This window comes from Tamandua tetradactyla, chromosome 18, assembly GCF_023851605.1.
Source record: "Tamandua tetradactyla isolate mTamTet1 chromosome 18, mTamTet1.pri, whole genome shotgun sequence".
NCBI lineage: Eukaryota > Metazoa > Chordata > Mammalia > Pilosa > Myrmecophagidae > Tamandua > Tamandua tetradactyla.
The window spans coordinates 74,090,276-74,203,727 of record NC_135344.1 but is presented as its reverse complement, the minus strand read 5'-3'; the positions used below and the strand labels follow the sequence as shown (position 1 = coordinate 74,203,727).

The 113,452-nt window shown below is 40.8% G+C and overlaps 3 long non-coding RNA genes across 5 annotated transcripts; all 3 read left to right on the top strand.

Moving 5' to 3' along the window:
* The first annotated feature begins 30,868 nt into the window (after nt 1-30,868).
* Nucleotides 30,869-62,960, top strand: LOC143662707 (uncharacterized). 2 transcript variants are annotated; one of them, XR_013165559.1, is made up of 6 exons: nt 30,869-30,967; nt 31,200-31,270; nt 44,771-44,947; nt 45,243-45,388; nt 53,313-53,414; nt 62,911-62,960. It is a non-coding gene; the product is annotated as an uncharacterized LOC143662707 (long non-coding RNA). The 2 variants fall into 2 exon arrangements; XR_013165560.1 differs by lacking the exon at nt 31,200-31,270 and having other exon boundaries at nt 30,871-30,967.
* Nucleotides 62,961-73,422: 10,462 nt separating this feature from the next.
* Nucleotides 73,423-79,823, top strand: LOC143662706 (uncharacterized). 2 transcript variants are annotated; one of them, XR_013165558.1, is made up of 3 exons: nt 73,423-73,527; nt 77,631-77,812; nt 79,512-79,823. It is a non-coding gene; the product is annotated as an uncharacterized LOC143662706 (long non-coding RNA). The 2 variants fall into 2 exon arrangements; XR_013165557.1 differs by lacking the exon at nt 79,512-79,823 and adding an exon at nt 78,888-78,998.
* Nucleotides 79,824-84,624: 4,801 nt separating this feature from the next.
* Nucleotides 84,625-97,248, top strand: LOC143662705 (uncharacterized). Its single transcript, XR_013165556.1, has 3 exons — nt 84,625-84,856; nt 95,428-95,524; nt 96,528-97,248. It is a non-coding gene; the product is annotated as an uncharacterized LOC143662705 (long non-coding RNA).
* Nucleotides 97,249-113,452: the final 16,204 nt, after the last annotated feature.

Below are 113,452 nucleotides of genomic sequence, written 5' to 3'. Positions count from 1 at the left end.
CCTTTTGTGTCTGGAGTACTTCACTCAACATAATGTCTTCAAGGTTCATCCATGTTGTCACATGTATCAGAACTTTATTATTCTTTTTTAATGCTGAATAATATTCCATTGTGTGTATATGCCCAGTTTTGTTTATCCATTTATCAGTTGATAGCCACTTGAATTGCTTCTAAGTTTTAGAAATTGTGAATAATGCCACTATAAACATTGGTGTGCAAATGGCTATTCATGTCCCTGCTTTCAATCTTTTTGCATATATATCTAGAAATGGGATTGCCAAGTCATATGATAATTCTATCCCTAACTGTCTGTGGAACCGCCAAACAATTTTCCACAGAGGCTGTACTTTTTTACATTTCCGCCAACAGTGTTTGAGAGTCTTATTCTCTACATCCTCTACCACAATTTTTATGTTAGCCCGTAATCAGTGTAAAATGGTATTTTATTGTGGTTTTGATTTACATTTCCTTGATAGCTAATAATGTTGAGCATTTTTTCAGGCGTTTATTGATTGTTAAGTATCTTTGGAGAAATGTCTATTCAAGTCTTTTGCCCATTTTTAAACCGTGTTGTTTGTCTTTTTTGGTGTTGAGTGGTATGAGATTTTTTAATGTATTCTGGTTGTATGATTTCCAAATATTTTCTCCTATTCTGTAGGTTGTCTTTTTACTTTCTTGATAAGTCCTTGGATACACAAAAGTTTTTAATTTTGATGAAGAATGATTTACCTATTTTTTCTTTTGTTGCTGATGATTTGGGTGCAAAGTTTAAGAAAACATTGTATAACAAAAGTCTTGAGGATGCCTCCAATATTTCCTTCTGGGATTTTATAGTTTTGATTCATGTTTGTTGGTCTTTGAGCCATGTTAAGTGAATTTTTTATATATGGCTTGAGGTAGGGTTCCACCTTCAGTATTTTGCTATGGTTTTATCAGTTCTTTCTCCCTCTGAGTGACCTTGACACGTCTGCAAAAATCAATCGGCCATAGGTGTGAGGGTTTATTTTTGAACTCTCAGTTAGATACCATTGGTCTATATGTTGGCCATTATGCTGAAATCATACTGTTTTGGTTGCTGTAGCTTTAAAATTAGTTTTAAAGTTTACTTATTCTTTTTTCAAGGTGGTGTTGGCTAATCAAGTCTCATTCCATATGAATTTAATGATTGGCTTTTCATTACTATGGAAGAAGACTGTTGGAATTCTGATTGGGATTTCCTTGAATGCACAAATTCCTTTGATTAACATTTACATCTTAGCAATATTTAGTCTCCCAATAAATGAACACAGAATGTCCTTCCATTTGTTTAGGTTTTCTTTTGTTTCTTTCAGCATATTTTGTAGTTTTCTGTGTACAAATCCTTTATATCCTCCGTTAAATTTATTCGTAGTTATTCAGTTATTTTAGTTGATTTTGTGAATGTATTTTTATCTTGTTTTCCTCTCTAGATTGTTTGTTACTAGTGTGTAGAAACACTACTGATTATTGTGTGTTGATCTTCTTCCCTGTCACTTGGTGGAATATTTTTATTAGCTATTAGCTTTACTGTGGATTTTTCTGGATTTTCTGTATATGGGATCATGCCGTCTGCAAATAGGGAAAGTTTTCCTTCTTCTTTTCCAATTTAGATGACTTCTATTTCTTTTTCTTACCTAATTGCTCTGGCTAGAACTTCTAGTACAATGCTGAATATCAGTGGTGAAAGGAATATCCTTGTGTTTCTTCCTTATCTGAGGGGAAAGCTTTCAGTCTTTTACCATTGAGTGTGATGTTAGCTGTGGGTTTTTCACTTATGCCATTTATCATGTTAAGGATGTTTCCTTCTATTACTACTTTCCAGAGTGTTTTCTTCAAGAAAATCATGCTTGATTTTATCAAATGGCTCTTCTGCCTCAATTAAGATGACCATGTGTTTTTCCCCTTCATTCTATCAATGTGGTGTATTGCATTAATTGATTTTCTTATGTCAAACCAACCTTGCCTACCTTGGATAAATCCCACTTGATCATGGTGTCTAATTCTATTGGATTTTGTTTGCTATTATATTGTTTAGAATTTTCGCATCTTTATTCATGAGGGATATTGCTGTATAATTTTCTTTTCTTGTAATGTCTTTATCTGGCTTTTGTATTAGGATGATGCTGGCCTCACTGAATGAGCTGCGAAGTGTTCCTTCCTCTTCAATTTCTTGGAAGAGTTTGAGCTGGGTTGGCATTACTTTTTTCTTGAATGTTTGGTAAAATTCCTCTGTGAAGCCATATGGCCCTGAGTTTTACTTTGTTAGGGGTTTTTAATTGCTGATTTAATTGTTCTATTTGTTATTGGTTGTAGAGATCTTCTGCTTGTTATTGAGTGAGTGTAGGTATTTATGTGCTTCTAAGAATTTGTCCATTTCAACTAGATTATCTAACTTATTGGCATATAATTATTTATGGTATCCTCTTATAATTCTTTTTATTTCTGGGGGTGGGTAATAATATTTCCCCTTTCTTTCCTGATTTCAGCTCTTTGCATCTTCTTTCTTTTCTTCTTTGTCAGTGTAGCTAAAGGGGTGTCTATTTTATTGATATTTTAAAAGAACTAACTTTTGGTTTCATTGATTACTCTATTGTTTTGTTTTGTTTTAGTTTCTATTTCCTTTACTCTGCTGTAATCTTTGGTATTTCCTTCTTTCTGCTCACTTTGGGTACAGTTTGCTCATTTTTCTAGTTCCTCCAGGTTTGGGGTTATGTATCTTCTTTTTTCAATGTAAACATTTAAAGCTGTAAATTTCCCTCTCAGCACTGCCTTTGCTACCTTCTGTAAGTTTTGGTATGTTGAGTTTTCATTTTAATTCTTTGCAATATATTTCTTAATTTTCCCTTGAGATTTTTTTCTTTATCCCATTGTTTAAGAGTGTGTTGATTTTCTAGTTCTCTCTCTGTTATTGATTTCTAGCTTATTTTTATTGTGCTTGGAGAAGATGCTTTGTGTAATTTTAATCTTTTAAAATTCGTTGAGAGTTGTTTTGTGACATAACATGTGGTCTATCCTGGAAATTATACATTTGTTCTTGAGAAGAATGTATATTTTGCTATTTTGGGGTACAGAGTTCTGTATATGTCTGTTAGGTCTAGTTCAGTTATAGTATTGTTCAAGTTCTCTGTTTCCATATTGATCTCCTCTCTAGATGTTCTATTGATTGATGAAAGTGGTGTATTGAAGTCTCTTAAGTATTATTGTAGAGGTGTCTATTTCTCTCTTATGTTTTATTAATTTTGCCTTATGTATTTTGGGGTACTGTGATTAGGAGCATAAGTGTTTATGACTGTTATATCTTCTTGGTGGATTGACACTTTTATGTAGTATCTTTCTCTGTATCTTCTTATAATTTTATCCGATATTAATTTAGCTACCCTTTATCTCTCTTTTTTTATTTGCATGGAATATGCATGGAAAGGATGCATATTCCATGCAAATAAAATTATTCTTTCCTTCCTTTAACTTTCAGCCAATTTGTGTCTTTGAATATAAGGTGTGTCTCTTATAAACAATGTATAGTTGAATCATGCTTTGTTATTCATTCTGCCAATCAGTCTTTTGATCGGAGACTTTAATCCTTTTATATTCAGTGTAATTACTAATAAGGCAGGATTTACCTCAGCTATTCTGTCCATTGTTTCTTATGCATCATTTCTTTTTGCCCTCTTTTCTTTCGTTGCAGACTTCTCTTATGTATAGTTAATTTTTTGTGATGTAACTGATTGATCCCTTTCTCATTTTTATTTTTTTAATTTAATTTTTTAACTTTTTAATTTTATAGTATAACATATATACAAAGCAAATAAATAAAAAAGCAATAGTTTTCCAAGCACTCTTCAAAAAGTCATTACTTTTCTCTATATAATATAATATATATAATATTATATATATATTATATATATATAATATTATAAATACTTTCTTTGTAGTTCGTCTGGGGTTTGTATTAAACAACCCAAGTCTGTAATCCACTAGTTTGAAATGTTATCAAGCTAACTTCGATAGCATACAGAGTCTTTTCTCCTAAATCCTTCCGTTTCCCCTTTTTGTCACAAATTACCTGTCTCTATTTGCGTATTTAGTTCATCGAATCATTATTTCTTCACCCACTGTATTCTGAATCTTATAGGAAAGATTGAACAGAATTACATACTAAGAATCTGAGGATACCATACTACTGGGTTTTGCATTTACAAATGTAATTACCTTTACTGGACATCTTCACTTCTTCATACTGATCCAAGCTACTGTCTCCTGTCCTTTCCTTTCAGCCTGAAAAATTCCCTTTAGCATTTCTTATAGGGCAGGGCTTTTGTGATAAACTCTCTCAGTTTTTGTTTATTCATTAATTTCTTTAACTATCCTCATTTTAAAAAATACTTTTATTGACAAACCTTCACCCACATACACTCCATATATGGTGTACAATCAATGACTCACAATATCATCACATAGTTGTGTATTCATCACCATGACCATTTCTTAGAACATTTATATCACTCCAGAAAAAGAAATAAAAAGAAAAAAGAAAAAACTCATACATACCATACCCCTTACCCTTCCTTTTCATTGACTACTTGTATTCCCATCTACCCAATTTATTTTGTCCCTTATTGCCCCTATTATTTATTTTTTTGTCCATTTCTTTTACTCATCTTTCCATACCCTGGATTAAAGGAGCATCAGATACAAGGTTTTCACAATCACATAATCACACTAACTAAAGTTGTAACTTTATGCAATTGTCTTCAAAAGTCAAGGTTACTGGAAGACAGCTCAACAGTTTCAGGTAATTCCTTCCAGCCACTCCAATACACCATATACTAAAAAGAGGTATCTATATAATGCATAATAATAACCTCCAGGATAACTTCTCAACTCTGTTTGAAAACTCTCAGCCACTGAAACTTGATTTTGTCTCCTTTCTCTCTTCCCCCTGTTGTTTAAGAAGGCTTTCTCAATCCCTTGATGCTGGATCCTGGCTCATCCCAGGAGTTCTGTCCCACATTTCCAGGGAGATTTACACCCCTGGGAGTCATGTCCCACATTCAGTGAATTCACCTGCTGAGTTGGGTAAGAGAGAGAAAGACTGCATCTAGCAACAAAAGAGGTTCTCTGAGGGTAATTCTTAGACTTAATTTTAAGTTGGTTTAGGCTATCCTTTGCAGGAATAAGTTTCATAGGGGCAAGCCCCAGGATTGAGGGCTCAGCCTATTGATTTAGTTGTCCCCACTGTTTGTAAGAATATCAGAAATTCTCCAAATGTCTCCCTTATTTTTGAAGGACAGTTTTGCTGAGTATAGATTTCTTAGCTGGCAGTTTTCCTTTCCAGAACTTCAATTATGTCAGGCAATCTTGCCTCCGTTTTTTCTTTTTTTTTTTTCACATGGGCAGGCAGCAGGAATCAAACCCTGGTCTCTGGCACTGCAGGCGAGAATGCTGCCCTGTGCCACCGTCACACCACCCTCTGGTCTCCTTTTTTGATGAGAAGTCAGCACTTAGCCTTATTAAGGATCCCCTGTGTATGACAAATCACTTTTCCTTGCTACTTTCAGAATTCTCTCTCTTTATCTTTGGCATTTGACATTTTATCAGTTATATCTTGGTATAGGTCTATTAGAGTTTGTACTGTTTGGAATTCAATGCACTTCTTGGGTATGTACACCTATGTCTTCCATCACATTTGAGACATTTTCAGCCACTATTTCCTCAACATTCTTTCTGTCCCTTTTTCCTTCTCCTTGCCTTCTGATATTCACATATATTGGTAAGCTTGAAGTTGTCCCACAAGTCTCTAAGGATCTGTTCTTTTTTTTCATTCTTTTCTCCATCTATTCTACATATGTATTATTTCAAGCGTGCAGTCTTCTCGTTTGCTGATTCTTTCTTCTTCTATTCAAATATGCTGTTAGTGTATTTTCAGCTCTTCATTATTGTACTTTTCATCCTCATAAGTTCTGTAATGTTCCTTTTTAAACTTTCGAATTCTCCCTTTTGTTCACCTATGGTCTTCTTGATACAGTTTAGTTCTATATCTATATTTTCCTTTAGCTCATTGAGTTGATTTAGGAGATTTAAATGAATATCTTTGATTAGCTATCCATTGTCTGTGCTCCTTCTGTTGTTTTCATTTGTTCCTTTGAAAGACCCATCTCATTAATCTGGGAGTGTGTAGTAGCTTTCATGAGTACCCGAATGTGTGTGGCTGTTACCCCCTTCCCTCCCCCAGGAGAGAATGCCTTTACTCTGCTCATCCTTCTGGAGTCTTGCTCTGTTTTCCTTGTTTTTATATGTATTTTCTTCCCTGGAAGCTGTGGGCCACCCTTTCACTCTAGCTTTCAACCTTGAGCTGCAGTGCTGTAAGCGGCTTGGTTCCCTTTTCTCTTTCAGCTTTTTTGGTAACTTTGGGTTGATGGATTCCAATCCATGGAGCCAGATGGAGTAAATGTTCAAAGACATCCAGTTGTTTGTTTGTTTGTTTCATTAGGGTGCACCAACAACCAGGGTCCAGGCATAGATTGCCAAAAGTGCCACTGTGGGTCGCTATGGCTTCTGGGCAGCCACTTTGAATGTGTGTGTGCCAATTGCTGGGGCCCCACTGAGGATGTATGTGACCTTGGATTCTGAATGTGCAGGGGACTAAACCGCTGCTGTGGGGGGTTCTGGGGCGAGGGACCATGGCAGGCAGTGCCCAGTCTGGAGAGCCACCACTGTGTATCTCTTAAACTGCATGGATCCAAGCATTGGGGAGGGGTTCAGACAAGCAAGTCACCTTGCGATTTTCTTACCATTTTTAGCTTTGTGGTTGTTTTTTGTTGTTGTTGTTCTTCAATTCAGCATTTGTAGGGTTGTTCTTCAGTCTTGATCTTCCTCCAGAGTTCCAAGAGAGTTGAATCTGCCCTTATATTTAGCTGTCTCCAAGGGGAAATATTCCTGGGGTTGGCTTACTCAGCTATATTGATGATGTCATACCATAGTTACATTGCTAAAACACCTTAATTCGGACAAATTATTTTGGAAACAAAACGTCATTTAGACACATCTCTTTTTTTTTTTTTTTTTTTTTTTTTAAAGGAAAGACAGAGAGAAGGAAGGAAGGATAGAAGGAAGGAAGGAAGGAAGAAAGGGAAACATTTTTAAACATTTTCTTGTTTTATTGTATTCTGTTTCTCCGTTTTTGTTACATGGGCTGGGGCCGGGAATCGAACCGAGGTCCGCCGGCATAGCAGGCAAGCACTTTTGCCCGCTGAGCCACCGCGGCCCGCCCTAGACACATCTCTTTGAGGGCACAGTCTTCTGAGCTCAAGAAATTAAATAATGCATTCCATTTTATACTCATGAAGGAAAAAACATGAAATACTTGCAAGCTTAGCATGTATGCCTTCATTCATTCATTCATTCATTCATCCAATGTATATTGACCAACCTTGGTGTGCCAGATACATATGTTCTAGAAACCCATTGAGGCTAGGGACAGATATGTGTGAGGGTGATTTGGCTTAACCATCGCTCGCTTTTTGTTATAAGATTGTTTAGGGGGCTGATGAGAAGACTAAAGACCCTTACCACTGGAAGAAAATATGAGACCCCTCAGGGGCGGGAGACAATAAAGGACTTCAGTAACATTTTTGTATGTACCATTTGTATGTCTCCTATAATATTGTTTCTTACAGAGTTGGTCGCCTTGTATTTCTAACTGCTCTCTCTGCTAATCTAGATTACTAGGCTCTTTGAGGGCAGGAAGAAAATTGACTATTATGTTTGTATCTCCTCCCCGAGCCCTTTTACAAGTCCTTCCATAATGGGCATTTGTTGGACTGGTAGATAAGGCAGGTTAAGTTCAGGCCATCAAAAAAGAGTCTTTATTGAGGCAAACATCACCCTAAGCCACTGCAGCATACAACTACAGAAACAGACAGCTGCAAAAACACTGGTATTCAATCTCAGCATTCCCTATATTGTCTTGGCACACAACAACACTCAGAAACATCCAACAATGAGCAAAGCCTAATGGTAAAAGCACAATTCAGGAGCCAGATTTGCTAGGCTCCTATTCCTCAGCTGTCTGAGCTTGGGCAAGTTACCAAACATTGCTGTACCCCGGTTATCCCATCTGTGAAGAGGGATAATAGCAGCATGTACCTGCACATAGTTAAACACTACAAAAGTGTACTCTGAAAGTAACTTACTGGCAATAATGAATTTAGACTAGACCAGGCATTTTCTGCCATGGTGAATCACCTTGAAGGGGGGAAACTAGTTTCTAAAAACTCAAATGTTTGGATATTTTACACCTAAAAAGTAAGCTGTAGCTGCCAATGTACAGATACCAATTGCAATAAATGTCCAAATAGCTTATATATTATGACTATAGCCTGAATGTTTCAAAACCCATGTAAATCAGTTTTCTCCCTCCAAGGAAAAAGGAATTTTGGCCAAAGGGGGTACAGCCTTAGAGTTGGATAAAGCATCTTACTGGGAGTTAGAAAACGTAATGATTTTTAGCTGTATAAAATCGTGTGCAAAATAGATGAGTGGACTCTCCAGATAGTCACTGAAATACTGCCCAGTGTTTAGCCCCTGAAATTGGCTTTATTCAGACTTGTCCATTCATTTTAGGATGTGCGTATTTGTCTGACTTTGACTTTGATTGCGCTCATTCAGGTGATAACTATATAAACAGGGCCATATGCAATTTCATCCTACCTGTCAGAAGCTTAACTCTCCAAAGCACAACTGAACATAGACATTGCAGTTCTCTGGGCCACCGAATTCAGTTTCATGAGGTCCACAGTGATGTTCAATCTCCATATTTATGTAACACTTTGTAATTCTCAAAAGACAAGACATTCAAATACCCCATCTCAGTTGACCCTCATGTAATTTTCTGAAGGCCAGAGGGCAGTTGGGGATGTCTTTATTTGAGAGCCCAACTTGATGCTCAGAGAGTTTGTTGGAGATTAAATCACGTCCCCCGTAAAAACCTATTCAAATACTAATCCTCATTTCTCTGGGTGGGAACCCATTTGTAAATAGCACCTTTTGAAGATGTTATTAGTTAAGATGTTGCCAAATCAAATCCGGGTGGGTCTTAATCCATAGGATTGGGACTAGACTCCAGGTCTCCCATCTCATTTCAGTGCATTTCCTGCTTCCACCCTGTGTTTCAGATCTATGTGTTTCTCTTCCCTTGTGGAAAGAGAGGGACCTTAGTTATGTTTTGGATTTCCTCTTGAATATACTGTTTTGTATCACTAATTCTTGCCTTCATGGCACCATTCCTGCCTTTTCTGCTTTGGAAGAGATACAGGGTACTTCTGTCCTAATATTTAAGTATTTTCTTCTTTATCGTAGCCTCCTGTTTTATAAATATTTTATGATTTTTTTATATGCTCTAAGGTGGTGTCGCATTTCATTCTTTTTCAGGTGAGTCTTTTGTTATTGCAGTACCATTTGTTGATTTTTTTTTTTTTTTTTGAAACTGTGTGGGCCATGAATTGAACCCAGGTCTCCTGCACGGCAGGTGAGAATTCCACTGCTGAACTACCCTTGCACCTCCCCTCCCATTTTATGATTTTTAATAGAACAAAACTTTTCCATCATCTCAAATAGGAAGCATGTACATTTTAAGCCTTAACTCCCGATTCCCACCCCCTAGCCATCATCTTGTATATTATATTCTAGAATCTGACTCTATGACTTTGCTTATTCTAATTATTTTATATCAGTGAGATCAGACAATATTTGTCCTTTTGTGTCTAGATTATTTCTCTTAATATTGTATCTCCATGTATCAGAACTTAATTCCTTTTTATGACAGAATAATGTTCCATCATATGCATATGCCACATTTTGTGGATGAACACTTGGGTTGCTTCCATCTTTTGGCGATTGTGAATAATGCTACTATGAACATCAGTGTGCAAGTGTCTGTTCGCATCCCTGCTTTCAATTCTTTGGGGTACATCCCTAGAAGTGGGATTGCTGGGTCATATGGTAAGTCTATACTTAACTGATCTTTTAACATTTTAAACTAAGCAATTCAATCGTATCTGTGGTAGTGGTGATTTTTTTCTTTCCTTTTCTTTTTTTTTGTTTCTATCATAGCAGAAGCTCCTTCTATGCCCTTTTGCAGATGGTCATTATGATTCTGCAGGGCAGGTGATGGGGAGGAAGGTAAGATGGGAAGGATGATTCTGGATTGATTTATTGGTGGAAGTACAGAGACATTTTTCTTGCAACCACATTGCTGAATGGGCTGAGATTTCCAAGATTGAATGATTCCCAAGAATAGGGTACCTGTAGAGAAAGGCAGATTGGTTCCATGCTTTAAGGAAATGAGGTTACTGCATTTCCGATCCAAGCCAAATTTTGCATGGTCCTGTAACGTCACCAGTTCCTGGTAAGCTGCCATTGTAGGCAAGCCACTTGGGATCTGTCACATTTAGAGCAGGGAAAGCTTGCTAGAAAACCCCTTGAAAAGGCTGATGCAGCATGTCATATTGAACTCAGTAACTCAGGTTTGAAGTCCTGACTCAACTTCTTGCACAAGCTTTGCATAGCAGCTTCCTCTGTCCCCTTCCATGTATTTGTGGCCCCCCCTGCCATCAGATAAATGTCCTTGCCAGGTAACCCAAGAATCTGTGCCAGGCCAAGAGGCCAGATTGCAGAAGGCAGGTGCTGGAGAGGAAGGTAAGGGCAACAGCCCCTGCTTGGGAGCCATGAAGCACTGAGCAGACGCCAAGCTTTATTATAGTGGTCGCCAGAACAAGTCCATACGCATATCTGTCTAGCTCCAATGCTTTTATGATCATCATCGTGGATAATAAATGATGATGATGTAGATGTACCTTTGTCCCTGATGCCATGTTAATGCAGAGACAAGGTGGTGATTAAGCATTTATGGGACCAGAGACTTCTGCCCAAGCAAAAACCTAAGGCATAGTGCAGCAAACTAATTTGAAAACAAATATTAGCTCTCTCCAGCGAGTTGAAGATCAGGAAACTTCTAAGAATATAAATGTGCAAGGAAAAGAATCATTACAGAGAGACCTTAGAATAAAGATGACACATGCAGAGAGCCAAACTACAAAGAGAAGAAGAGCTCTTGAATGTATTTCCTTTATTTGTTCAACAAATATTTACTGAGAATCCGGTCTTGTTTCTTCTCTTTCCCATAGCTCAAATCTTTTAGAAGTCATGTCTTCCTGGAAGCCCTCCTGGGTCCCCAGCCAGGTGTCTCCATCCCCCACTTGTTCTCCATTGCTCTCACTTTTGGCCCTGCCCAAGTCAAGCCATTGCCTGTTCACTCGAGAGATGTCCCGTTAGATGTTGTTCCTTCAATGGCTCAGCAGCCAGGTCAACGCATGGCATGATGTTTTAAGGTTTAAGGCATGAAGGTTTAAGTAAATGTGTGTCAAATGATTTTAAGAATGAGTACTAGTGCCCCAAACATCTAGCTGGGTGCTAGGGATAAAAATGTGAACCAAATAGCACTCTGCCTCTTGATAACTCACTATCAGTGGGAAAAGTTTCTCCAGAAACATACCTTCTACTGAGCACATGCAGGAGGAGACCTAGAGATCAGGCAACACCATGCCACAGGGGAGGCTGGAACCATATGGGGCGGTGGACCTTTTATGTTCATCGCTGCCCCGAACTTCCACACAAGCACAGAGTTCCCAGTGGTGACATGGGGGCGTCTGCAGGCCCCTTCCAGCACTTCAGGAAGAGCAGAAGGATTTTTATATCTTCTGGTCTTGCAGGAAGGAAAGAATGCATCCGGAATAATTCTAAAATAAACTTCCCCAGGGCTCAGTGTATTCTTCCAAAGTCTGATCTTAAGAAACATGTCTTCCAAAGGATATTGCTTTTAGAGAGAGGGAATGACATTTTTATATGACTTCTTTAAGTTTACTAATTTTTAGAAAGATATGCATGGTTATGGCATGCATATAGATATGGAAAATAAATAACCCAAATGTTGCAGTGGTTGATGTCTACTTAATACCTTCTCTAGTTTTTTGACTTAGCATTTGCACCCAGATTTCATTTGGGGCGGAAATTTAAGCAGCTGAAGTGCCATAATTCCCAGTATCCCTAGCAGAGGGGGTGGCCTGTAAGATTTAAGTACAAATCAGGTGAGGGTTCTCATAAAACCTCTTTGTCCCTTGTCTTTCTTCCTCTGGAGGCTGAGCTCCAATGACACCTGAATTAATTCATCCCATCTTCACCACAACTTATGAGTGACATGACCCCATCTTATTAACATGCATGGTAACTCACCCAAGGTTCCAAGGTTGGAAAGAGTCTGAACCAGGATTTGAATCCAGGCACTCCTGATTCCATATCCTGCCCTCCTTGCTAAAACAGTGCACACAATAAGGCCAGCAAGGTGAGAGGGCTGTCTAATGACTTGTAGAACAAAAGGGCTTGGGAGTGCTGGGAGAGCCTCACCAAGGAGGTAAGGTGGGACTGGCTTTGAAGGATGAGGGACACTTAAGAGGTAGAAATGAAAGGGCAAGTGTCTCCAGCCTGGGAACAGGTGGGCAAGGCCTGTGGGAGAAGTCACATCAGCTTGTGCAAGGAAGAAAGGGACAAGCTCAGGCAGAAGAATGGAGAAGCTGACGGTGGAGGAAAGTACAGGGCGGGACAGAGCTGAGAAGAAGACTAACCACCCCTTCTTCCAAGAGAATCTGCATACATGTCATTAGCCCTGTCACAGTGCCCACGAATTCAATAATATGCCAGTGAAGTTCATTGCAAAGTGATAAGGCCAAGAGTGGGGTGCAGACAATAGCCAAAGGAACAATAACATTTGTTCTCTTTGCTTCTACCTCTTCTTTTCACACATCTACAGAAACACACTTGTATGCCACATACTTGTACATGCTCCATTGCAAATGCAAGCTTAGAGAATCTTTCTGAAAGTACCATTTCTACAACCACAAGTATAGTCAGACATGTGGGGGACTTACAGTAGACACACTCCTGATTTGAAAACCATTGGCTTTCTAGAATTTTCCATGAGAATCTAATAAGTTTGTATCTAAGTCCTTTGCAAACCGTTTGATGAGAGTCATAATAATGCATGATAACATATTTTCACTTTTCAACAAGGGAGGCAGTGTGGCCTTTAGGTGAGGTGTCCATGTGTTGGGTTCCATAAGGGTTAGATTAAAATCTTGACTCTTCCATTTATAGTCTGAGAGACCCAGTGTAATGGAAGCCTCAGGTTTCCTTTATGTGAAAAGGTCATACCTCACAGAGCTGGAGGGCAGATTAAGGGACATGGATTGTGGAAAGCACTTAGCATGTATCTGGCTCAATTATTACAATCTGGGTTCGGGTGGAAGGGAGTGTGAAGGACTACAGATTAGATGTTCTCCTTTTGTGTTGTCCCATCTTCTGTGCTTCCTACTGTGATCCTTGCTTGGAACATGATAAATAGGTGAAGGAACACACCACCATATCAGCTTAAAGTCACTGATTCATTTGATGAACAATGATTAGCATCTACTGGGGTTCACACAGAGTCTACATAGGTACATGACTCTTCCCACCAGAAACACAAAAGGAGAGTGTCAAGGTTCAATGAAGAATTCTCAAGAAGACCTGCTTCCCATCTTCTCTCCCTGGTCCTGCTCTGGCTCATGCGCCCCTTTTGTCTTTGGCTGGTCCCATCAAACAGACTCAAAATTAACCCGTTGGCTTCCTTTCTTTTCACCATCCTCCCCAGAGATGCCCACATGTCCTCATGGGCTCTGACTTTCCTCCTTAACAAAAGAATAAATTATCTGATTAGTTTATTCTTACTGAAATGCAATTGAAGTGACAGCCTTGATGTGAGTTCTTACATTTAGACTGCAGAGGAAGCCCTGGGCTAGAATGGAGTTCAGGTGATAGCATTTCAAGAAGCAGTGGGAAGGATGGAGGGCTAACCCCAGCACTCCTGAAGTGGCACTGTCTTCCACAGCCACGCTGACACTGCAGCATCTCACCTAATTGGGTTCCTGTCCAGTGCCTCCTTGATTGTCTGTTAAGGCGGTTTAACCCCCCACGGGGCACTAATGAGGAGGGAGTGGCGGAGACTTGGCTTCACTGTATTTATTTTGAACTCTGGGGAAACAGATTTCTCCTTCCTTTACATTTTGGCTCTGGTTGTTTATTATTTTTAGCCAGGGGTGAAAAATTTGGTAATGCTGTCAGAGTGTTGTCTTTCAGTTCTATTCTAACTTGCAAGTGTTATCTAGTTCTCTTTTGTTTTCTACCTTATGTAATAAAATTCCGAATCATCACTCAGGTTGCAAACCCCTCCCTTTCCCACGTGAAAGGAAGGAGGGAGACCTGGCACTCAACCACAGGTAATCCCCATACCCCATATGTATTTAGCTAGATTTTTAGGACTATTTACTTCTCACAAGTGGTTCTCTCTTGTTCTCACCTCCCCTCTCCTTCAGTTAACCTTTTGTCAGTCACTGTAGTTTCTGTAATCTAGTACTGGTGAAAGGATTTGATATACAGGGCAGTAACCAAAGATTCTGTGATCCATTCCATGCTTTGTCCTTATCTCCCTATCTTCCGTTTCTGGTGGGTATTTCTACATCACCAGCAAGCTGAGGACAGGAGAGTCCTAGCTCCTGTTCTCTACTTGCCAGTAGCTTAACCCCTGAGTTCTCCTACAATCAGTGGGGAGTGGGTGGTGGAGATGCATTTCAAGAGCTGGGTAATGACCTCATTTGCTATGGTCCAGGAGCACTTCATGAAACGGGAAAATGTTGCAGATACTCATTACGGAAAGATGCTTTTCATTCTTGCAGGTGAAAACAGATGCATCTTACTAGACTTTCAAAGTAATATATATGTATTTTTGCATTTTTTAATCCATTTGGATACAAAACTCTTTGAAATTAAGATAAACAGAAACGAAAGGAAAACAAACAATAAAAACATTTCTTTGGACTGCTGTAAACCTTGTCACTCTTTAAGAGAGGAAATGCAAAGAAAAGCTCCTCTGAGACCTAGGGAGAGGTGGGCTCATGTTTATTTAAAATGTTTCCTTTGTTTATTTTGTTCTTTCAGAATAGAACAACTTCTTTTAATAATGTGATGATGCAGCATCTCCAGCCAATTAAATGTATCCATTTCAAATGGAGAAGTTGCTACAAAGCTGAAATGAAATATTTTAGCTCTAACACATTTGACTTTGGGGGTGCAGTTTTACTTTTAGCCCGTAAAATACACAGAATGACAGAAAAACAACCCGAAATTACACACATAAAGAAAAACAAGAATAATATTAAATGGCATTGTATCTTATTACCCAAATGAAATAATACTCAGGAAGCTGCTAAACAGTCAAGTTTGTGTGTGTATATATGTGTGTGTGGTGTCTACTTCATACATTTATGAAACACACGTGAGAATATAAATACACTAGAGGTAAACAAAGCAGACCTGGACACAATGAATACTGCCAGACAGCTGGCCATCTCCTCTGAGCATTTAACACAAACGTTCATACAAAGAAGGAAAATATGAATATCACGTACTACAGAACCAATTTCTTTTACGTGGGAGGTGGTGATGGTATCAGAAGTAACATGGACTGTTCAAAAAGATCAGTGTACAGGGAACCATGACTGGAACTTGTATTTGCTTGCAATGCACTGATTTTGATGTACTCCAATGGTAGCTGTATTCAGCCTCAACCCAGGTGGAAAAGAGGTGTTCAATGATGTAGCACGGGCATAGTTAGGGCTTGGAGGCCTTGACAGGAAGAATTGGGAAGATCAGAACGATCAGAAGCTTAGGAAACATCCTCATGGTGTTCATGATATTGTTTGGTAATGTAAGACCACTAGACTCCTTGATTAGTTGATGGTTCTTTGGCCTCAATGGCAGGAAACTCCATCAGGCTCCCAGGAGAGAGAGCTGGATGGAGGAAAACAGGTTTCTGTCCTGTGACTTAAAGCTCTCAAGGCTACAGTCTTTTAGGTAGTCTCTTTTTTCAGTGACACTGAAAGGCACAGTTATATCGGCTGTGATATGAATCGGACATTCCGGCAGCCATTTCTCAGACCTGCGTCATGGGTAATAGAAGTCGGAACCTCTGTTTGGGTCTGGTTGCAATCTGCTCCCCATTTCAAAATCAGTTCATTATGGATCCAATGGTGGGATCCGGCCATGGTCAGAATTTTGTTGCTGATCAGCATAGTAAGAAATAACTGTCAGAGAAAAGCAGGAAGGCAGAATGTGAATATTGCAATGGGGCCAAGCACGGGTTTAAATGTCCAATGAAACTGGCTCTGAACTTTCAGTATAGCTGTGTGACTTCAGCAAGTTACTGGATCTCTCAAAAATGTTGGTTTTTCCTTTGCAATGTGGCAACAGCCTTAGTGCTGATCTGACAAGGTTGCTGTGAGGATGAGAAGAAAAATGAGCTAAGAAGTGAGCTCTTAGCCAGATCCAGCAGACGGTCCCAGCAGCTGAAACTCCTCTACATTTGCCTGGAGATGACCTGAAAAAAGGTATTAGCTAGGACTCTTGGTTGTAAAGCCACAGAAGCCAACTCCAGCAAATCTCAACAGAAGAGTGGGTGATAGTTGAAAAGATATCATGGACTCACAGATTCATTCCAAGGCTGGGAGTGGATGGGTCAGTAGTACTGTCCCCATCAGGGGTCTGAGCTGGTCTGATAGACTTGACCCCACAATGGGTAAATGGGCCAGTGTAGATTCCCTGTGGATGCACTTGGGAATGGCTACTGGAACCCTCTTCCCCTGCTTCCCCAACTACACAGAATGGATTCTAGAGGAACTTTCTTGTCACCACAAGCTTCTGGTGCAAAGCTGGGGTGGGTGAGTGGTTTGGTAGCACCTGGTCACAAGCCTGAGACTTACCTGCAAGGAAGACAGACTGGCATTTCTGGTTTCTATATGGGAAATGGGTCCCTGCTAATCATAGGAATGGGGACCATATGCTGGGAGGCTAAAGAAAAACACAAATGTCCACTATAAGGACCCGAGAAAATGTCCTCTGGACTCCCTGGAGAATTCTGCTATCTTCCTGGGCATCAGGAAATAATATCTTTCCTACATGTCAGTGACAGATTGAACACATGCCTTTGGTTACTAAGCAAGACAGGAAGTCCCCTTATATCCTAAATGATGCCACTGGTTTTGTGTCCATAGGAAAGGATGTCCACTTTCCCACACCCTCAAAACTGAGGAATGATTTCACATGTCAAAATGTCCCTTCACCTGTTATGTGTGGTAGAAAGAGGCTTGGGTATAGAGGCAGGAGACCTGATGAAATCTCGACTATCATGTATTAGCTTTGCGATTTTGGATTAGTTACAAAACATCTCTGAGTGTCAGTTTCTTTCTCTGAAAAAATGGGGTACATCATCTCTGAGGGAACTGTAAAGATGAACTGACATCATCTCTAGGCAAGTCCTTGGAACACAGTAGATACACAGTAAATATTACCTCTGCACAAAATCATGGAGACAGCTTGAGTTTATAGGAATGCTCTTGTATTCTGGGCCAGTTCAATGCAGTTATTCATTCCTTCCTTCATTGAAAAAAATATGTGTCCAATGCCTACTGGTGTATCAGGTACTGTCCTAGAGGCTGATAATAAACCAGTGAACAAAATATATAAATCTCTGCTCAATAAACATAGTTAATAAGCATATATATTATGTTAGACAGTGGTTAAGTACAAAGAAGAAAAATACTGCAGAAAATGGGATTAGGAATGCTGGAGGTAAGGGTTGCAGTCTTGAATAGGGATGTGAAGGAAGTCTTACCAAGAAGGTAATACCTGGGCACAAACTTGAAGGAGGTGAGAGAGGGGAGTTGTGCCAGTATTTAGGGGGAAGGTTTCATATGGAAGGAACTTGGAAGGAAAGGTCTAGGGGTAGAAGCACATAGTGCATGCCCAAGGAAGAGCTACAAGGTCAGAATGGCTGGGAGAGTGTGAGCAAGGGGATGAATAGTAGATGATGCCAGGGAGGAAGTGGTGGCTAGGCCATGGGAGACGTGGTAGATACCTTCAGGTCTTCGCCTGTTTTCTAGTGAAATGAGGAGAACCGGGAGGTTTTGATCAGAGAAGTGATATGGTATGACTTATATTTTAGAAGATTATTCTGGTGGCTGGGTTAAGAATTCAGTTAAATAGAGATTTACTGATCACCTAGTATATACCTGGAGACTTTCTAAGCAACGGTGCTTTAAAGATGAAGACAATAATTTCCTTGTTCCTGAGGTACCTGTTGAGTCGGGAGGAGGGAATGACATGCAAAGAGACCAGGGCCCCGGAATGTCATAAGTGGGACCTGGGGAAGACAGACTTGGGTATGTTCATTCAACTTGAGCATTTTGGGAAGGCTTCTTGAGAAGATGCCATCTCCTTTTTAAGGGTAATCAGAGTCAGCTGAGAAAGAAAGGTGGCAGGAGCATTAAAGGAGGAGGGAAAATATCAATAAAAGCATCAAGGCAATAAGTGCAATGGTGAGTCTGGGGAACCATAAGCAGATTGTTGCTGTTTTCTTTCTTGTCTTTCTATCTCTGTCTCTCTTTAGAGTTACAGAAGTGAGGCTTAGGTGGCTGTGTTGGGAGAAAGTTAAAGAAGTCCAGGGAGGAAATGGCATGGATGGCTTTTATATGGAAGGGACCTTGGCTATAGTGTTGAATCACTGAAGAATTTAAACAGAAGAATGACATCCTGTGCCCTGTTCAGCTCCTATCCCCAGTCCCTAAAGCAGTGCCTGGCACAGATGGGGAACAATAAACACTTGTTGAAGGCATTTACCTCTAGGCTCAGCCATAGCATCCTCTCCTTCAGGAGAATTCCATGAACCCTAGTCTTCCAGGGAGCCTGCCTGACTACTCCCAGTGTAACTTGATCATATCTCTGTCATAGTTCTTATCACTTTGTCCTGTCCTCATTCATTTTTCATATATCTCACTAAGTTGTAAGTTCCACGATGTCAGGAATTGTGCTTTATTCAAGCAATTTCAGTGTATTGAAAGAATAGAGAACAATTGGCATGAATATAAAATATTAGGCAGATGTAAGAAACTATGGCAAAGAGGGTAAAAAATGCAAATGGAGGTCAAGTGTATCTATTCTCCTATAGTCTAGTTATTTTAATTTAGCTCTTTATGATTAATATATATTTTTTTAAGTAGAGAACTCTATGGAGATAGCAATACAGCAGCACTGGGGTTTTCAATCTCTTTACCTGCTTACCTTCAATCAGTGTATCTAACTGGCAACTACACTCTTATTAAGTTCCACTTCAACATCTTTGTACTTCTTAGAAATCATGCCCCTTTGTATACAGCTGACCTGAATCAGCCTGAAATATTTGTTCAACAGCTAAACACAAGGTTAACTAAAAAAGACAATATGTGTTAGGAATTTGCAATAATTCAATCTATTGAACATCTACGATGTACTAATCACTCTTTTACTAAAGGACACATAAAAGAATAAAGGAAACTGCTCAATGGATCCATCATATAGAGAGAAAATTTCCTAATTAACTAGATAGTAGTTAATTATGTGATTGCATATCAATGCATTTTGGGGCTATTCAGCAACATGGGACAGCTAAGCCAGTTATTCAATAATATGACAAATGCAAACAGTCAAACGGAATGAATTCCCAACAAAATCCTAAGCTTTGTCAATAATATCTTTAGCAGAATTTTTTTTAACTAGATTTTCAGAGTTATTACCTTAAAAATGTTCTACTTAATTTTGATCTTAAATCTTCTGAATCCTTCAGAAATCCAAAGCATTGGTACAGGATTTGCCTCCTATTGAATTTTAGGGAATTCTCTGCCTCTAATAATTTCCAGGTGTCTTTTCCTGACTCACTCCCCTTGAACATATGTGCTTGTTTGGGGGTGGGCATAATTCTTTCTAATATAATATGTTCTTTAAATGTTAATTTTAAAACGTATGATGTGATTTAGATCGCATCTTTTATTCCTACATCTTTAATGAGTGTTAGTTAATTGTTTTAGCTTTTCTAATGATTTACTTAAAACAACCTCTCCAGTTGTATGCTCTTTCAAGACAATACCGTATAAATTCATACATCTAAAATGTCACATGTGGTTTGCTGAAAACAATTGTGTTTCTTCATTGCAAGTTTTCTTTACTTTTCTTTCATACTATTTCACTGACTTTTAAAATGTCAAGTAAAAATGCTAGGAAAAAAAGCCAGTTAAATTATATTCACATGGATAATAGCAATTGCCCTAAGAAGCAAAACTATTTGGTTGAGCACAATATAAAAATATAAATATAAACACAAACACATCCATAAACACATGTGTGTATGTTTAGATCTAAATCTTCAGACACCAAATGGCATTTGCAAACTTTGAAGACAAAGTCTACTTAAAAAAAAAAAGGCAAAAAAAAAAAACTGTAAAAGAGAAGAAAGCTTTGAAACATGTCTGTAAACCATGTGAAATGCATTTAGGTTTTTCAAAGTGAATTGAAGGCTTTCAATTTCAACAGAAGTAAATTGCTGTCATTATTAATAGCAGACATGTGGCAGTGTTTTTAATTGAGACCAAAAGTGAGGGTTCTTCCTGGCACAAAGACAGTGCAAAATCAGGGGCTGCAAAATGTTCTCAATCAAGGTTTAGTCTTGCAGACATTTTCTACATTGAAAACTCTCAGCAGGCAGCCTGGAGTTCAAGGGATAAGATATTTTGAAAAGTGGTGATAATCCTTGGAGCAGGAAAAGAATGTCTATCACTCCAATTAAATGAGGGTAACAAAGATTTATTTGTGGCTTTTGATGAGAATTAGGGTGACATGTACCCAAACAGAGGCTTCACATCAAGCATATTAGCACCTGCTCTTTTTCATTCTCTGACATTCTTTGTCCTGAGATTACACATTTCTCTCCAGCATGACGTGACTTAGGAAACTAAATATAATTTAATAAGTTTGTTCCTTTAATGAAAGAATTAAAATTTCCAAGGATGCATAAACTTAAACTGATATTACCTGGAAAGCAACAGAATATGGAGACTGCCTTCCAGGAATGTATAGTTTACCTGGGGAGACAGACGTGCTAGCAAATAATCGTAATTCAGTGTGATCAATTCAATAACAAGAATATGAACCAAGCTCACGGTAATATAAAGAAGAGAACTGGAAATTCTGCTTTTGGGGAGGGGTCATTGCTCAGAGAAATTTTCCTATAACAGTGAGTGGTTCTTAAACTTCATCATGCATCAGAATGGCCTGGGGGATTTGGTAAAACATAGAGCATTGGGCCTAACCCCAGAGTTCCTGGTTCAGTAAGCCTGGGGTGGGGATTTGCAGTTCTAGAAAGTTCATGGGTGTTGCTGATGCTGCAGGTTAGGAGACCACCCTCTGAGAACCTCTGCTATAAGGAAAGAGGTGCTTGGCTGGGTTTTTTAGGAGAAAAAGGACAGAGAACCATTCTAAGCAGACAAAATGCCAAGAGTGAAGGCCCAGATATGAAGTCTTTGGGAACTACAAATGGCCCTTGGAGCTGTAAAGAAGGCTCTGGTAGGCTCAGTCCTGGGCTGAATGGTTTCCCAGGATGCAGGACTAAAACCAGGACAGTTCTGAGCAAACTGGGACTGTGGGTGACCTGGGAAAAGCAGAGGATGAGGCCAGAGAGTTGGGCAGGATTCTCACGCTGATGTTGGTAAGCCCCAGACCTTAAGCAGAGGAGAATAATAAGGCTTATATTTTAGAAAAACAACTTTGAATGTCCTATGGATGAAAGACTGGGAGAGGAAGGAAGCTCCAGTGAGGATCCTGGCAGGGGGCTGTGGTGGTAAGTAGATGGGGAGGAAATGAAGCAGAGTATTTCAGGAGACAAAGCTCAATAGACTCATTGACCATGTGGGCGCCCAAAAGTGCAGGAGGCCTCGAAGGTTTGTGGTTTGGGGGCCGAGTGGATGCTGAGAGAAACAACCCTTATATAGCTGAGGAAGCCTAGACCTTAAAATTTTAAGTGATAGGTCAAGGTTATGCCTTATAATTAGTGGCAGAGCTATAACTAGAAATATCTTGATTGTACTATACAGCCTCTTTAATTCATTAGTCCTATTTATGTGATCTTTTGAAAATACTCCTAGCTGGTAGGTGTATGTTTGTGTGGTCATTATAGTGAGGATGACAGTACAAGTGAAAATGGAAAGCTGTTTTTATCAGTTGTGCTTAGAAACCTCTGTAGTTCTGGGTCCTGTTTGAGGGAGACATCCTTCCTCTTTCCAGAGGGAAAGCACCATGTATTGTATTTCATTCATGCCTTTTTACCCCTGGACTGACCCTTTGCATGCTTGTTTTTTCTAATCTTTGCTCCAAGTTTCACATCAACGAGACAGCATGCATACTTGGCCTTTGTGGGTCTTTGGGTGTACACTAAAAGTGACTAATATTGGCTTTTAAATGAATCTCTATTGCTTGAAATTAATCCCTTCTCTGTTTTTGGCCCGCTGTGTAACAGTGCTTCCAAACACAATCCATGTGAACCCTGTTGACACAGTGGGAGTGTTTCGAGGCTGCCCGAGGGACACCTTCCACTTAACGTCCTTGCTAATTGAAAATAAATCCCAAGTTTCAGCATGAGTCAGTCGACTTAATAGACACTCCATACAATTCCTGTTCTGCTGCTGTGCAAACAGGGGCCAGGCAAGCTTTATGCCTTTGGCCAGGGATAACCAGATTAAGATTCAAAAACAGAGGAGGGTCTTGGAAGTGGCTGTGTATGCAATGACTGGCACAGATATGTTCCTTCACCTAGATCAAAAGGAGACCACTTGCTTGACATCTGAACATACCTCTTCTATTGGCTCTTGGGCATCTTTGCCTTGACTTACTACAAGTCATGTGTCCTGCACTTTCAAGGGGGACAGGATTAGCTGGATTTTGGGGGTCACCCTAAGTCCCCCTCTACAAACATCTCCTTTCAAAGTAACACTGTGCCCCACGCCCAGTGGAGACCCAAACTTTCCCTGCTGCTCCAAGGACATTTATGGGACCCCATCCAAGTTAGCTCATCTTAGAACATGCCCAATATTTTAGCCTTATCATGACTTTTCTCAGAAATCAAAATCAGTGAGTTGAGTCTTTCATGTGAGCCAGGGGACATCCAAAGAAAGGTCCAGCAAATAGCTCTTGCTTAGAGGAAATCACTCTTAGGAGTACTCATGCCAACTTTTACTCTTACCTCTTATCTGTTCCTTCTTTCTTAATTGACTTTGCTTCTCAAACTGGTTCCGTTTTGTACTATATTCAGTCTTTGGGATCTCTGGTTGGCAGATGCCAATCCTTGTTTCATTTTGCTTTGGCTTACTTCCTTCACCTTCTTCAGCTTTCATTGCCTCAGTGCTGGAGACACAACTATTAAGCTTGACCTAGCTTTCCTTGCTCATGCAGGCTGCCATCTTATAGCTCTCATTCCTTTGGATCTTTGTTTTCCAGCAGCCACCAGGTTGGAAGGGGATCTGATAAATGAATTTATGTTGACACAACCATAGTTGACAATCCAACAATTTTGGATGGGGTGGTATCTTTTGGTGTCCTTCCAATCACACAATATAGGGAAATGTCTTCTCTGCTTGTCTTTAAGATTAGTTCTGGGTATGTGGGGGAGCTATTTAAACTGAGAATTGGTGTTCAGCCCTCTCCCTTCCCATTCATCAATTTTTCAATCCCTTGAGAACAATTATTTCCTATAAAAATAATTACTTTATGCTTTTATGAAAAATGACCATCCAGAACATCAACTAGTTTCATCCCCCATCCCATATTATCGACAGCCCATTGCAATATAAGTTAGAAAAGGCATAGCCCAAATACCCCTAAAGAGTGGGAGAAAGAGCTAAGGTGATGGTGGAGTTACACAGAGAAGGTTGGGTGTAACAAATGAGTATGATTGCTGAATTATTATATTGATCTTTCTTTAAGTCTCCAGTATCTTAGAGTAGCTAGAACTAAATACCTAAAATTGTGGAATTGCAACCCATACCAACCTTGGAATCTGTTCTACAACTAATTGTTACAATGTACTTTGAAATTTATTGTTTTTTTGAGTAAGTTATTTCATAAAAGGGAAAAAAAGTTGATTGTGATGATTAAAAAAAACTTCTAGCCTCCAGTGTTCTGTATCAGCTAGAAGGAGAAATCTGAGATGATGGAATGGTAGCCTATGACAAACTCTGGGATCTGTTCTGTAACTACTTGTTGAAAATTACTGCTTTTTTCTCTTTTCTTTGTATATTTGCTATATTATACAATAAAAAAAGTTTTAAAAACTGACTGTGCTATAAAAATTCATGCAATGCAGAAAAATACGAGAAGAAAGTTTAAAAATCACTTCCAATCTCATCTTAAAGAATTAGCTATCATTAGAATCATGTGAACAAATTTTCAGCCATCTGTCTATGAATATGTACAGAGAAAAGTATAGACAGATTTATAAGTATCATCTTATAAACATGAGGTCATGCTGTGTATTCTATATTTAAGTAAAAATAATTCAATTTACTTTTTTCTTAAATTAAATGGAAACTAATGTGAAAATAAAAGGATTTCATAACTTCCAATCAATGTTTTTCACCATAAAGATGCCTTCCTTAAAAGAAATCCTACCACTATGAATGAAAAAGCTAAGGGGGAACGTTAGGTGAGAGGAGTCATTAATTGCTTTAAACTACGTTTCAATTTTAGGTAGATAGATGGACTTTCCCTGCTGTGGAAAATGGAACATTGAGTACAAGCATACCTCATTTTATTGCACTTCACAGATATTGTATTTTTTTCAAATTGCAGGTTTGTGGCAACCTTGCATTAAGCAAGTATTTTGTCAACCGCATGTGTTCACTTCACGTCTCTCTGTCACCTTTTGGTAATTCTCCCAATATTTCAAACTTTTTCATTGTTATTATATTTGTTATGGTGATCTGTGATAGATGATTTTGGATATTACTATTGTAATTGCTTGGAGGTAGCACAAACATCACCCATATAAGAGATGAACTTAATGGATAAATGCTCTGTATGTGTTCTGACTATTTTATTACCCAGTCATCCCCTTTTCTCCCTCGCCTCTGGCCTTCCTGTTCCCAGAGACACAACAATATTGACATTAGGCTAATGAATAACATTACAATGGCCTCTGAGTGGTCAAGTGAAAGGAAAAGTTGCACATTTCTCACTTTAAATCAAAAGCTAGAATGAGTAAACTTAAGGAGGAAAGTGCGTTGAAAACCAAGATAGGCCAAAACTAGGCCTCTTAGGCCAAACAATTAGCCAAGTTGTGAATGAAAAGGAAAGATTCTTGAAGGAAATTAAAAGTGTTACTCCAGTGAACACATGAATGATAAGAGATATCACTTTTAATTTTAATTTAAAGTAATAGCTTTATCACTGATATGGAGAAAGTTTTAGTGGTCTGGATAGAAGATCAACCCAGCCACGACATTCCCTTAAGCCAAAGCCTAATCCAGAGCAAGGTCCTAACTTCGATTCAATGAAGGCTGAGAGAGGTGAGGAAGCTGCAGGAGAAAACGCTGAAGCCAGCAGAGGTTGGTTCCTGAGGTTTAAGGAAAGTCTTGTCCATAACATGAAAGTGCAAGATGATGCAGCAAGTGCCGATGTAGAAGCTGCACAAGTTTTCCAGAAGACCTTAGCTAATATAATTGATGAAAGTGGCTATGATGAACAACAGATTTTCAGTGTAAATGACACAGCCTTATACTGGAAGAAGATGCCATCTAGAGCTTTTATAGTTAGAGAGGAGAAATCGACGCCTGGCTTCAATGCTTCAAAGGACCGCCTGATGTTCTTGCTAGAGGCTAATGCAGCTGACGACTTTAAGTTGAAGCCAGTGCACATTTACCATTCTGAAAATCCTAGGGCCCTTAAGAATGATGCTAAATCTACCCTGTCTGTGCTCTATAAATGGGAAAGCCTGGATGTTAGCACATCTGCTTACAATATGGTTGACTGCACGTTTTAAGTCCACTGTTGAGACATACTGCTCAGAAAAAACAGATAATTTTCAAGTTATTACTGCTCATTGACAATGCACCTGGTGACCCAAAAGCTTGGATGAAGATGTACAATGAGATGAATGTTGCTTTCATGCCCGCTAACACAACATCCATTCTGCAGCCCATGGGATCAAGGAGTCATTTTGACTTTCAAGTCTTATTATTTAAGAAACATATTTTGTAAGGCTATTGTTGCTCTAGATGGTGATTCCTCTGATGGATTTGGGCAAAGTCAATTGCAAACCTTCTGGAAAGGAGTCACCATTCTAGATGCTATGAAGAACATTCATGATTCATGGGAGAACACCAAATTACAGCATTCATAGGAGTTTGGAAGAAGTTGATTCCTACCCTCATGGATAACTTTGAGGGGTTCAGGACTTCAGTCGAGAAAGTCGTGGCAGATGTGGAACTAGAGCTGGAAGTAGAGCCTGAAGATGTGACTGAATTGCTGCAATTTCATGAGAAAACTTTAACAAATGAAGAGTTGCTTCTTACAGATGAGCAAAGAAAGTAGTTTCTAGAGATGGAAACCATTCCTGCTGAAGATGCTATGAATATTGCTGAAATGATGACAAAGGATTTGGAATATTATATAAACTTAGTTAATAAAGAGGTAGCAGGGTTTTGGAGGACTGACTCCAATTTTTTTTTATGTGTGTGTGCTGTATGGTAGGAATCACATCTCATGCCTTTTCTCTGTGACCATCCTGTTATTGCAGCCCCATTTGTTGAATTTTTCTTTCTTCTTCTTTTTTTTTGGAAAGTGGTTGGGCTGGGAATCAAACCCAGGTCTCCAGTATGGCAGGAAAGAACTCTACCACTGAACTACCCTTGTACCCCCAGAGTCCCATTTTGAAAGAAGTTCTACTGTGGGTACAATGCTATCAAACCGCATGGCATGCTAGAAAGAAATCTTTCATGAAAGGAAGAGACAAACAATGTAACAAAATTCATTGTCTTATTTTAAGAACTTACCACAGCCAACCCAACCCTCAGCAACCACCAACTTGCCCGGTCAGCAATCATCAATCTCAAGGCAAGACCCACCACCAGCAAGAAGATTACGACTCACTGAGGGCTCAGATGATGGTTAGCATTTTTTAGCAATAAATTATTTTTAAATTAAAGTCTGTCCATTGTGTTTTTAGACATAATGCCATCGCGCATTTAATAGACTATGGTATAGTGTAAACATAACTTTTATATGCACTCAGAAAGCAAAAAAATGTGTGTGACTTGCTTTTTTGCTATATTTGCTTCATTGTGGTGGTCTGGAGCTAAGCCCACAATATTTGTAAGGTGTGCCTGTAATTTTACACCGCCTCCAGCCTCCCTCTTATGTCTGTTATGATTTTTCCCATTATGTTTCATGCCATTTATATCACCTTTTGTAGCCATAGCTTGTTTAGTCTTAGTTCTATTTGTCAATGGTTCCTTATACCATTTCTTCTTTTACTGTAGCTTTTCTAGTCCTTGTGACATTATTTTGATTTATCACTTGGTTGGCTGGATTTCATTCTTAAACACTTGAAAGGAAAATTTGGCTGGCAACCAAATTTCAGGATCACTTTCTCTTAGAATCTTGTAAGCAATTGCTTCACTAGCTTCTGGCATCAAATATTAGTCCTCAGTTTCCCTACTCAGCTTGTGGTTGGCTGGTTTCATTACCACCTATTTCTTGAGTTATTTCGTGTTCAGGACTTTTGACCTATTATCTTTGTACTTGAAGGGCACCTTGGTTGGGCATAAAATTCTTGGGTCATACTTTCTTTTCCTTATAACTTTGCTTCTTTGTATTTGGGCAGAAAAGTAGGAGACCAGTCTGATATTCTCTAGCTGCTTCAATTTGGATGACTGAAGAATTCTTGATTTTCATCTTGAAGGTTAATGATAACCTGAATAATAAGTTTCACTATATCATTTTGTATCAATTTTCTTGAACATGTGTTCCTACGATCTATAGGACTCTTCTTTCTGCATTTTAGGAAAAAAAAAATTCTTGATGTATTTTCCTGGCTTTTTCATTTGCTGGCTTTTTCTTTAAGACTACTAATTTCATACCTATTATATTCTCTTTGTCATAAATGATTGTTTTTTTTTCACTTACATTTACTTGGATTGTTTTAAGCTACTCTTTTATGCCATAATTTATTTCTGACTCTTATTCTTGCTGTTTCTAATCTATTTATTGGTTTTGCGATTCAATTCTATAGTTCATCTCAACCTGGTTTTTTTCAATCCTCTTTTACTAATTTTTTCATGGAATTCTTTTTAGTGTTTGAGCAGAGATTTTATGTGCAGAAAGAACTATTTATGGGTTAGTTGGTGTAAATGAATAGTCGACTCAAGCTGCAATTTTTAAAATCTAATTTGAAGACAACCATTTTATCACTCTATTTGTATATACAAATTTAATACAAAGCATTAGTCTTATAAGTTTGAATTACTTTATTTCTGTATTTGTTTTTTAAGGCCCATGCACTTATACGTTTCCTTATCCAACAAAGAGGAGTCACTTTACCTCCTCTTTTCAGGTTGACTGAAATTTTCTGGACTAAAAATTCAAGATCTCATTGCAATTGCTTTTCCATCAAGGATCTGAGCCCAGCAGGCATGTTTTGGGGGCCATACACTTCTGGGAGACTCCCATTCAAGTGGAGAAGGCAGGTACAGTTTTTCCAATCATGCCCTGCATGAGATATCTGCCCAGGTGGCATCACAGGGACTGAAATCCAGTGTATGCTTTGTCAAACCACAGCCCCAGCTAGGGTTTCAGTCATCCTGGAGGAAGGGCACTTTGACTAATTGTTTTGCCCAGAGCAGCTGTTTTTTTCTCTAACTGGTATAGCTCAAAGGATGTCTCTTAATTAATCAACTTTTTCTCCTAGAGCTGGTATCTTTTCTAATCTGTATAAAGTCATTTTATAGTGGTGCTAGTGGTGGCCTTGTGTCCAAGCCCCAGATGGCATGCTCAGTCTTTTCAGATAGGCAGATACCACTGTGAGATTGGCAAAGAACCTCACTTTTTTGGTAGGACTTAATTTTCCAACACAACTTGTCATGTGTCCACCACTCATCTTCTCCAGGCTTTATCAGGGATGGATGGGATATCTCCTAACCTGGATGGCTGGAACTCCTTACCATCCTTGGGTTGCAGCCAATTTATTTTGTGAACTGCTGTGTGACATGATCGATTCAATTAACCTCCTTACTGCCTTGTTGGATTCTGCATTTTTTTCACATTTTTCTTTCTTGGATCTGGGCCACATTCTACAGTGATTTATTCACATGTGTTTCCCAATTCCTTAATGGAAAGCACTTGGGAAATTTCTTTTTAAGTTATATTTGAATTTCTTCTATTTCTTTTGTTTTCTTTCTAGTGGAGTCCATCATGCATGTTTGTCTCTCTCTCTCCACTTTTTTTCCTTCTCATTGTTATTTTTATTGTCATTATTTTACTTTTATGCTCTGTGTATTTGTATAATGGGTAAGAGGAGGGCTTCTCCATCTGAACTTGTTTTGGTGACCCAGGGGATCAAACCAGATGTTCACTGGAGTCCTATCTGGATGGTGCCTTGTTAAGGAGTCCCAATCTCTGAGTATTAATAACAATTTCCCGATATCAACCATCACACACTATACTTTAGACAGAGAAAGACCAGTGAGGGTGCATGGAGGGACTGCCACTGGGGGGCAATGGCTACAGTCTCTTTAAACTGTAAACACCCAATTCATCTGTTGGCTACATCCAACTTGGCAAACAGTGAAACTGGTCTAGGATGCATTTCCTGAGAAGAATTTTCAGTAATATACAATTTAAAATTTGAACTCGAAAATAAATAATGTGGGCATGAATAGAGTTGACTTGCCTTTATTTTTTTTAGCATGATTGGAAGTTTGTTAAATTGAATAGAAATTAGAAATTTCTTAAACAACTGAGGGGATAAAAAATCCATCTTTGGAATGTTTTCTTCATGATTCTTAAGACTATTCATGAGACAAGAGAATTGACGACATGCATTTGATTTCATTGTTGGTAATATTTGCGGTGTCAAAAAGAGGGGGAGAGGTGCCCAAAGTTGGAAAATATGGAAATATTGTCTCAACTTTCAAAAGAGGGGAGAAAGGTTGATGACAAAACTCTACAGCAGATCATTAAAGAGTTTGGTTTTGATCATTTCTTTTAAACAAGGGTAGAATGGTCCAACTCAATTTTTATTTGTACAATGTACAATGACGAGTGTCCTGTTTTGGGAGACTTCTTGCCATTCTGAAGCATGTCTTTAGGAAGAAGATGTGTCCTTGCTGTGCAAGCCCTTAAAGGCTCCACTTGACACCCAGGAGATGGTTGACACTTAGGTATGAGATCCTTGTTTCCTCATTTATAAAATGGACTGAGACTGCATTTATAGCACCTCGTATCATGCACAGCACATGGTTTGCTTTAAAAGCTCTTTACACTCTTCAAATTTGCTTTAAAATGCTCTTTATAACCATGCCCTTTTATTCTCCTTGGCTAGTAAGATGCCTGACCGCATCTGCTAAAGGTAGCAGAAAAAGTTTCAGTAGCCACTTCCTATCATACTTTCTCCCACCTCTCTGCCCCACTTATACTCTCAAAGCATGTAAAAGTAGCAGATACTGTCAGGCATATTTTATAGAGAATTCTTGGATCAACTGTATATTGGCTTAGATGATCTAAAAAATCACTTCCAGCACTATGATTCCATGGTTCTTTACCTTTTATGACACCACAATCTCTAAACATAGCAGAAACAGCATTGGGCCTTAAAGTGGCCTGTCCTTTTTCATTGGGTACACTCGGGTTACTATGACTGCTTCTCATCTGTTTGTTGTCTCAACTCTTCTACGATGGTGAGTGAATATCTCTGTGGGAAAATAATTCTCCACTACCAATGACTCCAAAGAATGTCTTATTGGCTCTTGTGAATGAGAAAGGCTAGAGCTGGGCAACCTGTACCCAAACAGAAGGATGGATCGAGGTGTGAGCTCTTTCCCTTAGGAAATCTCTAGAAGTACTTTCTGTGGAATGCAATTTGATTTTCCCTACTCAAGTGTAGAAATCATCTTCATTGCCTCACAATAGATTGCTGGTTTCCTTGCCTACTCCTGCTTTATCCTGGTCTCCTCTGAATGTACCAAGTATGGCATGCAACAGTAAGTATTCAAGTCTGTGTCCCAGAGGGCGAGAGTTGTGCACCGAAGCCTTCATTTATGTAGTAATTCATCTAACAAGAATGTACGGCGCATACACTGGCTCACTGCCGCAGCACAGTGAGGGAAGCCCTTAGGGACATGAGCCATAGCTTACAATTGTAACTGTGAGCAAAGATCCCCATTCCCAACATGGTGCCTGCCATTTCCCAGGTGTTTAGTTTGCTAGCTGCTGAAATGCAATATACCAGAAACAGAATGGCTTTTAAAAAGGGGAATTTAATAGGTTGCTAGTTTACAGTTCTAAGGCCAAAAAAAATGTCCCAATTAAAATGAGTCTATAGAAATGTCCAATCAAAGGCATCCAGGGAAAGATACCTTGGTTCAAGAAGGCCAATGAAGTTCAGGATTTCTCTCTCATCCGAGAAGGCACATGGTGAGCACAGTTTCATCTGTTAGTTTTCTCTCCTGGCTTCCTGTTTCATGAAGCTCCCCAGGAGACATTTTCCTTTTTTATCTCCAAAGTTCACTGGCGGTTGGACTCTGCTTCTTGTGGCTGCGTCATTCTGCTTTGCTCTCTCTGAACCTCCTTCATTCTCCAAAATGTTTCCTCTTTTACAGAACTCCAGAAACTTATCAAGACCCACCCAAATGGGTGGAGACATGTCGTCACCTAATTCAGCTTAACAACCACTCTTGATTAAATCACATCTCCAGGTAGATGATCTGATTACAGATTCAAACATACAGCATTGAATAGGAAGTATTCTGCCTTTATTAAATGAAATTTTGATTAAAATATGGCTTTTCTAGGGGACTTACATCCTTTCAAGCCAGCACACCAGTCTAGAAAATAAACTTGTATTACAATTTTCCCAATTTAGAGAAGATTTGTGTTTAATAAAATATATTCAGTCCTTTAGCTCCAAGAAGCTAAGTACTTCCAAGGGTTTGAAAAGAGGGGCCAAAGAGGTCAGTAGAAGTAACATCAAGCTGTAGGGAGAGGAAAAGGCAATGATTTCCAGTTGGGTGTTTTGTTATCACCCATTCTTCTTAATGTAGATTTTTAGACCGCAGTTTGAGCTGGTGCATATTAAGTCTCTTCCTATAAAGTGTACTCTGCTCTCAATCCCATTTTTAGTCCAAATTTCAAAAACAAAAGAAATCAGAGAAATTTTGAATTTAATTATTTGGTAAAGGGCCTCACTTTGACTTTGCAAAATGTCCGAGGGTCATAACTGCATATCAGGGGTACTTGGTAGAGCTCTGTTCTTTCTATCTGAAGAAATAGAAGGCAGCACCATGGAGTGACTTGAAGATGGGAAGCTTGCTGAGATATGTCCTTTCAATGACATAAAGCTGAAATAAATCAGCAAATTGGCTTAGTAATTCTGGTGGTTTGGTGCTATGTACACCAGAAATCTTGTACTTGAACTTAATCCATTCCTATGGGTGTGAACCCTTATTAATAGGACCTTTGGATGAGGTGTCTTCAGATGAGGTGCAGCCCAGGATCGGTTATAATCCTCTTATTAAGGGCTTTACAGGGAAGGTCACAGAGAGAGAAATCACACAGAGAGAAGTCACAGAGGGAGCAGCCAGAAGTTGAATTTCAACAGAACTTGAAAAGAAGGGAGAAGTTAGGAGAGGCCAGGAGAGGTCACCATGTGCACTGCCATGTGACAGAGAAGCCCAGGACCAAGGGTCACCAGCAGCCAGCCCCAGAACACCAGTCTTCAGGAAGAAAGCATTGCCTTGTCGATGATTTGATAAGAACTTTTCCTGGCTTCAGAACCATAACCCAATACATTCTCATGTTTTAAGCCAATTCAATGCATGGTGTTTGTTTTATCAATGAGGAAACTAAAGCAATAACAAAATCCTAAGTGCTTCTTTTTTATGTCATTTCTGGAGCATTGAGGAATTCTGAACTTTGATATTCATTTGTGGATTTACCATTCAAGAGCATGTCCTTTCTTGGCCTATGTGGCTGCTTCCCTATGGCCCCCTATGTGTTCTTAATCTGTAGTGGAATTGGCCATCCAATTGTGGATAAAAGAAAAGTTTTCAGTATCCGTTTCCCATCAACTCCCTCCTACTTCTCTGCCTCACTTTACTCTCAAAGCATCTTCAGGATGAGAACCTGAATTTTATCTAAAACAACTTCAATTTGAAGTCTACCTAAAATCTTTCTTCCACTTTCACTTCATTTTAGAAGCCAAATAGATAAATTCCACATTTTGAGTTCACTGCTTAAGATAATTCCCTTATCACGTGCCACTCTTAGGAAATCAAAGATGAAATATGAGAGGCATTTTCTAGTGCCACCAACTATTTATCTCTCTTTTACACAGATATCTCAGTTTGTTATAATCAAGAATAATTTTGAATGTGTGTGGTTATGTGTTTGGAGTTTGATGATGAAGGAAGTGGCCATGGACCAAAGAATGCAGGTGGCCTCTAGAAGTTGGAAAAGACAAGGAAACGGAATCTCCCCTAGAACCTCCAGAAAGTCACACTGCCTTGCTGATACCTTGACTTTATTCCATGAGACCCATCTCAGCCTTTGGACCTCCAGATCCGTGGGTTGTACCAAGCCCCTCAGGCTGTGGTGACCTGTCACAGAAATGGAGAGATTATGTCCAATCTTATTTCCTAAGCACGCCACTAGCTCACAGAATAAGGCACTTTTGTTCCAGCTCTTTTCTCAGCACCTGGCCCTCTAGTTCTTTCCAATCTTTGAGAATCCTATTTAACCTTTAAATCCCTGGTCCAGTGCCTCCTTCTCCACCAAGACTTTCCTGGCTTCCCCTTTGCCAGGTAGAACAATTCCTTCCCATATGTTCCCACAGCACCTTTCTGGTGTCTTTAAAACAGTACGACATTAGAACTTGATATGCTTTCATTTTAGATTATAGTTCAATGCTTACGTATATCCTCTCTGATTGATTGCAAGGTGATTTGGAGAAGGGCTAATCTTTCTTTATCCCTGTATCCCTCACAATAGCTAACACACTTGCAATCGATGTTTGATGAAGTAATATGGATTAAATTAAAAGGAACATTTTTCACAATTAGCTACAACCCCACAACCCAGAGACAGGAATATAATATAGGAAGTTTATCTTCTTGGGCTTCTCTTCCCCCATCAGGGATTTCACCAGCATCTAGGGTTTGTCTGTCTGTATACACCATCTATTCCCCATCCCCTTCCTCTTCCCAACTCCTGTGCTGGTGTGAGAGGATGTACGTCCCCTAGAAAAGCCATGTTTTAATCTAAATCCCATTTCTTAGAGGCAGAATAATCCCTATTCAATACTGTTTCTTTGAGTCTGTTATTAGATCATCTCCCTGGAGATGTAACCCAATCAAGAGTGGTTGTTAAACTGGATTGGGGGGAATGTGTCTCCACCCATTTGGGTGGGTTTTGATTAGTTTCTGGAGTCCTTTAAAAGAGGGAACATTTTGGAAAATTAAAGAGATTCAGAGAGAGCAGAGGATGCTGCAGCACCATGAAGCAGAGACCCCACGAGCCAGTGACCTTTGGAGATGAAGAAGGAAAACGCTTCCCAGGGAACTTCATGAAATCGGAAGTCAGGAGAGAAAGCTAAAAGCTAGCAGATGACGCCGTGTTTGCCATGTGCCCTTCCAGCTGAGAGAGAAGCCCTGACCGTGTTCACCCTGTGTCTTCTCACTTGAGAGAGAAACCCTGAACTTCATCGACCTTCTTGAACCAAGGTATCTTTCCCTGGATGGATGCCTTTGATTGGACATTTCTATGGACTTGTTTTAATTGGGATGTTTTCTCAGCCTTAGAATTGTAAACTAGCAATTTATTAAATTCCCCTTTTTAAAGCCATTCTGTTTCTGGTATATTTCATTCCAGCAGCTAGCAAACTAGTGTAACTCCCATCACCACTCTCTCACTATAGTTTTTTTTTTCCAGAATTTTTTTTTGGCATGGGCAGGCTCTGGGAAGTGGACTAGGCTCTCTGGCATGGCAGGCAAGAATTCTGCTATTGAGCCACCGTTGTACCACCCAGAATGTATTTTTATGGCCATGAGTGTCATCTTAGTGAGGAAGTAAATCATGTTATCTTTCCCCTTGTATTTGCATTTTAGACTCTATTTCTAATTTTCTGGTGAAAAGCCTTTTCCATATTAAAGGCATTTCAGGTTTTCACTGGTTTTCTTCCTTTCTTTGAGTCTGCAAATCTAAAGCATTATGGGAAAAGAGTTTGAAGGAGTGGGCCAGTGCAAATTTGCCAGAGGTGATAAAACTGCAGTTTATAAAATATTGTATTTTATAAAATACATTTGTGGGCGGTGCAATGGTGACTCAGTGGCAGGATTCTTGAATGCCATGCCAGAGACCCAGGTTTGATTCCCGGTGCCTGCCCATGCAAAAAAAAAAACAAAAAACAAACAAACAAAAAACACAATTATATTGTACAATCCTTGTGAGGCTGGGAACAACCTCTGTAAAGCAGCCTCCAGCAAACCCAGCACTGAGTTTGTGAGCTAGCTTGCGGACCAGATGCATGTTCTTCAGGGGACGCCCAATCTGGAAAAGTACCCCAAGAGGAAAAACATGACACGTGGCTCCTGTGTTGGAGGCCTTGGGACACTTCTTGGAACAATGGCATTAGTAGGAACCATTTAGTGGAACAACATAGCCACACACTTTATAAGTGATGATAGATGATCAAAGCCCTTTTTCCTAAACCACCACCCACAGAGAGAACTGCATTTTATATCATAACTCAAGCCTACATATATATATATGTTCATTCATCTCAGATATATATATATATATATATATATATATATATATATATGCTTCCTGAATCAGATCAGCTACAAGCAGGCTCTGCAACCCATTGCTAAGCAAATATATGAAATGAATGTTTCCCAGAATAATTCATACCCTTACTACACAAAACACTCTTCTTCATTTTCTGTCCTGTTCTACTGCATTGCGTTACATTCTTTAGAAGCTTGGCCCTTCAATGTACTCCCATGGCTCGAGGAATTCCTCCAGGTTTTACCACACACTGTCTGCTTTGAACCTACTTGTTCTTTTTTTTTTCCCCTCCCCCTTCTATCTTTTTTACTCCATCTGGATTCTCTCCTCATGCCTTGCTTCTCCAGTTTGATGTCTCATTTGGAAGAACTGCCTTAGCTTCTGATTTTATTTTCTACATAAGACGTTTTCTCTTGCCGAACCTTGTCTTTCAGCATCATCGCCCGGGGGCAAGTCCTGCTGGGATTGCTACACCCAGTCTTGGCCTACAGACTTCACACACCCTGTTTCAGGTGCAGCGCCCCAGGTTCTTGCTGTGTGGGAGGAAGGATCAGACAATGAGTGAAGTAGCTCATCTATGAAAAACTGGGAATCCAGCCCATGCTTCCTGAATCAGCTGCAAGCAGACTCTGCAACCTATTGCTGAGCATGATGGTTCATTCTCTGGGGTCCTGGGGGAGTACAGAATCAAAGGATCTTAGAGACATAGACACGTCTGAATGACCCATGTGAACTAATTGGCCACTGTCTTTGTGTGAACCACATTTCTTCCATTCATTGATTTGGGGCCTCCTTGCTGTCGATGCATTCAGGTTGATTTTTCCTTTGGGACTGTTTCAATGCCCAGGTTCTTGTTATTTAAAATTTACTGTTCATACACTTGTGTGCTAAGTTGCCACTAATGCAGATAAATGTAGTTCCACATACTCACTGAATAGATCTGTGGCAACATCTGTTCCTCCAGGATCAGGGAGCTCTCTCACAAACAGACCATAAGAGTGTACCTTCAAAGCCTGGTATTTCTTGCCCTTTCCCTTGAACCAATGTTCATAAAGGAAAAAAATACCATGTGTTATTGGTCCAGATTCCTGCTATGAATATTTGAAACATTCTTTTTTATTTGGATGTAATATTATATATTCACATACCATGTAATCATCCAAATTGTATAATCAATGGTTCACACTATCATCATACAGCTATGCATTCATCATCACAATCAACTTTCTTTCTTTTTTTGTGTTATACAAGATATATATAAAAAACTAATAAATTTCAAAGCACACCATAACATTTAGTTGTAGAACAGATTTCAGAATTTGGTATGGGTTACAATTCCACAGTTTTAGGTTTTTACTAGTAGCTGCTCCAAGACACTGGAGTCTAAAAGAAATATCAGCATAATAATTCAGCAATTGTACTCATTTGTTAAACCCAACCTTTTCTGTATAACTCCACCATCTCCTTTGAACTTTCTCCTACTCTTTAGGGGTATTTGGGTTATGCCCATTCTAATTTTTCTAATTTTTTGTGTTGAAAGGGGCTGTCAATAATATGGGATGGGGAGTGGAACTAGTTGATGTTCTGGAGAGGCTGGACCTTCTGAGTTTCATGACTTACCTCACCTAGGAACCCATATGGAGGTTGTAGGTTTCTGGAAAGTAATCATAGTGCTTGGAAACTTTGTAGAATCTCAGATAAAACCCTGTTTTTTAGTGTTGTCAGGAATGGTTTTGGTTGGCGCTTGGCAAGCTACGGTAGATAGCAATGTCTAGCTGAAGTTTGCATAAGAGTAGACTCCAGAGTAGCCCTTCAACTCTATTTGAACTCTCTCAGCCATTGATACCTTAGTTGTTACACTTCTTTTCCCCCTTTTGGTCAGGGTGGCATTGTTGACCCCATGGTGCCAGGGTTGTCCCCTGGAGACATATCCCATGTTTCAAGGGAGACTTTCACCACTGGATGTCATGTCCTATATAGTGGGGAGAGTAATGATTTCACTTGCAGAGTTGGGCTTAGAGAGATTGAGGCCACATCTGAGCAACAAAAGAAGTCCTCTGGAATTAACTCTTAGGAATAACTATAGGCAGGCTAAGTTTCTCCACTACACAAATAAGATTCACAAGAGGAAACCTCAAGAACAGGGTCTTGGGCTATTGACTTGGGAGTCCCTAATGTTTGTTTGACAAAGTGTCAGAGATTTCTCCAGTGGTAAAGTTTAATAGATCCATAGTTTTTCTCCCATCCCTCAAAGAACTTTGCCAATACCTTTTGATTATCAAGTTAACGTGCTCTGGGATGTATCTAGGCATTACACCAAGCTATACAGGATTACAGGCCTTCATTTCCATTCTAGGCTCCCTGTGCCTGGGTTGTTTAAATGATTTGTCCAGACAGATTGAGCTAGACTATGTGCCACAGAAAACTTAAGTTATGAACAAAATAACCTTTTCTTCCTTTGGTCTCATAGAGTAGGTGAAGTTCTAAAATACAGTCAATGTCTCCTTTAGCTCTGTATTCTGAATTACCTTAATCCAGGCCTGATTGGCTTCACTCTTATCTCTAAATACCAAGTTATACATACATAGCACAGCTTTTCAAAATCTAGAAATAACAATTACTACTTCAGACTAAGTGTGACTGCTATGAGAGCTTACAATAATGTTGCTATGACCATCAGTGTGCAAATGCTTTCAGCTCTTCTGGGTATATATCAAGTAGTGTAATGCCAAGGTATAGGGCAACTCGATATTTAGTTAGCTGCAAAACTGCTAGACTGTCTTCAATAGCAACCATTATACATTCCCACCAGCACTGCATAAGTGTCCCAGTTTCTCCACATCCTCTCCAACATTTGTAGCTTCCTGATTGTTTAAAAGCAGCCATTCTTATAGATGTGAGGTGGTACCTTGTTGTAGTCTTGATCTGCATTTCCCCTATACCTAATGAGAATGGGCATCTCTTCATGTGCTTTTTAGGCATCTGTATTTGCTCTTCAGAAAAATGCATATTCATATCTTTAGCCCATTTCATATTTGGATTGTCTGTTCTTTTGTTGATGAGTTGTATGATTTCTTTATGTACATGGAATATCAAACCTTTATCTGATATGTGATTTCCAAATATTGTCTCCCATTGAGTTGGCTGCCTTTTCACCTTTTTGACAAAATCTTTTAAAATATATTTTTATAGATAAATCTTAGCATACAAACATGAAAACATTCTTAACATACAAGCATTCCATACATGGTGTAGAATCAATGGTTCACAATGTATCACATACTGTGTATTTATTACCACAATCATTTTTTAGAACAATTGCCTCACTCCAGAAAAAGAAATTAAAAAGGAAAAAGAAAAAACCCATATATATCATACACCTTACTGCCTCCTTTCATTGACCATTAGGATTTCCATCTACTCAATTTATTTTAACCTTCATCCCCCTATTATTTATTTATTTTTAATACATATTTTTTACTTATCTGTCCATATCCTAGATAAAAGGAGCATCAGACACAAGGTTTTTCCAAAATGGTTCCCTCTTAAAGGGCTCCAGTAAGCAACCCCACCTTGAATGGGTAGAGACACATCTTCACGGGAACCATCTAATCAAAAGTTACCACCCACAGTTGGGTGGGTCACATCTCCATGGAAATGATAAAAAAGATTCCACCCAGCAATATTGAATGAGGATTAAATAATATGGCTTTTCTAGGGTACACAACAGTTTCTAATAGGCACAGTTGTAAAATCAATTTTTTTTTCCAAAATACAGTTTATAAACCATTAGATCATTAGTGGTTCTTGGTTAAGGAAAAAAGGATTATAGGAAAATAAATAACTCTGAATTAGATCAATGACCCTAAGGCTCCTTTCATCTGATTATATGTTAAATGTTAATTTAAGAACTGAAAATGAGTTTTTCCTTAGTTATTAATATATATAAAATCTAAGTACCTTTTGGGTTCCCAAAGATTCACAGTGACATGGAGAATTAGATATATTTTTTAATCACAGAAAAATGATCTTTAAAAAAAAAATGTCAAAGGAATTGGGTATTCAAGAGGGCACCCTAAGGAATAGAATGGCGGTGTTAAAGCCTGCAGGAAAAAGAATTGTGTCTATTGTGTCCTTGGAATGTATCTTCTATTTCTGGATTCAAATGGTCATTTTTATTATTCAGCTGAACTGGAAAGGTGAGTTCCCATGCGTGGCCTTGGGAGCAGATACAGGGAGATTCTCTACTCCTACAGGTCTACAAATCATTAACTGCACCTATTTTTGAGAGTGTTGCCAATATTTAAAAATTTGGGGAAAATACCTGTAATGTTCAGTATATTCACTTGTTCTTCAAAAAAGATGGATTGAATACGTGTTGCGTATCTAACACTGTCCTACACACTAAGGATACAAAGCGTCCTTGCTTTCATGGAGCTTCTGCTTGACTGGCAGGGAAATAAACAGTGATGGACAAGGAAAACAGATCTCAGGGGACTGTAAGTGCAATGCGTGGTCAAAAAATGCCTCTCTGAAAACTTAACATATAGATTGAGACCTGGAAAGCAAGAGGGCCAACTACGTGGAGCTCACGGAGGATAAGTAAGTATTTGTAAATAGTTGCCACCAATCTCTTTCTGCATTAGTGTTGATTAAACAAATTAAAAAGAAATTAAATAAAAATTTGGCAGACAGGCATTCCAGCCGAAGGGAACGGCTAGTTTAAGGCTTTAAGATGGAAATATGCTTGGCACGTTCAAGGGAAAAAAGGAAGGCCTGTAAATTTGGGTGCAGTGAGTAAAAGAGAGAGTGTTACAAAGAAGATGTAAGCAGCCAGGATGAAAGGTTGAGCTTTATTCTAAGAGGAATGCAAAGCCTTTGCAGAGTAAAGCCAGGGAGAAAGTTAATGTTAAGAACAGAATTCTGGCTGCTGTGTGGAGAGAGGATTCTCTGTGTGGAGAATGGGCTCAGGGACACCTGCTGAATGCCACTTTGGGGCAAATTTGTAGCAGTTGAAGCTTTTGCTGCAGTAGGGAGAGTGATCATTCTCAACTTTACATAGCCAGAAGCCAAAGCCCCTTTCTTGGCTGAGCTGTAGAATTCACAGGTATCTCTATTTCAAACCATTTCTACCCTCTTCTCAGCTTCCCTAGTGTTTCATTGTTGGAAGGAAGAGCAAGAGACCATTTCCTCAAGATGGTTCAAATGATCTGGTAATGAAAGAACACCACCTTTGAGAGAAACTTGGGAATTTTGAAGGTCTCAGCTATTTAACAAAATGAAAGGAAGTGTTTCAGTTTGCTAATGCTGTCAGAATGCAATATACCAGAAATGGGTTGGCTTTTATAAAGAGGATTTATTAACTTACAAGTTTACCATTCTAAGGCCATAAAAATGCCCAAACTAAGGCATCCAGAGAAGGATACCTTGACTCATGAAAGGCCGATGGCATCTGGAACACCTCTGTTAGTGCTGAAGGCATATGGTTGGCATCTGCATGCTCTCCTCATTTATCATTTCAAATGGCTCTCTCAGCTTCTGTGGATTCTTCTGGCTTCTGGCTTGCTTAGTATTTCATGAGAAGGCACATGGCGATGTCTGCTGGGCTCTGTATCTTCAAACATCTGTGTCTAGGTGTCCACTCTCTCTGTCAGTACTCCAAGCATCTCCTATTCACTCCAAACACGTCCAAAAGTCTGTGTTTATGTCAATTCTGAAGCAACTCCAAAATGTTTCCCCCGTTAAAGGACTCAAGTAAACTAATCAAGACCCACCTTGAATGAGTGGAATCATACCTCCATCTAGTCGAAATGGATCTAATCAAAAGGTCACATCCACGGTTGAGTGTGTCGGCCTCCATGGGAATAATCTAATCAAAGGTTCCCCCCTAATCTAGAAGTCTGCCCCCAATAAGATTGGATTAGGAAAAGAATATGGCTTCTCTGGAGGTACATAGCGGTTGCAAACTACCATAGCAAGATTTCCCGTAGGGGCTATTGCAGTTGGAATGCAGAGATTCTTTAACAGTAGGCAGACTACCCTGAGCCTACAGTAACTACACCTCCTCCAAACAACAGAACTGTGGGTAGGGCACCCACGGTAATCTCCAAGATCAAAGCAGTCAATTGTTCTTAAAATAACTGCCTTCATGCCACTCTGCCATGCTTCTGAACACTTTAGAGTGCTGTTCATTTCAAAGAAATTACTTCTCCTATTTGAAAAAAATGGGTATTTTTGTGTCTCCCAGGCCACAATTCTAGGAGGCATGATGGTTTACCAAATGTTCTTGAGATTTCCAAATGTAATATCTTGAAGGACCAGACTTACTGAAGACATATAGGCCATCTCTAAAGAGGAAAGACTTGAGATAAATCATAGTATCCACAATAGATTGAATCAGGAACCCCAATAAAAAGCAAGTTCTTAATCTCAATCCACATTCCAGAGGGTGCGAACTCATTTGAAGAAGGACATCTTTGAAAATGCATTATCCATGAAGGTGTGGACTCATCTGTGAATAGAATCTTCTAAAATTCTACTCAGGTGAGGCCCAGTTGAATCAGGGTAAGCCTTGATCGGTGTGACAGGAGGCCTTATACAAAGAAGTCAGAAGTCAGAGAAAACTGCAGGAAGAAACCTTCATTCAGCAGGAACCAGAAGAAGAGACACAAGGAGAGAGAGATGACCATGTGACCAGAAGCAGAGATGCAAGTGAGGAACCCCAGGGATGGCAGCGGACCTGAACCAGAGAACCATTTATTGTCTCTTTCTTCCGGGGAGAAAGCATGACCTTGCCATTGCCGTGACTTTGCACCCGGCCCATGAAACCATGAGACAATAAATTCCTGTTGTTAAGCCAACCAGTGTGTGGTGCCTGTCATGGAGACTGAGACGGCTTCAAAAGAGAAATCCTCGGGCACAAAATACCCCACATCAAAAAGCTTGATTCCAGCCACACTTTTTGTGGGGGCACTGGCCTGGGGGACAGGGGAAGATAGGCAAGTCTTGATTTGGTGAAGGAAGGCAGAGCTCTATAAACACAGGGTGGTTTATTTCTCAGCCTTTCTTACACATCAGAAAGGAAAATGAGTAGCAGGATTTTCTGGGGTTGGGCCTTGACTGAGATGTTTTCCATTTCATGCTTTTGTTTACTTGGTTCCAACAGCCACTTTTTAAATTAGCCCTGGGGGCAATGGGGCACCCATGTGAATAAGGGAAGCTGGATTTAGCAAAGATCCTTAGGGAAGGGTGCCCTTCCCACACAACAGGGCCCTGCAGGCACAAGGACGGGAAGTTATGTGAAGAATGTGGTGTCACCAAGTTTGGACACAGCAGTGGTGGGACATTGGCATGGGCTTGCTCTTGACTTCAGCTTACCCAGGAGCTCAAGGACACTGGCAGAGCTGCTGCCTCAGAGAAGGGACTGCCAGCCCATTGGCGGTTTTTCCTGTCTCCCTATCAACACTGTCTTGAGGAGAACATACATAACCAATTGTGATCTGGGGTCCACCGTGTCAGTCCGTGAGGCAGAGAAGAGTTGGGTGAGTCCATGTTGGGGCACGGAAGAGGGTGCAGGCAGAAATGAGAGGCATTTGGCTCGCTCACCTTCTACTTCCATGCCCCAGTGAGACATGTCTCATGTCACACTTTTAGAGGGTCAGACAAAATGTGTACGGGGAGACAGAAAAGCTGCTTTGTGCAAGGACCTGGGTAGGTATGGGAGGGAAAGATAACTGCAGATACTGAAGATTCTTCAAAAGAAAGTGAATGAGGCCCATTTTGTCACCATTCCAGTAATAACTGGGATGGCAAATGGAAATTCTAGATAAAAAACTCAATTATGCTTAAGTGTTTTTTGATGAGTAGCACAATGAAAGGAAAGAATGTGGGGTTCCAGGTCAGAATGCCCAGCATTCAAATCCCAGGTCTGTGACTAATTAACTCTTTGATCTACTTTGAGCTTGTTGTCTCATTTGTAAAATAAGCACTCATTCAACAATTTCTTATTGAGTATTGATGACATACTGTATTCTAGGAGAGAAAAAAAAAAAACCCTGCGTAGAGTTTGCTACCTAGTGGGGAAGAAAGAATGAAGAAATAAATGAGTAAAATATATACTGTATTATATAGCTATAAGTATAATGAGAAAGATAAAGCAGGGAAAGTACCTAAGGAGTGTGTGCATATGCATGTATGTGTGTGTGTGTGTGTGTATGCTGGTAGTAAAAATCTCTACCACCCAAAGATTTAAGATCAAATGAAATAAATGTATCTAAAATCCTTGACAGAGTTAGCAAGAAGTAGCCCCATTCCCTGCCCTGTCCAACCATAGAAAGGTGCAGGGAGAGGCAGTGGTCCCCCAGCTGTGTATGTGTCCTGTGGAGGTTGGTGGCCCCCTGTCGGAGCTGTGGAGGGGGCATTCTTACTATGGGTGGTCCGGTGAACAAAGTGGTCTTAGAATCCCCATTAAGACCTCAGGATTCTTGGTCATCTCTCCTTCTGTGTAGCCACGGGCAGGGCAAGCTGCTGCTTCCATCTTTACAAGCTACTGCACCTCCTTCATAGGCTGTGCTGCGTTAACAGGTGCGAAGTGCTTAGAGCAGTGGTGGCACAGGTCGATGAGATACACCTAAGCTGTTATTTTCATTGCTTTCCCACTGATGGGGAGGGATCCCATGATCTGCTTCTCTCTATTTCAGGCGGAGAGAGAGCAGAATCAGCCTAGAGAAAGCTCATCCAATACATCATTCTGACTCCCTAAAGAGTCTCACCCTGGAAAAGGAGGGCTCTGCTGACTCTCTGAGGAGGGGTGTTGGGGACCACCTGAAAGCAGAGTTGATGGCAGAAGGTGCCGAGCTGCTCAATGATCCTCTGAGGTGATCCCATTGAGAAATTCATGGGAATGGGATTTACTTTCATGTTTGGTGACTACAGGGTGAACCAGCAGGGAACAAGGGGGGCCTCACTCCCTGTGGGTTTTGGTTTCAATTTGCATTAATGACAGCCATCAATCAGATCCTTCCTAACCTCGGTCAGGACTGGTTTTTGCTTAATGCAGCTTCCGTAACAAATAGAGAACTGAGACGAGGGGTTCCAGCTCATTCTCAGCACTGGGAGATCTGAGGACAAGTGGTGACCAATGAGCACTTTCTCAGCTGTGACATGTTTCAGTTCTAGGAAGTACCCATGGATCCAAGGAAGAGGCCAAAGAGCTCTAGGATGAGAGTAGACTGAAAATACTCCACAAAGAAAGAGGGTCTCTGCTCAGTTCTGGGATGCTCCTCAGATCAGCAGACTTAGCTACAGCGCGGTAACAGGTCAGTTGGGGGATGAGGCAAAAATACCTCGGAGACACGCTGTGACTTATGCTTGTTGATATTTTGGAAATGCGCCCCATGCCCCACCTCTGAAGCAGTGTGCACCTGCATCCTAGTTTACCGTGGACAATGATCCTCTGAGGTAAGCATCATTAATCCCCCCACTTACTGCTGAGGAAACTGAGACTTGAAGAGAATTGACAAGGTTCTTGAAGAGCAATTTGTCTAATGCAAGTAGCTCAAGATTGGGGAAGCTGAGAATTGGAGTCCATCTGATTCCATCTGATGGATGGAATCCATCTGATTCCAGTGCTTGATATCACTAAACTTTGTGAGTCATTTCATTTTTTATTAGAGAAAGTTGTAGGTTTACAGAAAAATCATGCAGAAAATATAAAGTTTCCCTATGCCTTCCCACTCCCCAAACAGTTTCCCTTACTTTTAACACTTTGTATTAGTGTGGTATCCTTGTTAAAATTGATGAAACAATAATATTAAAATTATGCTATTAACTATACTTCATAGTTTCATTAGGGTTCACCATTTGTGTTGTACAGCCCTATTTTTAAAACAATTATTCTAGTAACATAAATGCAACTTGGAATTTCCCCTTCTAACCATATACAAATAATCAATGAGAGGTGTTAATTGCATTCACAATGTTGTGCTACCATCTCCACCATCCATTACCAAGCCTTTTCTATCACCACAAAGAGAAACCCTGCACCAATTAAGCATTAAATCCCCATTCCCTCCCCCTTCCCCAGCTCCTGGTAACCTGTATTCTAGTTTTTGACACAAGGAATTTGCTTGTTCTAATTATTTCCTATCTGTGAGATTATAACATATCTGTGCTTTTGTGTCTGGCTTAGTTTATTCAACATGTTGTCTTCAAGTTTCACCCATGTTGCCACATGCATCAGAACTTTATTCCTTTTTGGATAATATTCTATTATATGTATAGATCCAGTTTGGTTTGTCCATTCTTCTGTCCATGGATGCTTAGGTTGCTTCCATCTTTCGACAATTGTGAATAATGCTGCTGTAAACATCAATGTGCAAATGTCTGTTCAAGACCCTGCTATCAATTCTTTGGGCATATACTTAGAAGTAGGATTGCCTGGACATATGGTATGTTATTCTTAATTTTCTGAGGAAACACCAAATTGTTTTCCTTCAGTAACTGCATCATTTTACAATTCTACCAACAATGGATGAGTGTTCCTATTTTTTGTACATCTTGTCCACCCCTTGTTATTTTCCACTGCTTAATAGTAGCCATGCTAATGAGTGTAAAATGATGTCATTCCATTTTCAATTTGCATTTCCTTAATGGCTAATGATATTGCGCATCTTTTCATGTGCTTATAGATCAGTATATATCTTCTTTGGAGAAATGTCAGCTCAAGTCTTTTCCCCATTTTTTTGTTGAATTGTTTGTCTTTTGTTAGTGAGTTGTAAGATTTCTTTATATATTCTAGAAATTAAATTCTTGTCAGATATGTGAATTTCAAGTATTTTCTCTCTTTCAGTAGGTTGTATTCTACTTTCATGATGAAGTCCTTTGATACACAAAAGTTTTTAATTTTGATGAAGCCCCATTTATTTTTTCTTTTGCTGCTTGTGCTTTTGGTGTAAAGTCTAGGAAACCATTGCCTAATACAAGGTCCTGAAGAGGCTTCCCTATGTTTCCTTCTAGGAGTTTCAAAATTTTCATTTTTATATTTAGGTCTTTGACTCACTTTAAGTTTATTGTATATATTGTCAGGTAAAGATCCACCTTAACTCTTTTGCACACAGCTATTCAGTTTTCCCAACACCATATTGAAGATCCTTTTTTAACAGTCTGCATCTGATACGTCCACAGTCTGGTGTTCTTAGTTAATGTTGGTTTCTGGATTTTTAACTTGTTCCTTTGGATGGATCATTATTTTTGTCTTCTAATCTTTTGTTGCATGTTGTACATTTTAATATTTTAAAGTCTTAACTCTGGGATTTAGTCCCCGAGCTCTCTGTTCCTTAAGTTTATATCCAACTAGTGATATGACAAAGATTTCTGGGGTGCCAGGAGCTAAGAAAACCAGACAAATGCAAAGAACACTTTTCTCAGTCCTTACAAATTGGATCTTCATTGGCCGTTGCTCTCCTTCAGAGTTTAACTCTTCCAACAAGATTAGCCCAAAGCAAAAGTGGCACACAGAGTTGTCTCCGCGTTTTCTGAGACTGTGCCTTTTCCTGAAGTTGTGCTTGCGCACTATGATTCTCCTCTCTAGTTCCTATGGAATAGACTTTTCCCCTTCCTGAGTGCTCTGTTGTATGCCTTTAAGTATTCTTTAAGGGGTGATCCTATGCCCCCAGCCAATTTGACTTAATTGTTTCTTACACTCCTTTAGCTGTCAGACAGCTGCTTCTGCCTGCAGGTTGTGTTCTGGGAGCTTGAGCCAAGATGAGTTTCCTGGGTCAGTCTTTCAGACTGTTACCCAATAGATTGGTATATGTGCATGGAAGTTATTCTGCTTCTCATGGAATGAAATCAGGGTCCCACAATGAGAGCACAGACTGGGGTAGAGACAAGCCCTCAATGGTACCAGGGGTTTCTCTTAACATTTTTTAAGTTGTGCTTTCTTTTTCTCTTTTTTTTTTTTTTACACGGGCAGGCACCGGGAATCGAACCTGGGTCCTCTGGCATGGCAGGAGAGGATTCTTGCCTGCTGAGCCACCATGGCCCGCCCAAGTTGTGCTTTCTTGATTTGGCACTTTCTTATTTACTTCAAACCTTGAACTGTTTTTCTGGACTTTTGAGGAAATTAGCTCCACCAGATTTTAGTTGTTGTTCAAAGATTCTATGGGACATGGTAACATCCTATATTGCCTTCTTGGTGGACTGGTTTATTTACTTTTTAAAATGAGTTAAAGTTGGGTCATGGAGTCTTTTGAAGATTTTTCTCACTCACTTGACTGAGAAGGAGAGAAAGGGCAGGGTCAGATCCACCAGGCTAGAAGTCTTCTATGCCCCTGGCCACTGTAGGTGTGCTACAGATGTGAAAGTAATTTTTGGGTGTCATGCAGGAAATAAGATTGAGAGCCATATCCAAAGCTGTTTCCATAACCCAAATCATAGACTTTCTACTGCTTTTCTTATAAATATATTCTCCTGGAGATGAGGTGAAGAATTTTTCAAAGGTCTGAGAGATAACATGTTGGTCAGGACAATGGAGTTTAATTGTCCACCTCCCCCCAAAGGCAATTCCTACACTGGTATCTGTATGAGTCAAGATCTTCAAAGAAACAGAACCATCCATAGGAATTGGCAAGTCTGAATTCCATAGGGAAGGCTGCAAGCACAAAACTTCAAAAAAAGTGATTCTGAAATCTGGCATGCCCAAACTTGGTAGGGCAGGCTGCAAGTTAAAAATTCTGATGAAGCTGGATGGCTAGAGAAGAGGCAAAAATTCTTCTTTCTGACTTTTGAAATTCTCAGTTCTGCTTTAAGACCTCCAAATGATTGGATGAAGAGACTTCCCCATTGCTAAGGGAAATCTTTGTTGATTGTAGGTGCAATCAGCCCTAGGTGCAATCAAGTGACTGGATGCTAATCCATCTGCAAAATACCCTCACAGAAATAATTAAGCAAGTGCCTGCTTGACCAAAAAATTGGACACTATAACTGAACCAACTTGGCACATACAATGAACCATCACAGGCTCCTCTACCATCCTTCCTTCTGAGGAGGTAACATGCCAATTCTAGCTAAGAGGATTTCACCTATGTGATGTCAGGCCCAGGAACTACAGAACCATCTCTGGTGGAGCTCACTAAATACTCTCCTTGCCATGTGAGAATTATTTTCTCCTAAGAGTATGGATTTCTTCCATAGATCTGATAAGGGTTTAATATACAGAATATATAAAGAACAGCCACAATGCAAAACGAGAGATCAAATAATCCAATTTTTAAATGTGCAAAACACTTGAATAAACATTTCTATAAGGAAAATATACAAATAACCAATAAGCACATGAAAAGATGCTCATCAACATTGGTTATCAGGGAAATCCAAATGAAAACCACAGTGAGATACCATTTCACATTCACTAGGATGGCTACTTTTTTTTTTTTTTTTGGCATGGGCAGGCATCAGAAATCAAACCTGGGTCTCTGACAAGGATGGCTATTTTTAAAAAACCTGAAAATGATAAATATTAGTGAAGATACAGAGAAATAGGAATCCCTATACATTGCTGATGGCACTGTAGAATGGTGCAACTATTGTGGAAATTAGTTTGGTGGTTCCTCAGAAAGTTGAAAATAGAGTTACCATAATGGCCTAGTAGTCCCATTTGGTATGTACCCGAAAGAATTGAAAGCATGAACTCAGACACATTTTCGTACATCAATCTTCATAGCAGAATTATTTGCAATACTCAAAAGTGGAAACCACCCAAGTATCCATCAATGATAAATAATAAAAAAAATGTGCCATATCAACTCAATGGAACACTTTTCTGCCATAAAAAAGAATAAAGTTCTGATGCATGTTACATCATGTTGAGATAAATAAACCAGAATGAAAATGCAAATAGTAAATGATCTTGATTATGTGAAACACCTGGAAGAAGCCAACTTCATAAGGACAAGCAGTTATTAAGAGATTACCAGGGATCAGGGGCTGGGTGGGAAGGGAAGAGGGAGTTATCGCTTAATGGGTGAAGAATTTCTGTTTGAGCTGATGAAAAAGTAGGGGTAATGGATTTCGGTGACAGTAGAACAATATTGTGAATGTAACTAATATTACTGAATGCTGAAGATACACTTAAAGATTTTTTAAATGGGAAATTTTGAGTTGTATATTTGTTACTACAAAAAAGTTTTAAAATTAGATGAAAAAGGAGTATGGGTTTATAAACACATTCATTTCTCCTGCTGTCCCTCCTTTGAGAGGCAACCTTTGACACAGGGTTTGAATCTTCCAGCTCTTCTACTACAACTTATATCCTTTCGACCCCAAAAAGTCAGAGAGACATAAAAAGCATCTGTCTTTCTTTTTAAACTCCTCTGTCTTCTTTTCTGTCTCTGAGTTCAGTAGAAAGCAAGCAGAAGGGCTATTTGATATCCAAGTCTTCCCTACATACTGCCTTTCCTTCCAGACGAGCACAATTATTGGGGGGAAAATGATGCTTCTTTTAAGTACTGAGTCATTTGTCTTTGAGCCACCAGGACAGGAACCAGGGGTAATGTTGAGGAGCTGAGAGTGGGCCCTGGCCAACAGCCAGCAGCAGAACAGGGACTGCAGTCCTATACCCACAAGGAACTGAATTCTTCCATCAATCTGAATGAGCATGGAAGAGCACCGTCAACCGCAGCCTTGTGCAAACTGAACAGAGGACCTAATTAAGCTCTGCCCAGGCTTTGACCTACTGAGATGTGCAATAATAAATGGGTTTTGTTTTAAGCTACTAGGTTTGTGTCATATTTGTTATGAAGCAATAGACTTCTTAAAAAGTAAGAAAAAAAGGCTCAACCTCATAAACAGATATGAACTTTGAGTTCCCTGAGGGGACCTTTTTTTTCTTACAAGTGAGAGAAGACAGCTGTAGTGTTAAAGGGGCCCATGATGAAATGACTAGTTAACTACTTTCCTTCTTTAGAAAGAAAATTTACCAGCATGCAGGTGTAGATACCTTGGATGATTACAGTTCCCCTACAATAGAGGGATTTTGCAAATGACGTACCCATTCCTATTTCACTTATGGGGAATGAGCAAAAGAATATCAGAAAAGCCAGTGAAACTAATCATTAAGAGCTGGGCCATTTTTCAACCCATGTGTACACTGTAGAAGATTCCACACAAAGCATTCATTTAAGAGGAATAGGCATAAATTATAATAGCAACTAGGAGCAAATAATCATTGAAGTCTATTTTCATATATTCAACTTCACTTCTTACTTTCATCAATGCCCACCCATCTCTATCACATACTACAATCAGCCTATGTACCTGTTTTAGTTTCTGTGTTACTAAATCAGAGAGCATGAAATGGGTTGGCTTAAGCAATGAGAATTTATTAGTTCATGGTTTTGAGGCTAGGACAAGTCAAATCAAGGCATCATCAAGGTGATGCTTTTTCCAAGAAAACTGTGGATTTCTGGGCCTGGCTGCACGTGATCCTTGGTCCCAGGCTTCTGTCACATGGCAATTCATGTGGCAGCCTCTCCCGGCGTCTCCCTTCTCTTTGGGGATAGATTGACGTTCAGTTTCTGGCTGTTTTCTCTGACTTTTTCTCTCTCTGTGACTCTTCCCGAAAGCCTTCTCTAAGAGGATTAAGAGCCATCCTGATTCAGCTGGACCACACCCAAACTAGAGAGAAACCTCATTCAAAGGGCCCTATTCACAAAGGGTCACACCCACAGGAATGGATTAAGTTTAAGAACACGTTTTTCTGGGCTACACAGAGCTCCGGGCCACCACAGTGCCCTATTTTAATTTTGCTTTGTTTAATTAATAGAATTTTGCCTGCACGCACTCTTCCCAATTGTATCACAATCCACTGAGAATGTGGGTTCTGGATCATAAAACTTGGATGCAAGTACGGGATTGGCTTCTTAAAAGCTGTGATCTTTTTAGTTGGTAAATTAACAGCTTTGAGCTTCCATTTCCTGAGCAGAAAATAGGAGTGTCTGTAATACCCAACTTAAAGAGTTGTGTCTATCAGATCAAATGTGAATTTTAAGTGTCTCAAGCTTGCATAAACTATTTTTTTTACTTTTTTTTAATTTCTATTTTTATTGGCAAACCAAAACAACATACAAGCATGAACATTCTTAGCATACCAACATTCCATATATGGTGTACAATCAATGGCTCACAGTATCATCACATAGTAGTATATTCATCACCATGATCGTTTTTTAGAACATTTGCATCACTCCAGAAAAAGAAATAAAAAAGAAAAAAGAAAAAATTCACATATACTGTACCCTTTACTGCATAAACTATTAAAAGCTACATGCTACATCAAGTTGTATTTTTGCTCTCCTTTCTCTAGGTATCAGAAGCTTGCAAGTCCGCTTAAAGAAGAGTCAGGATACTTTTAACCAAACAGCAATAGCTAGGAGAGTCCTCAGGCTTCCTGCCGCTTCCCACACCTTCCCCTCAGCTCCTTGTGACTCCAGAGAGATGTCTGGGCTTCCCAAACTGCCTGGTGAAGTTGCTCCACTCGGTTCCAACAGCAGAAGCTCTGGCCTCGGTGTGGGCCCCAGCCTATGTCAGCCAACGTGTTTGATAAACCCCGTCTGCCCTGCAGACCCTCACAGAGCATGCATGCCCTTTGGGAAGACGGCCCCCTTAGCAATGCCCCTTACTGCCTTGTGCTCACGATTACTTTTCTTCATCCACTACCAATCCCCGGACCTACCCACATGGCAGCTCCGGTGCCCCTTCCCAGGCTGAGGTAAGACACTGGCGGCCCCCAGTCTCTGACCCAATTCCCTTCAGCCCCTGCTGTTTGCTTTACTTTCTTTCCACCTCTGGAACCTGACATTCCATACCTGCTTCTCGCCACATAAGATCTGTCCATTCACTAGACATTGCCTCTGCTTTTAGTAAAAATTTTCTCTATTGATTTAGGCATCATCCTCAACCTTGGACAAGAAGCTTCCCTCCCCCCCCCCCCCGCCCCACCGTGAGCTCTCATGGAGTACTTCTCTCTTCCACTCCCACTGGAGAAGGTCTAGCTTGTGCACTTTTTGGTTACCTATTAATTAAATAAACATTTTTAATGAGCACATAATATAGACTCAGAATGTTTTAGGAGGTTTACAAACATTAACTCATTTACTCTTTGCAAGAGGCGGGTGGGTACTACGATAATTCCTGTTTCACAGAGAAGGAAAATGGGAGCAGAAAGGAATCATTTGCCCACAGGCACTCAGGGAGCCAGACTGTAACTCAGCCCAGGGGTCGGTCTCATCTGTGCCTGGAACCACCACCCTAGCAGGCCTGCTGCCACCTGCGTCTGCCACCCAGGTGAGAGGGGTCTTTCCACTGGGGGTGGGGGGTCTGGAGAGTGAGGCATTATTTCCAATCGCTCCAGAAGCCCTGACAAGCCCCTCCTGCAAGAAAACCTCTGCCCGAATGAAGCTCAGAGTTTCACCCACACATGCTCTCCTTTATCCGTGGTACGCGTTCTTTAAGCTCTGCAATTATCACTATTTTAAATGCTCTTGAACATTACCTTCACACAAATTGCTCTGAGGGGATTTAGGCTCATTTCAATTTTCCTCTATTTAAATAGTCCTGCTACCTTCGCACAACAGACTTAATGTTTTTCTTAGGTTACTTCTGTGTGTGTGTGTGTGTGCGCGCGTGTGTGTGGTGGGGAGTATTTGGAGTGATGAGGTCTAAGTGTGAACACTGAGATTACTCCTAATATATAAAGCTCCAGGGACGATGAATGAATTCACATTAACACAGAAGATGGTCTGATTTACTCGCAGTTCTACCAACACTAGGCTTTACCATTTTCATCATATTAGGTGTCTAATGATACCTTAGAATTGCCTAAATCTGCATTTCCTTTATCATTAGGGAGTCTGTGCACTCGTTCAGGTGACAGTTTTGCTTTTCAAATTCACTTTTTTCTTGTGTGCACATTATGGGGCATTATGGGGATTTTTAAATCTAAACATCCATCTGTCCCGCGGTCTGTTAGAATGCACCTTCTCTCCAAACAGGTCACGTGAGCCTGTTCCATAGAAGCGTGGCAGGGACTTGGGCTCCAGGAAAGCTGGCACACAAGGCAATGCGGCGTTTTGTGTTTTTGCTCACGCTTGACATGCATTAGCTAAGGGTTTGATTTCAGACGGCTTTCTAACATTCGTGCATTGCAACAATCCTCGGCCCCCGTGGGGAAAGCAGCCCCTGACTGAGGCGGCAGGTGGGCAGGGGGCAGTAGGAGATTCCAGAAGACCTGTCAGGCCGGGCAGCCTGGAAACTCCTCCTTTCCTCCGAACGTTTAAACTGCGATTCTGGGTGCACTTGACAGTCAACCGGTCCGGGCTCGTGAGCGTCCTGGCTGAAGGCGCGACCGGTCAGAAGAAAGCGCCCAGCTGGGTTATCTCCAGGGGTGGGGCACCCCTACCGTGGGGCAGGCTTCTGGAAGCTTCGCCGGGGGGGGGGGGGGCCTCTGGGGCTGCGTGGAGCCGGGAGGTCCCGCCGGGCTTCTCCCGGGGAGAGGAAGCAGCAGGCTCAGGCTGCAGGAGGGGTCCACGTGATCCTGCAGCGTTTACGCGGGCGCCAGACCTCAGAGGACGCAAGTCCGCTTTGGCTCCTTTGGTGGGCTGTCGGCCCGCGGCTTCCCCGCCCCATCGGGGATGGTTCTCTGAGGCAGGCTGGAGAAGAAAGCCCTGCTGGAAGGACGCACTTGGTCTTGTCTTCCCGCCCAGCTCCGGAGGAGGGCGGTCCTTCCCTCTGCCGTCCCCCCACCTGTGCACACTTGTCTCTGCCTGTTGCACGTGGGCAGAGGGTCCTGCCGGGGAACTCTGAGCTCCCTTCACCGGCTCTCTCCATCCCTGCGTGGCTGACTTTAGAGAAGGGGCAGTGCCCCCCAGCACCAGTGCACGACTCCCCTTTCTGAGCACACATTTCTAAGGCCGGTTCTCAGGAAACAGCTATGGCTCCTCCAGAGGAAGGATGTTTCTCTTAGAAGGTTAGGTGGATCCTAGGGCAGGCTGGGCCAGCACTGTTAGCAGCTGCCTGACTTGTAAGAAAGAGGGTGACATGGGCAAGGGCTGCGGGAAGGAGTTTCCCTGCCAGCCTGTATTTCTTAGGAAGGCCCAGGGAATTGTGTTTTATGTTTTCCATTTGTAGATAATCAACGTTCCAAATATCTGGCTTTGCGGATATGACACACACCTTCCATATACTCTTTAATGTACCCATGAACTTAGAGCTCAGCCCTGCCTCTTCTTACAGACTATACACATTTCTTATCATCTGCTAATGCAGAAAGTATTGGAAAAGCCATCACACTTACAGAGCACATGGTGGCAACTGCATTTGGCTGCCTGTCCCTATTCCCAGAAGTATGAGCTTTCACCATGGGTCTCTTTCTTTGTCATTAATTACTTCCTCTTCGTTCTGATTTCAAACGTTCTTCAAAATCAGTTGATAATTGATCTTGAACTTGATAGAACCTAATGAATCCAATAAAAGATGGGGTTGTTTAACATATTCCAGATGCCAGCAGCTGTCAGGAGAACTGAGCAATCAGATAAGGCTGGGGGAGCCACAGCCCACTTACCCGCACGATGAGTGCTTGGCGTACTGCTTTGATTTCCAGAACCTGTATTAAAACCACTTAATGAAGTCGATTGAAGCAAGTGATCAAGAGTGCTTGTGAAGTTCGGCCAGTGGCATTGTCAAGTTTTATTCAAATATTCTACTTAAGAAATAATGCTGTGCCCTGTTTCTATCTCCCTGCTGAACATTTTATTTCTAACAAAATTATAGTCACAAATTGACAGATGGAAAGTGTTTACAGATGTGAAGACTGGAAGGAAATGGCACACTTAATGATAACGACATGACTGTGAATATAGCAAATACAAATTCATCATTACTTTCTAAATTTCACTTCTCCTTAAGAAATGAAAATTTGTTTTGTGTTTATAAAACTCATTTCTGAACTAGAGAATGATATTGAAAAACCACAAATTTCAGGCATAAACAGTCTTAGTTTCACTGCTTCTAATTTTACAGTATTCTATAGTTTAAATTCATTCAAAGTCATAAAAAAGGCAATTTGAAAACTTATGGTACCAGCAAATAAAATAGTATTTTTATAGGTACACATTTAAAAAAAAAAAAAATCCAGTTACCGCAGCTGTAAGCAAAACAAGAAGTTAGGAGACCCTGGTACCAATGCGTCATTTGTGAGGAGACTCTGGTACCATGCGCCATTTTAGAAATGGAGTTAAAACTCAGAACATTCATTGTCCCCATTTGCCACTAGAATTAGAGATGGGATTAAGTAATGACAACCTACAGCTTTCGAAACATCTAAGCACCTTACTCTATTTTCCTCCCTTCCATTCTGGCAGTGTGTTCAAAGCGTCTCCCATCTTTGGTCACTTAGTTCTTCTGGTGTCCACCCTCTTGGGTGCCCTGGACCTCTGGGAATCAAGGATGGTGTTCTAGTCTGCTAACTGCTGGGATGCAATATACCAGAAACGAAATGGCTTTTGAAAAGGGGAATTTAATAAGTTGCTAGTTTACAGTTCTAATGCCAAGAAAATGTTCCAATTAAAACAAGTCTATAGAAATGTCCAATCTAAGGCATCCAGGGAAAGATACCTTGGTTTAAGAAGGCTGATGGCATTCAACATTTCTCTCTCAGGTGGAAGGGCACATGGCGGACATGGCTTTCTCGTGGCTGTACAGAAGGGACTCTCTTCAAAATATTTCCTCTTTTAAAGGATTAATAGGTGGAATCACAATACCATGGAAGCTGTATGATCAAAAGTTACCACCCACAATTGGGTGGGTCACATCTCCATGGGAACAATCAAAATGTTCCCATCCAGCAATACTGAATGAGGATTAAAGGACATGGATTTTCTGGGGTCCACCACAGATTCAAACCAGCACAGATGGGCATTGGCTCTGACCTGACCAGCTGGCAGAAAGACCAACTGGGGAACTTACAGTGCTAAGGACGTCTGTGTCAGCTCAAGGGAACTTACAGTGCTAAGGACGTCTGTGTCAGCTCAAGGGCACGGGTGGGTAGTAATGGAAGCCTGAGCACCCAGACAGTGGGAGAGCACTTTGGGCTGGTCCTTCCTGCTTCCTCAATGAACACATTTTGCTGGCTTTCCCATGGATGGGCCACATTAGCCCTGACTACACAGCACTGAAGCTTCAATACAGGTTTAAATAAGATGATATTCTCAAAGCCTTATCACAAACTCTGATTTGATGTGATGGAGTTTTTCGTGGTATGAGTTCTCTGAGTACGTGTTTTATTGTATTTTATATTTTGTGTTATTTTCTTTCTAGTAAGTCAGAATGCTTTTGAGTTCCTGGGATGACAGGCACTCTGAGTGCTTTAAGGATATTTAGCCTTTTTATTACTTGTTGGGTGAAGTGTGGCTAGCCTCTTCAAAGCCTTCGGAAAGTAGGCTCTTGCAGTAAATTAGCCACAGTCTCAAAGGGCTGCTTTGCCCAGAGATTCACGCTTCTCTCTCATTCACTGTTCAGGCTGCTCATTTCTCTGCCCTTCTCGTAATCCCTGAAAAAAACAGAAGCCTTTTTTGTGTGCCTGGGGTGGGGGTGGGGAGCCGTAGGGAGTGGCTGTCAAATCCTCCTGAATGAATGCAAAGCCGGCCTGGAGTTGCTAGGGAGTTTTCTCCAGCCTTTGTGGAAATTGAGGAGCTCATGGAAGAAGCTTTCTCCCCATTTGTGGTGAGTTCACATGGGACAATGGGTCTGCATGGCTGAGGATTGCCCAGTCAGCCTCAAAAGCATCAGGTTCTTTTAAGCCGAAGATCAAAATTGTGTGTCCAGGGATCCTGCTGCCGGAGCATTGTGTGATGATGGAGGGAGGAAACTTTTTTTTTCCCCTCTCTTCTCATGATGGCAAAACCTTCTCAGTATGGAAATATCTCTGCTGAGCTTCCGACATTTCACCCGCCTTTTCAGAATTCAGGCTGCATGATAACCTCCCCCCCAGGATTGTGCATGGGAAGGGGGGGGGAATGTCATTGAAAGTAGGCCTCGGGTGGGGGCGCTGCCAGAGCCCAGATACCAGAGGGGAGGGGAGGCTGAAGTATGGGGGTGAGAGAGGGCCCAGGGACTTGGAACAGCCTTTCTCCCAGGACAGACCAGTCTCCTTGAAGGATGTTGAAGAGATTCCTTGTATTCACCTGTTCACTTCTGGCACATTTGTTACTTTCCACTCAAGGGGTTTATATTCTGGGGAGACCAGCATGCCAAAGCACAACTAGGAAGAACAATGAAAAATATATAATGGGTATGTGAGATATACCCCAGATCCAAGTGCAAATCCCTGCCACCCAGTTTGTGGGTAAGATTTAGTCACTTCCCCACTGCCCTTTGTTGGTGCAGGTAAGAGCAGTTTTGGTGTAGGAAAGCATTAAATCTCATGGACTGCATTCACTCCCAAGAGGCATGCCTAAGAGCCTTGTCTCGAACTTATTTGGAGATAAATTGCTTTAATGTTTCAGTGAAGAAGATACGAGGAAGTGCTTACCTGTAATCTCTATTGACCTTGAAGGCTTAGAACTCAGCACTGTGGGGCTAGAGAAATAGCACCAACAAGGCAGAAAGGAGCTTGCTTGTCCAATCATGAGTGTTCAGAAGTTTGCCTTCAAAGGATGTAGTGTGGTTGGTTCCTGCCTCAGGAACAAACGTCTGCTGGGAAGATCAAGGCTATCATATCAGCTCCTCCATGGGTAGCTGATGGAAACAAGGTAAAGGAGTCTTTGTGTGCCAAGTTCACAGGTCTGATTTTGGGAGGACACGTTGTTCTTATGAGGTGATGGGTTCTGAGCTCTTGGTGTTGGAATTTCTGTAGACGTGCTCCTTAAATTATCAGCCACTATTGCGTTGTAGATTGGAAAGGCCAACTGGAAGCTGATTGTGATTAGGAAGAGAACACCACTGGACCGCCACCCTCCGGTTGGACCGTGGGTGCTTCTGGTATACCATGTGGCTCCTCTGCCATGCCCTGAGGGACACATGGAGATGAAGAAGACACCAAGTGCAGAGGCTCTCCATTAGAGCAGCCTGAAACACGGCCACCTTGGGGAGGTGATAGCAGAGATTATGGCCCTTGGAGAAGGGCTGGTCCTGGTCCCTGGACCCTCTCTCACCCCCATACTTTAGCCTCCCCTCCCCTCTGGTATCTGGGCTCTGGCAGCCGCCCACCATTCCCCAGGCCTCCTTTCAATGAGATTCCCACACCCCCCCATGCACAATCCTGAGGGGAGGCTATCGTGCATTACAGAGGACCAATGGGCTTTTGCGTACTGTTTCACAGTTTACAAAGCCTTTCCACTAACTCAATTGAGTGTGGCAACAATCCTGGGAGATAGAGTGAGACTGACATGGTGAACTCTCCTTTTCATTAAAGAAAGTAAAAATTCAGATGGTTAAAGTGACTTCCAAGACAGAGACTCCTTGTGGTTACACTGGAGTTTGAATACAACTGTTCTTACTACAGTTCCTGACAATTGTGTTTAAATGGATATAGAGATTGATGAACACTTGTTTCTCAAATTGTAGAACACTACAATTGAGTAGTCATTGTGTCCCAAGAAACAGGTCATTTTTGTTGAGAGACAAGGAAAAACAGAGTTTACAAACTTCACCGTATTATGGCTTCAGCCTTAAGAAAGCCATTATCAGGAAAGGCAGGTGCTGTTTCTCTCCTCTCCTCTGCTCTCTTCTCCTTTCCTCAACTCTCTTCTCTTCAACTCTCCTCTCCTCAACTCTCTTCTCCTTAACTCTCCTCTCCCCTCTTCTCCTCAACTCTTCTCTCATTTCTTCTCAACTCTCCTCTCCTCAACTGTCCTCAACTCTCTTCTCTCCTTCTCACCTCTCCTCCCCACTCCTTAAATTTCCTCTCCTCTCCTCAACTCTCTACTCTTTTCATCTCCTCTCCTGTCCCACATGACATTTTTTTCTCCTAAGAGGAGACGTGAACATGTCAGCGAAGGAGATGTTTCCAATGTTTGGAGTTAGCACAGGAAATGACAAATCAACTTTAATATTTTAAGAGTTATTTGGTTAATTTTTTATTAGATGACACATTTACATGTTTTACAAATAAAAGATTATAAAATATTACCGTCAAAGACTTCCTCCCACTCCACTTCTCTACACGTTTTTTTTCCTCCACCGTATTAAAGCAGTGTCAACAACTGACTATAACTATTAATTTCTGCTGCATCTTCTCAGGGATTTTTCTTCATGTTTATACAAGCCAATGCAAATCTGTATCCTCCCTTTAAAAATTCTGCCAAAGCTGTCTGTACCTAAATAATGATATATTTTATATACTTTCCCACATCAATACACATAAAGTTTCCTTATTCTTTTTACAGCTATATTGAAATATATTATATAAATGCAGTATAATACATTTAACCAATCCCCTATTGATGGACATTTGGGTTGCCTATACTCTTTTGCAGTCACAGTGATATATTAAATCATTTTATCATATATCATTCCCCATGTGCCCCAATATATATGTAGGATACATTCCTGGAAATATAATTTCTGGATCAAAGGGTAGACGTATTTATAATTTCCTAGATGTTGCCAAATAGCCATCATGGTCATTTTACAAATTTACAGTCTTGCCAAATCTACATGAAAATTATTGTATCAGACTTTTCAATTCTTGTCAGACTGCTAGATTATAAATTGTGTCTTAGTGGAAATGTTTAATATAACTCATGTAAACCAATGAATGAAATACTTCGTAGTACATTTCTAAGTGCAAGCAACAGAAAAGAGGGACTGGCATTCTCAACCAAGGAACAGCCAGACAGAGCGTCACCAGAAGATGGCTTGCTAGATTAGGGAACTCCCTGAGTGCCATGGGAAAGAGTTTAAACCTTGTTCTGTAGGTGTGGGGAACAATGGAAAATTACTGAATAGAGAAATAATACCTCAATTGCCTCCAACTGTTATGGGCTGTGTACATTGCTGTGTGCACTGACATCATACTGAAGTTAATATAAAAAAGCAGGACACATTAAAAAGTGGGTCACTAAAGATAATACCAGTTGCAGAGAATCCTAGAGAGTCCCAGACTAATTGTTTGTGGCTTAGAATAGTAGTGGCTCAATTCCTTGAATATTTGCAGTCTTGCCAGGCACCAGCTTTGGTGCTACATCACTCCCCAACGCTATCCAAAGTATAGTACATTCAAGCATTGAGACTGGAGAGAAGGAAGGTGGAATCTCCTAACTCCTCAACATTGGACCAGTTGGCAGGCAGATCCTAATGGATATCACTTGTCACTTGTATGGTCTCCTTTCTTTCCCAAACATCTTTACCTAATCACCCAATTAATAGAAAAAGGAAGAGGAGGAAGAGAGAGAGAGAGAGAGAGAGAGTGTATGTGTGTGTGTGTGTGGGGGGGGGGGGATGCTAACAGAAGCCTAGAAAATTCAGAGGTTTCCAGGTCACAAGGATTTCCGTCCTGCTCATTTTAACTTGAAATGAGTGAAGGAGAGTATGAAATTCGTGGATAGTTCTTGTTTTTATAGATATGCAGATAATGTCACCAAGAAATGGAATGGGTTCCCTTTAATATATTCCAAACCTAAATGTAACTTGCTTTTGAATTGGCTATGACTTCAAATTATTTCTGTGTTGTGTGGTCTTTATTAGCATAAGCAGCCCAGTTCAACAAATGTATATTGACTTCTTGCTTTGAACAGGGCATGGGGGAGGGAAGGTGGTTCTTTTATATCATATATTCACTCATTGTGCCACAGACAAAAGGTTTAAAAAAATCTCTGGACACTGTTTGACAGGATTACCATGTGAAACTATTTTATGAGCTTGACTTTTTCCAGTAGAATACAAACATTGCGGCCTTTAAAGATGCTAATGATAACGAACAGGTTTCATTTACTAAGAGCCTGGTTCGTAGAGGGAACTTTTATTTAACCAGATAACTATAAGAGATGTGCAAGCAGGGACACACAAGACAACTTGGTAATTCTGCTTTACTTTTGCACATTCTGATGTATGTGAGTGCATTGTGAGTGTGTGCCTTTGTCTGTGTGCATGTCTCAGGAGTCACAGCGCAGAGCAGTGGCTGCTGAGTTTGCTCCGACGTCCAGGGTTTCAGCTACACTTAGCATTCTTTACTGCACTCTCTTGCCCTAAGGAGACAGATGGTGTCCACCCTCATGCTTTGCCAGAGGTAATTACATTGATTCCCAGCAATTCCCAGAGCTCCATGTTCGCCTGGCTTTCTCAGCCGATGGCAAGGACTCCCCGGGTAGATGGTCTGTGAGAAGTTGGCCTTCAATATTAAAGTAATGAATAGGCATTAATGTGATTCTAAAAAGTCATTCAACCAGGAAAAGTTGGCTTAAATGCGAGTACCAGTTTTCAGTGAGTTCTCATTTACGTATGGTTTTCCAACTGCCTTTTCTGAGGAACACTGAAATCCAGTACCTTGCCCAATAATTGAATTAAAACCATTGAATTAAAAGCTAGTACCTTGTTAATTTTGGGTACTCTGCACCAGCCAAATAAATTCCAGTCTTCCTGTGTTATAATTTTCTTCAAGGCTGTAGTCTTAGATTAACAGATGAAAAGGCAATCAGTGGAATCAGGGATCCAGTTCTATCACAGTCTATTTCTTAACTGGAAGTGATCACAGTCGTGGTAGAAACTTGCACCACGTTTAGGTTAGAATAATGTGTCACTTGATCCTCATATAACCCTGCAAACTACTGATAACACTGTTTTTCAGATGACAAGCAATCTTGGTGAAGTTAACAAGTTTCCTGAGCTCTCATAGTGGTGAGTCCCTCTTATATGACATCATAGAATCCACATACAGATATTAAGCACCAGACAAGAAACACTGAGCTTACATTTTTTGCATGAAATTTATTTACTGTGTGCTGTACTCCTTTGAATACGGTACACAGTTTTATTGATGTCTGGAGAGATAAAAGGGCAAACCATACCCATTTTAAGGTGAGAAACTAAAGAAATATCCTCCCAACTCTAAGTTACTATGCTCTCTGTTTGCACTGACCTTTGAACACCCTTTATACCAGAAGTGCCTGAGTGCCTGCCGCTTTTAATTCTAAAGATCTTTCTTCCTTTCTATTTTTAAAGCAGAAACATATACAAACATTCAAATACTCACTATAAAAGACAAAAAACTATGAACATTTACTCATTTATTCTGTTTGAGGTTTTATTAAAATAAAATATGTACAAAGTTATGAAGCTACGTTAGCTTTGGTTCCTTAGTACAAAACCTCTCCCCTCCTTTTCAAGGCAACCCTTGTCATGAATTTCATATTCAAAGTTCATATTTTTAATGTTTTAATTACAAATGTACATAAACAACATATTGTACTGCTCTATGTATTTTTAAATTACATATAAATTGTGTCGTCATGGAAAGAAAACTTCATTTTTTAAATTCAGCATAATATTTTTGCGGTCTATTCATTTTTGTTCACATAAGCAGCATATAACTGAATTTTATGATTCAATCTCCATCTTTTAACACATGAGTTTAATTTATAGTTAATGTGATTATTGGGTACACTTGTACTTATTTCTGTAACTGCATATCTGTCTTCAATTTTTCATGCCTTCTTCAGGGGAAAACATTCTAATTTTAATTCCTTACATTTGTATAAAGCTTTAAGCGCATAAAAACTGCATGCCTGAGCATGTTTTCATTTCATCCTTGGAGCACCCACCCTGGGCACATTATTATCACCATCCTGAGACCCCTAATTCATGTGGGATCCTGGGCAAGTTTCTCCTTTCTCATCTCATGTTCCTCATTCAGTTGTCCTCATTACCTGGCCAGGGTTTATTCCACATATTGGCCTTTTTTAATAAAAACACCATCCATAGCAGGAATGGCAGCTGAACTTTATTGAGAGCCTACCGATGTTAGGCAGTGTTCTTGAAAAATGATAGGCTGTTGGTGAGAACCAGGCTCTGAATCATTTGTAAGAAGGACTCAAGAGTCAGAGACGATTGACCTCTCATCTGGGCCTCCATCTCAAGGGAGACTGCCCAGTCCTTCCTTCCTGCTTTCGATGGGAAGTAAAAGCAAATATTCCATCACGCCTGAAATATCTGAAATACCCTGACACTCTCATCCGTCAGATAGAGAATAGAAGCTTATGATTAAAATGTTGCACCCTCAATTCACGCTCATTCTATAGTGAGCTCTTTTTGAATCACTTTCATATTCTTACCACTGGCAGAGTTCAGCTGTGGAGATGATACTCTCTAAGCTAAAAACACACTAAATGTCTAAACATATCACCAAACAGAAAACAAACTACAGCAAATTGTTCCACTTTTGCTTTCCATTCAAAATATTCTGGTCAAACAGACCTATTGCTTGCTGAGCTATGACAATCCCTAAGAGAAAAGCCAAACTTCCTAAAATCAAACTAAGAGGTGCTTTCACAGGATCATTTGATACAATAAGTTCTTTTGCATATTTGGATCTTGGAAGAATGAGAAATGCACAATCATGAATTACCAACTAATGCCTATCTTTGGAAGATTTTCCAAGAACTAATGGTGGAATTGTTCTTGTCTAGTGTAAGCATTTAATGCTATATATTTCCAGTGTGGCTTTAGCTGCATCCCATACATTTTGATATCTTTTATTCATTTCGGTTTCACTCTTTTCAATATGTATTTTTAATTTCCCTTAAGACTTCTTCTATGGCACATGGATTATTTTGAAATGTGTTGTTTAGTTTCCAAGTGTTTGAAGATTTTCCTGTTATTTTTCTGTTGTTGATTTCTAATTTAATTCCACTGCAGTCAGAGAGCACACTCTGAATGACTTAAGTACCTTTATATTGGCTGAGGTTTGGTTTATAGATCAAGATACAGTTTACTTTGATAAATAATTTGTGAACAATTGAAAAGAATGTGTATTCTGCTGCTGTTGGGTAGTGGATCTAATAATTGTCAATTGCATCCTATTAGTTGATGGTATTGGTGAGTTCTGGATCTTTTGTGATTTTCTGTCTATTTGTTCTAATCGTTGTTAAGAAAGGGGTGTTTAAGCCTCCAACTGTAACTTTGGATTTGCCTATCTCTCCTTTCAGTTCTATCAGTTTTTTCTTCACATATTTTGCACCACAGTTGTTTGGTGCATACACAGTTAGGATTGCTATTCTTACTTGTGGATTGACCTTTTACCATTGTGCAGTGTCACTCTCTGTGCCTAATCATTTTCTTTCACTCTTAAGTGTGCTTTATATGATATTGATGCAACCGCTCCTGCTTTCTTTCAATTATTGTTTGCATGGCATCTTTTACCATCATTTTACTTTCAACTTATCTATTTTGTCATATTTGAAGAGAGTTCCTTTTAGAGAGCATATAGTGGAGACAATTATTTTTATTTTAATCAACTCTGCCAATCTCTGTCTTTTAATTGGTGTAGTAAAACCATTTACATTTAATGTGATTATTTATATGTTACAGCGTAAGTCTTCCATTTTATTTTTTGTTTTCTGTTTGATTTCTTTGTTTTTTGTTTCTACTTTTTTATCTTGCCTACCTGTGGGTTAGTTGAACTTATTTTCTTAAACTTCCATTTTGATTTAACTGTGGTGTTTTTGAGTGCATCTTGACGTTTAGTGGTTCCTCTAAGATTTACATTATACCTACGTCCCTTATCACAGTCCACTGCTGCTATTTACATTTTACCAATTTGAATGAAGTGCAGAAACTTTATCTTCAAGTTTCTGTATCCTCCTTTGTTTATAATATAATTAACTTAAATACTTCCTCTACGTACATTAAGAATCACAAAAAGGTTATAAACTCTGTTTCAATAACAAACGTTTTTTAGAAAACTCAAGAGGAGAGGAAAACTCTATTTACCCATATTTTTGCTTTTTCTATGTTCTTTCATTCTTTCCAGTGTTTCCAGATTTCCTTCTTTTGCCATTTCCTTTCTGTGTCCAGAATAGTCATTCTTTTAGGACATATCTGTTGGCAGAAATGTCTCTTAGTAGTCTTTGATCTGAGAGTATCTTGGTTTTCCCTTCATTCCTGAAGGATGGTTTTGCTGGATATAGGGTTCTGGATTGAGAGTTTTTTTCTTTAAGCACCTGGAAAATCTTGTGCCACTTTACTTCTGGCATCATGGTTTCTGATGAGAAATCCAATTGCATTCAAATTGTTTTTCCATTATAGGTAATGTGTCATTTTTCTCTTCATGCTTTCAAGATTTTTTCTTTGTTTTTAATTTTCAGAAGTTTGATTATATTGCATCTTGGTGTGAATTTCTTTGGCTGTATATCATTTGGCATTCACTAGACTTTTTGTATCATTAAGTTCGTTTATTTTGTCAAATCTAGGTATTTTTCAGCCATAATTTACTTGGATAACTTTTCAGTCCCCATCCTCTTTCTTCTCTTACCTTGGAACTCTCATGGAACAGATATTAGACCTTTTGTTATAATATTGCAAGCCTCTGAAGCTCCATTCTTTCTTTCTTTCTTTCTTTCTTTCTTTTTTTTTTTTTTTTTGCATGGGCAGGCACTGAGAATCAAATCAGAGTCTCTGGCAAGAGTTCTACCTGCTGAGCCACCATGGCCTGCTCTCCATTCATTTTTGTCTTACTAAAACAAAATATTTCTCTTTTATTAGAATAAGCTCATTTTTATTGGTCTATCTTCAAGTCTTCCTCTCTTGTCTCTATTCTTCTGTTAAATCCATTTGTAAATTTTATTTCAGCTATTGTAGCTTTAGTTCTAAAATTTCCATTTGGTTCTTTTTCATTCCTTTCTGTTCAATTTCTTTACTGAGACTTTCTACCTTTTCATTTGTTTCATACACATTCATATTGACCTTTTGAAGCATTGTTATGATGGCTGCTGTAAAATCCTTATTAGGTAATTTCAAAATCTGTATCATCTCAGTGTTGTGTCTGTTGATTGTTTTTCTCATACAAGTTGAGATTTTCCTGGTTCTTGATAGGATAAGTGATTTTCAGCTGTATCCTGGGCTTTTTGAGTATTATATTCTAAGACTCTGATCTTATTTAAACCTTCTGTTACAGCGAGCCTCCTCTGACACCATGTTGAAGGGGAAAGGAAGGAGCTACCTCATTGTTCTCAGGTGGATCTAGAAGTTCACTTCTCACTCAGCCTCTACTGACACCCTGAGGTCGTGAGAAGGGTGCCTTGTTATTATTGAGTAGAGTGAGAGTTCGTATCACACTGAACTCACTATGTACCAAAACCAAGTAGGATTTTTCCCATTTTTATTCAGTTGTTTGTTTTAATTGCATTGAATTTTAAGAGTTCTTTATATATTCTAGAAACAAGTCCTTCATCTGATATTTATTTTATAATATTTTTCTCCGAGTCTTGTCTTGTCCTTTCATTTTCTTTTTTTTCTTAAATATTTTTATTACAACCAATGAACAAACATACAAACATTCTTGACATTCAACATTCTTGACATGTTTACATGTGACATCAATGGCTTACAATATCATCACATACTTTTGCATTCATCACCATGATCTTTTTTTTTAATATTTGCACCTCTCCAGCAAAAGAAAGAAAAAGCTTGTACATGCCATATCCTCTACCATTTCCTTTCATTGACCACTAGTATTTCAATCTACTCAATTACTTTAACATTTGTTCCCTGTATTATTTGTTTATTTTTAATCCATATGTTTTATTCATCTTTCCATGCCATAGATAAAAGGAACATCAGACACAAGGTTTTCACAGTTGCACAGTCACATTGTGAAAGCTATATCATTAGACAATCACCTTTAAGAAGCATGGCTACTGGAATACGGCTCTACAGTTTCATGCACTTCCTTCTCGCCATTCTGATATACCATAGACTAAAAAGGGGATTGCTATATAATGCATAAGAATAACCTCTAGGATAACCTCTTGACTCTATTTGAAATCTCTCAGTCACTGACACTTTATTTTGTCTCATTTCTCTCTTTCCCCTTTTGGTCTAGAAGCTTTTCTCAATCCCTTGACGCTGAGTCCCATCTTATCCTAGCATTTCTGCCTCATGTTACCAGGGAGGTTTACACCCCTGGAAGTCATGCCCCACTTAGGGAGGAAGAGAATAGTTAGTTTGCTTGCTGTAATGGCTGAGAGAAAGAGAGGCCACATCTGAGCAACAAAAGAGGTTCTCTTGGGGGTGACTCTTAAGCCTAATTTTAATTAGGCTTAGCTTATCCTTTGTGGGGATAAGTTTCATAGGGATAAACCCCAAGATGAGGGCTTGACCTATTGATTTGGTTGTCCCCATCCTTTCATTTTCTTAACAGGCATTTCAAACAGTGGAAGTTTTTAATTTTGAGAAAGTCCTGTTTTTCTGTTATGGTACATGCCTATTCTGTCCTAAGTAAGAAATCTTGCCTAACCCAAGGTAAAAAAATTTTCTCTTCTTCTGTTCTTTAAGTTTAATAGCTTTTGCTCTTACATGTAAGCCCTTGATTCATTTAGAGTTAGTTTATTTTTTATATGGTAAAAGGTAAGAAACAAGATTATTTATTTATTTATTTTGGCTTTGTTTAGCAGATCGTGTTCAGTTTCCTAGAACCATTTTTTGAAAAGACTACTCTTCCCTCATTGAATGTCATTTGCATTCTAATTAAAAAAAGAAAGAGACAAGAAGGCAGAGGGAAGGAAGAAGGAAGGAAGGAAGGAAGGGAGGGAGGGAGGGAGGGAAAGAAAGGAAGGAAGAAAGGAAGGAAGATTGCTAACATATTGAAGTAACATATTAAGTTTTTAATATTGTCCTTGTATCCTGCAATAGCAAATCCTGTAACTATTTTGTGGATTCTTTTGAATATCTACAGAGAAGATCATTGTTTTGAGTTTCATTGATTCCTGTTCTTATCTTTATTATTTCATTCCTTTTGTCTTTTTTTCTGTGCATACTTTGCTCTCATTTTTCTTGTTTCTTAAGGTGGTATCTTCTGTCATTGGTTTTTGACCTTTTTAAATATAAGTATTGAATGCTATTATTTTGTGGTATACTATATTGTTTTTTTCATTATTTCAAAATATGTTCTAATTTCCCTGTGATTTCTTCTTTAACCTATTGATTACTTAGAAATGTATTGGCTAATTTCCATCTAAAACATGATTAAGTCTTCATTTATTCATTCTATTTTACAAAGTTTAATTACGTTGTAACATTTTCCTAAATACTTTTTATTCATTATATGTTAATTCCTGATGTTTTATAGACATGTTGCAATTGTGAATGATATCTTATTTTTTTCTTATGTTTTCTAGTTGATCCACTTGAAAAAAGCTATTGATTTTTGAAAGTTGACCTTGTTAAACTCTCTTACTATTTCTTTTGGGTTTTGTTGAATTTTCTTTCCATGATGATTATTATCTAAAAAGAACAATAGATTTATCTCTTCCATTTCAATCTCCTTCTTCCTTCCATCTTCCTTCCTTCCTTCCTTCTTCTTTCCCTCTGCCCCCTTGTCTCTTCCTTCCTTCCTTCCTTCCTTCCTTCCTTCCTCCCTCCCTTCCTCCCTCCCTCCCTCCCTCCCTCTCTCTCTCTCTTTCTTTCTTCTTTCTTCTTTCCTTCCTTCCTTCCTCCCTCCCTCTCTTCCTTCCTTCCTTCCTTCTTCCCTCTCTCAGTCCCCCTTGTCTCTTTCTTTCTCTTTTTCTTTGTGAAAGTCAGCACCTATGGTACCACAATAACATACCAATGACAATAAGCATTCAACAGAATTAGACCCAAAGATAATCGAGATGTTAAACTATGAGAGAGATAATAAATAACAATATGTTAAAGAATATAGTAGAATAGTTGGACGACATACATGAACAGATTTTCAGCAGAGAGATATAAACTATAAAATGAATCTAATGGAAATGCTAGAAAAAAATCATTATATCATGACATCAGAAATGAAGAATCCTCTCAATAGGCTTATCAGAAAATTGGACACATATTAAAGAATGAGTGACTATGAAGATAGGTAAATAGAAATCATATAAAATGAAACACAAAGATGGGGGGAAATGTAAAAAGAATAGATCAAAACACATAGGAGCTGTGTGAAATATCAAATATGATAACTGGGGTCCCAGAAGGAGAAGAGAAAGAATGGGGCACAAGAAATATTCGCAAAGACAATAGCTGAGAGTTTTTTTTAATTAACAAAACTCAACAAACCACAGATTCCAGAAGCTCGGGGATTCTGAAGCACAATAAATAAAAAGAAAAATATACCTAGATACATCATAGCCCATTAAAGAAAATGAAAGATAAAATCTTGAAGGCAGCCGGAGAATAAAGACACTATGCACACTGAGGAAGAAAGATAGGAATTAAACAAACTTTTCATCAGAAATCAATTAAAGCTGAATAAAATGAAAACACATCTTTAAAATACTGAAAGAAAAATCTACCAACCCAGAATTATATATATGGCTTGTTGTAAAGCAGCAGCCATCGCAGTAATGTATTTGCTTGCATCTCCTCTCCTATATCCTTGTCTTATTTTCCCTATTTCTTAACACTCACTTTGAGAATTGAACCTCCCAAATAAAGTATTAGGGTTTTAATCCTTGATATTGTCTGAAAGGCTCAAACTTGGCATGGAGACCTGTGCAGTCACTTCCAACTCCTCCCTTCTCGGATTTTACAATTATGGTCTTCTGTTCTCAACAGCAAGACTTCCCACAGGGCTAAAGCGATGCGTTTTGAAAAAGCACCAATACAGATTTCCCAACTCTAGCACCTCTTACCCTTCACATGCTACCCCCAGTTCATCTTTATCCTTCAGTGCCAGGAGTAAAGTGCAGCTTTCATTATTTGGCAATAACTATCACCAGTGGATTATTGCATGCAACACTCCAAGTTTCTGTAGCCCTCTGTAGACTATGAAATGATCAGTTTTCAAGGATTCACTTTTGAGTAGAATGTTTAAATTGTGGTCAAGAGACTGGATAATTCCATACCCATTGATCATATTCATATGCACTTCTTGATAAAAATCTCTGTTTTTTTATCTTTAAAAATGAGAAAAGTAGTACTTGGCCTAAACATATCACAGAATAGTAATATAGGAAGCTAGACAGATACTCTTACAGATAGGGTGGAGGAGTGGAGTGAGGGAAGTGCAGGAAATGATTGTAGGGGGGCAAGGAGCAGAGAAGTGCTTGGAGGAAGGAGAAGAAGAAAAGGTAGGTGGCACATGAAACCCTGTGTCACAGGGTTTTCATCTATATAAGGGAAAGGAGATTTCCCTTTCAGAATGGTTGTGAGACAATGTGTGCTAAATTCCTAGTAGGAGGTGTGACGGAGGATCAACAAATGATGGTAAATTTGCTTCTGAATTTTTAAAAAATAAATAGCAGGTAGAAAATAATGCATATGTGACCTTGAACTGTGAGTGTTGGGGGGAAATAAATGACCATGGAAAGCCCCTATTGTCTGAGCATCAGGATCAGATTCACAGAGAACATTAGCCAGATCTTAAAGATTAGTGGGAGAACCCATGCTCTCAAACATTGGCAACTACTTGGGGGAATATTTATGCCATGATCCAGGGATTGGGGATTAAAAATGTGCTGAACTTTTGAGCACTTTAGAAATGAAGCGAATCACAATACATTTTAGAAGAGTCAGTTGGAGATGAAACTTGGTGGCCGGAATGCCTAGGGATGCCATTACAAAGCACAAACATTGTGACTCCCTAACTCAGGAGTAAAATAGTTGTTAGGGATGAGATGATTGCAAAATTGACTTTGGATTATCATCCTTCAGACAACATAGATAAAATGGAGAGACATCAAAGAAAGCATAAATGAGGCGCGGGCTCTTCCTTAGGCTCTGGGTAATGCTTGGGGAAATGAGGGTCTGTGAAACTTAAGCTCCACTAGCTTCACAGAAAAGCCATCTCTGGTTCTACCCCTGGTTCTGCAACTTAGAAGCTATATGACTCAGGGTAACCATGTAACCTAACCTCTCATAGCACCCCCTGTAAGATGAGGATAAATATACCTACTCTCTGGGAGGAGTGTCCTCAAAACTTGAATGTTCATCCTCATTTGAAATCAAATTGAGATGGTCTATATCATTTCCAATGGAAATGCTAAGAAACTGATGATGAGAAATAGATTAATTAATTAATCAAACTCCGTTGCAAAATATTTGTGGAAAATATTTGACCTTCTCTTCAGAAAAGAAGGGACATCTGCTTGCTTTTGCTATAACTTGCCATTTCAAGTTTCTATTTTTCTGCATTTATTTGGAGTTTCTCCAGCTCAGTAGAAAGTCAAGTTTGTTCCATGAAATGCATGAACTTCTCACCACCTGAAATCATCTCTGTTGGAACAATTTTCAATTTATTGTGATGGCCTTCTCATGTCCCTAAGACTGTACTTAGATAGAGTCCCCTGAGCACCATTGACAGGTCATTTGAAACTCATGTACTATGCCAACACCACAAGCCACAAGCCATGGAAAATTATCCTTATGTTATTATGGTGGTACGAGTTTTGAAATGAGTGTTCATTTGTAAATCCTTGAAGAACCATCCTAGTGTGTGGATGCTTCCATGGTTTAGACTACTGGATTAAGGATTGTCTGCTCTATATTCTTATGTTAAAAATGACCCTTATAACCTCTGGTGACTTCACTTCTTAGGGCTACTTTCAAGACATCAACTCCAACTCCTGGAAGTTTTACAGATCATGTGGGTCAACTAGGCTAGATTATTGGATTAACAGAAACCTACCCCCCCCCCCGGGGTATTCCATGATCCTTTGAGGGACAAATGGGGAGCCATCCATGTTTATACTCCTCGGAACTGTGCCCTTGGGAACTTTCCAGTAAATTACATTTGTACTGAACTCTCACGAAACACCATTTTGTTCCATTCCAAGCCTTGACTACCTCCCTGCTTACCCAGAAGGTTTTGGGTTTATGATCAATAATTTCTGTAACTAAGCATTAAGACAAATGGAGACTCTGATTAATTTAAAAATTGTTTCATGTTTCAAAACAACGACTGGACTTAGATATTTGGGTTGAGGTTTGTTTGGTTAGTACTTAGGGTGAGTACATTCATTAGTAAGTACTTATTTACATTAGTTTCAACAAAAACACATTTGTTTGTACAAATATGGAACAAAGTAGGAGCATGTTTACAACATCTCCATTTTCCAACTGGGAAAGACCTCATCCTGCAGACATGGGACCAATTGACCCTGTCCCCCTCCTCCCCCAGCAAATCAGCATGGGAAACAGGCATCACTCTTTAAGGCTAACTTCTGGACATCACCTTCAGCTCTTAGAAGGAAATTTGCAGATCATGTGGATCAACCAACTCAAGACCGTTAAGTCTTCCAGCATTCCCGACAGGAGCTTATCGGCTCTTTCTGAACACATTCGAAGACAGGCTCCCTTCCTCATTAAGGTAATGCTTATTGCTTAATAACTCTATTAGATGTTATATATATCTATATGCGATATATATATCAGTGCAAAGTCTGCCTGCTTATGACCTTTTCCTGTGTGTTCTAATTCTCTCCTCTGGAGACAAAACAAAGCTTTTCCCTCTTCCATACAAGAGTGCTTCAAACATTTGAAGGTAGCTCTGTCATCTACCTTTTGATCTTTTGGCCTCCAGTAAATACATAGTTCTTTATGCATTCCTTTAAGACATGATTTCTAGCTCTTTCCCCATCCCAGCTGCCTTTCCCTGATGTTGTTCTGGCCTGGTAAAGGGACGAGGACACCCCTCACTTTGCAGGGTCTTTTATATGCCCATTCTCAATATTTGGATTTCCAAATGTAAGAACCTAGCCACAAAAGTGAATAATCAATTGTTTCTGAATATATTATTATTATGACATTATGAAAATGTATCTGATCTTCTGGTTATAAACAATCCCTTCTACCTCCCTTTTAGCTTGCTTCTTCTGCAGGGGCAGGTCACTTGTCCAGCTTGCATTTTCCAAAGGCCCAGGGTCTCAGCTAGAAGGAGGGAGCAGGCAGGAAATGTCCCCATCTCCTGAGAGGGGTGGAAGACAGGAGAAGTTTGCAGAAGTTGTCTGTTGACTTTCACGTGTACAAACCCCCACTCGGGGTTGGGGGTCAGGGACTCCCAGGATGGCTCCACCCTTTGAGGATGGACACCAGATTTGCCCTTGGTCTTGTCTCCACTGAGATGTTGCTATTTGCAGGCCCAAGTGAACCCTCTATGATCCCCTGTGTCATTGTCTCAGAATTTTCAGGAAAATAAATAGTTGTCTATGGGATTTTGAAGCTTCTTCTGGTCTCTGATGTCCTTGCACAGGCTATTTGTCAAGAATGTTGGGGTTATTTTGGGGACAACATGGCCTGGCTGCTTCTGTTCACCACCATCCTTGCCTGGTCACCTCACTCCCAGGCCCCCCTGCCGGCTTCTCACTTGATATCCAAGGGGAGTCCAAATGATGTCCAGACCCAACTGCAGAAGGGTAACAGTTAGAGGTCATTTTGAAGTTCAGTGTCTTGGAACATTTTTTTTCAAATTTGTTATTTTAAGCACAGATTGAAATTTAACAACTCTTTTTGGGATTTTAGTTTGTGATCCAGGTCCGAAGTCTGAGGAAGGCATGCTTAATTTTTTTCATCTTACATCCAGCATGTTATCCTAGACTAAATAGATGCACATTTTGTAAATCCTACAGAATCCCTGAGAGAAACACTGAAGCTTATGTAAATGCTTGTGAGCAAGAGTGAATTTAACTAAATAAAACAATCACATTTGGTTCCAAAGGCTTGGTGGAGCTCTACTCATCCTTAATTTCTCCATCAGCATTAATTTCTCTCTCATCTGTTTTCCTAAGAAACTTGATATATATATTTATGCACTGCACAGAAATTTATTTATGGACAGTGGGGTCTCCCCAAACTGACTCTGATCTTCATGAGAATGAGGTATGTGCCTTGTACACCTGTGAGTCCCCAGCACCTCACATGGTAAATGCTCATGAAGTTGAATTGAGGCTGCACTGTGGTTGAGTTCTGAGGTCTGGGTGGAATTTTTAAACTCTCTAAAGAAGCAGTGAAGATAACTGTCTGAAGTTGGATGGATAAGCACACGGAAAGCATTATAGTGGACCTTTGAGAATCAAAAGCTTCTGTCTTCTCCAGAAAGAAAGGAGAAGGACTAGATAACTCAGTTTCCATAAACTTTCTTGTGAGGCAAGGCTAGTGGTTTCACTTGAATACATGTCTCTGGCACCAGAAAGGTGGAGAACCATTGGTCATTTAAGAAAGAATGTCTTAAAATGGTGCCTTTGTTGACATTCTGAGTGGACAGGTTCTAGATAATGACGTTACACTGCATCCATCTCTACATCAGCAGGGGAGAACACACCAACCATAGGAGGTTGCACGATAAAGGTGCATTGAATTTGAATTAATAAAAAATTGAATAGCTGAATGCTCAGGATGGCCTAGAGAACACATGAAAATAGTTCCAGAGAATTTCATAGTCATACGTGCAGAATTCCTAGAACCAATTATTTCTACTTTCACTACTGGAAAGGAACATGCAAAAAGTGGCAACGTTACTCAAATATATTCAGTACATATACGGAAAATAAGATACTACAGATAAGCAAATATACCTTAGATTGGACATTGGGTGCTCAAAGCAGAATACAGACACACAAAGAGAGTATTTTTAAAAATTGGTGCTGGGCAGGCCACAGTGGCTTAGTGGCAGAGTTATCACTGCCATGCCGGAGACCTGGGTTTGCTTCCTGGTGCCTGCACATGCAAAAAAAAAAAAAAAAAAAAAAAAAAATTGGTGAACTGAGTGTCCGGAGAGTTTTTTAAGTTCTGTGAATTCTGTGACAATTCGAAGACAAATGTAATTTTTGGCAAAATTCTAAGGTGGGGAAACGGGGGGGGTCACTCCAAGGCCCAACAGCTGGCAGGGACTTTAAACCATTTAGGGGTAGCAGAACCAAGAGCTGTCAGGGCTTCCAAGGGATTTAACAGTCATAAGGTCAGAGTTCCCTGAGTAAATAGCTTCCACTTCCACTCCTGCTGCCAGCTGCCCAACAAGGAAACCATCTGAGTTGTCTGCCCCCAAATGGGAAGGCAGGTTTTCTTCTCCCACAGTGCTCCCCCCAATGAATGCCTCTCCACTGCCTGAAAGTCTACCATTAAGAGTGGCATGCCTTTGGCTCAAAATGTGTTCAAAGTTAAAATTTAAATACTCCTAAGAGGGATACTATTTTAGTCATTTGTTACTCCTTTCAAACTCTCCCTGCTTTGAGTGGGTTTTAGAAGCTGTGTTGAGGGGTAGGCATTGATTGGAGGAAGAGGAAGAGGGTGGTGTAAAGGAGCTCCCTTGGGCTAGGGGTAGACAGTGGTAGATGGGGAGTTTTGAGGACTCTGGTGCTTACCCTTCCCTCTAGCCATGGCTTCTCTTGTGCAACTTTGCAGCTCTCATCTGGAAGTAGAATGTATTTCCCAGTGCCTTGATTCTGAGCATAGCTTGTGACTTGGCTCAGTCAATGGGACAGATGAGATGTAAGCAGAGCCATGCAAGGCACTTTATTGATTGGGCCTGATGGCTCTTGCACCTTTACAATTGTCATGAGAACAAGCTTGCACTAGCCTTCTAGAGTTGGAAAGGCACATGGATAAAAGTCACCATAGCCCAAGACATACAACCAGAGGCCACCCTGGGGCAACTGAAAGCCAGCCAACCACCAGAAGCAGGAAAGAACCCACCCAGACCAGTTAAATCCCTCCTGCTCATGAGCTAGAGAAACGTAGTGTGCTGTGTGCCAGTGAGATTTTGGGATTGTTTGTTGTGCAGCATTCTTGTGGTAATAGGTAGCCGATACCTAGGAGAAAAAAGGGCCTATAATGGGGAAACCCAAGAAATATCAAGAAAAATTCTGCCTCCTTCACAATTATGGATAAATTAGCCTGCCTCTACACTGGGGCTGTCAGAAAAATGTCAGGAAATGCAAACACAATAGTCATGCTCCAGGGAGCTCATCCATCAAAGCCACAAAGAAGTGGGCATGTCCTCCTACAGAGGTGGATTGGAGATGGCTGTGTCCTTACGTCTGTCTGTTGGTGGGGGTGAGAGAGTACAAGGAAGGAGGGATCTGGATGCATTTCATGTCTAAAGATGAGAAAATAAACTTAGAGACATGAAGTCATGTAACCGCATAAAAGAGGGGTTAATGAACTTCTCCTGGCAAAAGTAGATGCCCAAGGTTTTGTGGGCCACCTGGTCTCTGTCATGGCTGCTCTGCCATTGCTGTGCCAAAGTAGTCATAGACAATGCATAAATGAATGAGTACAGCAGATACTAATAGAATTTTATTAATAGATGCTGAAATTGAATTTCATATCATTTTCACATCACAAAATAATAGTCTTTTGATTTTTCTCCAACCATTTAAAGTGTAATTCTTACAGGCTATACAAGACTAGGCAGCACGCCAGAGTCTGCCAACCCCTGAAGTCAATGGAAGGCTTGGATTCAAAACTAGAGGATTTACAACTGACTGGGAGGCCAAAAAGTGTTTGTGGAGTTTGAATACTTCTTAGGTCATATTACCTCCATTCCTGCCACGTCATGACCTCCTATGTAAAAGCAGGTAGGCGTCAAGAAAATGTCCATCTTGGAATTATATTAGGCACAGCGCGCTAAACTGCGGACAGTTCATTTGAAGTTCTCTTGGGATTGACTACATTGACTCTGTGTGTGTACGTGTGCATGTGTGCGGCATACGTGTGAACCTATGTGTGTATATGGTGTATGAGCATATGTACGCATGCGCATTTATACACATGTATGGATGTGTGTGCATGTGTGTATTTGTGCACGTGAGTGTGCATGTCTGTATATGAGTGTGTGCATGTATACGCATGTGTACTGAAGATTAACTTAAGTGAAGTAAGGTTATCTAAGATGATATGTACAAGGTAGTTTCACAGGTCCTGTTCCTGCCTCCACTCTGTCAGTGGGGAAACTGAGGCTGGGAAAGGTTGAATAACTCGTCCATACTCAGCCAGGAGAGCCAGAATTCAGACACGGCTTCATCTGACTGCTCCACCTCCCAGTTGTACTTCCGGTGCCTAGTGAGGCCCTCCCCTGCCACCAGCTACATCTGAATCACTCCCGCCTTAGCTCTCCCGCCTCAACAAAACAGGAAAATAAAAAGTCATGATGAGACAAAAAGGAACAGCACGAACTGTTGAAACTCATGAATGGAAAGCAAACTATGGGCAAACCGTTGTCCCCGTGGGCCTCTGAGTGTGTTTATGAAGACCTGATGTTCTGTGGGCTCTCCTGTGGATCCACAGTAATTCAGTCACCATGAGGGAAGCTGCGAGGCTGCAATCAGTTCAGTCAGAGCTGCACTTTCCACCACAGGGCAGGCCAGATGCCCTTTCTGACCTCGGATGACATGCCCAGGGCCTTCTCTTTAGCAAAATAGCACCAGCTTTTCCAACTCAGTCATTGGCAGAGTTCTGCCTTGAAAGCAGCCACCACCTTCTGCCTCCATACCACAACCAGCTGACCCAGCTCCGAGCAGCCTCTCCGGGCCGTCACTTCCCATTAAAAGAACATAAGGCACATGCTGAGGTTTTCATTCTCTTGGTTCTTCTCTCCATTGAGTAGGGCTCAGAAACCCTGGTCTCTTTTTCCCCACTGTCTCCATTTTTCAGGCTCATGAATTTTGGCAAGTTGTTTGAATTTCTGAGACTGGATTTCCTTCTCTAAAAAATGAGTGGTTTTCATTATCACCCAGGAGAGTGTTTAAGAACTCTATGGCCCATAAACAGGTAAGCAAAAATTATATAAAATCCATAAAGGGTTAGTAGCTCTCAAATTGCAACAGCCTGACTCACCAGCCAGAGATGTTATTGGCAAACTGAGCCTTGGTGAAACCTGCTGGGCCGACCCTCCACTTCCAGGGTAAAATGGTACATTGACCAGCAACTGTCCAGCCCCTGTTGCAGTTACTGCTCCAGGTGCTTCTACTGCATGCATTGCTTCCATTACCCCAATGATGTCAGTGCTGGAACATGCATTTATTTAACATGCAGCCACCCCATACTTGCAACTGATTCTATAACATTACCAACCTTCCTAATGCACTGGATCAAAAAACTGAGAACAGTTATAAAGGATAATATACAATCAACAAAGGATACTTATGAGGTCATACATTTTTGTTCTTCATCTTTCAAAAGTATTTTATTAGTCATAAAGCATTTACGGTTTTATCTCATTCAATGAGTTAATAGTGAAATGCATATTTTTTCTTTTGGGTCCTCTCTTCTCTGCAGATTCTGGCAGCCACCCAGACATTCTCTACTGGAGCCATTTACAACTCAGTGCAAGCCACACAAAAAGAAACACTGCGGTTCCATGCAACACCTTTGGTCTCCTGTGTGGACCTAACTTAACGATTTGTTCAATAGGCTGATGAGGACATCAGGATTGGGCAAGAGGGATAAGTTCGATAATGATGGATCTTCTACTTGGAAAAATTATCTTACAGGTATAGAGGGGCTTGTTGGAGGGTTTTATACATTGAGCCAAGATAGACTTGCTTACATCCTAGAAGGATCACTCTGGCAATGGCTGAGCTGATGGTTTTGAGGGGAATGATAAAGTCAGAAAGATCTGTCAGAAAGCTACTGAAATAACCCAGCAGAGAAAACTTGACTGTTCAAGTGAAGGCAGTAAGGCTGGAGAAGAGGAAATAGATGTTTTTAAAATTATAGAATTACTTTGTTTCTAAACATAATCCTATGTTGGGTGAATGTATGTACCCAAATCAGTTCTATTTTGTGTTTTGTTTCCAAAAGCTTTAGGGTGCTACTTATAAAATTGCAATAGTATATATACAACTCAAAACTTTCCCTTTTAATCACTTTCAACTGTATAATGCAGTGATATCAGTTATTTTCACAATATTGTACTACCATCACCAACATCCCAAACTTTTTCATCAGCCCAGAAACTCTACATTTATTAAGTAATTACTCCCCCGTTTGCTTCCTACCTAGTCCCTGATAACCTGTAATGTACCATCTGTCTCTCTTAATTTTCTTATTCTAGGTATTTCATGTAAGTGAGATCATACATTTTATCCCTTCGTGTCTGATGTATTTGACTGAACATGATGCTTTCAAGGTTCATCCATGATGTCACATGCATCAGAAACACATTCATTTTTACAGCTAAATAATATTCCATTATTTGGATGTACCACATTTTGTTTATGAATTCATCTGTTGATGGACACTTGGGTTGTTCCACCTTTTGACATTTTTGGCAATTGTGTATAGTGCTGCTATTGTGAGCATTGGTGTAGGGGAAATAGATTTGATGACTGCTCAGGGAAAACCTTGTAGATCAATTAGATAGAGAGGGCAAAGAAGAGAGGAAGGTGCCAGGAGTCTAGATTAGGCAAATGGGGGAAAGGCAGTGATGCAAAGTGTGAAAAGGAAAATGAATAGGACGCCAGTTTAGGGAGGAAGACAGCATGTTCACATTTTGACATGTTTGGTTTGAAGTGTTTTTGAGACATCCAAATGAAGTAAGCATTTGAGCAATGCATTTGGAGCCCAGGAGTGAGGCGCCCAGTTTTCAGATATTGAAATGGCATCGAATGAAATTGCCAGAAGCTGGTGTGAGAAGACAAGGCCGCAGATGAAGCCATACTAAGACCAACACTAATGGGAGGGATTGAGAGAAAGAGACCACTGAGGAGACCCCAATACTGTGCCCAGATAAATGACAGGACTTCAGGGGAGAGGGGTTCCGTGGAAATCCAAGGTAGGCAAATTGCAGATGGTTAAGAGTATCAGCTATTGTAGACTGAAAAGTATCTGCTGGAACCTGCCAACCAGAAGGTAACCAAAAACTTGGGTAAAGTAGTTTCAGTTGAGAACAAATTACCTCTAAGTTCTCATTCACTACAGGACTCTGAGTCTGGGCTCAGTGGTGGTTTGTTCATAAGGCCAGACTTTGAGACAAATTAAGATTGAAGTTGTATATATATATATATCTTTTACATAGAAATATATATAATACCTGATAACCATATTCTTTTTAAAGCCAAGTTATGTTTCAGTTACGTATTATTAAGAATTAATTTCTTTTTTTACTTCCTGCCAAACTAAAGGGTGTCAAAAGAGTGTGACATGTTCAATTTGTGTCAGGCATGTCTAGAAGCTGGGCGCTGCTCTCAACAACTGCTAATGCTTGTTGAATTCCTAATGTCCATCCTGGTTTTTTGCTCAGAGCTTGGCTTCCTTTTCAGCTGTGTGATCCCTGGCAGATCCCTCAAGCACTCTAGCAGTCTTGCCCGTTGGACTAGGTTGCCCCAATACCTGACCCATTCTGTTATTTGGGGGTAGAGGGAGCAGGAAGGAATAAACAGTGGCTTTATTGGTTTCCTCAAGCACTCAGTCCCTCCTTTGGGTCTTTAGTCAACAGGTTGGGATCAGCTGGGCCACGTGAAGCAGCCCCAGTCCAATGGCCGTTCCATAGCAGTATAACAGATTGAATGAACAATATCCATTAAATGTTTACAAAGCACGCTGAGGAGTTTGAAGGGGTAAAATATCAAAATCTTTACCTTTTCCCTTTTTTAATAGGGGAACAGCTCAAAAGGACACACACACACCCCAAAAAATTAAAGGATACTAGCCGACTTGTTGACCTTCATGTGTAGCCAGCAGTAAAGGACCATGAGTCAACACTGAGAGCACTGAAGGTTGGTGTCTTAGTTTACCAGAGTTGCTATGACAAATACCAAAAAAGAAAACAGGTTGGCTTGAACAGCAAATATTTATCGTCTCACAGTTTTGGAGGCTAAAAGTCCACACTGGTGGACTTTTAAGAGCTGGAATAACTAATGCTTTATGATGGTATTTTAATCACAACCTCACTTCAACCGTAGGATCTTTATTGCAGCCTAAATGATTTCTCAAACTAACTTCACTTTATTGTTCCAGAAATGAAGGAAAACATTATCTATTCAAATATAGCTTAAAGTCTATTTATTTCTGGCACAAAGGAGGCAGATGTGCCTGCATTTTTATCTCATGTGCATTCACAGACTTACTCATACAGGTTTCTATTATCTTAAATTCAGAAATGGGTCTGTGAGTCATAAATGTTTGAGGGCAAATTTGTAATTAGAATTTAAATCTTATGGTTTTCCTTAAAACTAATTTTTGCTGGAAGATCTGGAAAAGTTGATTTCAAAAGTATTTTGTGTATATTTCGTTGTTAGATTTTGAGGCCCAAAATGTAAAAAAAAAGAAAAAGTTGTTGTAAGCTCATGACTCAGAAGCCTTGGGCATTTCTAACATGAGATGTACAGGTGCCCCCAGGCTCAGCTGACTTCACTTTCCCAAGGCCTGAACCAAAAAGTTCTAAAGTTTAACTGATAGTCCAGTTTATTTTATCCACAATCTATTGTCATTTGTTAGTACAGGGACAATTCCTTTTTATCTCAGTCTTTTCCTAATTCGATTAAATTCACTTTCAAATATGCCATATGCACAGGACAGGCATATAGTTTTGATTTTCTAATGACATAGATATAACTTTTTAATTTCTTAATGAAAGGTCTCTTCTTAAAGCTTGTCTTTGGGCTTCCTGATAATTTAACAAAAATTCTGATCATCAATAATAGTAATGCACATAGATTTTAAAAGGCTACAAAGTCCATTTAAAGGGAAAAAATCAAACAAACCTTTGATATACATGATTTAATTTAGGTACTGAGCAAAGCCGTGTAAGAGTCAAGCTCGGAAAAGTTAGCCAAACTGTTGTGGTTCAAGTCATGCCTCCCACGAGAGACATGTTTAGGTCCTAAGCCCCATCCTGTGGGTGTGAACACTTTTGTAAATGGGACCTTTGAAGATATATTAGTTAAGATGTGGGCTCATTTGTGAATAAGGTCTTCAAAGACCCTATTTAGGTGAGACCAAATTGAATCAGGTGGACCTTGATTCATGTGACTGGAGAGGAAATTTGGACACAGTCAGAAAAAGTCAAAAGAGGAGACCAGAAATGAACTGAGACTCAGCATCAAAGGACTGAGAAAAACCCTAGAATGAGCTGAGAATTAACATCAAGAGACTGAGAGAACCTTCTTGACCAAAAGGGGGAAGAGTAAAATGAGGCAAAGTGTCAATGGCTGAGAGATTCCAAACAGAGTTGAGAGGTTATCCTGGAGATTATTCTTATGCATTAAGTAGATATCACCTTGTTGTTCAAGACGTAGCAGAGAGGCTGGAGGGAACTGCCTGAAAATGTAGAGCTGTGTTCCGGTAGCCATGTTTCTTGATGATGATTGAACAATGATACAGCTTTCACAATGAGACTCTGTGAGTGTGAAAACCTTGTGTCTGATGCTCCTTTTAGCTACTATATCAACAGAAGAGTAGAACATATGGAATAAAAATAAATAATGGGGGAACAAATGTTAAAATAAATTCAGTTTGAAATAGTGGTAAATGAAAGCGAGGGGTAAGGGGTATGGTATGTATAGTTTTTTTTTTTTCTCTTTTATCATTTTCTTTTTCCATTGTCTTTTTATTTCTTTTTCTAAATATATATGTAGAATGGAATGATTTCCAAATGTTTTGTTTGTTAATTTTTTTTAATTAATAAAAAAAAAAAAGAGGAGACCAGAGAGATGGGTCACCATGTGACAGAGGCAGAATGCAAGCCAAGGAACCCCAAGGATTGTGGCCAGCCAGCCCCAGTAGGCTACAGACTGCAGGAGAAAGCCTGGCCCATTGACACCTTTTCTCCAAAAACGTGAGACAGTAAGTTCTGGTTGTTCAAGCCAACCCATCAGGTGGGAGTCATCATAGCAGCCCTGGCAGACTAAGACACCAGCTTCCAGGACTTTCAATGTTTAAGAAGAAACCTGGAGGTGAGTGTCCCTGTCTGCTTCTGGCTGCTGTGTTTTGAAACTGCAGTTATGAAGACTTTGAATGCATAGAGAGCAGGTGTGAGGCTTTTGCCCATGACGCACTGATGGCTACTGAAGGGGCTGAGTTTGGTGGCCCCTGTCCCACCACAACAGTCCCTCTCCCCAGCTCCCACGTTCTGATGAGACCCCAAAGAGCAAGGCAACATCTGGGCCACTTTCCTTCTTCAGGGGCCATGTGGGGCATGGGTTAGGAGTAGAGGCTGGTGGAATGTAAAAAAAAGCTTTATGATCCCCAGGGCTCATCCAGGCATATGAAGACATGGGACCCAAAGTCAAGGGTGCACATCAGTCTGGATCTAGGAGGCTTGGTAGGAGCTGATGATGGGACTGGCTGGCAAAAAGCCCTTTGGAGTTGGCTTCAGGAAACACAATAGTGCAGTTCAGTGAGGGAGGGACCCCGGGCCGGGGGTGACATCACAAAGTCTCCTGTGAGCTTTCTGGAACAGTTTATGCCTCACTTCCCATCATATTTAGATTAGCCATTTCAAAGGAGGAAAGAGAACAAATAAAGGAAACCACAGATAATCCCCAACCCCCCATTTGAGTTGATAGTTTAAATTCTTTCCAAGCCAAGCCTGGGCTTTTTAACAGAGGGAAATAAATCCATTTAACTCTAACCTCCCTCCTGTGTGCAGCCCCCTGCCTCAGCAAGTGGACGGCAGAAAGGTAAGGGCTGAGGTCATCCCTAATTTAGATAAACCTGTCTGAGCTCCTTTGGAGTGGGATGGGGGTGTGGAAAGAGGATCGAATCCCATGGAGTAGGGCCCCAGGCTCCTGAATCACACCCCGAAGAAGAGCCGCTGGAGGTCACTGCAAACATGCCCAGCAGGACAGGTAAGGGCCAGGACAGGTAAGGATGGTCCCAGGTAAGGGCATGGCCACTGGATGCTGAACACAAGGAAGGGTGGAAGGCAAAGAGCAAGAGAGAAAGGTAACGTGAGCCACTGGGTTAAAATCACGGGATTGGGTCTGACAAAACCGGCCCCTATGCAGAAATGGACTCAGCTTGTCCCTGCGCTTTCCCTGAGTTTAAAATCGTAACTGAACTCAGTGGAAGCTTGAAGCCCCCAGTGCTCTCGGGCTCCTTCTCAGAGACTCCCTTCCTGGCCTAGCTCCCTGGGAGAGACGACAGCACATGCTTTCCCCAACCTAAAGTCACGTTTCCTGGGAAACTGAGTTCTGGGGGTCTGAGTGCCAGCCCAGCTGTTTCACCCATTAGCTTGGCAACCTTAGGCCAGCCCCTCTTCTACTCTGTGACATTTCTTTTGCTCATCTGTGAACTGGAATAAAATTAGCTGATCGCTCCTCAGCTCACAGGGCTGGTGCCAGCTAGAGGGACTTTTCCTTTCTAATTATGTAAAAAAAATTCAGAGAACACATCCTAAGGGCTTTTTCCTTTCTCTCCATCCTTCCATTTTTCCCTCTCCTTCCCTCCCTTTCTCTCTCCCTCCCTCTGCTCCTTCCTTCCTTTCTTTGGATATACTTAAATACAATGAAACAGTAGGTAGGAAGTCTTTCTGACAGGAAGAATAGCGTAGAGGTATGCCGTCATTAAAGACCTGAACCTTGTGGAGGGCTATAAGGTAAAGAGACAGATTGGGCCGCAATTCCATGTATTGTCAGCAGGACTAGCTCCCTACACATTGCTTCCGGCCTTCTGGAAATTGAAAGTCTTGACTTTCAGCCCTGGAGGACCACGGCAAGCTCTCTTCCTTTGGATATTTGAAACTGCTTTAGCCTAAAAAAGGAGCCTTCTTGCCAGCTGCCATTCATTTCAGACTCTTAAATCAGTTTTGCCTCTGCCTTTCATGAGGAAAAAAAGAAACTCAGCCTACTGGTTAATTGCTAAGCCCTTAAACATCTCCAAGTCCAACAGGAAAATTCATTGCACTCTGTTCTCCTCGTCCTGAGGCTGAAATGAGTTTGACCTTTCCCGCTCCCTGCAGCTCTTCCCCAGCCTCCTCACGCAGAAGTCCAGACTTGAATCAACCTTTCCTTTGTCTCCTGGGGAAGAGGGGGCAAAGGAAGAGAGGACGCAGCTCTTCCCACTCTGCAAAGCTGCTTCAGGAAGGAGCTGAGGCAGAGAACTAGCCCAGCGTTTGAGAAAGAAAGGGACTTCCCCTGGTTTCCTAGCCCAGGGACGATGTACTTGGCAGCTGCTCTCAAATGTTTGACACCCACCTCTCAAGTAAGCTTAGTCCAAGGGCAGTTCCTGCAGCCAGTCTTCAGCAAGGGCTGCAGGGGCACTAATACCAATGGCGCCTAGAATCCTCGATCTCTCAGGCTTCTTCCAAATGGAGCAGGCAAATGTTCTGGGTAGACCAGATGGCATGGGGCTTCCTAAACCAACACTGTTGTCACCAGGCATCAAATCGAAATATGGTCGACATCAAATACAATCTCCAACTGGAAGTCATTGTCACAAGTACCACTCCTTCTCTCCTAGGAAAGTTTAGGCAGATATTCAAGGAAAAAAAAACAGGATATGCCTCAACTATTTTTTTTTCACCTTAGGTATAGCATATTCACAGAATTAAAACGAAACATTAATATTTTCTTCTTTTTCTTATTGCTAAATGGCTTGGGGAAACAGAGGGGTGAGCTCTAGTCCTGAGGACTTTGCTAAGATATTACTGTGCTCATGTGTCACCAGAAGATTCATGCAAGTGATTTCACAAACAGCAATTTTTAAGAGTGGAAACCACCACAATTTACCGAGAGGGATTTCTTGGCTTTTAAATAGAACTTTTCAATCTTTGAGGTATGTGCTTGGCTTTGGCAGTTTGTGTCCCTTGAAAGACTTTTTGTAAAACATGAAACTCCCTTCACGTTAGGCATGTGAATTTCTACCATTTTTTTTTTAAGTTGCAAAGGAGATATTCTTCTGCAGGCCATCTGTTGTTTAGTAACATGCAAATTACCAATAAATAATTCCAGATTCTTTTTTTTTGCAAGCATAGCTATAAACAAACTGCTCCACACGCAGAAATGGAAGTCATTTTCCCTTTGAAAACTCATTAGGTTCTGCACGATTGGAAGCAATCACAGGAGTGGGGGGGTAGGAGGGAGCTTCCCAGCAGATGCAGAAGAGTGTTATTACTATATACAAGTAATAACAGGAAACCAACCACTGAAAATTCTTAGGGCATGTGGACTTGTTTCATACGGACCCTTGCCTCCTATGGCTGGTTTGCTCAGGTCTCCCCACTGTACTGTGACCCTGTGTAACTACAGAACCCCAGAAGGCCAATGTGTGTGACAGTCTTATTTGCTCTTTTAGACAATGAAAACATTGGCAAGCTGTGAATCCCATCTTATGAAACAACAGAGAATCACAAATGGAAATTGCACTTAACTTTTCTAGTCCAAAGAATTTGTTGGGAAAGCACATTCCGTAAGTGGCATGATGAACAAGTCACAGCCATCCCAATAGGAGTGGGGACTCTGATTCGTGGCCCTGATGAGACAGTTCTCAAGTAAGAGTTTATGGGAAGTAGAAGAGTGATAGTAAAGAAGGTAAATGTTTATGCAGCAGGTTGAAACTCTCACTCAGTTAACTTGTTCTTCTCTTGGAGCAAGATCGAATTTCCAGGGCCAGCATGTAGCCAAAATGAAGAAGCAGCCAAGTCTCATCTCTCTGTTCTCCTCAGAGGGGTGCCTCTCAGAGCTCCAATTCTCTCATTCTTTTAAGGTCATCAAAGCTAAAAACAAATCACTCTGTGTTACCTTCCTTTTGTTAAGGATTATTTTGATTGAAAGAAAGAGAGGTTCATTGAAGAAAGCCCAAGTTAAGATGAACTCATTGAGGTTTAAAGAATTCTGGTTTCCAACAGTGGTGGAGTAGCTTGGCCAGGTGATAATTCCTACAGATAACAATGACAAAATCAGGATAAAATTATGCAAAAACGGACAAATAAACCACAACAACATACCTTCAACTATTTGATGCCACTGCAAAACTACCAAAAGCAGAAACTGAAGGAAAGTTGACTCTTGAAATGAGACTTGGGTTGGTGGATATTTTCATTTTTTCTTTCTACACAACAATCTACTACAAACTTAGTGACTTAACATAACACACTTGTTTTTTCTGTGAGTCCAGAGTCTGGGTCCAGGCTGTCTGGTCTCTCTGTCAGAGGCCTCAGCTGGTTTGATCTCATCTGAAGCTCAGGCTCCTCTTCCAGCTTACTGTTTGTTGGCAGAGTTCACTTGTTTGTGGTTGTAGGACTGAGGCTCTCGGCTCCTAAGGGCGCCCACTGTTCCCTGCCATGTGGCCCTCTTCCCAATGTGGAGGAAACTTCTTTAAGCCAACAGGAGAGTGTCTTCTGCCGCTTAAATCTCTCATGTGATTAGGTCAGGCCCACCCAGAATAATCTCCCCTTGAAGTCAACTGATTGGGAACCTTATTTACATCTGCCAAATCTCTTCACCTGTCTCACATAATTAACCTAATAATGGAAGTGAAATTCCCTCATGTTCACATGTTCCATCCACAGCCATGGGGAAGGGATAATACAGGTATATACAACAGAGGGTGAGGATCCTAGGGGGTCACCTTAGAACTCTGTCTACCAGAGCAAGAGTTAAATTTTGGCATTTTCTGGCTGATGGCACTCCTTAATTTGCTTTGCAAGCACAATCTGTCTTATAAGCTTAAGGCATCAGAGAACAAAGTTTGTATTTGACAAGGTATCTGGAAAATTAGGAGGAAAATTCCAGAAGGAAGGAAACTGCAGGGTGATTAATCCCATAAAGATGCCTATAAACTCTTCTCAAGTAATTTGCTAAGCACTGAACCATGCCTGTGCATGGCAGCCATCCTGGAGCTTGGTAAATAAAGCACCTGGAAGCTGAAAGAACTAAAAAGAAATTTCAGATTTGGACACTACAGGGGAGACAGTATGGAGGCTTGCTAGAACAAAACTCAACACTCTTCACAGAAACATAACTAAATCCAGAGTCTCTACATGTATCATTCACAATATTCTGTATATAATAAAAATTTTACTAGGTCTTTAGGAAGAAAAAAATAACTAATGAAAATTTCACTGGATGAGCTTAACAGCAGGTTGGAGATATTTGAAAAAAGACCAGAGATCTTGTAGATCAATAGAAATTATTTCATGTAAAGAGCAGAGAAAAAAGACTGAAGGAAAAACACATTTTCAATGACCTTAGGACAATATCAATCTATATATACAATTGCAGTTTCAGGAAGAAGAGAAAAGAAAGGGGAGAAGAGGGAGAGGGATAGTGAGGAGGAGAATATGGGGCAAGAGGACCTGAAGAAATAATAGCCAAAATTTACCAAATTTGGTGAAAAACATCATAAGATTATGAGGATTTCATAGGAACCGAAGTGTAGAAACTACATTACAATCAGAACTCATGCAAACAACTATGAACAAGGCAGATACCAGGATGGCATGCTGTCAGTATCTCTTAGAAGCCCAATACTCTTACTTTCAGTACTCTGGTCACATTTATGTATCTATTCCATTCTTCCTCACTACCAGAGAGTTTCTTCTGCTTATACTTTCATGCGCCTCCCTCTGATATCAAATGCACTTGCCCCTTGTGGGTCATGATCTCACTACTCTACCTCATGCCTTACACCTTCAGTTTCTTCTTCTAGCATCTCAGTCCTTAAGTTTCCTGCTTTCAATTTTAGAAGCCTCTAATCTTGCCTTTTCTTGCAAAACCACACAAATTATACATTGCTTATTGATAAGCCCATTCAGTTTCTTACTTTAGTCCAATCAGCTGTGGGAATATGGAAGGGATAGATAAGGAGCAACATCTCTAGGCTTACTCCCCAAGAAATTTGGGGTTTTAAGTGGGGCAAGCCCTTAAAATGAAAAGGTGACACTCTGATTGAAACTTTGGAAAACAGGAGGTGAGGAAAAAGCATCATTAGTATCTGCATTGAGGATGCACCAGTGACTACACAAAGTCCTGATGCAACAATTTTCCTGACCTACCTCAAAATACACCAGAAAATTATTTGCATTTTTTCTTTATCTTAACATTTTACTCCAAAGAGCCACCACCATCTTTCAGTTATAGAGCGTTATAAACCCGTCACAGATGGATTTAAGAAACCTGATTTCAGGTGGGCCACGGTGGCTCAGCAGGCAAGAACGCTTGCCTGCCATGCCAGAGGACCCGGGTTTGATTCCCGGTGCCTGCCCATGTAAAAAAAAAAAAAGGAAACCTGATTTCTAGGTGTTTGATTTCTAGGTGTTTGATATTAGAGCTGAGTTTTACTGGTTTGATGATAAATAATGTAGTAACTTGCAAATGAAGGTATAAAACACTGTGGAAAATGCTAAAATAAAATCTTAGACATTGTCCCTGACTCCAGGAAGTCTGAGCTAGACAGTAAAACCTTAAATATGTATTAAAAGTTAACCTCCAAATGGCTTTATTTTCTAGTCCAACCCTCCCCCCCGCAAACCTCCCTATAACTATGCAGCAGCTTCTAAATGGCAGGGACCACATCTTGTTCAATTTTGTATCCTAAGACCATACGCACATAGCAGGTTCAGAAACCATTGTTGAATGGAATTGAAACCAGGACCATTTTTATGGAACTGCCTCTCTTTATTTAATCTTTTGTTCTTTGGGCATTTTACAGCCGTTATGTGTCATTCCTTCCTCCACCCCAAAAAGAAGTGTTTTTGATTCTACGTGATCTTAGAAATTTAAAATTTATGAATATTTATCTATTAAAACAATGATTGTGAGCAATCAGATTATCCCCATCAAGCCCACAACTCGAGCAAGCCATATGAAATTCCTACAACTTCATAATCTCTACTAAATGAAGAATTACTGACTTTCAGAATGACAATTAAAAAACCAAATGGCAGTAATTGCAAGTCTGACCTGACCATCAGAAAATGAAATTGGCAAATTTGAATGAACAGGAGAACCCTGGGGAGCTTGGCTCTGTTTATTGAAGGATGACCATGGAAAATGACCATCATATCCATCTGACAGTGAGAGGATGTTTCCAGCAAAACACAATCCATTCAAATTAATGATTATGGTTTTCCATTGGATGAACATGGCAGAAATTTTAGCCTTTCTTTTCATGCTAAAATCTTTAAAAGGAGGATAAAAATGTAGCTTTTATATGTTAAGTTCAAAGAAAGCATTTTGTTGCTATAGCCAAAATGCTTTATAATTGATTTTCAAGACTATCTTTGTCTGATGAATGTGTTTCTAACTAGAAACATTAGATTCCTGATTAAAATACCATGAAGTGTAATTGGCACAACCAAACATTGCATGTGAAATTTTTATAAAGCTGATTAAAGAGTAAACTGAAGATAAGATTCAACAATAAGAAATAATACTAGTAGAGAACATTGGTGTAGTATTTTTTTAATTAATATTATGTGTTCAATATTTAACCAAGCAAAAAAAAAAGCATTGCTTTTTTGAAATACTGATAGCCAATATGTTATCAGCCAACAGACTGATAGGACATTTATAAGTTTAGTAGAAATGATGAGACTTTTATAAGGTTAGTAGAAATAAATTCAGAATTTGATGCTCGAATGGTGAACTAAAGGTAGATAAAATAATAAAACCTACTCTCTAGAATACTACTCTAGAATGGACAATTAAAAGAAGATAATTTAAATCTTAAAAATGAAAGAAAAATTCATTCATAGCATAAAAAAAACTAAGTGTACTCATTCAGCTAGATCATATCAGGAACAAAAGTCATGTTGAACGACCAATATTAATTACACATTTTATTGAACTATGAGAACAAAAACAAGGAAATTGAGATGAGTAGCTCATTGGTTTCACACTTGTTATAAAACATATGCGTTTGACTTAAAAGGAGAACTGAAAAAATAACTTTCAGCATCAAGCACAAATTTAGGATAATTCAATGACTAGCTGCCTAAGATATGACCTTATAACCACTTTTGGATACATGATGGGAATGCCAACTAAATGCTTTAAAAAATTAGATTTGTGGTGCAAGAGTAGTTCAGTGGTAGAATTCTTGCCTGCTATGCGGGAGACCAGGGTTCGATTCATGCATTTCCCAAAACAAACAAGCAAACAAACAAAAACAAAACAAACAAACAAAAATCAACAAATGGTGCTGCAATAACAGGATTCTCACTTGGAAAAGGAATGAAATGTGATGCCCGCCATACAGCATACAAAAAAAAATTAGATTTAATTTAGACAAATATAACATTCACTAGAAGAGTTTACAAAACAACAGACTATCAGTCAATAAAAAGCTCATTGAGGTCTTTGGCTAAAAGGAATTTAATTTTAAATTGTGCTATTATGGTTTAAAATTTAGCATGAACTGTTGCTTATTATTGATAATGATAGCTTACCATGTAGATTCACGCTATTTCACTTTTAAAAGGATTAAAGCTTACTATTTTTTAAGAAAATGTGTTTAAAATATCAAAAGAAGTTTCATGTGATGATATATTTAGGGGGAAGTGCTCTGATATCTGTAATTTAATTTATAATACACAAAAAAATAAGATGAACTGATGGCTAGATGGGGAGTGTCATGGTCAGGTTCATGTGTCAACTTGGCCAGGTGGTGGTAGCTGTTTGTCTGGTTGGGCAAGTGCTGGCCTGTCTGTTGCAATGAGGACATTTCATAGAATTAGATCATGATCATGTCAGCTGCATCCACAGCTGATTCCATTTGTAAACAGCCAAAGGGTGTGTCTTCTGCAATGAGTGATGCTTAATCTAATCACTGGAAGGCTTTTAAGGAGGATTCAGAAGAGACGGTCTCTCTTCATGCTTCGACTGGTGAGCCTCTCCTGTGGAGTTCGTCCAGACCCTCCATTGGAATCATTGGCTTCACAGTTTGCCCTGCGGATTTTGGACTGCGTTCCCACGGTTACATGAGACATTTTTATAAATTTTACATTTGCGAGTGTTTCCGGTTGATTCTGTTTCTCTAGAGAACCCTAACTAATGCAGGGAGTGAATAGATACATAGATATGTAATAAATCGACTATCATAAAATGCTAAAGGTAGAATCAGGTGTTATGTGTATTGGTGTTGCTGAAAATTGTTCCCACTTTGCTGTGTCTCTGAAAATATTCATAACGAAATGTTGGGAAAAGAAGAAATTGCATGTAAAATTTGTAACAAGAATTATTTAATTCCCCTGTATTTTAATAGTAAAAAATATTTACATGACTAAAAAGGAAAAGATTCACATACAAGGAATGCCCAAACGTATTTCAATAAAGACTATTTTCTGACCGTAAAAGATCAATATATAGTATACTCTTGAAAATATTTGAACAAACTGTACAATATAACTGTTATTTTCAACATTCTTAGTAATATCCCCCAATTTAAACATCTGGAAGAAGAAAAACTAAAATACCCTATGAAACCAGTCTCAGACATCCTCTCCATATTCGGGGTTCTGGCAGTCCCAGGCTATGCTTTTCAGAGCCTCTCCTATTAAAACAATTCATCTGAAGCACCCCATGATATTTATCTATGTTTTTCCACATTCACTGATACTGTAGATGGTAATTTTTGTGCCACAGCAACTCTTCAACTCATTTTTTTTTCCTTTCTAGGACATGGCTTGCCCTAGATGGTGGGATTTTTTAGGGGAATGATCACCACAGCCTGGAAAACTGGCTGCTTCCTTCTTATCCAGGTGTATGTTGGAGGTGGTCACTGAATTTTTTTATCAAAGAATTACATATAAATACGAATACAAATATAAATATACATATGCACAACACACAAAAAACCCAATACATGAGTGTGTAGCTCATTGAATTTTCACAAATCCAACATGCTTGTGTAGTCGACACCCAGATCCAGAAACAGAACATGAAATTGCATTTTATTTTCCTTATGCCTTGGCTCCCTCTGCCATCAGGCCAACGGTAAGCTCCATGAGGACTGGTTCTGCAATCTGCGCAGCTTGCCATGTTGTCTCAAGTATGGTACCCACTGCATATCAGGGGCCTGTTCAATATTCATTGAATACATTTGTTGACTGATATTGAAGAGAAGAAAACATGCTTTTATTGCAAATAAACAGAGCCACAACTGTTGAAAATGAAATTCCTTTCTCTTTGGCTGTTACTAACACATTTCTGCTATGTATGTTAATATACAGCAAAGCTTAGTAAAACGGCTGTTATTGAGGGTAAATTCAGATAATGAATGCAAAAACAAAACTCATGGGTGTCTTTCCCTCAGACAGCCATGGCCTGGGCAGTCACAGCCCCTCCCACTCTGGCCAAAATTGGGTCGTAGTTAGGAAAGTGTGAATAGGGGTGTGTGTGTGTGTGAAGGCAAATGTGCCTGGGGAACAAAATGCCCTGAATTTGACAAAATCTGTCACTATCTGGCTAGCCAAGTGATGATAAGAATCTTATTCTCCTCCTTTTTGGCCGGAAAGGTGGGCAAGTTTATTCTGGGAAAGGACTGGGAGCAGCCTGAGTCCAAATCCCACAGGCTGAGCCCAGAGTTTTCATCCAGCCTGAATCTGTGCCTGCTTGCCAGCCAAGGGCTCGCCACTGTGGATTGTTCTTCGAAAAGTGAAGAAATGTGGGTCCTTGGTTTGCTCATCCGGAACTTAGAAAACGTGTTGGGTAGCTGCATAATCTCAAAAGGCTGGAAGCGCACGTAGGGCTGGTAGCAGGGGGCACTTGTTTTCAGAGAGGAAGGTGGGAAGAGGCCCAGCAAGCTGGGCACCTTGCAGGGGGAGGGCGGGCCCTGGGAGAGAGTCCAGCCTCCCCACCTCCGGGAGATTGCTAGGATGCCTTTGTTTATCTCTCAGGAGGAAACATAGTTAGACTCTTATTTATCTTGTAAAGGAAATATGGAAAGCCTGGGCTAGGTGAGAAGGAGTGGCACCCCTTTCTTAAAAGAGACCTGCAGCAGAGACCTGCCAATGGGGTCCCTTATTAGAGGGGGGTGGGGAGTGGGGGTGGAGGATAGAGTGGTTAGGAGGACTGCGCTGTGGTGCCAGCAGAGTTTCTGCTATGTGTGAATCATTCCAAATCCTTCAAGCTTCTTGCCAAGGCAATGAAATCCTTTGGCTCAGGGTGGGATTTGGATCTGGGACAATTTGCTCTAAAGGGGGTTTGGCATACATAAGTCATTATTATTAATAAACATTTGGAGAATGCCAACCTTATGCCTAGTGCTGAAATAAAGCTTTTTTCTTTTTTTCCTTTTATTTCTTTTTAAGGTCCAGTTACCAAGTGGAGGAAAACAGCTCTTTCTTGTCCCAGAAGTGGCAACTCCATAGTCGCTCTGGTCCCACTACCACATCGTGGAACCTCTAGGTGCAGTTTTCCAATGATCTTTTCTCTTCTTTTAGGAGAACATTCCAGAATACCATAAGTTATGTCTTTAAACTCTTCACCCCTTTCATTATCGAAAGAACGGATTAGGGGAGGAATGCCAGTGCTTTCTGACTTACCCTCCAGTCTGACCTGTTCTTAGAGGGTGACTCATGTCATAATGGCTGGACTTCAATGCTGTGTGGCATGGAGTGGAACTGCTTCTAAATGACTGCTCTTAAATTACACAGATGCATCTTTAAAAATATATAGTGGAAAGAGCAATGTTTGTTTTCAGTTGTTTTTTTCTTTTTCTTGATTTTTTTTCCTCCCCTCATGGCTATCTGCCTGTCCCTCTCTGTTCAGTTGATCACACAGGCAGGAGTGTGGCTTCTCTCATGCAAAAACTGCTTGAAAAAATTTCCCTTTTAAAATGTTCTGGCAGTGATTTGTGTTTAGGAGAATTGGCATCGAAGCAAAATAAGCATTCCTAGTTCCACCGTCTTTTTATTTCCTTAAGCAATACTTTTTTGAACTGACAGTGATCTCCACTAGAAAAGATGGGGTAAGGGTTGGGAAGAGAATCAAAGGAGCCTGTTAAATGAGGAGGAGGAGACAGCAATAGCTTCTAGCATCTTTATGAAGACTTTCATTTCAGAATCTCCAAGCACCCTTTAAACATATGTTCAAAGGAGCTGATTTAACTGACAATTAACTAAATAGAGAAGCTAGAAGAAAAGAGATGTTAAAAGTCCACATGCTTTTCAGTCGAGTTTTGGGGACTCTAGACTTATGTTAACCCACTTCTCCCACTGCCCTGACACACCTCGTCCTGATCTATCAAATAGGCTCACTTATCCTTGAGGGATATAATTTGAGACGCTGTTCAGACACAGCTCTCCCCAAAATTCCTCTATTGTAGGTCCAACAGAGTGTTTGAAAATTTACCATTAAAGAATCATTTGTTTATTTAACAAATTCTTATTCTATGTCTCTTCTATGCCAGACCAGAATGACACAGCTTTGGTCTGAAGACTGGTAACCTCCATCTCCCAAGGTCATGGTCAATGTCACTAACAGAGCATGCCACTGATTCATGAAGACCCAGATTCAGGAAGCCATTCAGAACCACCATCCATTTGCTTCTGCCACTCTCCCACTCAAAACTTCTCAGTGCTTCCCTCTTTCTTAAGATAAAGACCAAAGCACTTAAACTGGACCTGAAGCCCTGTGTGATCCCATCTTGCTTTCTCTCCTGTGTCTTCTCCAGCCTCACCTTTGATGGGCTTTAGCCTTGGCCTCTGTGCTCCAGCTACGTTCTCCTCTAGCTCCTCCCGAGTTCCTTCTTCCTTCTAGCTTTAGGACCTTCACACTTGCTGTCCCTCTGATTAGAAGAGTCCCTGCTTCTCCCAACACATGCTAGCTAGTTAACTCCTACTTATCCTCAAGATCTGGCTCAGGTGTGACTTCCTCTGAAACCTTCCCTCATCCACACTGCACCTCATCTAGCTCGAGTCTCCCTGCTTCTGTCCTTCACACCACTCTGTCCTTTCCTTCCCAGCACACGTCATGGCTTCTAACGATTATGTATTATCTGTGCTGTTACTGTCTGTCTCCTTCAACAGGCCTTTGCATTATTTTGCTTCACCACTATTGTCCTTGGAGCAGAGCTTCATATCTGGTCCATCGTAGGTACTCATTTAAAATTTATTGAATAAATTAACATAAGCAGATGTATGAAATAAAATCTGTGTTTCATTGCTTTGCGAGCTAAACATGGATAGAAAGTGGAGCACTGTGTAAAGAGCATTGGAAGACAAACAAGTCAAGAGTAGTCTCAGTTCTTCACTTACTTTGTGACCCTGGACAAGCAACTTGGCTATTGCCTTATTCTCCTGGGGCTGTCATAACAAAGTACCACAAACTGGATGGCGTAAAACCATAGAAATTTAGTGTTGGATAGTTCTGGAAGCTAGCAGCCTGAAATCAAGCTGTTTACAGGTCCATGCTCCAACTGAAACCTGGAGAGGAAAAATCTTCCTTGTCTCTTGCCCACTTTTGGTGGTTTGACAGCAAATCTTGGCATTCTTTGGCTTGTAGATACAGCACTGCCTTCTTTGTTCTCTTCTTCCCCTCGTCTAACAAGTACACAGGTCATATTGAATTAAGGGCCCACCCTACATTGGTGTGACTTCATCTTAACTAATTACAATGGCAATGACCCTGTTTCCAAATAAGGTCACATTTCCAGGTACAGGGATGAAGACTTCAACATACCTTTTGGGGGACAAAATTCAACCCACATCAGTTCTCATTCATAGAGGGAGCACTGGGTACCAGGAACTATGGTAAATATTTTATATACACTGCTTCTTTTAATCTTCACACCACTATTGGTTTACAGATAAAGACTTGAGAAGTTAGGAGGGTCACACAGTGAAGTAAATAAGGAGCAGAGACAGGTGACACACCCACGTCGAGGCTCTGAAGCACCCCCAGCATCCTTATACAGCTGGGAGACTCCGTCTGCTCATTTAAAAACGGGAACGATTTCCTAAGTAACTCACTTAAAGTGCACAAACCTGATCATTTTCTCTTCTTTTTCACCCTCTGTACCGCTGTGTCTCGGTCAGGTTAATTCCTGTTCCCCTGATCGCTAGAGGCAAACTTTTCCTAGGATGGAGCAGGGTGGACGTACCAATCAGTCTAATTCAGTTTTTCCATTTGTTTGATTAGCCTTTCCTGGCGAACACCCTCCCAGAGTGCGGTGGCTTCCCACAATGGCCGAGTCCCACACTCTGTGCTCCATATGCCTCCTCCACCCCGGGTTACCGGGAGTCACCCATTGGGGTGCGCTCGGCTAGGGGTCGGCGCTGGGTGCGAGCTGGGGTGCCTCCGCCCCTCCTCATGAGGCTTCCTTCCGTGGCTGGCCCTGCACAGCATTCCCACGGGGGACCCCGGGGCTGCAGCGAGGCCCGGAGGTCCCCCAGCGTCACTCCCACCGCGTGCAGCCCGGGGACCGGGGGCGGGGAGGGGACGCCACCACCTCATGGGGGAAGGCCAGAGTCTCACTGCCAGGGAGCCCGGGAGGAAAATAATCTATCCCCCAACTTATGGTGGGATATGAGGCAGTCACTAAAAATAACATCCACGAAGCGTTTGCTCAAAAATAGGCAAAGCGTTGTGGAAATTAGGGGAACAATGATAGCTGTTAATATCACAACAAAGTTTAGAAACCAGCGAACCATGACTAAGCCAGTGTGCAAAATATAAGAATAAAAATGAACAAAAAATGGAGAAGTTGGAATGCAACCTTCAAGGTGTCCCCAGGATGTATGGAACTGGACAAACAGCCGGGCAGAGCCTGGGCGGGCACCCCTTCTGGGAAGACAACCAGGAGGGACGCCTGCTTAGAGGTGTACAAAGCACCTGGTACAGGTCTGTAGGGTGCTGACTTACAGGTGTGTGAAGGTGAGGCCCTGGCTTGCAGGTGTGTGAGGTGCTGGTTTACAGGTGTGTGAGGCTCTGGCTTGCAGATGTGTGAAGTGCTGGCTTACACGTATTTGAGGCCCTGGCTTGCAGTTGTGTGAGGTGCTGATTTACAGGTGTGCGAGGCCCTGGCTTGCAGGTGTGCAAGGTGCTGTTTATAGATGTGTGAGGTGCCAACTTACAGGTATGCAAAGTGCTGGTTTGCAGGTGTGAGGTGCTGGTTTGCAGGTGTGTGAAGCACTGCCCCGTAGGTGTGTGAGGTACTGCTTCCATCCTCCTTGCAGCAGAAGCTTGCCCTGGCCAGGTGACTGAGCCTTCCACCTTCACCTCACCTAGTCCCAACCCCACCGTCCTCTCTCATCTACCCAACTTTCTCCATCATCTCCCTGAGCCAAAGCCTGCTCTAGGTCTGGTTGGGTCCCTCTTGTTGCATGTTTGCTCTCCTTTCTGATGGTAACAGCCTTGCCTACCCTTCAGCAGCCCAGGACTCCTGGTGGCACCATGAGGTGTGAGTGGAGGGGCTGAGAGGGAGGGGGCTTGGGGAGAGCCCTCCAGGTCCTCTCGCCCAAGCATGCCTGGCTGAAATATTCTAAACTGGGGGCTGCTGTGCCCACTGGGTGGGAACCACCTCCAGAGGGGTTAGGGGTGCTCTGGGAAGGGGAGTCAGAGGCTCCCTGGGGACTTTCTAGATGCTTCTGACTGCAGAGTGGGGCCAGGGCAGGGGCCTTGGGAACCTCGGCAGGAAGGGGCCTCTCCCTCGATCTCAAATTAGACAAAGCAGCTACGGATGCTTTCAAGACTCTTTGATGAAATGAAAGATGAAATGAAAACTTCTTTGGGCCATCTGTACATTTTTTTTTCCTTCTTAGAATCTTCAAGTTTTAGAGTAGAAAAGAACTTTGCCCTCACTCCACTTTCACAGTATTCCACTGATGCACCCTTCGTGCCAGAGGACAGTGTACCCCAAAATTCTTTGGGTTTATCCAGAAGTATTCACTGAAAAAAAGAATGTTTTTGAAACCTCATATTTTAGCCTTAATATTTAAACATAACTTTGGCATTCTACTGACTCATCATTGCAATAAAATCCTAATGTTTTAACTTGCCATCTTCCCAGGAAGAATGTTTCATGGGTCCTTTGTGTCTTTGTGAACCCCCAAGCTCAGCCATTTGAGATGGAGAACTACAGATAGAACACAATCTCTCACTGCTGAGGGTGGATCGACCCACTTGTCCAAAGTCAGCTTGTGACTCAGCCCACTTGGCAGGGAGCCGCTCTCTGACTGAACCCCCAATCTGTGCCCCCCTCACCAGATGTCCCTTGCTAACAGATGTCACTTCTTGGGGTGCAGCTCATGCTCTGACTGAGGTTTGGGTGGAGAGAAGATGGGCAGTCATACCATCCAGATGCCAAAAGATGATGTAACTTCTGCAATTTAATTGCTTGTAATAATGAAGGAGTTGAGAAAAGCAGGGAATAATTAAAGATATTGAGGGAAGCAAAAGTTCAGGTTTAGTAAGTTAATGATATTGGCAGGGGCAGAAAATGGGGAACCTCAAAGCCACAGCCACCTATGTTTTTCTAGAATAGTGGGGCTATGCTGACTATATTTTATAAACCAAAAAATATGAGCTGACAAAGAAATTGAAAACATGGTTTAAAAAAATTCTCTTTGGACGTAGGAATTTATTTTTTGTAAGCCTTAACAAGAGAATAAAAATAAATCACATATATGTTTTAAATGGTCATTTGGAAAAGAATAAAAGGACTCATCATTGGGGCTGTCCCAGAAATTCTGCCTTCTAAGCATGCCACTCGAGAGAAAACTGACTTTTTGCTTTCTTGGGTGTGTAAATTTGTGGGTCCTAGAAGTTTTTTTTTTTGCTACAAACTTGACTCAAGTCATTTAACTCCTGTGGCTCAATTTATTTGTCTGTGAAGTGATAGAATGACAAAAATTACCAAGGACCTTTAAATTTTTGAAATTCTATGAAGCTATACCTGCTTAAAATATTTCCTTTCAAACCCAACTTCCTTATCTTATTTAACAAATTGTTTTATGGGTTGGTAGGAGTTAAAAAAAACAACCAACAAACAAATAAAAGCACTAGAGGGCCAGACTTCAGCTCTCCACCTGCAGTGACCCCACAGGAGAATGACTCAATGAGATATTTTGGTTGCTGCTTTATTCTCGCTGGTCAGAGGTTGACAAATGGAACGCATGCAGTGTTACTTATTGAATGAATGAATGCATCTCTAGGTATCGCTACTATGTGTGTTAATGCAAGAAATGGTTGTTCTTTCTGAAAGACATATTGAAATACCTTGTAGGGTTTACCAACAAGAGCAGCATGATTGCCCTTATAAGTTTATAATTTGCAATTACATACCAACTATAAACTGGCATTAAATGTAAGTGATGGAGAAAATTGCAAAGAAACGATGGGATTTCTTCTGTGATATCTTGGCATGCAGCTAACTGAAATATTTTTAGCAGTTTTGTTGATATGTAAAAGCAGCTAACTGAAATATTTTTAGCAGTTTTGTTGATATGTAATTCACATACCATATAATGCACCAGCTTAAAACATACAATCCAACGGTTTTAGCGGATTTGCAGAATTGCGTAATCATCACAATAATCTAATTTTAGAACATTTTTATTACCCTAAAAAGAAACCTTTTTACCCAAGCAGTCACTGCCCACCCTCTCCCATCTCTTTCCCACCCCTTATTTGCAGTTCTAGGCAACCACTCTTTTACTTTCTATTCTGGACATTTCCTATAAAGCAGAATTTGAAAAAAAAAAAAAATACCTTAATCCCAATTTTGTCATGTCTCTTCTGTGTATGTCTGCATGTCTATATCTATACAGGAGGCACACCTAACTCTAAGTTGATTTGTCTCAGTTCTTTTACCTTTATGTTTATTTTCTGCTCTGGAAATGTGTTACTTCTGTATCCAAAGACGTTATTTTTTTTTTCTTGAAACTTATGGGTCCTATTGATGAAGCTATGAACTAATTATAAATTGTGCATATGATCCCTATTTTTATGGAGAAATATTTTAAAAGTCAAGGTGAGAAAAGTTCCTCTTAATGAAGAACCTCTCTTTTTTGAAGCTTGATAGCTTTGCTTCCTGGTCCATACTTTCCCAGTCCCTTATGATAAATGTTATTTTAACTCATATGCTGTAGTTTGTAAGATGCTTTTAAATCCTTGCTGGAATGAGGCCCAGGGTAAATGTATAAGTAAATAATAAGAAATATTGATCAGTTTATTATAGATACATTAGGTAGAGATGAATCGGCAAGGATAATTATGAGGAATTGAAATTTATCCATACAGTTAAACAGTTTCCTTTTCAGATGGGCCACCTTTCTTTTTCACATTCACTAACAAAGGGAAAAGTTGAATAATTTGGATTCTCTCCACTTTCTCTCTTTGTCCCCTAGAGGAGCTCCTTACGTGCGAGGGAATTTCTCAGATTTGGGACCCAGAGAGACTATATCAGAATTATGTGTGGCGCTGATTAAAAATGTGAGGTTTGACTGAGGCAACGTCTCAGAATTGGTCTCTAACAGGTGCGGCTAATGTACACTGTTCAGAAACCTGGGAATGAAGGCGGAGAGGAGAGGCCAGGGCAGTTCTAAGTGGAGAGCCCCCTGCCACCTCTGCCCACCTCCCCCACTCGAGCCCTCCTTGCTGGCTCAGGGACAGGTCGACGGCGTGACTGCAACGTGCAGACCTGTCTAGAGCTTCTGGACTGCTGCAGAGAGGCTGCCTTTCTCTCAGACGGGTCCCTGGGAGCCCACCCTCCTCCCTCCCCCAGCCCTGAGCTCAGATCCCAAAGAGTTCCGTGGCCCTGGGGCCTTCTGTGTGAACTGGGATTTTGTCACCATCAGTTAGCAGTACTCATGCATTAAAAAGGACCGATTCCATGGTCCTTTTCCTAAGCACGGTCCTTCTGAGGCCAGAGCTGCCTTCTAACAGAGACTTGCTTCTCTTGGATGGCCCCTCTGTTCCCACCTGGCCTAACACGGGTGCCTCTGGAAGCACTCATGGGAACACAGTTTCCAGTGCCGGCCTTGTGTCAAGCCTGGTCTCTCACAGAAATAGTTCATTCCCAGATGCAAACACAGAACACAGGTAAACATAAGCTATTTGCGAAAGTGAAAGAATGTCAGCATGGGCATTCCTTAAAGTGTGGCTTATATTTCTATGTACATTTTCTAGGAAGATTATGTTTAATGAGGAAAATAGCTTGAGCTGATACTGATAATTTAGGAACAACCATCCTGCTTTTAGATATGGGCATTCAGGAAAAAATAATGTTTTTTTTTTTTCAAGAGAAAGAAATAAGGGAGCAGTCTCGGAGTCTACGTGTGTGAGTTGTGTGAATGTGAGTGTGTGTATATGAGAGAGGTGTGTGTATGTGTGTGAACTGTGCATGTAAGTGTGTGTGAGGTGCATATGAGTGCAAATTGTGTGTGTGCAAGGTGTGTGTGCCTGTGAGGTGTGTGTTTCGCATTGTATGAGGTATGTATGTGTGATTCCAGGGTGCTTTCTGGGCCTAAGCCTTTCCACAACACAACACTGTAATAACCTCCTTAGTCTAACAAGAGGGTTTTCCATCTTTGTTTTCAAAGACGATGAGTTTTTTCCACCAAGATATAATTGGCTCTCCTTGAATTGCAGAAAGCAGGTGGTATCAGGATGCCTCTCTCCCACCTTCAGACAGCAGAACGTCTTTCTCCTCTGCAAGCGCTTGGCGGCACCAGCTTTTCTGGTGGCAGCAGGATGGTAAACGCTTGAGTGTGAGTGTGAGCTGTGAAGGATCTGTGAATGTCAGTGAGTTTGTAAATGTGTCCCCAAGTGTGCAGATATTTGTGTATATCTGTATGTGGGAATGGGGAAGTGTGTGTGTGTATGTGCTCTGTAGAAGTGTCTGCCTAAAGTTGATGAGGTCTAAGAGAATATAGAAGGTTCTGGCACTTTTCTCCTCTTAATCACTGATTCACATGGTGCCTGATTTAGAGTCCCTCATCTAAACCTCTATCAGGAGCCGGCTACTAGGGGTGGAAGAGATGGGCTGGGTGCCTGCAGAGGTCCCCACTGCCTCACCCCAGTGTGACCGGGGCATCCCAATCTACAGCTCTGGCTGAGAGAGGAGAGCCCTGCGGGCAGGAAGCCAGCTGCACCCTGAGGGGGTCTGAAGGGCAAGCATGGGCTCCGTTTCACTCCCCATCACCCAGCCAGGGTCCAAGACTAAAGGACACCAGTTTCCACATAGCCCAGGCTGTCCATTTCTGGATTAAATTCTGCGCTTTCCCATGCATAGTCCATGACACTTAATATAGGGAAACATTCTCACATTCATATAAAGATGCAGTGGAGGAAACAATCTTTGTCTACATGTTTGACAAATTCTGAAAACTTTTATGCTAGATGCTACTATTGCATGTAGTAGAAGACTAGACATTAGTGGAGAGGCAGAAGGATATAGAGTCTGGAGGCGGAATGGCTTCTCCCTGGGAAATCTCTGTTCTTGGCTTTTAAGGCCCCCACCCAATTGATTGGATGAAGCCCACCCACATTATGGAGGATGATCTCCTTAAGTTAAAGCCAACTGATTGCGGACACCGATCCCATCTCTAAAATGCTTCCTCAGCCATGTCCAGGGCCATGTTGGAACAAACAACTGGACAAACAGACCCACAAACCTGACCATCACAGTTAAACATTTAACAACTTTCAAATTGCAACTTGCAATTAAAGGCATATTGCAGTTTAATCAGCAGCATGTTTCTTTCTTTTTCGGTGCGTCTTCCAATAAGTAACACGTTAACTTTGGTAAAATAGTACCATATTAATTTGTTTAAATCCTTATATCTCATGATTCAAGGGGAGGAATGCTGCTGGAAGGAACCTGCTCTGTGTGGAAGGAGCTGTCTCCGCTCCTCATCTGAAAGCCTCATCACTCTGTGGAGGTGGAACAAGAAGTTCCAGCTGCTGGGCCACAGAAGGGGTCTGGCCCCCTCATTTCTCAGCATTCTCAGGTTCAGGGGACCGAGGTCCGAGACCTCCTGCCCACACTTCTGGGATCTGCCGGCCGGTTGCCCAGGAAGTACCGTCAGGCCTTCAGCTGTTGGTGACATGCAACCGACACTCCCCTAGGGCTTACCCGGCGCCCGGCACCACACTTAGCCTTTTGCGTAGACCATCTCTGGTTCTCAAGGCTCTTTGAGAAAGGTCCTCCGAGCATATCCACCAGCAGACCAAAGCACTGGGGCTGGGGCGGTCAGACCAGCTCCCCATTTTCATCTTGTCCTGAGGGATGGCACTGGACCAGGACCCCGCGGTCCTGCTTCTGGGGAAATAGATGTGGCTCACAGCAGGAAAACCACGGGGACTGACACTGCAGGCCTGGAGCCCCCAGCAGGACTGTAAGGCAGACCATCCCCACTTCCCCAGCGTGCAATGGTCTCTTCCTTCTCCTAAATGCTGTAACAGCCCCACTGCCTCAGTGCAGGTGAGCTCCTCCGGGAACGGAACCTGACTAAACAAAGCCACATTGACTTGAGGGAACTGGTGGGCCTTGGGGAGCTTCAATCCTCTGTGGTTAGCACTTGTCAGCATTTTGAAACAGTGGAGGGTGAGCAGAGAGGAAAGGTAGGGTTGCTGTGGAGCTCACGGGTGGGAACTGGGTGCAGTCTGCCTGGCTCAGGTAACTCCAACCTGCACCTCGGCTGCATGGCCGGCCCCAAGGACTGACCGTGGCTGTTTCTTCAAAATCCAATGAAGTGGGATAATAGAACACTTATTTTTCCCACCAGTAAGGTGAATTGCAAACTGTGTTTCCAAAAAGTAGGAGGTAGGGCTGCTTGGTCCAGCCTGCTCCGAGGCAGGAGAGTCTCTCTCTGTGATTCCTCTGTCTGAGCCACTTCTTCCTCTTCCTGGAAATCATCCCCTCCCCGCCTCCTCCTCGTTCTTTTTGCCACAGCAGGGCGATGGGCCAGCTCCTTCTCTAAGGCGCCCTTGTCTGCAGTGGCTGCAGAAGCAGAGAGAGGTACAGACTGGGCAGACATGGTCAAAAGTGAGCCTGAAGACCTTCAGGCCTGGCCCCGTACTCCCCAGGAACACTCTGGAAGTAGAGGTGGCTGCCAGATAAAATCCCTCGTGATATGTGCCAGGGATGCTGCTGCAGACTGCCCCAGAAGGAGGGTGGGGAAGCTCAGAGGAAGGAGCAGTGCATTTCCCAGTGGTAACCCTGAGTGTTTTCTTTCTCCTTTTCTTTTTCACACAGCTCCCTCCCCCATTCCACACATTTTATTTTTCTGAGAACCAGGTTGAATGGGTTCATTTTGCATTTATTTTTACTCTGAAGTACAGCAAAGGTTTGGTGGCTCCTTTCCTGTGACTTGATGCTCCAGAAAGTTCCCGGGCCTCATACAGGCTGTTGCTCTGCCTGGAACCCACCTCCCTGGGGATTCTAGCTCCTTCTCTGCCTCCTTCCATCTTCACTCCGAAGTCACCCACTCAGGCCACTGTGATTAAAGCTTCAGTCGCCTTCCTCCCTCGGCTTCACAGACTTCTTCTCTGCTTTATTTTAATCCTATAGCACTCATTATTTGACATGTTCCGCACTTATTTATTTTGCCACTTAAACATAATTCCATGCAGGCTAGGATTTTTGTTGATTTGTTCATCACCATATCTGCAGAACTAGAAAGGCACCCAGTAGAAGGTCAGTGCTCAAAAAGAGTACTTTTTGAAGAAAAAATTATAGAATGCCTAAATTATAAAGACAATTTTGAACATACTTTTGCATATTAGCCTTCATATTCATCTTTGTATTGTGTGCCTATTTCTTCAGAAGTTGACCATTCATCCATTCATCTACTCTCACATCAATAAGCATTGACTGAGTGGACACTATATGGTGGGTTCTGCTGGATGAGCAGGACACAACTCAAGAAGTTCGCAGTCCAGTGGGAAAACAGAGGTGCAAACAGGTCATCACAGTCCAAGGTTGTACGTGGGATCATCGAAAGGGGTATGTGAGCAGAGTGCAGACTTTGGAGAAGGCTTCACAGAGAAGTTGGGTATTTGGCAACTACTTAAAGATGGAGGAGAACCTTTCATATGTGCACAGAGAGGAGGTAGAGCATTGGGCAGGGACAAAGGCACATGTCCACCTGCCTTAGCTTGCTGGGACTCCTATGACAAATACCACACCGTGGTTGGCTTAAACAATGAGCATTTATTGGCTCATAGTTTCAGAGGCTGGAAGTCTGAAATCCAGGCATCGGCAAAGCCATGTGCTCTCAGAGTCTGTTGCATCCTGGTGTGTGGGCTGCACTCCTTGATTTGTATCTCTGCCTCCCATTACATGGCAGTGTGTATTTTCTGACTCACCACATCCCAGCTTCTTCTGTTTACAGGACTCCTATAAAATGGATTAAGACCTACCCTGATTCAGTTGAGTCATACCTAAATAGGATCTCAGAATATCCCATGCACAGATGAGTCCATAATTTATCTGATAATACATCATCAAAGGGATCTATTTACAATGGCTCCATACCCACAAAAATATGGCTTAAGATTAAGAACATGTCTTTTTGTTGGGGTACATAATTCCATCGACCACACTAACCAAGAATGCTACTGAAATAGTCCAGGCAAGGAAAGATGAGAGTAGTAGGGACAAGGATGTAGAGGAAGAAACAGACAGACTCTACAGGTTCTAGTTTGGATGACTGAGTATGTAATAATGTCATTTGCTTAGATAGAAGATAAGAGAGAAGAGGCAAGTTTGGAAGGAAAGATGGTAAATCCAGATGTGACTGTGCTGTGGGCACCCAAGAGACAACATACAAAGGATATAAACAATATAGAACCAGATCAAGAAACAGGTTTTGGCTGCAGCAATACATTTAGGACTTCTAGACTTACACATTGTAATAGATTGAACTATGTCCCATCCAAACTCAGATGCGTGCCCTAACCCCCAGACCTAAGGTTGTGAGCCCATTTGTAAAGAGGATTTTTGAAGATTCTATTAAGATGAACCCAAATTCAATCAAGGTGGGCCTTAAACCAATATGAGTGGAGTCCTCATAAGCAGAGGAAATTGGGAGCAGTAGGAGGAGACAGAGGAGGAGAAAAGAAGGCCACGTGACAGAGGCTGAGAACTGATGGTCCACAAGCCAGTGCCATAATGCTTATGGGCTTTGGAGAAGACATGGCCTTCTGATATTTTCAAGATGGACTTCCAGCCTCTAAACTGGGATCCAATAAATTTCTGTTGTTTAAGCCAACCCGTGTGCGGCGCCTGTCATAGCAAGCCCTAGCAAATGAAGACATAATAGCAGCTGATGCCACGGGGAGTCTTTTCAGAAAAACTTAAGTAATAAGAAGGCCAAGAACAAATCCTGGGGGTTCCAATACTTACACATTTCAAAGTGATCTTGGCTCTGTTAATGAGACTCATTAAGTGCAGGAAACTTCTTTCATGTCTGAGACCAAGTTTCAGAGACTCCTGGACCCTGAAGACCTACGTTCTGCAGGAAACCTCTTCTCTACTGGGAATCTTCAAGCAGTGGGCCCATTTATCTGCAAAGGATGTGGTGGGTCCTGGTGCATAATCTTCTCTTTTCTCATGATATAGAGATCTGAGGATCTTGCAGAGAAACAGTATTGAGGAGTGTTTGTGCATTGAGGGTGTGAGGGCCGAGCAGTGCAACTGGACACCAGGATTGAACAGACAATGCTCCAAAACCAAACCCTTGTTCTTTCTATGTCTTCACAAACTTACGTTTGATTAGAGGCATATTAGAGGAGAAGGCTGACACACATGGAGAATATTTTTGAATGATGTATTATCACTGGTGTGAGCACAACCTACCTTGTTGAATTGAATGTGGTGTTTACACACTTATTGTGCTTAATATTTTCAATGTAGTGATTCACTCTCAAGAAGAATTGATTTCATCCAATTCCACCATATGTCAGGATTAAAAACCTAGACTCAGGGTACAGTAAACTGCCTGGTTTGAGTCATAAAGCACTGGAAAAGGAAATCCTTGCTCTTTGGGACTCCTTGGAAGGGAAGGGTGGGGGTGCCAGCCGGGCCTCAACTATTTTTAGTGGGAGGGGGATAAATATTTTGCTCGGTGCTTTGATTATCAAGACAATAATGCCCCATCTGACTAAAATCACCCACCCCAGGCTGGCAGGGTGGCCACTGCCTGAAACACCCATTGTGCTCAAACCTGCCAGGCTGCTTGTCTTAGGACCTTTGCTAAAATGTACACATCTCACTGAGTAGACGTCAAATGTTAACTTGCCAACACCCAGTATCACAGAGCATGGACCCATTGATTAGGTCCATTGTTCGAGGGCAGGAGAAGAAAGGGATGCCAGAATGTCCCAGAGGGTTGGTCCTGAGAGGCACCTCCATTAAAAAGACCACAGCCACCCTGGTCACCGCCGTGGACGGTGGAAAGGAATTGGTAGGAGATCACGAAAGTTATGTGGGATGGTAGGAGGGGGAGCTGGAAAGGGTGCATTTATTTCAGCCTTGACTGACTATGGTTGACTATGGTGGGGTCTGGAATCCTCACTAACCTGGTCCCTTCCCAAGAGTCTTCCTACTTCAATACTGGCTGACAGAGAACAGGCACTGCTAAGTTTGACCACCTGGGTGGACAAGGGGACAAAGATGTTATATGGGAGAGGGGTTCTTTCTAAACATGCTTTGAGTGGCCTGAGTACTTCTCCTCATGAGATGGAAAAATTAATTCTGGGAGTAGAAAATAGCACTTATCAGGAGGGAACATGCCAGACACTTTTGCGCAGTCTCCTGAGACAAGTCCTATTATCTCCACTTTACATATGTGGAAGTTGAAGGTAGGAGAGAAACAGCATTTTGCCCAGGAAATGAAGTCAGGATTTGATTCAATTCACTCTAAGAGTTTATGACTTCTTGCATCTCCACATTGCTGCTTTTTTGTTTTGTATGCTGTATAGTGGGGGTCACATTTCGTTCTTTTTCCATGTGACTATCCCATTATTGAAGCACCATTTGTTGAATTTTTGAGGGGCTGGGTGGGGGAGAGAGCTCATGGGCCAGGAATTGAACCTGGGTCTTCCTCATGACCAGGGAGAATTCTACCACTGAAATACCCTTGCACCCCTTCCACATTGTTTTTTTGAATAATAGTCATAAATAGAAGGAAACCCATCCACCTGGCACTCAGCAGTTCAGAAGTCTTGCATGCATCGCCATTTCATGCTCCTTCCTCTGGTCATACAGTTGACTGTTGGGGAAAAAAAATTATAGGTGAAGAAATATGAGGAAGAAGCAAAGATTTCCCAAGTGGGAAGTGACAACAATGGGCTTGAACTCTGATTTTTTTGGTGACACTATCTTAAGCAAACCCAGGAGCAGATATAAATGGTGGGAAACGATCCTGGGAAAAATAAGCTTATAATTCATCTGTTGATGATTCCAGTAAAACAGAAGTTTCCATGGACTACATACTTCAGAGAGAAGTCATGTGGTGGAACGTCTAATAAGACACAGTCTCAGTGCATCTCCTGTCACACATGCATATCAATTCCCTTCTTTCAGTCTCACTGCTACTTAGCAAGAGCTCCCTGGCTTCTTCTGGAATCCATATCCAGCCGCCCAGCACTGGGTCTCCACTTCCAATTTGTTCATACATCCGATGCCTGGGGACCATAAGCAGCTCAAATGGGAGTCTTCTGTTCGATCATTGCAGGAAGATACAAAGGACAATGAGTCCTCTCTAATTGGTTCCCACACTACATCTGGCTTTCTTTTTTGCCAGACTGGAAGGGTTGTTTTGCTCAAACTAATGTGTTCTGGGATTTGGGGAAGCATTCCAACTGTCCAAATCCCTCTAGAAAACTCCTTAACATTTGTGTGTCCACTTCTGTACAGCTGTCATCTGACATATATGTGTACAAGTTGTTCTTACGGGTTTTCATATGTTTTATTTGTGTTTACCTTTTTTTTTCTCTTGTAGCAGTACATTCCTTAAAGACCAGCCCCATATTTTTGTATTTCTAACAAACTGCGTACAATGAGAACTAAATGATGGCTCAAAGTACTATTAGATAAACCAAAACAACCTATTTCTTGGGGAAAAAAAATCATCAAGTAATTCACAGAAACTTGGAGATTCAAAAACTCTCTAGAAATAAGAATTTGTTTAGGCAAACAAATTGTTAAAGGGATAGGGTGTGTATGCTCCCATAGCACAATAAGATAATTAAAATAACCTGCCACATTGTTTATGGTTTCCTTGGGGCAGTGGATGTGAAGAAGGGGCCCCAATGTTTTGTCATCACCAGCACCCTGCGTGCCATCTGTCTTTCAACCTTGTAGTATGGACTGGATTCAGCTTCTCAGTGGAAATATCTTAACCCTCTGTACTGGGTCCTATTAATAAAATTTTTCAACTTGGGAATATCAAGTATTCTCATGGTATTCTACAGGATAAAAATATGGTCTTTTTTTTTTTAGATTCAAATTCTCCTTGGTTGACAACCCACCAAACAAATTAGAACCAGCTTTAATGTCTACAAACAGCGAGGCTAAAGAAATCCAAGAGAGCAGCATTCAGGAGATGGCATAATTCCTTTCAAAAAGCATGTATCAAGCTCTTACTGTATGTCTGTATTTTGCAGGGGTATTTCTAAGATGAGAATGACGTGGTCCTTACCAACAAGCTGCAAAGAGGCACAAAATAAATTCTATAAGAAAAGTGACATCAGCATGTTATAGGAACAGAACAGAGGAGGGAAGGTGTCTCGGGGGAGAGCTGTGAGTGTCCTCTATGTGGTAATGACGGCACTTTTCAGAGCCCGGATGGACAAGAACATCTACTGGGAAAGGCGTCTCTTATGAATGTCTCTAGCCAAGGTCCTCACTACAAAGCATCAAGACTATCCAAAATGTCATCTCAGAACATTAAAATGAGCCTCCCTATCACTCAATATAATGAACTCCTTGAGCACCTTGTTTATGTAAGGCACTATACTGAGTACTATATTGGGAATGTAAAGAAAACTAGAACAAGATTTCAATTCCCCGACAGACTGTGGCTAACTACTCCCAGACAGGGGGACGGTGTTGCCCGCAGGCATCTTGCCCTGAGTCTGGCAGGCAGAGAAGCAGGAAGTTTAGCGCTTACCTCAGTTGAGGTCTGATTTCGTGTGGTAGGCTCATATGAACCAAACTCAAGAGACAGCTACGTGGTCCAACCCAGCAAAGTGTTAACTTACAGAGAGGAAGAACTCTTCCCATGGACTGGACCATCATCCGGGGTGTACTTTCCTCTATTCCAAGTAACTAAGGGCCAGGGAGGATGAGTGGTGGTTGGAAGTTTGCTTGGTGATGATGGGTTAGTAAAGGAGTAGTGGTTTGTCCTGAGGAATACTTCACCCAGGCTTCAGTGAAGCTGGATGAAACATTGCTGCTTCTGTTCAGAGAGATTATGTCTTCCAGAGGCTTCTCTGCATTCCTGGAGAGCCAGGTCCTCCAGGCCAACTTGCCTCTCCATCTCTTCCACTTTCTCCATCCCAGTGGCTCATCTGAAAAGAGACATTTCTTCAGATTGGTCCATACTCTGGGTAATTAAACTAGAGTACAGGTGTTAATCACATTGGCCTCAGAAATATTCCTTTCCCCCCATTTATGTATGATATGTTTCCAGGTTCTTCGTAAGGTGGGGTGAGGCGACACCTCACTAAAATCCTTCAACTCCTGTACTTTTACAATCTCATGGAGGAAACAAAGCATATGCAAACATCACTTTACTTGTATCATACTGTAGTGTTTTGAGATATTACACATGCATTATCTCATACATTCCTCAAAAAATCTCTGTGGATTGTGGAAATTAGCATTTATTTTTCATGTGCCCTGTGTTATTTTCTTCAGAGGCTTTACATCTTTCTTACCGTGGAATCACTACACAATCCAGCAGGTATGGAAATCTCAGCACCCTAACTCCCAGTCCAGGGATTTTTCAGTGACTCTCCTGAAAACAGACTTAGCAAATACAGCCCTTAGATGAGCCAGATGAGGCATACTGGACTCTGCAAGGAAGAGTTGGTGGAGCTCAGAACAGGGAAGAGTAGCGCCCTATGCAGTGAGGCAAAACTACAACAAAGCTCAGCAAAAAGGTTTTGATGATAAAAGTTAAAAATGTGATTACAGGTATTTTAGTTATCTTACTATATACCTTTTCCAAATGTAGAATCTAGAAGGTTCTAAATAAGAATCTAGGAGTTAGAATGGAAATGTTTATTTTGGGTAGAGTATAGAATTGCCCATTGTCTCCTATTGAACAGTGAAATTACTTTAATTACTGTTCCTTTTCCCCAAATCCAAGGCTCATCTACACT